Below are 144,179 nucleotides of genomic sequence, written 5' to 3'. Positions count from 1 at the left end.
TGGTTTACAGGAGGTCGTGGGTTCGATCCTGACACCTGCTGTATATTTTGAATTTGCATGTTCTCCTTGTGGTCATGCCGATGTTTCTCTGGGTCCTCCAGATTTTCCCTTCACATTTAGAATAATGCATTTAGAATATTTTGCTGCTATACATTTCCACTTGATAAGCCACTTGGTTGAGCTATAATTTGTGGCCAGGTCACTTCTGAAAAAGAGCTATACAGCTCAGTGAGTCTTACCTGGTAGAATTAAAATAGTTTAATAGATAATTCAGGCAATGTGAGATGGTTAATATTTGTACCATTTATGTTTATGCATGTATTTATGAGATCCAATTTAAAGGAAAATTATTTATAATATCGCTGTGAATAACTTTGGTGAGCGTACTGACCAGTTTGGGGAAGTAATAATTAATATAAAAATCACTTATTTATCCATGGAAATCCACGCTGAGTTCTGTTTTCAGCCAATTAATAATGAGTTGTGTATATTTTACGTGTGGGAGGAAACCGGAGCACCCGGAAAAAAACCCACACATTGTGAAAGGGAGAAACACTCTATCCCCATACCGATGGAAACAGATGGTGATTTGTCCATTTGCTGTACCGCCTTCTTGCGGCAAGCCAGGGTATGGCACCTTGACGCCCAAGCAACATGCATGGGGAAATAAACGTTCTCCAAGTCTGACATGCAAAATAGTAGTACATTTAATAAAAACAACATTAAAACATTAATTTGGCCAAACAGGTCCTGACAAATCACATTCATACAAATATGATTTTGCATAATCCTTGTGCAGTTCGCCATTTGTCAGCCTCTGGACTAGCACCGATGAGACAAGGCCATGAAAGAGGCGGTCTCTGGTATATGACAATCAATTCCAAGGACAATGCGTACATTGTCAAATAATATTTGTTTGCCTGTTTTGCCTCAAGCATGTGTGGTTAACGCAGACTTGAAGCCTTGTAATAGGTGTCTATTTAGTGTTTGAAAATATCTCTTGAGAAGCTTGAACAAGTCAGAAGCTCAAGTTTCTCACACAGAACAGGGACTCTCATGCAAGGACACGGAGTTCATCTCCGAACTGGGTGGGGGTACCTAAACTAAGCTAACCATAATAAAGGGGTCTTTGGGGGGGGGGGGGTTAGATCACATAAATATAAATGTGTGTCATCAAAACCGCCACCACCCGAACCAGCCAATTAGTAAGGTTTAACACGTTAACAAAACCAATTGGCATACGAAAGCCTACGTGTTAAACTAATGGAAGTAAACTTTTAATTTTACCAGGTAAGGCCCACTGAGCTCTATAGCTCTTGTTCAGAAGCGACCTGGCCACAAATGATAGCTCAACGAAGTCACTTATCTCGTGGAAATTTACAGCAGCCAAATACTTCAAACGCGTGTTGATTCTAAAATGTGAAGAGAAAAACCGAAGGACCTGGAGAAAAATCCATGCGATCACGGGGAGAAACATATAAACTCCAAATATAGAGGCGTCAGGTTCGGGGTCTAACCCACGATTTCCTGCATACCAGGTGAGGGATTTAACATCTCGCCACCGCGGCACCCAATGTAACCAATAATTTAAGCAAACAAAACCGAAAGTGAAATCACATAAACGCGATGCCCGAGTTTATCAATCTTGTTTTCCCCTCGGAGTGACGGTCATCCTGGGTTTGCAGAAAGCTCGTGCTTAACTCTAGATTTGAAGCTTTCGTGACTGCAAGGAATCATATTCTTAGGTTTTTTCGGTAAAGTCACGTAGGTAAAAAATCAAAATTAATGAAAATAAAATAAAAACAAAAATCACGACGTTTCGGAGGCAACACATGACGGAGACTTGTGTTGCCTCCGAAACGTCGTGATTTTTGTTTTTATTTTATTTTCATTAATTTTGATGTTTTACCTACGTGACTTTACCGAAAAAACCTAAGAATATAACTCGTGCTTAACGTTAACTGGTTGATTCCTCGGCACGGGCTAACATCAGAGGCGAGTGGTATCTAATTTGGCTCTGGGCAACACCCTTACCAGCCTGGCAGTAACCAGCGTGGAGAAGTATGGTCAAACGATCCCCATGGCCTTCATACAGCAGTGGATTGACCAAGGAATGCAAATATTATTAATTGGTCATATTGGCCGTCTCGTGTCAACAAAACGAGTGCCACTTTGTGGAAAGCCAACATTGGTTGCTCAATGCAAACACTGGTCCCCGTCATAGGAATGTGGAGTTGCAAACGACGCCAGATAGGTCGTGTCTTTACTCAAACTGAACTGAATATTTTTTGTTTATATTACCCGGTAAGGCCCCACGGAGCTGCATAGAAGCGAGCCTGGCAATCACAAATGATAGCTCACCGAAGTGGCTTGTCATCACGTGGACATGTATAGCAGCCAGATACCCCGAACGCGTGATGTTGTGGAAGGGGGAAAAAAACGGAGGACCCCGTACATAAATCCACGTGGCAACGGGGAGAGAGACACTGCAAACGACAAATATACAGCTGTCGTCAGGGTCGGGATAGAACCCACGACCTCCCCTCCACACAGGGCACCGCGGTGCCCTGTGAAGGGTTGACACAGGGGCTGAGTGAGAGGAATAGGGTTGAAGCTTTCGTGACTGCAAGGATTCATACTCTTAGTTCTTTCGGAAAAGTCACGTAGGTAAAAACATGAAATAAAAATTAATAAAAAATAAAACATTCATTGGCTACCACATTCTGATAAGCTCCTCCCCCCCTCTCCTCCCCCTTAACTTGTATTTAAGGGCTTGCATCTTGAATCCCTGCCTCACTTGATGCAGCAAATCTGGCTGTGACGGTCCCACCTGATGACGGAGACTTGTGTTGCCTCCGAAAAGTCGTGATTTTATTGTTTTATTTTTTATTAATTTAAATTAAATTTTTTTACCTACGTGACTTTTCCGAAAGAACTAAGAGTAGGAATAGGGTTGCCACCTGTCCTGGTTTCCCCAGGGTCATCTTCTACCTGGGACATTGAAAGCCCTGACTTTGTCACTTGCGTTGTAATAGACCACTCGATACACTCAACTTACACTAGACACTGGAGTACGCGAACTTGGGTCATCCTCGCAGTTGCTCTGGGCTAACCATTGAACAAAAGGTGGTCACCGCACCGCGCACTTTCAGATGCGCTTCTGTGGCCGCCCGGAATGCTCTTCCTTCCGATATTAGGAAGCCACTGGAGCTATTCACTTTTCAATCTAAAACTCATTTCTTCAGAACTGACTTGTTTGTTTAGTTTGTTGGCCTTCCCTCGCACCTCTGATGAGCACAGTTGGCTATGTATGGTGAAAAACAACTTCAGCATACATGCATACATGTAGGTTTCAAATGCAGCTCTCCCCCCTTCAGATATTGTGGAATATTATTCTTTACATATGTCCCAGTGTTTTGAGAGGAATGGGCCATAAGAGATGACAGAGCTCTTTTTTATGTTTTCATGTAAACAAAAACAAGTTTTTTCCACTCATTCGAGTTGTCGATTCAAGAAAGTCACTTACTTTGCTCTCCATTCATGTGTATAGAATTGTGTATGCTTTCCGATGCATGCAAATTACAACGCAACATACTTCATGCCTCTGACCAAAGTGTGCAGAATGAATGTAATCTCAAGAGATCTCTGAATCTAATCAAGGTCGAGTATGGATAGCGATTGGATGGGTGACCGCCACCGTGCATAACAGGCATTACAGGCTGCTGCGGGCTGCAGTAGTGCTATGCTCCGAAGTTTATTCTCCATAAACCCGCAATGACCATGAACTACGATCAAATAAACCCCAAGACATGGCGTGGGGAGGCTTTGACCAGTGGACGATTGACATCAGGCTGTACTCCTTCGCGCACTTACCTTCAGACTAATTTATAGAATGAAAAAATACAAATGAGACGGACTGCAAACAATGTCAAACTGTTTCGAAATATACTTGAGATACAAAAAAATATATAAATTTGAGATTTAGTAAATGGTGGTTGAGATTATTAAAATGATGGGTAAATGTAAATTACAAGAAGTACTTCTTGATCTGTCTCCACACCACAAATCCTGTGCTTTAGTCTATCAGCCTACTGGCACTGTCCAGGCCAATATTTTTAAGCAGCACACAAAACTCTGGACTAGCCTCAACCCATGACGTCTCATCAACAGAGTATGCACAGCCTGGATTACCAGACGCAAATGGCAAGAGCACTCCATAAAATATACAGGATCCTTTTCATTTTCTTGCAACACAAGCAATCATCATCACACCTGATGATGATTGCTTGTGTTGCGGTCGAAAACGTCGTGAGAATTTTATTGTTTAATATTTTTTTATTATTTTTTTATTTCCCTTCTACGTGACTTTAGCGAAATAACCAAGAATATGGATCCCTGCAGTCACGAAAGCGTTAAATCAAAATTTAGGATTCTTTTCACTATCTATTAGGAATCTCGCATATTCATAAGATATTGCGGTCCGCGCAATAAAGACTCGGTATATGGGCATGCACCATTTCACCTCTCAAGTGTACGCAACGCATTCCGTTTTGAACGTGGCATTTCTTCGCATTAATCGAATCGGCGACAAGTCTTTCAGGCTTAGGGGGGGGGAGGAACAAAGAAGCCAACATAACACCAAAAAAAAACCACAGAACATTGCCACATTAGCACGACCGTGTCAAATCGAACAGGTGCAGTATGTGCCGGGTTGGGAGAACACAACATAATGGGTGTCTTCCAGCGGTGAAAGGCACGCGGTGCAATCGTATGCGACGGCTGCGCATGCGTGCAGCGGCCGTTTGATGAGGACGCGGACACAGTTTCGCACGGACTACTGCAGGAAAGACCGCGTTCTTAACGACTTGTCACTTCATGACCCCGTGCATCCTGCCCATACTTGGAAATGTGTGCGTTCGACGCGATCAATTGATGGGTAAAGTAAATCAATTGGTGTAAATACACGGAGTTGTAAATAAGAAGTGGGGGTGGGTGGTTTTTTTTCTTCCATTTACATTTTTGTGTGGACTGAGCACAAAGCCAGAGTGTCTTGGCTGATTCGACTGAGAGACACTTAACCATGCAGGATTTTCAAGCTTTGGAAAATTGGAAATTTACCAGACTGGTGCTTAACTTCTGATGCCAAACTGCTGCTGCGGCAATGCACTTTGGAGTTGATCCTGCGAGGAAATAAGTGGAGGATGAACTCCAAAAAAGTGTGTTTACACGGTTCTTCAAAAAATGTTAACGCTTCCGAGAATTTACAACAACACAATAAGTTTGCCTCCGGGCTCTGGAGACCACGTGGAGAAGAGTCCATGCATGTGTTAACAATAATGGCGAACAAGTGGAGACGTTTTGATTTTTTGTAGCTTTTGACAAACATTTGTTATCATGTTATTATCTGTTCTTTTCAATAAAAAACGATAGTCCCATGGAAGTGTTAAAAAAAATTCATACACACATTATCCACAAAGACAACATTAAAATTTTACCCAGTGGCAAAACAATACGAGAATCAGCCAGCTACGTTTTGATCCACATACTGTCGCCGCGTCTGGCTTCGCCTGGACGTCGTCTACTCCAAGGTTATTCTAGAAAAAATTCGACTAGTTTTGCGTCAAACTCAGACCGGTACCGTAACGATTAGGTCCTTGCCTGCAAGTTCACCGGCATTGATATAAGAAAGTCCGGTGAGACGCTACATGTTGAGACCGATCCAGAGTTTGCTTGTCTTGAACCGATGCTGCTGAAACGATCCACTCCCAGAATGCTGTTCGACTGATGGGTTGTGTAAGAAAGACTTTAATTGTTGTTACAACGTGGAGACACGGATATGTGAAGGAGACGTATTGTTTGCTCATTATATTCTGGTATTGACATTTTCGCAACGACGCTCATGATTATTTTAAGTTATGTATTCTGTAATGGAATGCTTGGAAACATGTTTTGTTTTCATTTTCACCAAAAATAACAAATTCAGGCACGGGGGCATCGAGGCATTTTACAATTTGTCAACGTCTTACAGACTGCCAAATCTGTAAAGGGACCTTGGTAAGGGGTTGAGGGGGACAGATATACAAACCCAAGGGCCACACGACGCTGTAAATACTAAAAACAAAAAAAATAACTAAACAGAATAAGTAACATAAGAAATGCGATAGTCAATCCAGTATTCCCTCGTTATCCATGAACTTACTGTTTACGATTTTGGCTGTCCGTGTCGCATCTGGAATTCTACACAACTGCATCGAGAAAGAGAGAGAGCGAGAAAGGGAGTGATGATGATGCTACTGCACAGCATCATAATTTAAGGAAAGTTTACTTCTAAACTATTATTTAATACATTATTATGTATTTTTATTTTCTCTATGTCTATTATAACCAATTTTTTATATAATGATCATTTTCATGTATTTCATAGCTTATTTACATATTTATATAAGGTAATTCATACTCTAAAATAAGCGCACAACTTTATCTGTGATGAACGCTGCACTTTCCGTCGTTTTCATGCAGGGGGCGCTGCAAACCTACGCGCCCCCTGCATGAACGACGAAGACGCAGGAACCGACGTTCGATTATGTTGGAATCGATCTGCAGACGGCGGTCTTCTCGCACGGCCAGCAGCTCTATGTCGCCTTATCGCGATCCCGCAATCGCAAACAGGTGAAAGTCCGCATCGAACCGAACTCCCAGCAAGGCCATTTACTTAACAACGAGAGAAAACTCACACTAAATGTCGTTTTCAATTAAATCTTCCGGATGTAAAATGATATAAGCTTTTAATGAAGAAATACAATTATCTAATTCAAAACATAACACAATTCAAAGATGTTTAATTTTAAAACTTCAAAATGGTGCTTGCGTGAATGCGTCGTTCGAGTGCAATTTTTTTCGTGACTTTCCTGGCTGAAGGCCGTAAATGGTTGTGAGAGGCGCCGCAGGCGCCCCGGAACAACCCCTAGTTTAAAAGATCGGTCTTCGTAGGCCAATATGATTATCCGTGAAATTAGCTGTTCACGAGCATCTCTGAAACGTATCCCTCGCGAATAACGATTGAATACTGCAGTGCATTCTGCTCGAGCTCAATTTCATACCGACATTGTTCGACTTGACTCCAACAACTTAGCAGGGCGGGACTGAGCTTTTAAATAGGAGGGCTCGGCCCCATACAATTCCACCCCTCCCCCATTCCTACGGGGCTCCCGACAGCCTTTTTATCAGCTCGTGTTTCTTTGCGCAGCCACTTGTGACCGTCAAGCTCCCCCCGCCCGTGAGAAACCTGCTTGGTCTCGTCTCACGTGAGAACTTTGTACCAAAGACTTAGACCTCAGCGGCGATGGTTGAGCACTTCTGACAACGGGCTTCTCCGAACCGCCCGATCGCACTGCTGCCTCCCCCCTCCTCCTCCCCCCCTTCCTCTTCTTTGGTGAAGAAAGGAACGGCGCGTTTGCACGCAGTGGGGGCTCGCTCCTCGTCGACAAATCCCCCGCGCCGTTTGTCAGATGGGCTCTGTCGCACCTGCCCACACCAGCCAGGTGAATGCACTGAGACATTCCCAACCCACGCGCGGCGTGGCTCAGACCAAAAGGTCGACGGCCGCGAGAGGCGGCCGGTGAACCAGAGCCGTCGCGAGCGACACAACTCTGAGCTGGCATCTTGAAGATTGCATCGATCGTCTGTGGGTGCGAGCGCTCGCTTGGTGAACTGGCCACTGCACGCTTCGTCAGAGGGTTGTGTTCGTGTGTTCGTGACATCTCACCACGGCTCGTTGTTTAGTCGGCCACCCATCTCCCACCGACCCACTTTCTACTTTCCTGATTGGCATCGCTTATTTACATCTTTTGCTGTGGGTTTCTCTCCCCCCCCCACCACCACCACCCACTATGGCTGCTGTTTGAACATATCCGGTCGAATGGAACTTTGGCAAGAATGTAAATTCACGGTCGGAAGGATGCCAGTTCAAATCCTAGTTGGTGGGGGGTGATGGTTCATAATACATTCATATCACTTTGTGGAATTTCACATTTGCCAAAGAGAGCGACTGCCTCCTGTCAGAGGAACGTGGAATTACCACCACTAGCTCAGTGCGACAAATGAACATGAACTCTGTCCCAGTACTCGCTTGGCGTACAAAGACAGTTCGACTTGACGATTGCATAACATCGTAATCTCCGCATGGTGTTCAGAACCTCTACTTGAATCCTCGATGCGTTTTATTGCAGTAAACATTTTCTTAATATCAAGTCACCTGGGCTTTAATTGAGTGTAATTGGCTCATGCACCAGTTTCCAGCTTCATGAGCTGCTTGTTAACTGAGCTATTCTCAAAAGAACATTGAGGTTTGGCGCAGAGTCTCAGTGGTTTGTTTGGGCACATCCTATTACCGACTGGAGATTTTTCCCGGAACATTGGTTTCATCTTGCACAGCCTCTGTGCACGCGCGTTATTGCGCGGTATTTATTCATTAACATTCTCATTCTCTCGGGATCCCGACTCCTCCATTTGGTGCGATGGTGCGTATTTAAAAAAAGAGAAAGACGGCCCAAATTGAGCAAAAAAATGTCACAGGGATCATTGTGTGCGGCGTACCGATAGGTAAGCAGGCTTAGGGTTGGAATAATTATTTCTGAATCTGGGGATTGTCGGTGGGAAACTGAACGGAATGAGTGAGCTGCACGAGGAAGACATTGAACCTTACGTCCCTCCTGACCAGCTGCTGCTAAACCATATAATTCTCCCGCAAATTATTTCGTGAGAGCTTGTCATTGCCGTGACTGGGTCATCGCCAAAATTAGCAACCTGCTTTAATATTTCATAGAGCCACACACACACAGCCAGGTCTTAATTTTAAATTACTTGTCGTACGGCTCTGAAGTAGGGGTCATTTTGTATAACATTAACTTTTTGTGTATACGCAATTGGTGAGCGATAGTGGTTATGCAACTATACTCGAGCTGGCATGGTGGTGTCGTTGCTCACCACATCAACCACCTGGGGTCAGATGGATGGATGATGGGATGAGCAGCAACACGGGTTCCAGAACCGATTAAAATATCGCAGATATCACTCACGCAGCTGACGTTAGCCATGACTGCCAACTGAATTAAAGTCACTGGAATCAGAGAGCCGGGCACTGAGCGCTGAATCTCTGCCCCTCCACAGAGAAAAGTTATTCTCACCCTGTTTGTCACGTGGTGTTAAATATGTCCTCACACACGGAGGCACTCCGCCTCGTCTATGTTGTTTAATGGACATTTGGCTCACAATTGTGGGGCGTTGAGTTCTAATCCTTAGTAGGGGAGGAAGTCAACTTAATTCATCATGCCGCCTGCTTTCTCCAAAAATGAGGATCACCATTACCATTTTGGAGAGACTGACCCCCCCCCCCCGCCATAGGAACGTGGAACGCTTCGAAGTTGTGGGGCGGCACTTTGCCTCGAACACACGCGCACGCATTCACGTGCGGCTGTTCGCAACAAATGTCTATCGGGTCAGTTTAGTGGGCACAAAACAGCAGGCGCGTTCTTTCTATACACGCCTGGCAGATTATAATTACGTTAAGGGGAAGGATTCCGTGCGTGAACTGGTGTTTTGTTGTGTCATAGGTTTTCTCGTTTTAAAAAATCGCGTGCTGTTGATGTAGACGTGGTATCCATGAGTCTTTTCGCGGTGTTCTACCAAGGTCCCTTGCGTAGCCACGCCAGGGGTAATCCCTGCAAGGCCGTAATTATAATATATATTGGGGGGGGGGGACACATCCCCCCCCCCCCAATTTTCAAATACGCTCAAAATGTCCCCCCCCAATATTTTTGTATAAAAAAAAAATTTGCTATGCTATGTAAGTAGAAAGAACAATTTGTTAAACCTTACCCACAATATCTGGATATAACTCAATGCATAGATTTATGTTTATATAATTGTGGTTATGGTTGTACTTTATTAATCCCTAATCTCTGCCATTACAAACAATGAAACAAGAAATGGTAAAAAAAAGTAAAAACAGAGCAATGTAATGCAATACACTATTCGACATTATTGTAAATAAAAAAGTCCATCCCATGCGTTAGTGAATGTTTTAATATTTTAGGCAGGAAATTACTTTTCAAATTTAGATTTCTTTTTTCTGGGTTGGGACCCTCAAACACCCTGTAAGATTTGCCCCCCTCCAATGTTGATTCCATGGCTACGGCCTTGAATCCCTGTTGTAGATACGTGCCTCAACTGCCCATTGAAGTAGGTCGCAATGTATTTCGTGAAAAAGAAAAAAAACACGTTTCTTGTTCTCGTGAAGACTGCGTCGATCATTTCTGCACAATTCTTTAGACAATTACCAGATGTGCAGGACTTCACGATAGTATGTTGTCTGAAGGATAGTGGTGGATTGATCAAGAGTCATGAACACTTATGCAGATTCATAACAAAGAAATTATACATAATTTACATCTCTTTGTCAATCAACTACAGGGTGGCCAACCCCCCCCCCCCCCCCCGTAGGTGTTGTTTGATGTGATTGCGTAGGAGGATGAGAGAGTGATGACGGGGGATGGGGGGGGGGGGTGATGGGTACTTCAACACGCTCGTCGTTGTGATGAAGGGCATGGTTCCACGACCGGTTCATTGGGAATCAGTTCACCTTTTTCTTAATTTAGATAAAAACACCGGAGTGGAAGATGGCAGCAGCCTTCAAGCGGCCCCAGCTCCGTTAAGCGAGAAATCGCGACGGGATGCCCGTCAACGAAGCTGCTGAACATCGATCGCCGATCTCGATAACAGCACACCCTGAAGACAAACGGTTTTTTTTTAGATTTGAAGCTTTCGTGACTGCAAGGAATCATATTCTTAGGTTTTTTCGGTAAAGTCACGTAGGTAAAACATCAAAATTAATGAATATAAAATAAAATTAAAACAAAAATCACGACGTTTTGGAGGCAACACAAGTCTCCGTCATCAGGTGGGACCGTCACAGCCAGATTAACTGCTAATCTGGCTGTGACGGTCCCACCTGATGACGGAGACTTGTATTGCCTCCGAAACGTCGTGATTTTTGTTTTAATTTTATTTTATTTTCATTAATTTTGATGTTTTACCTACGTGACTTTACCGAAAAAAACCTAAGAATAACAAACGTTTTTTGTTTGTTTTAGAAATCACGAGCCACTGAAACATTCCGAACTCGCATTCAAACATTGTTCTGAAACACCTCCGTCAAAAGGCAATTTCACCGTCGTTCGTAGCATCGGATTTAACATTTTTTTCCTCCCGAAATCAGTTGCGTTCGTTCGCCGGTGCGGCAACTCGAAGCGGTTTGTCGCGGCGCTTGTGAACGGAGGGTGGATGACACAAACGTGAGACACAACAACAACAACAAGCGAAAGTGACCGCGCCATTCGTCGAAACGTGAACAGTATGAAAAATAAAAATCGCTGCTCGCGATCGGCCCGTTTGAACGACGGTGGTGTGGCGTGCGTCTGCATCCAGCCGCGTTCGCTCAGGATCCCCCCCCCCCCCTCTGTCGCCTCTCCGTGGCGACAGCTCTCATATCTCGCTGGCGAGACGCGCTGTCAAGGCGAGCACGGAGAGTGACGCATTCGTTTCAAAAAAGTCTATAAAAGCGTCACCCCCTTTTGCCTCTGCCTTTAAGATGTCAATGCCAAGTCACTTCTGACGCCTCTCTAGCAATGCATTGCTAAACTAAATATACTTCAACAATTTAGATATATGTACAAGTGCAGAAATCTTGTTTGTTTGTTTATGCATCAATATTCATCGCATCAATCGTGCCCACAGTTTAGGGTTGTGTTTTTTTTACGTGATCACCGATAGATGTTGGACATCGCTTGCCCATTTTGTTGTTGTTGTTGTTGTCAGGCGTCTGTGGGACTCACTGAGCCGTTGACTCATGACCCAGTGGGGGGGGGGGGGGGTGACACGGGACCCAGTCGTGCTCCCGCGTCGTCGTCAACTGACGACCGTGCGACGTTGGACACCCGGGAACGCCGAAGAGGAGGCTCCAGTGTGGCACCCGCAGCTGTGGGTGCTCGTGCCCTGCTGAGGAGCGGCAAGGCGCCCGGGCAAAGTGATCAGGGGGGGCATTTCCAGCAGGGCCCAGATGGTGAGTGAATTCGGTGCATTTGAATCAAAGAGTTGCTCTTTGTCAAATGCCGGAATGACACCACGCACGGAACGTCGCAAATCTGACTCGCGAGGGGACTGCGGTACGGGCGGATACGTCAAACGGTCGGATATGCGAACATCTACAATAGATTACGGTTGTACTGTGCACACATAAGTAAATGAAATACAATAAGTGCGCAAAACTACTTTAAATATGGGGAAATGCTTTGCCCTGCTTTAGTAGTATGGGAATGTATGAACCGATTAGGAATATATACGTTGCTGTGTATGGAAATGTCAGATGTTTGTACGTCCCTCGAAAATGACAGCTAAACCAATACACGAATACTGCAGTGGGTGTGGGCAGTTGAACGGTCAGGGTGGGATAGGTGACGCTGTACTCTGCTTGGTGACATATGAGTTCCTGGCTAACAGAGAAAACTCAAAGAGTTTATATCCTGGGCAGGGTAGATGCAGCCAATAATTTCTTCAGAGTTGACACATTGGGTTCCACTTCGTGGGAATCAGTAGTGATTTTGACGTTGGTCACCGACACAATGTTTGTATGTATGCTGGACTTCTTTTGCACCGTACGTAGCCAACCTGGCACACGAACGATGTTAATAAAAAATAAGCAATATTTTACAAAACTTTTTTTAAACACGCTTTTATGAAATGTACTAGTAATGTCAGAAATCCACGACTCCAGGAAGTGGCCCCGAAGCTTGCCATAACGTAAGGGACCGTGGCCAATTACAGCCAACGTCAGTTGACCCTGGACAATTAGACCCAAGCCAAAACATAACATAAAAAAAGAATGTTAATTTTTTTTTATGATAGAATATAGTATTGTCATCAGTTTGACATAAGTATACCAAGTTTGCAGTCGATACCACATTGGGAAGTGGGTTAAAATTGAGTTACAAGATTTGAGGATACAACAACGACAACAACAACGACAACAACAACAGACAGAGTGAGTTAGAAGAAAGCGTGTAAAATAGTGATGTTAATGAACGATATTCATCGATGTTAATCGTTCCTGTCATTATTTTACTGCAGAAGCAAGGAGGGGAGAACTTCCACGCCTCACGTGACCTCTGCCACCATTTTCCTCGGTGATTTTGAGTTCTGCTCCGGATTCGGACCCAGAGTTTCCAGCTCTCGCCGGTAGCCGAAGCTCAGCTTTCTTTTTTACGTAGACGGAAAGTACAAAGTGTTGCGCAGATAATATTCGTGTATTTTTTTTTTCACCACGAGTCATCAGTGTTCCAGGAACAGGAGCAGTGTTTATTGGTGATTAGTCGGATCGTTTGGGTCACCAGCTCTGAAAACTGGGTTCAATATAGAGAGGCTCTTCTACCTACGAACGAGTTAGGTTCCAGAGGTCTGTTCGTAAGTCCAACTTTACTCCTGTTGATACCAAACATGTTGTACGGCATATACACTAAACACGGATAATTGCTTTAAAAGTTGTATAATCTCATGTAGATATAGATTACACTGGTTCTTCATGTTCTGCAGATGCAGTTGCCACCACCGCCATCTATTGCGCGGCGATTTAACTTACGCCTCTTGGTCCGAACAGGCACCTGGACATACGGACAGGTTTGTTCATATCTAGAATGTTCGTAAGTATAGGAGTCCCTGTAAGTTCTAAAACCCCGTTTTTCGGGATGCTGCCGTGAAGTAATGGTTTACACAGTGGACCTGCAATCCAGATGTCATCGGTTCGATTCAATCTCCCGGAACGACAGCTGAACCAACGGGAGAGTTTTAACGAATCCATTTGGTTGTGTCCCCATGCAGAAGCTATACATGGGCATACCACAGTTAGTTTATGGACAGGTTTTGTGTAGTGGAGTAAATTGTGGGAACTCCCACCTCTTCCACGATGTCTGGCCACAGTGGAAGAGTAGGCCAATAACCTCTAGATGGGCCTTCTTGAGCTCCTTCTCGTGGAGGCACTTGCGCTGGCAGTTTCACGAGCGAACAATTTCAAGACTCGACCTTGACCTAAACGTCACCTGTCCTCACAACAGGAATGTGAAATATTATTATCTGGAAAATGGAATTTTCGCCGCCAATAGCAATGAGCGCCCCGCAGTCCTCGTGCGAGCAGTGAGAAGATACTTTGACTTCATAACAGAACGAGAGCAATCGAAAGCGACGAGGAAAATAATCACAAACACAGCTAATGGGGGCTTGGTGAAGTGCGCACCGCTCACGCGCATTGCACGCGTACGCTGTAAGTGGCTGTAATATAACAGCCGCTCACATGACTCAGGGGTCCTCCTCAGTCTCACCTCCTAAATAAAGATTCTGCCAATTCTCGGTGGAGGAGAGTGTGGGCGGCGTGTAAAGCTGTTCTAAACACACGTTCAATGTTTTTTTTGGGGTGTTTAACCAATCTGCAGGCACGCAATTAGAGCGATCGCAGTGCCGCCGCTGCGCATATGTCAGCTGCTCTCACCCATCAGCCGGCCAGCCCTCAAGGTCTCCATCTTCTGCGTGGAGGCACGCGGGCAGCGTGCGCTTGGGAGAGGCTGCGTCACGGCTCGGCCTTGTAGCTTAGGAGACGTGCAGCTGAGCACTTCGCATTTCGTGCGTCGGTGCGTGCACGCGGGATGTGATAAACAGTCGGGGGTCACTGCAATGTGTTTTTTCAAACGGTGGCAATTCTCTCCAGCATAAGTGGGGCCTGTCAACAGGACAGGCCCCAATTCACTGGCCGAGTCACAGTGAAATGCACGCGGCTTTGCCTGGCGACGCAAAGCGTGGCATTGAAACCTGGTCAGTGCCGTGGGGATGGGTGGTCGCCTTGGGATGCTAGGGGTTGGTCGCTGCAGCTGAGAGGTGGTCAGATGGTGGCATGGGAGCAGTGGATCCTTCAATCTGCGTTTGAGTGTCATTCCCGAAGTGGTCCGGTTTCCTTGACGAAGCTCGCCTGTATAGCATCAACAGACTGTTGGGGCAGGTGCGCGGTTGGTTACGTACGGTGTAAAAGAAGGTCAACATTCATTCGTACGGCGAGCAACCTGTGAAGGCGAGCAGAGCACACATGGTGGCGGGGGTTGGCCAACACTATGCCCGGCCGCCTTTGTCTCCCCAGTGGTGATGTTTACACATTGCGCCAGGTACTCAGTTGAGGTTCAGTCGACCAAGGGGAGGCCCATGACTTGTTCAGATGATCGTCACCGGTGTTGGCCATGAGCGGGAATCGAACTCGGGTGGCCGAGTTCATATCGCAGTGCGCTAATCACTACATCACTGCACCCCACGAGTCCAGTCTCCTCCCACATGTCGAGACTCATTAATATAATTGGCCAGGGTGCTTAAGTTACCCTTCACATGTCAACTATATTTTATTGTAATATTTTGCATTTAATATTGATGTTCGTGCGGTTCCTTGTTTTATTATCCCGTAATGTGGATGTTCTGCTCTCAGTGTGTTTAGTTTTTCTTTCCGTGTTTTTTGTACTTTTTAAAATGTTTGTGACCCAGGTCACTCTCGCAAAAATAAAGTCTCCTGTCTCTTGAGTCGTCACCTTTTTAAACAACAAACAACGGAATTAACCAAAATAATTATTAACGGAATTGAGCAAACATCCTCGTGGAAAAACTCTCAGTGTAAAACTAATTCTGGTGACTGAGGCTTCCGCAGATAAATAAAGGGCCTTAACATTATTTATTATGGTCTGATAATTGAGAAATTGTATGTATTTTAGTGCTTAGAAAATATCTGGAGTTACGTTTTTTTCCGACGATATTTTTTCTATATATCTACCCCGAGGCAACTGACAACGGAATGGGTGAAGCTCTCTCGCCGTTGGAATGGCTTGCGTTGGATCGTCTGAATACCTCCGTGGTCAGCATCGCCGCAGGGCATTACCAAAGTGCATATTAGACTGTAAAGTGAAACATTAAGGATATTGTTAGCAGGCTGCCCGGAGTTAGCCAGAGCGTTCCAGCTCCGTAACGCGAATTCCAAACATTCGTAGGCGATCTTATCGAAAAAAAACAAAAATTAATTACGCTGCCATTATTGTTGCAGTGAGCGAGCGTGTGCCTCTCCGTTGATTCATCGATTAAAAGCAATTTTCTCATGCCCCAAAAATACGTACGAGGATTCGTGCGTGAGACAAAATATTCTTCGTGATTTTTTTTTACTGAAATGCAAATAACAAGGAGCTGCGGTGGTTTAATGGTCAGCACACTGCACTTAGGAAGTTGGTTCAATTTAATATCCCAGCTCGGCAGTTAGAACATTGGTTGTGCAAAATTAACTGCCCCCCCTCCCACCACCACCACCCCCGTGTCAGTCCAGCGGTATCACCATCAGAATCTTTATTTATACTGGCGATATCCGATGAGCTATAAAGCTCTTTTTCACAGGTGGGCACAGCCACAGTTAGCCGATCGGCAGGACGCGTATGTTAGGATGAAGTGTCGAGACACCCACCCCTTCCGGAGGAAGCCAAATTGCTTGGAGAACAGCTCTCGAGATCTCCCTCTAGCACAGTTGGTTCTAAACCTTTACTGCAGCCTTGCACCGCTTAGGTTCCCAATGGTTAATAAATACATAGTTCATAATAGAGGTTTGTTAGGGTTAGATCGCGTAAATGTACGTGTCGTTCAAACCCGCCACCACCCGACACAGCCAACTAGTAAGGGTTGTCACGTAAACTAAAGCCGTAGCCATGGAGTCAACATTGGGGGGGACCAAATCTTCCAGGGTGTCTGGGGGTCCCAAACCAGAAAAATATCTACATTCGAAAACCAATTTCCTGCCTAAAATATTTAAAAAGTCACTAACACGTGGGATGGACTTTGTATTGATATTTTTACAATAATGTCTAATAGTGTATTGTATTACATTGCTCTGTTTTTACTTTTTTTACAATTTCTTGTTTCATTGTATGTCATGGCAGAGATTAGTGATTAATAAAATACAACCATAACCACAATCATTGATTTATATGACGACAAGTCCAGATTTTGTGGCCAAGGTTTAGCAAATTGTTGTTTTTATTTGCATAGCATAGCAATTTTTTTTACAGCAATATATTGGGGGGGGACATTTTGAGCATATTTGAATATTGGGGGGGGGGGGGGATGTCCCCCCCCCAATATATATTATTATTACGGCCTTAACGTAAACAGAACATGCCAATTCGTCACTCAACCTCTATTATGGATGATATTGGTCACGAAAGCCTACGTGTTAAACCAAATACATAGTTGTGATGAAACAAAGTAGTTGTACTTAATAAGATCTGGCCGCATCTCGTGCCCCCAGAAAGGGCATCTCGCACCCCAGGGGGTCTAGCGTGCACCACAGGTTAAGAACCACTGCCCTCCGCAGATGCCCCCTTGCTAGCAGTGGGATGAGCAAGCTATTGTAGGGCTACACCTTTACCTTCAACATGCCAATGACGTGCTAATGTTACATTTAAGCTAGAATCGAGTGAACAACCCCGCATTAACGGGACAATGATAAATGTTGCATATGGGGATGATAGAGAGATTTGACTTGAATTGTAACTGTGACCGTGCATCATGGGGTGCCACGGTGGTGAGATGTGAACTCCCTCGCCTGGTATGCAGGAGGTTGTGGATTCCATCTCAACCCTGACACCTGCTGTATATTCGGAGTTTGCATCTCCACCGTATAGTCGTGTGGATTTTTTTCCGGGTCCTCTGGTTATTCCCTCCACGTTGAAAATCAATGCGCGTTTAGAGTATTTGGCTGCTATAAATGTCCACGTGATAAGCCACTTCGTTGAGCTATCATTTGTGGCCAGGTCGCTAGTGTATCATGGCATGAAATAGTGTATCATGACAAATGAAGGAATCGCTGGCACAGTGTCTTTATAGCTAAAGAGATATTGTATCTCTGTGTTCTCTCTGTGCTTTTCTAAATATAGGAAGTGATTGATTGGAAAAGCTCATCAGTGCTGAAAGGCAACCTTAAAGGCAGAGGGGAGAGGGTGTGCAGAGGTTATAAAGGATGCTAGGTCAGAGCAAGATGTGAATTAACAAAAAAATGCAGTTGCTGTGTAAAACTGAAAACCGCTGGCTGAACGTGTAAGAAACATATATTGTATATCAAGAAGAAATGTTTTTTCCTCTATAAAGTTTTCTTGAACTGAAACATAACTTGATATGTTAAATTCGGGCCATGGTGTGAATGTCATGAGCGATTTCCAGATAGGAGAAACCGTCCTCCAACATAACAATACCAGACCACACACTAGCCTGAAGACATCACACCTCCTTTTCTAAGCTAAGCCAGCCTGGCACAATTGTTTTTCCACTGCAGAAACGAAGCCGTGCTGCTGATGTCACCCGTAATAAATGAGTTGAAATGCATGTAAATGACGCAGTGATGCCGTGCTTGAGTTCTGTGCTGACTGACGTGAACAAGTTGCAGGGTGGGTATCCCGTTCACCGCTGAATGTTGGAACACGTAAGCTGTTGGCGTTAATTTTATTCAGAGAGGCATTGCACAGTTGTTTTCAATGGCATTGTACTCAGCGCAGAGAACTGTAGCGACACGACCGCGCTCTACGATAGCTGACGCCAAACTATGTCACACGCCCTCTTGCATGGCCTTGTGGGATCATTGGTACGTCTTCCGACCTGAAAATGTACCGATAAAGATATTTTATCCATTTAAAGCTTTCGTGACTGCAGGGATTCATCTTCTTGGTTCTTTCGGTAAAGTCACGTAAAATGGAAATAATAAATTAATAAAAAATAAAACATAATAAAATAATTCTCACGACGTTTCGGCCACAACGCAAGCAGACGTCCTTAGGTGAAGAACAGGTCTGTCGGGAAGACAGCGTCTGAATGAATTGAGAATTATTTTATTATGTTTTATTTTTTTTATTTTATTATTTCCATTCTACGTGACTTTACCGAAAGAACCAAGAAGATATTTTATCCAGTTTTTCTTCCGATTTCGTTCCGATGACGTACGTTAGCCCCGCCCCTGGCCCTGCCGGTGATCAAGCCAAATGCAGATGTCTTGCAGAGCCAGCGTATCGTCATTTGATTCTGGCTCATCGCAGCACATCGCCAGTGGAAAACCTCCCGTACCATTGAAGGACCTCCGCGCCTGGCTCGGCTCAGCTGCGGTAGTGGAGAAGGGGTGCCAGGGGCCATTGCACCGTTTGGATTGACTGTGCACCCCATCCACTGTACAGCGTAAATCCGGCACACTAAGCATCTCCGTCTGTCTAAGCCTTTTGAAGTGTGACCTATACGAACAACGTTTTAAAAAAAAATAGACACCGCTCTTTGTACAGGACACCGTTCACGAATGGTTGCCGCGTGACTCTCACGAATACTTTTACCGTGCTAGAATGCTGGTCCTCGTGGCTCCGGTTGGCGAACGTAATCTGGGAGGAGGTGGGGGGGATGACGACTTTGTTGAATGCATTAATAAAACGTGTTTGAAGCATTTTTATTTAGTTCCACAAAAAAGTTACAGAGAGAGAGAGAGAGAAAAAAAAATTAGGAGACGATACTTTTCTGGAGGTAATCTCTCGTATTTTAGAGCGCTGAGGCACAAAACAGCCACTATATTTTTTTTACAATCCCCATCTACTCGCCAAGCGAGTGGATGCCGTCTCATTCCCTCTGATCAGTATGCAGCACTGGAAGAGGAAGCGCAATGTCGAGGGCTGTCGCCTCTCAAGTATTCTTTTTTATTAATTTAACGTGATTGTGTTATTACAGAGTCCATATTCCTAAACGTTTGCGGGTCTATTAACTGGCTCCAGTTGACTCAAGATGCATCCGCAGATTGAGTCAAGAGCCACGGACATCAAAAAGTGCCTCTGCATGTTTAGATGCAAATTTTATACATCGCTAGGACAGCTGAGTTATGCCTGCATTTGCACGGTACTTCCAGTACATTAATGTCTCACGGAATAAATCAATGTAAATCTGGTATGCCGAGAGTCAGGGTTTGGCCTAGAAACCTGGCATGTGTGTGATACAAAGGTCGTATAATAAATGTTATTTAATTCACATCCCGTTGTCAATCAGCGGTCGGGTGAAAGCCTCCCCATTCCGTGTCAGTCATCGGGGTTGTTTGACCATATTTCACCGCACTCGTCAGTGTGGGTGGTTGAAGGGGAGCCATGAACCGGTTCGGATGTCACTCGCAATTTCTAATTGATGTCTTGCACCCTGCATATGTTCTCTCGTCCCTATGTCTCAGCGTGATTCCAAGCACGCATCTCTCCACGCTTCGTTGTGCCCTTTTCAGTTTTCGTCCCACGTTCTCGTTGTTCATGGCCATGTTTCTGAGCCCCTTTGCCATCGCAGGTATCTAGCCATGGTGGCGAGATGTTAACTACCTCGCCTCTTACACAGGAGATTGTGGGTTCAATCCCGACCCTGACGCCTGCTGCTGTATATTTGAAGTTTGCGTGTCTCTCTCTCCATGGTCGTGTGGATTTGCCTCCGGCCCCTCCGGTTTTTCCCCTCCACATTTAGAATAAAAATGCATTTAGAGTATTTGGCTGCTATGAATCTGCTATAAATTTCCACACGATAAGCCACTTCGTTGAGCCGTCATATGTGGCCAGGTCGCTTCTGAAAAAGAGCTTTATACCTCAGTGGGGCCTTACCTGGTAAAACCATTTTTAAAATATTTTCTTAGTTTTATAGGTACGCGCTGATTGAAAACAGCAAGGGCCGTAGGAGCAGCTGTAAGAATGTGACATTTTGACCATTGGCTCAGGGCCGCCAATGGATAAATTGATACCAAGACCTCATGGCACGTGTGGAATAATGATTCTACAGGGGAACTCAATTGCATTTTATCATCTCTGAAATATCTTCCGTCTTGTTGACTCCGTTTTTGTACGACGAGGTATGCAAATGTGCCGCAGTGGATCAATATTCTCACCACCTCACTCATCTGTGCGTAGCCTTTTTGACCCCGTAGGTTAACCGGTGATTATGTTTCCCACGCAGAAGGACTCTGTTATGGTTTCCAGTCATGCCTCACCCAACACAGATGGATGGGAAGCACTGGGTGCAATTTGTTTTGTTAAATCCTGAAATATGCTCTGATCCCCACACTCCCGTCATTGAGGGTGATTAATGGAAATGATATCCAGTTGTGCTCATCAGCAACTCAACGCTTTTAAAGTGTCACGAGTGCTGTCAGTACTGCCATTAAGCTACTTGTATTTTATACGTGCATGCGATTAATGCCCGCAAAAATTTTTTTTAGGATAAAAATGTAAGATGCTAAAATCGGCAATTTCCTTTCTGACCAAGCGGGCAAACACTCCCCTCTTCAGGTGTCCCTTGAACGATCGTCTTGCCCTCAATGGGCTATCAATGAAAGACGTGAATAATGCATGGGATATGTGCTGCCAAAAAAAAAGCATGTAGAATAAAATATAGATTGCAATTTACTGACGTTGCTGACGTTAATCATGGCCAGGAATTGAACCCAGCTCGCAAGGTGTGGATTGCAGTGCACAAACCACGATGCCACCACTCCCCTCATCATTTATGTGTTATGCTATATATTTTTTCGGCATACTATACATTTTACTTTATATATTACGTAATTAGTAAACAAAAATGGTTTATTTAATGCATTTATTCAATCTCAAATCGTTCATTAAATGTTAATCTCATTACAGGGTATTATCTTCTTGGTTCTTTCGGTAAAGTCACGTAGAAAGAAAGTAATAAAATAATAAAAATAAAACATAATAAAATAATTCTCACGACGTTTCGGCCACAACGCAATCATCCGTACTCAGGTGAAGGACCAGGTCTGTCGGGGAGACAGTGTCTGAATTTCAGAATTATTTTATTATGTTTTATTTTTATTATTTTATGACTTCCCTTCTACGTGACTTTACCGAAAGAACCAAGAAGATGAATCCCTGCAGTCACGAAAGCTTTAAATCGAAATTTACATGATATTAATTTAAACAACGATGGAAAAGCACGCAACGAAACATGGAGAGATAGGTGAAAGAGGAACACCTGGATGAGGGAACATACGCAGGCTAACGACATAAACCTGTTAAGGAACATGAGCTTGGGCAGAACGTGTCGCTAGAAGGGTGGGATGGTCAAAAATAATGACAGAGGAGCGGCCAAAGGAATGGAACGCTTCGGAGCATCCGTCCATTGGATATGTGGGACCTTTTTGCAAGTGTCCAGAAGGATTAAAAGTAAGAATAGCACGTGCGGTTAATGCAGACTTGATGCCTTGGACAAAGGGTATCTATTTGGGCATTTGAACATCTGAACACCTGCTGTTTTATTGCCAGAAAGGGTAAAACCTATTCTTGTTTTTTTTCATCATTGAGGAGATGGGAGTGATGAAATCAGCTCGTGTGCAAGGTGACTACAGCATCGCAGGGTCATGAGAAACAGCAGCGGCTTGGGGTGGCCTCATGGGTGGAGTTGGGGGGGGGGGTGGCACGGAGAAGCCAACGCCCCCCCCCCCTTCCAAAAACAACTGGACACCGTTATTAATGTATCTTCAGTAGTTTTCAATTTTCTTGGGTCTTTCGGTAAAGTCACGTAGATAGGTTGAAGATTAGCCAAATTAATCAAAGGGTTGCCCAAAACAATTAAATAGTCCAGAAAGAGGATTATGTTCAATTATCCACAGACATTCTGCCCTGACGGTTATCGTCAACTTCCACACTGCTCATCCGATACCTCTAAGCACCAACGCACGTTGAGAAGCGTTACATAACCCATGCCTATGCACGTTCTTAACTTGTATTGTGCTATGCTCCGAAGTCTGCATTCCTCACCTATCGACGCGACTTTACCGAAAGACCCATGAATGTCTGCGGTCACGAAAGCTTTAAGTCAAGATTTAGTTAACGATACAAATGTAAATAAATCACTATATACACCCGCAATTTTTAATATGAGGGACAAAGCGAATCACATCCCCTCCTTCCCCTAAATATAGAAGTCAAATCCCACCCTTGGGTGGCCTTCATCCAGCGCTGGATCGATGATGGTTGTTGCTGCTGCTGCTCACGGCGACGAAGCAACGCGATGCCTTACGCATATGGTGCTCTCACGCAGACATGAAGATGCCGACATAGAGCACATTTATTGCTTGGAAAAAAATAGTTTGCGGTAAAAAAAAAAACGTATTATTCAACACAGTTTTTTTTTTAAAGTAGAATATAGGAGCAACACAATTGTATATCAAAGCCGTAATAAATACGCACGCCCTGGTATCAACGCTCGCATTGCCACTCGGTAGATAACATTTACAAGCACTTATGGCATTTCCATGGGATTGTTATCCCCGGCTTCCATTTATCGCCACGGCTGGCCCCAGTATAAATTTCAAAAAAGCTCTTCTGCCAGATAAGGGGCAGCGAGGGTCAACCGTCTGTCCTCTAGATCGAAGGCTTTATCAGTTGCCGTGTGATATTCCATATTAAATCATCCCTTGTGAGGGGACATTTACGTGAACACAAACACACACAAAGACAAAAGTCCCCCGTATAGCCTTATCTTATGTTTACATACCGCACCAGGTACTCATTTGAGGCTGAGTCGACCTTGGGGTGGCCCAGGACTCGTTCATAAAATCGTCACTGGTGTTGGCCATGAGCGGTGAATTAACTCGGGTCGCCGGGTTCGTAGCGCAGCGTGCTAACCACTGCGCCACCACTCTCCATACACTCGTGCACACACACATACACAATCATGCTCGCTCGTATGTACACACACGCATCTCCTCTAACCTACCCAGGCAGTCCCTCATGTCACTCCCATACAGCACTCGACATGTCCTCTATTCGACTATATGAAGATACCTCGAATTCCCCAATTAGCGCTTGTCACTTTCAATATTTGTTCTTATTGCTAGTGCATCCATAATTTTTCAGACAGCCAGCTCTGCGCATCAGACTTTAGAACTCTCTGCAGTATTAACCAAAATTAAATATACTTAGCAACCAAGAACAAAAATGAAAACTCTCTGATTTGAAGCTTATTTTTTTACGAGTGCAATGTGCGCGTAATGTCCCGTGGCGCTGTGTCCGTGAGATGCAATCATGATTATTTACTTTCACAAATGTGGTCAATTCAACAGGCACTTCCAGTCAATGTTGACCACTACATAGCCTCCTATCTTCTGGCAGATCTCATAGCTGTATCCAATATTCAAGTATCCCACCATCTGGCTCAAGGTCTTCCCCTCTGGTTTGCCATGCGTGTCGAGGCAACCTGTCCTCCATCACACTGCGCACGAGGCCCCACCCATCTCCATTTCGTCTTTCTCATGCCACTTTCTTGCCATGTTCTATTCTGAACTCCCAAGTCGCCTACCCTGTCGTGCCATGACATTCCTCGTATGGCATAAGAAAAAAACTCTGCATGCACCTTTAATCAAAGGCTGGCAGGGCAATTCTCGCATCTGCACCTACGATTATCACGGCTGGCTATGTACGGCGCAGAAGAAGTTGAACATACCTGCTGGTGGTGCCGAGCCAGTGCTGGAAATTCCTATAATGGGAGAAAATGTTTGTTTGTCTATAGGACAGCCACCACTCATTTCCTTCAAAGTGGTACTCATTTTATTAACCCTGCTGAGACAGATGCCAACCGGGAGTTGGAAATGCAATCGTCCAATTGTGAATTAAGCACTCTGTTGACAGTTCCAACAGACTGTGAAATTAAAAGTAGTAAAATTATTGATATACCTTTGCATATCTACTGCCAATCAAAGGGCCACCATGCCAATGTGAGTCATGGTCTTTGTTTGACCTTTCCTCACCACCCTAGACCATGCAGGTTGGTGAATAGGAAGGCCCAGGACCAGCTCAGATATCATTCGCCACTGCCGCTAGTTATGGCCAAGATTCGAACTCAGGTCAGCACAATGCGCTAACAACGGAACTACCACTCACTGACCATGAAATGATGATTATTATTATCATCAGCGGCAGCTTTAATCAATCTACAGCTGGATGAAGGGCCTCCGCAAGGCACCCCCATCTTGTACAATCCTTCAGTGTAATAATTCACCTCGCACCTGCAACAATGGTGACCTGTGCACCAAAGTGACCTTGAGGTTAGTAAGCAAAAATCGTGGAACGCCATCAATGACCCGTGTTCTTTTCTCGCTGACACTCCCTGCAGCGGATGGGAATGGTCACAAAAGACCTTGACTCAAAGCACGGTGGATTGACCTCGAAGCATCTTCAGTCATTCACTTACCGCACCGGGCATGTCCGTCTCTTGCTAATCTAAATCTATTTTCTGTATGCGTGTGCGAAATAAATCCATACACGCTATTATTGGGATCAATAGGTCACTCCACCTTTGTCGCATGGATGCGAGATGTCAGGACACGGGGCAGAAGAAACCTTCATTTACAATTCTTTGCAACCCAAAGAAGTTCTGCATAAGAAAAGATAATAGAGCAGCCTTGCAGTGCCTTGCTCACTCCACTGTTGGCGGAAGAGCCTCCACTAGAGGGACCAGTGTGCTAACCATTGCTCAATGGCAGCATCAATGGCTTCACGCATGGAATATTAAACAAAGCTAAAGGAATGACTTTATTTTTTGTGCGATCAGTTTAACAATGCCTCTATGAGTAAATGAATACTGGTAGGAACCTCCTGGTTACACCATCCCACAGGGGATTATTGTGTCCGTCGTGCAGGGAGGGGCTGAGTGGGGAGGAAGGGGATGGGTGGGGAGGGGAGGGTGGGGAGGGGCTGGGTGGGGAGGGTGGGGCTGGGTGGGGAGGGGAGGGACTGGGTGGGGAGGGGCTGGGTGGGGAGGGTGGGGCTGGGTGGGGAGGGTGGGGCTGAGTGGGGGGTGTGAGGGGTGGGGCTGAGTGGGGATGGAATGGTCACCCCGTGGTGCCCTTATAAAACTCAACGTTTAACCTACTCACGCCGGCTTGTGCCCGCCCTCACAGTCGGGCATATTTGCGGAATACACCACGCCGCCGTTGACCCTGGCCATTGACTGAGCAACCCAACGTTCCTACCAGCTCCCTCCGCAGGAATGTGTTGTGTGGTAGTGCTTATATCTGTTGGTGGCCCTAGCCAGTGTTGGAAATTCCACATTCCTACGGTGAAACAAGTGTGTCTAATGGACGACGAATGTCAGTGTCCCTCAAAGAGGCGTTCATTTTGTGCAATCGATTCTCGATTTAATTTACTCAATTTCATCGAAACTATCAATACACCCCTCACCGAGTATAAGAAATCTTTGTTCGGGGCAGTCCTGAATTGGCACGTATGTTTAGGCAATTAAATTAACATCGCTGCCTTAATTTTATTCTCCAGCGCCACGCTTTTAAACCCATGAAAACAAAAGTTTCCCATTTAATGATATATTTCACTTGTGGTTATTATTTATTTTTATTTTTTTTATTCTGGGGGGGAAATATCAGACAGTGTGGAGAAGGCAAAAAAATAAAGAAAAGCACTTGGTTGCTTCAGTGCACCCCAGCCACTTAGAACGCTGTAAATTATGTGTCCTGAGCTGTGGGTGCCATGCGTCCAATTACTCGGAAGAAAATAAAATTTATTTTCCGCGGATTTGGCCCGCGGTGACCAAAAATCTGCCGGTATGTTTCCGGAGCAAAGGGCTGTAAAGAAAAAAAAGTGGGATAATCAATATGAAAGTGATTAAGAAAGAAGTAAACGTAATGCATGACCGCGGACAACTGGTAAATAATACACGTTTTATTAGGAGGTGTAGGGGGTAATGATGGCAGCGAGAGGAAGTGTTTGTGTATGGAATAATGAGAGGTGTGTACTCAGTGGCGAAGGACACGCTCGTACGCTGCACAGCTATGTAATGCCGTCGAATTGCTGTTCTTTCCCCGTTATAAAGGAGTGTACAATACGGTTGCCCTATAGTTTTCAAATAATTCCTCTGAAGTTGCTGCCCGGGAAAGGTGTGTGCGCGTTGGCATCAGCGGCGCAGCAGTTGTTGTGTTGCGATCATCAGACCTGGGTTTGATGCCCGCTCGTGGCCAACATGCGTGCTGAATATATTAACTCGTCCTGGGCCTCCTCTAGATCGACTCAGCCTTAGAATTAGTACCTCGTGCGTGGTGTCAAAATATCGGTAATGGGGAGACAAAGGTGGCTGGGCGAGGCGCAGACAACGCCACTCCTTCGTTCATGCAACGTGCCGGCCTTAGTAAGTGCGCACCCCAAAAGCACTTGTCCTCCAGTTTGGAAGGCTGTATGGGGGACCTTTGCCTTTGCATGTGCGATGACTATAAAATAGCGCGCTTCACATACACTTGGCACACTTTCAAGAAACGTTTCCAATTCCTGGTATTTCTCTTTTGCTAATAAATTAAGTTGATCATAATGAAGCCATCAAACTGCCCGGATTTCTAAAAAAAAAGTTCCATATACTCCTTTGACACATGGCCCCATATAAGTCTCATTGATTTCTATACGGCTTTGTGCAATTCTTATGGCACTACCTGGGACTGTGTTCAATAGGAGGAGAAGTAAAAGTGCTATAAATATGATAGAAGGCCTCATATAAGTCTGTGAGAAATATAAAGTCTACTTTCAGAATCATACGAAAACATTGACCGTGTTTCCCATTAATGAAAGTGATGTGCGTTAGATTATTTTGATCCTGTCATAATATTTTATCGACGTGGCTTATAAACGAATGGATGCGTGCACATAAATGTCGCAGGTAAAACGAAAATAAATAATCTAGAAACAGTTGCCCAGTGCTTTTCCAAATGTATGCGAGTAAATGTTAAATCTGCATAAACTTTAATGAAATTGGACAATCTGGTGGGAGCGTTTGAAATTGCTTGCCACGTTTATGAGGCTGCCAATCAAGAGCGTGCTTTAAAATGAAATAAATAAAAAATGAGCGTGTGTGAGACGATCTTGCACTTTTGGCAGACACGAAGCTCTCAATTAATAATGAGGTAAAATAAAAATAAAAAATATCTTGGCTTAACTGGTGAAAAGTGATGCCCTTTGCTGTGTGGATCAGAGGACACTTGAAAGCATCTATGAGGGAGCTCTGTGAGTTTCACTCTAACGGGCCGATCTCCAACATGAACGGTTGCAATGCACTGCGAGAGATTCATACGGATTCTTTGTCTCATGAGATTGATGCTCATAGCATAATCGGGATATAAATTGTGGTCAAACTTTACCACGATTTTTTGTTCCAACATGCATTGTCTTTGCTATGGTTTCTGCCCATGGCTATGACAAGTAAGCCATCACATCTTCTTGGTTCTTTCGGTAAAGTCACGTAAAAGGGAAATAAAATAAAAACTTTATTTTATTATTTCCCTTCTACGTGACTTTACCGAAAGAACCAAGAAGATGAATCCCTGCAGTCACGAAAGCTTTAAATCGAAATTTAAGCCATCCCAGTTTGTCAATCTCTAAATAAGAGTAGCCTGTTACTTGTTAACCGATTCGGTAATTTGTTTTGATAATCTTTCTTTTATTCAAATACCATTTGTGCGCGACCTTTAGCGACGTCAACGGGAAAAGAGAGAAAAAAAAAACTGTTGTTGTGGCATTTTAAGCGGAACATGGCCACAGCTGCCGCAGACTTGTCTTGCGGAACATCTTCAGTGTGACTTCCAAAAAGGAAGGTATGGCAAATCTCCGACTGATTCAGAGGCATCGTGCAAATGACCTGTGTTTGAGGAGCAAAGATGGGGAGGGGAGGACAACGACCAAAGCCAACAAAAGCTGTCAAATGCAAACCCGGCTCGTAAAGGGGCCACAGAAACAGCTCCTGGTGATGGTGTGGCAAGTTTTGACACATGTCACGGACTTCCTTTGAAGCAGTATATCATTAGTTCAACATAGATTGAAAAAAAAGAACATTCTTTACACTGCCCCGAAGGGCATAAATATTTCTCCAGAAAAACTGATGTTGGAAGGCATATGTGCTAAGAACAAGGATATTACACATGTACGCGTGCGTCTATGTGTGTATATATATATGACTATCCCTGAGTTAACAGGTCCTGTGTTTCCTCTAGAGCAACCCAGCCTCAAATTAAAACCGAGTGCAATACAGTCATATCAGGAATGGAGTGGTATTGGCCAAAGCCACCCACTTACCCTGTGATGTGTAGGTCTTACCAGGTGCTCGTTAATAACGCTTGCCATGCCAACTTCTGAAGCTAACTTTTGGAACTGTATCATTTGATTATATTTATAATGTATTGCGTTGCATGCTGGGCCAGAGTATTGCAGCCCGGGGCCTGAGATTTTTTACATCCCCAAAAACATATACACTGTACTTGGCTGAAATGTAATACTCTATCACAATGATAAACCCTATGGGTCGTTTGGTAATTAAAGACATCGCATTGACCCCATTCTAAAGCACTCTAGAGAGATCCTCGAGAAGAGGATGTTTGGCCGACTCTTCCAGGCTGGCCAAACATTTCGGACCAGGTGGGAGGACCCACACATCATCCATAATAATGGTGTATTTGGTTTAGATCGCGTAACTATATAAATGTGTCGTTAAAACCTGCCACCACCCGACACAGCCAAGTAGTACGGGTTGTCACATAAACAGAACATGACAATTCGTCACTAGTACAGCACACTGGTGTGTTGGAGAGCCAAGCCACAACATTAATTTACCAATGAACTCTGCTTGTATACAAAATATTTGCCGATAATAAGACGCATTTTCTACGAGGCCAGATGGAGGAAGCCTCGATAATCTGATATTATAGGTCAGATAATAGGAGTCATGGTTCATTCAGTCACGGATAAGAGGATTTCTACTGTACCACATTGTAGGACGCAAACAAATGTCGTCTTGTGGTCTTATACTGCTTGACTTTGGAATTCCCTCCAATTGTGTTTTTTTTCTATATTCCTATGACCTCGCTCAAGTCGAGACACGTGCCAGTTGGTATCCGCTATTACTAGGAATCTTAATTACTGGACGCTTTGCAGGATTTGTCTTTGAGCCTATGTTCAGGATCTGTGATAGTTAAAAAAACAAACACACACACAACGGATCATTCAAAACGAAGAATAATTGAGGTACAGCCCTCTTGCTCAGGGAGCCCTCGCATTGTCGCAGGATACAACAAGGAGGCCAGACGAACTAAACTTCACGACCGGTGAAAAATTGTGAACGACACACGTGAGGTCATGGGTACGTTTCTCGAACCCGGAGATGCCAAGCCGTGCTCTTACAAGCAGAAGGTCGCAACTACTCACATCACTGGTAACCTGTCTCACTTGCTGATGCTCGGGGTAAAATTTTCATGTTCGACAATGACTTGCGAGGAAGGCAATTAGTGTAGCCATTCAGCCAATGACAAATTCAGTCTCCACAGATTTTCCTGCCTTTAGAAGGCAAACATGATCGTGGTGTTAAGTCACTGCTTAGAAGTCGTCTGCCCCCCTTTTAGGTCTTTAATTAGGCATATTTGAGTGTAAGTGCGTGGGAAATTACAGGAAATGTATTCCGAAAAAAAACATCTCTGGTTGACAAGCAGCACTGCAACAACGTGTGCCGCTAATGTAGCGCAATGTTTTAAATTTGCATTAAAGAGTCTGTATTTTTTCTCTCTCCCTATATTCCAATGCCTCGCAGCAGCTTGTTACTATGCTCTATAACAATAAGACCCCAATGCTCGAGCGTGAACTCCATCTGTATCATAAGCCGAGCGCAATGCCATCATATGTTTCTGTAATTGAAGGCAACCCACAAATGGATATTAAAGCCTGCACAAAGTTGCCCAGCCAAGCTAAAAAAGAAAGGCCCTCACGTGAAAGATTCTCGTGTCGTTTGTTGTTTCTCCCACATTATAATAATTCGCGTGTCATTAATGGATGTGGCCAAGTATTTGGGGCAGGGACCTGTCGTCAAGTTAGCCGGATCCTTAAAAAAAAAGTTCAATCAGCGGCTGCATTGCACGTGCGTTCTCGCATCGTTGCTTCACTCATACGAATGATTTACTTGAAGCCGCGGGCCACGAGGGTTGTAATGAAAACATTGCACAGTCTCCCATTAAGCCGCATTCCCGTTTCTCACCATTATTACTCACAAACACATTTAAATTGAACTTGCGCTGAAACGATTCCACTGCGAAAATCTGAGGAGGTACAAGTGGAGAATCGCATTTAGAATTATTCAGCTCACGTGACAAAAGCATTATTAGTCGAGCTCAATCGTAAGGTTGCAAATTATAATCCTGGTTTATTCTTGCTATCATCACTCTGGGGTTGATAAAGAGAGAGTACTACTGTGTGGAAAGTCAGCATTTGTTGTTCTATGGAAGTATCAAGCCCTGCCATGAAAATATGGAATATCTAAAATAGGTTGAGAAGAGTCCCATCACTAAATTAAGCAGAAATATACTCTTACTGTAGGTATTTAAAGCTTTCGTTACTGCAGGAATTCACATTCTTTGGGTCTTTCGGTGAAGTCATGTAGATAGGTTAAAATAAAATAAAAAAAACTACGACGTTTCGATCACAACACAAGCGGTCGTCATCAGAAAAAGGGGGTTAGCCTCTAAAGGCAAACTGTTAATAAAGGTTTAAAATGGGCATAGCCCAAGTGTCAGCAGCATGGGCGGGACAGCTGATGTTAATGTTGTTGACGGTGGAGGTTGCTGCTAGAGGTGATGGTAGCAGTGGGTAGTGATGGTCCTGGTGGTTGGCTTCCACCAATTAAAGGGCTGCCAGGTCTTTAATGGAAACATTACAGCCAGTTATGACTTAAACTGGTTGATAACGTACTTGCATATATACAGACATAGACACAATTTCAATTGAGAAGATTGGTACAAATTCAGCAATCACTGTTATTTTATTTGAACCTATCTACGTGACTTTACCGAAATACCCAAATCATATTTAGGTATTCAATTTAAGCAGAATTCCATTCTGTAAAGGCATATAGATACAAATATGTTTAAACCATCAGCCTATTGACTTTCAGACCAATATCAAGCGCATTTGTTGAAGCAAGCCAACTCTGGTTTGGTTTCAACCATCTGGATTTCATCGGCAGTCAGGCCTTTTAAACAAATGCTGCTGGATTAAAACATGTTGGTATAGGCAAGAGCACTCCATAAAAAATATGGGACCACATTCAACACACAATATATATGTTGAGGATATTAGCCATTAAACTGTTGTTTGCATCCTGCCGATGAACCTGCATTTATTGTGAAGTGCTAATCTTTTTGCCACGGCTCTCTGACATTAGTTTAACTCTGAGGGGAAAGGGTGGGGAAAGATGTCACCGATGATATTCAAATCGAAAATGCAGCATTGTGCCATTGTCCCACGTGTCATCGTGGCAGGCCTCATGTCATGAACTTGGCTTGTCACGATTTGCAGTTGCCGTGGAAATGACTGACATCAATGGCCCCTGCGAAAAAATAAATAAATTTGAGGAGTCTGTTGCCTGATTCAGCTGCATTTGACCACAACAGTGAAAGGAGAAAAGAATATCAGATTACTCTTTTCCTGTCCCTTTGTGGATCGCAGAAAAATGACTGCTTTTGAATAATTCAAAGTGTTCGGGTTTACATTTTATTCTTTTATTTTGGATAGAAAAATACTATATTTTTTGCAGGTGGTATATGAATGATAAAGCTGAACTGCCACTGATTCTTTTATGCTGCATTTAATAAAAGTGAGAAATAAACTTCAGGATTCGTTTTACCTACACAATCTATTATAACTTCAAATTATTAGATTTCCTCAACTCTTTGTCCAAATACAAATAATTTGTTGGACACTTTGAGGAATATATTCTCTTAAATATTGTTGGCAATTAATTTTGTCGTTGCTCAGAATGCCATTTTCTTCATAGGCTTTGTTAACTATTATTCATAATTAGTACTACTTTAATTTGAGATGAGCAATAGGTTGACGCGTATAGAGTGCACGGAATCTGTGATACAGAGCTGAATGCCAGGCCTCGATTATTTATATTGCATGAAAATAGCATCTGTAACATGTGGGCATTATAGCTAAATCTCAAAATCCCCTACAAATGAGTGTGCAGGTGCATGGCTGAAACATCTACTGTATTCATATGCTTAGGTTGTTTCGGTAAAGTCACGTAGGTACAAACATTTTAATTAATAAAAGTTAAATTGAAATAAAATAAAAATCACGACGTTTCGGAGGCAACACAAGCTTTCGTCTGTGTTGCCTCCGAACCGTCGGGATTTTTATTTTATTTTTTATTTTACTTTTATTAATTTTAATTTTAATTTTTTTACCTACGTGACTTTACCGAAAAAACCTAAGAATATGAATCCTTGCAGTCACGAAAGCTTCAAATCTAGAAATATACTGTATTATCTATCTTCCGTAATTTTTTTTTTATCATTGTTGTTGAGCAGAGGCCTCGGGGCAAAAAAAGAGCCAAGCGGCCAGCAACAGACAACATAAAATGGGCCCCCTCGGTTAACGATATTAATTAGCTCCACAAAACCATCGGTCTTTGAAATTATAGTTAATCGAATATAGTAAATACATGCGAAAGGCTTAATCGGCTCCACCCAAAAACACAGTTTATAATATTGAAACATGCTATTTGCATTTAACTTATTTAACTTTTAGCTAAGTAAACAAAAACACTAAGCATTCAAGAGATCTGTTTAACACGTAGGCTTTCGCGACCAATATTATTCATAATCAACGTTTTTGGGTTTAGATCGCGTTATTTATAAATGTGTCGTAACCCTCCACCACCCGACACGGCCAATCAGTAAAAGGTATCGTTAATCGATGGCATCCGAAACCGAGGGATCACTGTAATGCTTTTACTGAACTGCCATCGATTGCCCCACAACGCCAACTGAAAATGGGACCTTTTTGCCAGTATCGAAGTATGAAAAAATATTAATCGTTTTTACCGCTTCTGGCAATAAAACAGTTGTTAAGATATACAAACACCAAATAGAAACCTTTTGCAAGGAATCAAGTCCACATTAGCCGCACGTGCTCGCGACGAACATGCAAACAAAACATGCTCTGATCATTTAATGTATCCATTGACCCTGAAACTGATTGGCCCACACCAGAGACAGACTTCTTTTTCATGGCCGAGAGAATGCCAAAATGCGAACAGTACAAAGACAATGCACTATCAGAGCATTTATATCTTGGGGTGAGCAGCTACAACATGGGACCTACTGCACCTGTTTTGTTTGGTTCTTGGCGGTCACCAATCGAAGCACCGTGCAGGCTGTCATTCCCATCTGCTGAGCTTATGATATCTGCGGAGAATGGGCGCATTTCGGGTGACACTTAATACACACGTCAATGAGGTGAAGTGAACCATGGTAGCATTATTTTGTAGTTTGTTCTTGGTCCAGTTGAGGTTGTGCAGTAGTATTTGCTGTAAGTGATGAGGAGCTGTTTATCAACCCGCATGCTATGTCATTCATAGGGGTTGTTTGATCATACTTCACCCTGCTGGCCAGTGCGGGTTTGTGAAGAGGTTACCCAGGATCAGTTCAGATCTAGCTCACCACTGAAAACTAAAATGATTTTTTTTTACCAGGTAAAGCTCACTGAGCTATATAGTTTCTTATTCTTAGATTTTTTTCGGTAAAGTCACGTAGGTAATTTGTTAAAATTATTAATTATTAATTAATTTTTCATTTTTTTACCTACGTGACTTTACCGAAAAACACCTAAGAATATGAATCCTTGCAGTCACGAACGCTTCAAATCTAGAATATATAGCTTCTTTTGTTAGAAGCAACCTGGCAACTTATGATACCTCAACGAAGTGGCTTATCATCATCATCATGTGTGAATTTATAGCAGCCAAATAGTCAAAATGCATGTCGATTCTAAATGTGGAGGGAAAAACCAGAGGACCCGGAGAAAAATCCACGCGACCACGGGGAGAACACTCAAACTCCAAATATACAGGCGTCAGGGTCACGATCGAACCCACGACCTCCTGAGTACTAGGCAAGGAGGTTAACATCTCGCCACCGTGGCACCCCGTATAGAAGTGGCCTGACAAATGTGCGTGTAAAAGTGGCACAGGCCCACAATTCAGCGTTACAGCTCTACCAAAATAGATAACAGCCGCCATTTGCCATTTAAGTCGTGTTTATGTCACCAGAGCACTAGTGCCGGGCTAGGTGCACTTTGAGGCCATGTGAATTGTGGAAGGCTCGCTGTCAGGCTGTCACAGGACCAATCCAGGTGTTCGTCATCGTCATCAAGGCGCAGGCCACGCTGCAGCTGCAGTTTCTGCCCGTGCAGGGGCCTACAGGCCCCACGTGGGTGGCCTTCACGGCCTTCTGCAGCAGCAGCGTGGAGGTATTGGTGTTGGTGGTGGTGTGCCCGGCTCCTCCGCCTCCTCCACCATCCCCCAGACAGGAGACGGGTCCCAACAAGAGGTAATTCTGCCGTGATTGTGATTGGCACGGCCTAACGTTGATGGAGTGGGGGGGGGGGCGGTCTGCTGTGGGCCCCTCGCTGTGGCTTATCGCCGGATCGCCGAGTCTCCTTGCTCGCTGTGTGGGTCGGAGCGATATTATTGTTGGGTCTGCGGCCTGATGTTGGGTCGGCGGTCTATTGTGGGTCTGCTGTATGGGTCGCTGTGGTCTTGAGTGTGGCTAGCAGTGGCCTAATTGTGAGCCAACTTGGTTCAATGTGGGTCGCTGTATGTCAGTCAGATAGACTTAATGTGGGTTACTGTGGACTAATGTGGGTCACTGGCCTAATGCGGGTTGCTGTCGCCTAATGTGTATCATTGGTCTAATGTGGGTTACTGTGGCCTAATGCAGGTCATTGGCCTAATGCGGGTCGATGTCACCTAATATGTGTCACTAGTCTAATTTGGGTTACTGGCCTAATGCGGGTCACTGTGACCTAATTTGGGTCGCTGTGGCCTCCTGTGGGTTGCTGCGGCCTAATGCGGGTCACTGGCCTAATGCGAGTCACTGGCCGAATGTGGAATGCTGTGGCCTCATGTGGGTCACTGTCCTAATGTGGGTCACTCGCCTAATGTGGCCTAATGTTGGTTACTGTGGCCTAATGTGTATCACTGGTGTAATGTCAGTCACTGGTCTAATGTGGTGTGATGTTGGATCACTGTAGTTAATTGTGGGTCACTGTGGGTCAGAGCGATCTAATATGAGTCACAGTGGCCGAATGTGGGCCACTGGATCATTGTGTGTCACCGTATCAGGTCAGGCTGTAATCCTGCTACCGTAATCACAGTTTTACCTGCAACTGATCAACGCCCAGTGCCGGCGGCGGTCTGACATCTATGCACGTGCTTTCTGGTTCCCAAAACAGTCGGATGTACATATTTGCCTGGGAAATTAGCAATTTATTATTGAATTAATTAAATGCTGTTTAGAAGTGTCGTTCCGTGATCTCCTGACCCAATGTCCAATGCACGTATCTGCAGGAGCAATAAATATTTGCTGAATACAATGCTCTGTTGGAAGAGGCTCAGTGTCTCATATGCTGAACTGAAGTGAACCCCCACTCCGTTGTTCAGTTATTTAGTTAAGGCATTGAGCGTGTTATTTTATTTATTTTCCTCCCCTTTTGTCCGCCTTTGTCAAAAGGGCTCTGCAGATATTATCCGGACAGTCAGCCTTTTCTGGCAGATAGTGGCACATGAAAGCCAGATGGTGACCAAGGAGTGCATGCTTGTGTTGCGTTCCGGGCATGAAACAGAGAGGGATAAAAGCACATGTGTTTAAAAGTAACGGATGCGGCTATACATAGCGCTCGCCATGTGTCACGCAGAAATGGAAGCTCAATTTTTTTTTCTATATTATAATATCTTAATCTTTCGCATAGGCCATGGAGTTACGGTGGCACCGTGGCCACATCACTCGGAATCCACCGACATCTCGCCAGAAATATCTGAAGGTCAGCAGGATAAGAGCCTGGCGACTGTACATAGCAGGTTGTTATAGCCTTTGCGAAGGTCACGTGGTGAGAGACAGAGGACAGCGCATTAATTCGGTGGTTGTAGTCCGCATCGGTCTACGCTCCCCGCCTCAAGAAACCCACCCTCGCCAGTCAAGAAACCCCAAGGCCCACATCAACTATTCCATTTTTATTTAACCAGGCGAGGCCCACTGAGCTCTATAGCTGGTATGGAGAAGCGACTTGGCGATCACAAATGATAGCTTAACGAAGTGGCTCATTATCGCTTGGCAATGTATAGCAGCCAAATACTCTAAACGGGTGCTGATTTTTAATGTGGAGGGGAAGACCGGAGGTTCCGGAGAGAAATGCACGCGAGCACAGGGAGAACATGGAAACTCCGAATATACAGGCGCTAGGGTCGGGATTGAACCCATGGCCTCCTGCATACTAGGGGAGGTAATTAACATATTTAGCTGGGTGTTGCTGAAACAAGATTCTTCAAATCAGAATCATAAGGTTGTGAGCTCAAATGCCAATAGGTAGTCAACTCGTTCTATTACACTGGTCAACAAAAAAAAAATTTCTGGCCTGGACTTTTGCAGCTGTTCTAGACTAATTTCAGGGTGCTGATTCCAAATCTGATCTCAGATTTGCTCTATCACATCTCATTTTTATGCTATCGGCATACCCCATTTTTATTGATTTTACCCGAAATTAACTCTGTCACTTATGATTGCAAGTTGTTGCGAGTCAGTGACTGCTTTAGTGTTAAAATATGGTGCTGTATTTTTAGGATAGTGTGTTTATAATATCATTTTATGTAGATATCCACATTTATTTAATATTTTTCTTCTGCAGTTTTTATTGAAAATGCAATCTTTGACATCTCAAAAACCTGATGTAATAGACAAATACTGACGCCAGATTTGGAATCAGCACCCCAAAATTAACTTAAAACCGTTGGAATACCATGGGCCAGAAAAAGTGTGTTGACCAGTGTTATTCGTCTTTGTGAAGAAACCGACACCCTCTATGTGAATGTAGCATGCCGTTTCAATATACTGCTGAATGTATGTATATGTATAGTGAACATGCATACATATGTATGTTGACCTTCTTTCACGCCGTACGTAGCCAACCGCACTAATCGAATGAAAGCCTGCTCAGACCGTTGTGCTCCTGAGGAGTGTTTGATCATACTTCACCGTGCTGGTCAGTGCCAGTTGGTGCAGGGAGGGCCCAAAGACCGGTTGAAATATCACTTGCCCACTTGGTGTCAGGCGGACAGATTTCTGGTGCTGCGTGCTAAATCACCACACCACCGCCCTACCCTTGCCAGTGCTGTCATTGAAATAACCACCTGCCCCAATGCATAATTGAGCATTTGGGGCAGGAAGACATTTTGACTGGGATACCATAGACATCACGCACTTTTCACCTCTTTTTTTAAACAATTATTTTGTTCGTAATAAAGCTTTTTGGGTCAGATCGCGTTATTTATAAAAGTGTCGCAACCTTCCACCACCCGACACGGCCAATCAGTAAAAAAGTGACAAATAGTTCACTACTTTAGCCCACCGGTGTGTTGAAGAGTGAATCCACAACATTTACAATTTTTGAGTACGACGTTTCGCTGGTAATTACATCCAGCATCATCGGGCAATTTGCAAGAATAGTGAAGCCCTCCACCTGCTCCCGATCTTAAATAGAGCAGCGGGGTGACGTCATCATTTACCAAATCAGATGCAGAGATCAGAGGTGGAGAGGGGGGGGGGGGTATTGTAATTATATAATACATTAGTAATCAGTTAATTGTTATGATTGGTAATCAGTTGTAGATTAGTAATTAGTTGCAACGTGTATTCTTTTCTTTTGTGTGTTATTTTATCCTTTCCAGATGCACAAGCACTGCTGATTAGTATCAATCTCACTACCTGGCAGGCTAAAGAAACAAGACATCAAAACGACGTGACGTCAGCGACTATTACAATAACCTCGATCTCTCCCTCTCAAAAGGCCGCTTAATCAAGTGGAGCCGCGCGTTTGTGTTGACGGCCACTCGGCGTGTGGGCCACCACCACCACCACCCCCGGCCACGGCGATTCGGACATAAGTCCACGGGGTCCCGCGTAACCTTTAGCATCAAAGCCAGCAGCGCCATTTTCACTCGCCAGCGGATCTCTTAGTTCACAGGAAAGCACCGAAGCCACCGCAAAGGCAGCAGGAGGCTTGAGAATAACCCCGAAGAGAGAGAGAGAGATGGGGGTAGTGGGCCTTTGAGAGCACCTGAGGAATGATGGCTACTGGGAAGATTTTTTTTTGTTCCCCGTCTTTCTTTTATTTGCTCGCATCATTCCCATGGCATATTTCTGCATCGTGCGCCTATAGGGCCCCGCGATTGTGTGTGTGTGTGAGCGCAAATTCAAAGGGGGTTTGGGAAGAATGATTGGGGTCGTAAGACCGTATTTTCCAATATCTGGTGGAGCGGAGGGCTCGTGTTGATTTCACACCCGCAAAAAATAGTGAATGGCTTTGCTTCTGTAAATACTATTTATGGTGTTTTTTGTGCACCAATGACAGATTAATAATGTATTATTTTTCATGTAATTTTTCAGAATGGGGGGGGGGGGGGGGTGAAGAAGTGAGCAAGAGAGAAATACGGACAGTTGAAGATAGACACATTGACGTTTTATGAGGCGGTGGGTTTAAAAGAGAAAATGAATACAAATTCAGCTGGCACTGCGGGTAAACTTCTCAACTCGTAATGCTTGTTGGGATTAACTCAGTCCCATTATCCCTACGTGTTTAAAACAAACCAGTCGCATTGCAGCAACAGCGGAGTTGGCTGAAAGGGTGCCTGCGTGCGATCGGGGAACACCTTTGAATAATTATATTTATCGAATGGTGTCGCTATTTCTTCTCTATTGTGGTTATCCTTTACGTTAGTAAAAATGTAATTGAGCAGAACGAAACCGTAACTGTTCACCACCTTCTGTCGACCACCCTTTAATAAGAGGCTTTGTTTTTTTACACCATAATTGTGTTGTGTGAACGTATTTTGAGTTGCGTGTCTTTACACTAAGCAACTGCTATCTTTCATTTTCACAAGAATATCCACTTACAAATTGCAGGCACGTGTAGTTGTGGTTTACGATTTGACTTGGTTAATAATGTGACAGTCCCTGCGGCTTTATTACAAAGAAATAAAATTAGGGGGGGGGATAAGCCTAACTAAGTTTTGAAGTGGGTCTTGCATGAAAATTACAAATGTCCTCCCAATTGCAAGTTAATCCCAATGTAATTGTGCAACCGTTTTAATTGCAACACGGTTGAATGAATCAGTATATGTCACAGTTATTTTTATTTTTTCAGATTTGATGTGGTGATTATGTTTGAGGGCCACCATTTTAATATTTCGTTCTCCTTTAATTGAACAGAGAAATCGATGAGAAATGTAATGAGTTGTGTGCATCCCTTTCAGGGCACTGAATGCCGGGAATGTCTATGAAATCAGGTGCTGCCATCTAATGTCGACTTTCCGTTCATTGCACACCAACGCAAAAATTGTGGCTGCACATTTATTCATGAACTTATATTTATATTCGTACTCTTTCTTTTTTTCGGTATATATTTCTATTCGCGTGATGGTTAATCGGTGGCGTTCGTTTTTGAAGCAACACCAAGCTGATGGCATCCAATCAAGTCAAATCTGTTCCAAGAATCCTTGGAGCAAACGCCGCAGTGAAACATGCATTTGGCAGACTTAGCGCAACATGGATAATAGCTCAATTATTTTATTTTAAAACATTTTTGAGCCGTCAAATATATTTAAACAGTTAAAGGTGCAGCATTGAAATTGCTTGTTTGTGTAACTGCTGACTAAAGGGCCTGCATTAAAGGGAGCTCTAGAGAACCCCTCTCGAGATACACTTTTACTGAAAGACGGTATAATAGGTTGCACATTCAAGGGTTATTTGTATACCGATTCCAATTATGATAGGGCATTTCATACATGTGTTCTGCTTCGTAAAATTATGTTTCTAGCAGGTAGGCCAGCCTGACAATTTCTTTTTTTATGATCCCAACTATGATTTAAATTCATGCTATTTTACCAGCCGTGAAACTTTATATTAGAATACGCTCTTCTGGCCGATGTTGTTTACTTGAAAATGAGAAATGAAGAGCAGCTTTTTTTATTTAATTTTTTACACGGATAAATTCACGCAGATGCACACGGCCTATTTGCAAGGCATGTTCAACACCAATAGACGCAGGTGAATACCGTATTTTGAGACGTATTCATGCGTGAAGGATTTGCCCAGGCAAGAGATTGTTTACATTCAGCAGAATTCGGGACAGAACACCGGGATTAACTCATTCCTTGCTAGCCTTGTATTATGCAACTTCGCTTTACAGGACGTCACGTAGCCCACTTTCTCAAGTGAGAAATCAATGACGCATGCCGTCGAAACGGCGATCTTCCAGTCTACGGGACAACATCTCACAGGACATCAATTGTCAATGTACAGCGTGGTCCAGATATATTGTGACCCAAATTAATTCTCCAAAAAAATATTTTTTTAAAGTAAGGTTTATTTAAAGCAGAAATTAATTCATGCCAATGAAAACAAATGTTACGGGTCAATTAATATCTGGACCACCCTGTAGAATGAGACCGTAGTTGTCTGGATATTCAGAATTGTGGGTAGTACTCCCCACTGCACAGTGTGCCCTAGCACTGTGGAAACATTGATCTCTTATTATGCATGTAACGATACATTAATTCGCGAACTCAATTTGATTCTTACGCTCCCAACAAGTGCTCCAAACGCACACCCAACAGGACGTCCACCGCGGACAAGCACGGAGTGATCATTGTTACAGCTCGGGACCGCGACCTCGATGGATCGTTGCATCGCAGGACCATGAGTAATAGAGACGGCTTGGGGGAGGCCTTTATCCAACAGTGGTGTGATTAGGAATATCTCATCATAGGTCCGTGAGTGATGGCGACTGCTTTGGAGAGGCAAAAATCGAGGCGGGGGTGTAACTTGTCACGTGACCCTTGCAGCCACTAGAGTTCGCAGCATTCCTCACAGTGTATTTTTTTATAGATCGCTGACTCCTGAATCAAAACAGAATCCCAAGCGTGGCAGTTCATCAAATCGCAAAGTTGACTCATTACAGGCGAAGCCCTCAGTGTACCCGCTTGTGTGGATTAGTTCTTGCTCGAGAGCAACCGGCCACTCCTAACTTCCACCTGTCTTTTCCTTGGCAATTGCCCGTGCGAGCTAATGGGCAGTCCTAGCTTTGTGTTAGTTTGAAGAGTTGATGACCAAGAGTCCCAAGATTGCACGGCTGTAGTATCGTGTGTTGCTCCATGGGACTGCCAGATGTGTGTTTTGGTGGCGAATGGCAACCAAGACCTCTGGACAGAAGATCCCCATTTGTATGAATCACAATTGTGTACAAAGGTCACCCAGTTTGGCAGCCCTGTTTGCCACCTAAAGACAAAAGGTAAAGGTGTAGCCATGCAAATCTCTTGCTCTCGCCACTGTCGGCAGAAGGGCATCTACTAGAAGGAGTTTAATCGACTCATTTCAGGGGTGCTTGGCCTACTCTTCCATACCAGCCAGATGTCACATGATCTGTGCTGTACCCTTTAATACTGCTGGGTGGACAGAGGTTGCAGGGATCCACGAAAACCTTGCCCATTGTTTTGTTTCAACTGGCAAGCCACGGAGATCAAACTAGCAACCTCTTGAATGCAAGTCCAGTGGGCTAACCATTTCACCGTGGCAACATCCCTCGCCTCATTGGAGGAAAAGTTTACGTGAGCATCGGGGCAGCACCCATTACCATTGAGGGCCCCGAGCCATCGATGAAAATTCCACCTCCCCATGGCGAAGACCACTCTCCCCATGGGATGACAAACATTGACTTGCCCGCAACTTGGTGCTCTATTTTTGTTCTTTTCTAGTCCCGGAGGAATGATGGCATGAGTCAATCATCGCCTGACCAAGATTTGCACTCGTGACCTTTCCAACTGTGAGTGAAGCCGCTCCGCTAACAGCGACATTGTGCCAAGCTTGGTTGTTGTCCTCCAGCGCCAACCACCCATGATGCCCCTCACCCCCCCACCCCCCGAGGCACGGCGTTTCATTGATATGTTTGCACATCGATGAATGTGCATAATTTAGACATTGTGAAAATGACTTTATATTAGTTGTGTTTGACACTTCGCATCAATTGAGTGTCTTGACCCAGAGCCGTGGGGAGCGCTGTGTGGCTGCAGGCATTGCCGATGGGTTAGATTGGCACCAGAGATGTAAGGTCAAAGGGGTAATGATGCAGCGCTGCAATTGTTCGCACGTGTAACTGCTGGCAAGAAGGACCATCATTAGGGAGAACTTCTCCAGTGGGTTTTTTTGCCCACTTTTCTACACTGGGCCAGATCTCTTGAAAGAAGTCAGAATACCTACAAGTTACCCCATCACACACACGACCCGCTGATCTACTGACCATATCGTACCAATTTATACTGTTGGGTGGACAGAAGGGTGCGGGATTCTATAAACTTGACCGATGTTTCAACCACCACACCGGGAGATCAGATCAAATAGGTGACCTCTGGATTGCAAGTCAAGTGTCCTAACCATTACACCACAGAAGCATCCGGCACATTTACAACGACCCCTCAAAGCGGGCCAGGTGGCAGTCACCTTGTAATCTGGATGGCCAGCCCCGATTGGGTGGCATGCCCTTGTTCTCTCGCTGCTCAGTGTGCGTGGAATTGGTGGCTCCCTTGCCAATTGAAGCATTTCACTTTTGTGCTGTCCGTCGAGTGCTAAGCGTCGCACTGATACACTGGTGTTTCCTGAGACACGGATCACCGCACTGGGTAATGCGAGTGTGACAAACAGGCTGCTGGCACTCAAAGGAGCAGCTCTGTGGCTCATCCTATTTGCAAGGAATACAGCCAAAGAATAATAATATCGCTATTATTGTTGCATGTTGAAAAGTCAGGCCTAAGGATTTTCTGCAATCAACCTGTGATTCTTTAATAGGCAAAGGTGCGTCCCCTGAAGTGTATGTTTAATGCTACTGCTGGTGAAGGTGCCTGTACTGCAGGTGGCCACAGAAGGGCTTCTTGGAGGTTATTTGGCCTAATCTTCCATGGAAGAGGTGAAAGTGCCTGCCAATCTTTAACAAGAAGGATAAAAATCTTGCATTATTGTACATGATGGATATTTTGGAATGTTAAGAACAGATGTGATTATTCTCAAGCGCAAGGCCATTTCAAAGGAGTTTTGGTTCATAATGTATTCTTTGTAAAATGGCGCAACATTGATAGACGAGTTAATACAACAAAGAAGCAGGACAGTATATTGAATATTATTGGCAATTTTTGTCACTCTCAAACCCTTAATATGATGCCTATTAAAATGTTAAAATGTAATTTGGTTTTACAGAGTCCTAATTGGAGGGCCAGGGTTACCGTGTCGGCACTGTATGCGTTAACCTCTTTCGTCCTCTAATCGGCGCTAATTTCATTAAAATGAACTAATTTTCGTTTACTTTTTAATGCACAAGGACAAAACATGGACACAAATAATCGTTTCGTGCATAATTTTGCGGCGAATTAAAATAAGCAAAGCAAATGTGACGTAAAAAAGTGTTGCAAAAACGGCGGATTATATTCCATTTTCATTCCGTGACGGATGTAAAAAAGAAATCCTTGCAATTTGTTTTTTTTTCCCATTTCAGCGCTGCACCAAGGTTACGTGGTTTTGTGGCCTGGTCGCTTCTGAAAAAGAGCTATAAAGCTCAGTGGGCCTTACCTGGTTAAAATAAAAACATAGTCTAGTAGTTACAGTTTTACATCTGCTGGGAATTTGTCGGCTAATTTTCACGAAACCCTCAACTGAGCCTCAAGACGCTTTTTTCAGGGACGTCCTGCGATTGGGATGTTTTGGAGAATATTTTTTTTTATTTGCTATGCTATGGGCAGTACGGTGGTGCAGTGGTAACACTCGTGCCTCAGCAAGAAGGCACTCGATTCTACTCCCAACTTTAGTGCCTTTTTCGCCTGGAGTTTGTGTATTCTCTCACTGTTGTGCATTGATTTCATTCTGGGTTCTCCGATTCCCTCCTATAGCTAACTGAAATAATATACAGTTCAAGGTAACTGATGTTGCCCAAACAGCCCATTGCTGAAAAATACCTGCAAATTACAAAGTTGTACTGACACAAAGCAACATCCTCCGCCCAACTGCGAATCAACTTTGCAGGACCCTCCTGAAAAAGAGTATTGAGACTCAATGAGGCGTTCCCAGGTACAGTATACCTAGTGGCTATGGAGACAATACAGTACTGCGCTGCTTTGAAAACGTCTTTGCATTGTGTTCAGTTGTGTGCAGTGAAATTAATCACATTCGTTCACGTTTGTTGAGTGTGTTGCCAATTGGTTCGCATTATTTTAAACAATTAGAAATTTTGTGAGAGCAATAATAACAGCATGTGTGCGGCAAGGTCCCGCAGTCTGGTCTCGATATATTATTATTATTTGCAGATCAGTGAACAAGGTCACTCTGAAACGTTTTATCAAAAGAGCGTGTGATCATTGCAACGGAGAATACATTTGCTCACTCGTGAAAAAGCAAAAAATAATGTTCCAACCAGCTTTTAAGCCACTTCCAAATCAATTTATGTATCACTTCACACGATCTCAGAACATAATGTGTAAAAGCTTTCGCCAACATTTCCATATTGAGTAAATAAATGAATGCGTAAATAATGCTATAAATAAACGTTATTCATAAGAGACGAAGCAAAAAAACAGCCCGACTCCACCACTGCCCTTTCCATCGCAACGAGCCGATACGGAGAAAAATGTCAGCGTTGATAAGGGGCCATCGAGCCTTACCTGGGTGTGGGATAGATATGTATGGGGGCACCATCAGAGCCTCTCTCCGTGGCAATAGTGTCTTGATTGTTTTCTGCAAAAGCCACTGTCTCGTGTTTTTGATGACACGGGGATAATTTGATGGCACGAGGATGTCATCAGGAAGCCCTCGAATTCACTTTTTTTTGGCAAGCTGTGGTCCATTAACTTATCATTGGTTTGTCGATGTTTTGTTGTGCTTCGTATTTTTCATTGAATTATTCGTCTTTGTTGCTTTACAATTGTGCGTGTTTTTTTTTTTACTACAGAGGACTGTGCTTTGTTTTAAACATTGAGTCATTTACATATTCTTCTCACAAAAACAATTGACCTGGTTTCGTTTTTTTTATTATAAACATGTCCTTAGAGTGACAAAACTGATTCAATAATGGTTAAATAAATAACCTCGTGCATGTATATATACGAGAGAGGAAAAAAACAAAGATCCCCGTATCGCCTTTAACAGAAATATTAGAGCTAGTGCTGTTAGCGAGTACATACATACATACAAACATGCATGCACTTATACATACAATCTTAATGTTTATGGAATGAAAAAAAACAATATTGGCCGTAAAAAGATGTGTCAGAGCAAATATCATTGTTAGAAGGCCCTCACGCACAGCAGGAAATTGATTTAATATGAATTGCTTGCTCTGCACTCAATTAACCTCATTGACTCATCTGTTTAGTCGGCGCAACTGCAAAATGAGGGCACGATCTTTACGCTGTTTAATGGTCAAATTTGCAATGGACTGGGTGATGCAGAATAACCGGGTTCAATCTCTGATCATGACAGTGAAAATCTCATGGCAGCATTGCATCCATCAACCCAAAAGCAGCATATTATTTCTCCTGCGCAGGTTTTCACCGCTGCACTGCATTAGCTTCTGGTTGGCACGATGTCCGACGTTTCGCTTCTACATGCTCGGTGCTTCTTCAGGAACTGAACTGAGCAGCTCACCGTTCTCCCATGATGTACACGGCAATGACGGCTGCTGCTGTTACTGGTTGTGGATGTTGATTGGTCTTCTTGGTTCTTTCGGTAAAGTCACGTAGAAGGGAAGTAATAAAATAATAAAAATAAAACATAATAAAACAATTCTCACGACGTTTCGGCCACAACGCAAGCAGCCATCCTCAGGCGAGGATGGCTGCTTGCGTTGTGGCCGAAACGTCGTGAGAATTGTTTTATTATGTTTTATTTTTATTATTTTATTACTTCCCTTCTACGTGACTTTACCGAAAGAACCAAGAAGATGAATCCCTGCAGTCACGAAAGCTTTAAATCGAGATGTTGATTGGCTCAGCTCTCTGGTCAAGGCCCTGACGGTGGCCTGCTGATGCAGTTGTGATTCATCTGGGAGAAAATCGGAGCACCCAGAGAAAGCTGCACGTGCGATGATCACCGTACATTCCACCATTCTGTTGTCGGGCAGTGACACACGTTGACTCATTTGGGTTATAAATGGCCACTGAAATGAAACCGTTCCACATGAAACGTGAGAATCCACTGTCTCTGCACAGTGAGCGCTTGAAGATCTCGCACTGGCTCTGTTGTCATTTCGACAACGTTTGTACGCACCTGCTGAGAACAGTCTGCATAATAAATGTGTCTTCGCTGCAGCACACACACACACTCGCTGTTGCAAGTATTGCCAGGGGATTATTGAAGTCCACAGGCAAACAGATGGGAGATCCAAGCTTCGCATTAACATTTCCAATCAAAGTCGGTGTGCGATTGGATTCAGTGCCAAAACGGGCCACGATCACGTGCCTTGATATATTAGTGGAAGGCGCCTTACAAATAAACGTAAATTATTACGAGGTATGAGTTTGAAGCCAATCAATAGTATGCTAGACACTAGCGGTATGCTGTCCGATCAACGTTGGTTTCAATTGGTCGACGCTTATGAAGTCATCACTTGCTCAAGATTGTCATTCATTTGGCCAAGGGGATCTGCGGTGGGTTGCCTGTCCCTTCTTCCCGACAGACGCATGTCGCTAAGTACAGACGCAGCTGCCGCGTGCGCTGGTAGGATGCGGTCATCTACGTGCGCGTCCGCGTCGCATCGCCGTGAATTTTGGCTCTGCTAAAAGAGACACGAGGCCAGGCCTTTTGTTTTCAGCCCGCATTGGGATATTAATCACACCCGCCAATCTGGACGCCTTCCATCCTGATGGGGGGTGGCGGGGGGGGCATCTGTTGCCAAGTTTAAAAGACTTTGTTGATGTGCACTGATGTGTTCCCGAAAAGTCAGAGTGAGCGATTCATCACAGATTACTGGTTGTAATCACATGAACACAGTCACATGTGGGGTACCCTTAGACTGTAGGGGCAAGTGTTGTTAGCGAGCACCTCTGAATGCCGGCACGGCACACGAGGGGGTGGGTGACCAATACCTCGCCCGACCACCTTTGTGTCCCGAGTGGCGATGTTTAAACACCGCACCAGGTACTCGTTTGAAGCTGAGTCGACCTAGGGGAGGCTCAGGACCAGTTCAGATAATCGTCAACCACACTTTCACATGCAGCAGTAATTTGTTAAACACGTGCCTTATTATAATCCAGTGCAACGTGGCATATCCCACCCGCCTGGATTTGTGAAACTGACGGCGATGAGAACATTTTACAGAAAAGGGCAGTCACAACATTCACAAGTGCTGCAATGGGTGTAGTTGGGTTAATTGGACGGTGGATACGTGACGGTCGGATATGCGACGTTGTTGCCTTAATGTTATTTATCTATCGAGAAAGACTCACTCTCTCAAGACTTTTCAGCCTGCGTTGGCAGGTTTTGTCAATACTTTGTTTTAAGTCGTGTTGCACACGTGGAAGGAATCCAGAGTACAGGATCCGGAGAAAATGCACGCATATGAGAGGATCACACTCACAGGTCCGCACAGATGAGTTCCTGAGCACTCATCCATCAGTACATGCACATAAAATATCCAGTCCATGCAAGGAAATTAATATAGTGAGCTGTTTCCGTTGACAGTGATTGTAAATTTTCAACACCTAACTGCCCAACTTGAACAATTGTCAAGTTTTTAACACTGCCCTGTTTTTTTGAATAATAGCCTAATAACTTTACAATAATGAAGAAAAAGTTTACTTCACAAATGTCTGTCTTTGTCAAGTCCCAGCAGATCGATGATTAATGATGACATTAATTGCTGCATTTTGATCAATAGCTTTATCAACGTAGTTGTCATATTTGAATGTCAATGGTTTTATACGGCTCTATGATTAAATCTACCGGTTAGCACACTGGACTTGCTATCAAAAGGTCGCCCTGCCAATTAAAATGTTTAACCGCAGCAGGAGAAACAATGGCCAAGTTTCTTAAATTCTCCCCTACTCTGTCCACCCAGCAGAATGAATGGGGGCACCATCGGCAGGTCACGTGCAGCGGGGTAAAGTGTGCCTCACTCAAACATGTGAAGACTTCTGACCAGCATGGAAGAGTAGGCCAAATACCCTCTATAGAGGGACTGGTTATCGTTAGCTCTCCCTCCTGACGAGGCCCTTCTGCCAGCAGTGGCATGAGCAATTAAATTGCAGGGTAGCGAGATGTTAACTCCTTTGCCTGGTATGCAGGAGGTCATGAGTTCGATCCCGATCCTGAAGTATATTTGGAGTTTGCATGTTCTCCCCATAGTTGCGTGGATTTTCCGGTTTTTCCCTCCACATTCAGTAACATGCGTTTAGACTACTTGACTGCTATACATTTCCATATGATAAGCCACTTCGTTGAGTTAGCATTTGTGGCAAAGTCGCTTCTGAAAAAGAGCTGTATAGCTCAGTGGGTCTTTCCTGGAAAAATAAAAAATAGTTTAGTTCGGTTCGTGTTTATGTATGGCATTACACTTTAAGAGAGAACATTAACCCAACAAACCTACTGTGCATGACATGCTTGAGAAGGGTGTTGGAGGGAATGAAGGTTTAGTGGACAGACTAAACATCACAAATGTATCCAGGTGATAGGTGGTTAGGGAGACAACCCTGCAATTGCTGGTGGCCGAGCCGAGCGAGAGTGAAATCCGCTCATGCGCCGGTGTGAGATCGATTATTTTCTCATCGGATTGCCATGTATTACTATATTTTATTACATTTTAATGTAAAAAATAATAATTTTTATTCCCTGGTCTATGTTTTCGTTTTTTTCTTTAATACTAACTGTATGTGTGTGTGTACGTTGGCACAGTAGGGGGCCACAGCTGGTGCATCTGCCATTCATCTCAGTCAGTCAACCCATAGCACCTGGGTCTGTCCCGCGACCTCGTGTCAGCGAGCCTTCCACACTTCAATGCGGCCACAAAGTGCACCTTGGCCTGGCACAGGCGGCACGGCGGAGACGTCACCGTCACTTCGTGGCGAATGGTTGGCTGCTGCTGCTGCTACTGTTGTTGTTGTCGTGGTGTGTGCTTTGTTCAGAATGTGCGGTCGAGTTAGTGGTAAATTAGAAAATATCGTTCATTTTAAGAAATAGTGGTGTGAATGTCCCTGCTGATGCACTTTCATCAGGCGAGTGGAGCGGTAATGAATAGAGCCATGACGAAGGGAGACATCCTGATTTATTTATGAAGGCATTTGTGCACAGGCTTGCTAACACATTTAGAACAAAATCCATGCTAATTTGCAATAACCTAATGGAAATACAATGGGAGCTCTTAATTTAGTCTGTTGGAAATGTGGCAGCGTGGCGCAGTGGTAAACATGTGTGCCTTAGAGCAGGAAGTGCCTGGGTTCGATTCCTGACTCGGGCACCTTTGTTATTTGTGGCGATTGGCCAAGTTAATAGAAGTGTGAAAGATCCAAAGCCGAAAGATCTCTGGGTTTGGTCATCCACGAAGCTCAGGTCCACCCTAAACCGCATTCACACAGATCATGGCAGATGCAGATACCTGATGCACAAATGGAAAAATAAAAAAAAAACTCTCCAGTAGTATGCGACTGTGGTCACCCAGAACAGGACCGTAGAACACATAGCGACGCAATGGCCGATCTAAAAAATTAACCCGTAAAAACAAAGTTTTTCACTATAAATCCTTTTTATGCGTGGCATCGCTTTTATTTTATTATTCATTTCTGTGTTTCTTGAGTAAGAGTTTCATTTTTATCACATTGGTATTTTAAATTAAATATGACAATTTTTTTTCCTAAAAAGTGGAAAATTTTGGATTTTTTTTTCACGAAAATAAATTGTCACGCACAACGAGTCTGTGTGCAAAATGTCAGCTCGATTGGATCACGGGAAGTGGGTTAAAAAACGACCGAAAGATTTGCACGGTCGTAAGCGCGCAAGCAAGCAAGCAAGTGAACTTAATATAAAGAATTTAAAAATACGAAGGAGACATCACAGCGATGCACTCCGCTGCTCAAGACTCGGTTATCTGGCTTGGCCGCCTGAATGTGAAATTGTCGTCGTTGCTGTGCATCTACATCAGCCACACGGAATAAGAAATGGATTGAACAAGCATCCCCCAATGCTGAAAAAGTAACCTTCAAAATACTGAGTTGGAATCACACAGGTGGCAACATTGCCCCCCTACTGCGATAACTGGGCAGAACTCTCCTGAAAAAAGAGAGTCTTGAGGCTCGGTGAGTCGTTCCTGGGTAAACACGTGAAATAATCATGACAAATGTAATGGACATTCTCGATAATGAACATAACCTCCAGGTGGTGGATTGTTGCATTTTTTTAAATGAATTGTGGCGGTGCTCGTCATGCCGGAGGTCCTGAGCAGAAATTATTTGATAAGAACCCCCCCCCCATCCCAAGAGATAGAGTAAGATTAGAGAAATGTAGACAAAAATAGAGATGCCATTAGGGCAGAGAAAATCGATTCAGATTTGATATACAGTATATATGAGTGATTAGCGTGGTATTTGAATTCACTTTTAAATATTAATTAGGACTTGAATTTGAGCTGATAATTGATGCATCCCTATTTCCTTTTGTTTTTCCTGAATTCCGGGGTGCCCTTCAGCTGCTTGGGGCCCTTTGCTTGACCTTTATTTGCTTGTGCCTTGCACCGCCACTGCCATTCTAGTTGATTCCTCTGGATTTCTCTAGGGCAGTGGCTAGTAACCTTTACTGCAACCGTGCACATATTTGGCTCTCTTTTGTTAAACACTTTATAATGCTAATAAATACATATAGGGTTTGATGAAACAAAGTAGTTGTAACTTAGGTGCCCGTGCTTTATTTTTGTTTCGATGATTTACCTTCTAACAAAAATCTGGCCACGTCTCGCACCCCCAGAAAGGGCATCTCGCACCCCCAGGGAGACGCACCGCCCAGGGGGTGCGTGCACCCCAGGTTAAGAACCACTGCTCTAGACGAATAATCTAGGCAAGTTTACACTCTTGACCCGACAGACCGCCGATTGCCGGTTCCAATGATTATGTAAATTTGAAGTCATCATAATCAATTTCAGCCATGATCAATCCACTCCTGAATGAAGGCCTCTCAAAGCCGTTACCATTGAACCCAACTCAACACCGATTGAATCCTGGACCCTCAGTGATACTGCACGCAACCTGATTTCATCACTCCATTTCCTCATTGAATGTCCTTTCCAGATGAAGTTCTCGTGTTTTAACACGTATATTTGGTGACTTACTGTACTCGTAACAAATTACATAGTTGGCTAAAAAAGTATGCTTGTAATAAATTAATTCACTATCGCTAATGCATTCTAAGATTTTTTAAAAATAGTCATTGTATATTGAATAACAAATGTTTTTTTATAGATGTAAAAAAAATAAATGCGTCTATGGCCATGGTGTAACGGTCAGCACACTGGGTCTTCAAGCCGAAGTTTACTTTGTCCATCTCCCAGAATTACCGTTGAAGCAATGGCAACGTTTCTTAAATCCCCCCACTTTTATTTTACCCCGCAGTAGAATTGGGTAGTCCACAGTTATTAGTTGATCAGCATCTTGGTAGAGTATGTACGTCTGTACGTTGGACTTCCTTCGCACCATAATTGTTTTATTATCCTTCTATCTGGCAACAAAACTGACACCTTTTTTACGAGGAGTCATGTTTGCATAGACCCCAATACCTGCGGTCGTAATGCAAACAAAAAACATAACTCTGATAATGTATGCACTGTCCTTGAAGTTGATTGGTCCACACCCTTGACAGCTTTCCTTAGAGCCTAGTCTCACATGGGTTGGACCAGATGACGCCAAAAGGCGCACAACTCAAAGACAATGCACCATCAGAGTATGAGAGCTCGGGGTAAGCATTTACACCATTGGAACCTCATTTGACAGTAAAAAAAAAACAATTAGATTCCAATGGTGTAAATTCCTTCGCACCGTACGAAGGGGCGAGTCAAGTGTGGGCAATCCCACCTCATCCAAGATGTTCGTCTGGTCGATGTGGAAGAGGAGGCCAAATACCCGCTAGAGGGGCTCTCTAAAGCTCCCCGATAAATGGAGCACTTTCCACCTGCAGTGGTGTGAGCAAGTACTGCTATTGCTGGGCTGCAACTTCACCATTTGGCTGCATATATATACATTAGAATTGTACATTTTGAGATCATTAATGCCTTAAATGAAAGAAGCATGAGCCAAGTTCCACGCGTATTATGTCCTCTCTCATGTTGAACATAAAATGTGTTATTTTTTGCCCGTTAACTAGCAGTAAAAGATGAAAAGATAAACCCATAAATGTGCATTAAAGAGGAAAGTAAATAAAAACCACAGTTGCAAAATGAGTGGTGTATTTAATTTAGTATTGATTAGCAGAGTTAATGACGTACATTAAAAAAAACTTACGTTACATTTCACAGGGCGATGGTTGAAATTATCGTATTATTTATAACAGACATACGTAGAATGTCTTTTCATCTTTGCGCGACGGTCAAATCTAATTTTAAGAGGCGTTTATGATCAAAACCGCGCTCACGCTCGGCCGTTTTCAACGAACGCTAAATACGATTACGACAAAGGCCACCGGAGCGCGCACATTGATTCTTTTTTGAAAAACCGTCACTCGCCAATTGTTCGGCTTCACATTGCAGTTTAATAAGGATGCATAATTGCCTCCGCTCTAAATAGGTTTTTATTTTGTCAACATCAGCGCCGTTTTAATTAACATGAAAAAGCCATTTCAGTTTGTGTGCGAGAGGCGGTAAATGCATTATTTCCCAACCCGGAGTGCCGGATTACCCGTGGAATAAAACCCGCCCTAAATGTGGCTGAATACATCGCGTCCCCAGAGCTGCACTATTTCCTAGAGGGCCTTCGTTTTTTCCACGAGGCAGATGGCTCTGGTGTTTAACAAGATAATCTCCGCTATTGTAAATGCCTCTGTTTTTTTTACATTTCATGCACTTACGTATGTGGACGTCGGCGTCGAGTGAAATCATTCGATTTTCTTCCTTTCTTCCTAACGTTGATTGTATGCACCTCCGGGGGTTGAATCTGAGTATCGTGTGACTTGACGAGCGGCGTTGCACTTTGTGTGCCGTGGATGTTCACGCACGCACCAAGGCAGACGAGTGAGCGCGCGCGTTGATGCTCGAGCCGTCGACGTGGTGTGTGCGTCTCATACGCGACGTGGTAGGGCACTGGTTAGCGCGCTTATAATTTTGAACCTGGAGGCCGGGTTTTGGTGTCAGCTCGCGGCCCAACTTTGGTGACCAATGTCTGAACCGGTCCTCGCCCTTCCCCTAGGTCGACTCAGCCTTAAATGAGTGCCTGGCGCGGTGTGTAAACGTCGCCACTGGCTAGACACAGGCAGCAGCCGGGTGCGGTGTTGGCCACCAAACCCCCTCGTGTGCTGCGCAGGACTTAATTAACAAAGATCTGCGCTAACAGCACAGATCTTTGTTTTGTGATGTCAGGAAGCAGCTTCTGTTTGGCTGGATGAAGGGGGCTCAGTGGGTCCAGCGCGGGCTACAGAAGAGATGGACTCATTGGGTACGAAATGATTTGGAGTTGATTGGATTTGCCGATGACTAGTATCAGCAGTGTCATGAAGGGCACTACTGGGCAATTGGAGGCATTTTCCTCCCAGCAACAATGAAGGGCCAATGAGAGACAAACAACTTTGATCAGAGTGTCAGGTGAGTAAAACACATCAAGGTAGCACAATGGGGAGCACGGGTGGTGCGTGTTGCCAGTCATCTCACTCAATTGACCCACCTGGGTCTGTCCCGTGACCTCCTGCCAGCGAGCCTTCCACGATTCACGTGATGGCCTCAAAGTGAACCGAACCTGGCACAAGCGAAGTCACCGCCACTTAGTGGCAGATGACGGCTGTTGTTGCTGTCATATCGAGAGCAGTAGTCCAATGGTTGCCACATCGCATTACCCCAAAAAACTGAGCTCCTTTCCCAGCCATGGCTTGCTTGCATCAGTGGTAAGTGATGCTAGAGTTGGTCCTGTGCCTCTCTTCGACCAACTCACAATTAAATGAGTATCTTGCACAATGTATAGATATCAGCATTAGGGAGACAAAGGCAGCCAGGCACACCACCTGCTAGTGGCCTTAAACGGTCTTCTCTAACATAACTTTTCCAAACAGTCTGTATGGCTATAGAGGAGATCTTTTTATTTTTTGTGTCATGTGGGATGTTAGTGTAGCGGCTCAGGCAATGCGTTACAATCCGAGCCACCTGGATTCGATTGCTTTAGTTTGTGGTGCACAACGCCACTGACAATTTATATGTTGAACCCGACTTGGGCCTCCCTTGGGTTGACTCAGCCTTAAATAAATATCTGGTATGGAGTGTGTACGTCTGTGAACAACGGCACTGGGGGGGGGGGGGGGGGGGAGACAAATCCAGTGGGATGTGGATGCCAGCCTCAACTAACATTTCACTGGCATTCCCATACGGCTGAAGAATGTAATGTGTGCACGCGTGTGCACAGACGTGCGTCCGCGTGTCGGCGCGCGTAACGTTACGTGCAAAGCGCACGGTTCTCTTCCCGTTCTTCCCCCCGGGTCTTACGGGTTTATGCATGGTCGCGCGTTTTTTGTGGATCTGTCCTGTGCACAATTGTGGCATTTTTCAACTGATGGAGGCAAAGGCTTATCCCTGTGCACCGCGAGTCGGGAAAACCGCGGCACTCAGCAACCTCTTGGGCTTTTTGAGATTGCTCGCCAGCAGTGCATTCAAAACCTTCGGCACTCGCTCTCAATTGCGGCTGAATTCCCCTAAAAAAAGCATGTTTACGCATTTGGATGAACTTCATTTGTAATGCCCAGTAAATGCAGTGTAATTATGGGTAGGGTAGCAGAAAATGATGTCTATGATCTGAGCTGGCTGGTGAAATGTAAAGCAGATGGATGGATGGCTCACGACGAATGTAATTAAGAGTGTGCATTAAATGGTAAAGTGTCCTCGTCCCCAGAAGAATCTGAACCCGTGACCCCGAAACTCTCGACCGATGCCATGCAAAGTGGCACATTTCTCTTTAATCAGCGCGTGCCGTGCACACGCACACACACACGCACACACACGCACACACGTGACTTGCATTGTGATGGTGGCTTCTTCAATCGGAAGGGGGTAATTGCTGGTATTTATCTAAGGGCAGCCACAAGTGTAGATGTTATACTTTGATAATGATGCCAGCTTACTCCGGAAAAATAACAAGAAAATTATTTATGATGTTTATGGGAAACCTAATTATTGCCGTAATAATGGATTTGGATAAGTTCCATTGGACTCCGTGGGATTAATGCTGCTTCTATTTACGTATTTTTCAGACTAAATTGAAAAAGTTAAGAAGTTACAAATGGATATTTTGGCACTGTAATAATGACGCTAATAATATTATTACAGGAAACGTACAGAAAATAAACAATTATTTCAATCTGTCATCGGTCTCGCTTATATATATTGCTGCATGGTGAAAGAGTATTCAATTAATAATGGCGATGATTATCATGATAAATTGCCCACGCTAATTGGTTAGGTCCACCAACAAAATAACTCTGTATTGAGTTGCTCGCAGATGATATCACTGTTAAGAGCGGCACAGTTTAATGAAATGAAGACCTGCTTCAGAATAGAAGTCGATCCGATCTTTTCGCTCCCAGTGCTCTGCTCTTTGGACAATTGCCAGCAACTTCCGTTTTTTTCCAATACATTCTATTCCTTCCGTATAATAGGGTAGTGTTAATGATGAATTTTGGCGAGTTGAATTCTTTGAGTTGCGTCTGCATAACATCGCCGGTGGTTGCACCCCCCCCCCATGCCCTCTTGATTTTTGTTGTATAATTTGGTCACGCGTATTTGTTCTGTTCTTCATTAAATTTCCCTTTGTTAACGCAATTCATCAACGCTGTCACACAATTAACAATTGGAACAAAGGGCTTCCGTGTGTTTCTGGTGCCAGCCAAAAACAAATGACATCTTCGTGTGCGGGGACCCGGGGTGAAAGTGATGAAGATGATTGTTGCAAATAATTAATATAAACGTTGAAGGCAACTGAGAGATACCCCGTGTTGCAGTGCTTAACGCACCGGATTTGCAAACCAGAGGTCGCCGGTTCGATCTTCCGGCACGATAGTTGAAACAATGGGCACGTTTCTTAAATCCAACCACCTCTGTCCACCCAGCAGCTTAATTGGGTACATTGAAGTCCATCGGCAGGTCATGTAATTGTCGGGGTAAATTGTGGGTACTTCCACCTCTTTGCAATATGTCTGGTCAGGTCGGAAGAGTAGGCCAAATACTCTCTGCAGGGGCTCACTCTCTGCAATTGCCTGCTCATGTCGGCAGCGGCGTGAGCAGGCAATTGCAGGGCTGCACCTTTACCATTAAAAAAAATGTTTATGAGCATAAACTAATCTTTTGTAAACGCGTCCCATCTTTGGGAATATCCTCTGTTTAGTGCATGCAGCTGGCTGCTGTGGTGTAGCAAGGTGTTCAGCTGCACAGTTAAACTGCACTACACAGTTGTAGTGTTGTAGGTTCATACCCGAGTTGGGAGTCTACTGGATCACGCGCTTTCAGACGCGCTTCCGTGGCCGTCTGGAGCGCTCTTCCTTTCGATATTAGGAAGCCACTGGAGCTATGCACTTTTAAATTATCTACATTAACAAACTCACTTCTTGAGAACTGTTCTTTTTTTTTTGTTGTACTTCCCCCGCACCTCCGATTAGCACGCTTGGCTACGTACAGCACAAACAAAGTTTAACACACACACACATATATATACACTTATCCTCCCAGAGAGGCTCACAATACAATATGATTTGTGTTTACATCTCAAGCTGCTGTGGAGAATATTCATAGAAGCGGTATTTTTTGTTTGTTATGTAAAAGCATTGCAGCCGTGCAATTTCTTGCTCACACACCACTGTTGCTGGAATGGCCTAAAATAGACGCTATAGAGCCCCTCTAGAAGACGGTATTTGGCCTTCAATACTGCCCAGACGTCTCGGAAGAGGTGGGATTTCCCACACTTTTCCCCAGCTCACACGCGGCCTGCTCATCGATTCACTGTTGCTGTGTATCCATTGAACGCCGCTGCTGCTTGGACAGATGTGGGCCGGGTGATGCATTTCATGAACCTGCCCCCCCCCCCCCCGATCGCTTCACATGCCATGCCCACGTCGAGAGATCGAATCCAACCGGGCGACCTCTGGATTGCAAGCTCAGCGTGCCATCCACGACGCCGTCGCATCGCCGCCACGATTGTTTTATTTTTCGATGTTAATGGGGCATCCCAGTCGATAGCAAATTACGGGTACAAGCACCGCATGACTGCGGTGATTTCCTGCGACCTGGAACGCATCGGAAGAGAACTCTGCCACCAAAAGCCTCCTCGGCGCATCTCTGCCTCGCTCGCCCGTGCAAGAGCGAACATTTGCAAACTCTTCTTACGGAATTTAAACGAGGACCCGCCGCCGTCGTCGTCGTCTCGGGGAAGGGAAACGCCGCGTCTCCAAGCCAGCTCGAGCACTGCTGAATTTTTTAACGGCACCGGAGGTGTCTGATGTAGAATGCAAAGCAGCCCTGGGTTTTTGGTGGCCGAGTTCCGTGGCTCGCACGGACTGGCTGGTTGACGATTGCCTCGTTCAGTTCACGTTTGTTAGGACGCAAAGCGATGTCCCCGTCTGCCTCGTGTCCCCTCCGCCGTCCACCCCATCGCCGCCACGGACGCGCCCCGGCTCTGTGTACAAGAGCGAAGTGGCCGACTCGTCTCGCTCGCCATTATCAAGTGGCGACGGCGCGCTGCGGGCAGGAACACGCGTGCCAGTCGTTGTCAAAATGTCTTGCAGGGTAAGAAATAAAAGTGCGTTATTCTATATTTGTTTCCCCGCAGAGCTGCTTGTGATGCCATCATTGGGTTTGGGCAAGCTGACGTGTTTTCGAAGCAAAAATCGTGAGTTTTTTCTTAGGGCACTCAAGGGACCGTCGTCCATCAAGGTGGGATTATTTGACGAACTCATCATGGCAGCCCTCGCAGCAAGTGCCAGCCTCACCGTCGCAGTGACGACACGCGATGGACATCATCACCGTGGGCGACTGCGGACGTAGAGAAACGTTTCACCCAATCGGTATTTTATCAGCGTTCATCAACAAGTTGTTTGTTTATATATTTTTTAATTGGTGGCTTGGGAGCGAGCGAACAAATGGCCGCAGGCTCGGAGGTTGCAATCACACTTCCATCATCAACTTCATCATCATTGTCATCGTCAATTATCCATCATCCACCACCATCATCATCATCATCCATTGTAATACAGTCCTCTGAATCATCAATTATCCATACATCATCGTGACCAAAGCCGTTGATGCCATGACACCTCGCCAACGCGTTTTACCATCTCCAACATTCGCGTGACCTCCACGTGAATGACGTGACCTTCAAGATGTGCCCTGACAGTATACCACCATGTGCTCTCAGGGCTTCCCCATCATTGCCAGACTCGTGTAGATCATTCCTGCCCCGGTAATCTATGCGCCCTCCTCTACCCTGCATACGCGCTAGCCAGCGCAACCGTTGTGTTTCCCAATCGCATCTACAACACGGACCTGCCACTGTCTTGCCACGAGATCCCTAGCATCTGACTCAGACACCTGTGCTCAAATGCTGTTGGCGCTTGTTTTTATTACTCACCAGTCCATTGTGCATTCTTTCTCTTCTGCTGGGTGAAATAAACCCCCACACATTGGTACAATTGGAATCTACCTGCATCCATATTAAAGTAATCCCTCGCCACTTCGCGGTTCAAGTTTCGTGGCCTCAGTGCATCGCGGATTTTTCGAACTGATTTAAAGGCCTCATCATACCTGTGCAGTAACACCATCATCATCATCGTTCATCATCACATTCATCGAACTGCACAGGTCTGTCATCGTCGTCATTGTCATTGTCATCGTCGTCGTCGTCATTACTGGAGTCAAGTCTCAAGATACTACTGTCATTGGTGAGTGTAGAACACCATAATACGTATCGTATGAGAGAGAGAGTGAATGTATAATATTAAGGTTTTACAATTAAATAGATTTAAGTAAAATATATATATAAAGTATAAATATACATCTTTTAAACATTCTGGTACCCACACACACATATACGGAAATTCCTAGGGGGCCAATCCTACTTCGCGGATTTTCACCTATCGCGACGGGGTTCCGGTCCCCATTAACCGCGATAAACGAGGGATCACTGTATTTTTGCCACTGAGTCTGCGGTCCTGCCGGATAGAATGACGCTGGCTCGCAACGACGTTTGACAAGATGAAGTCAGAGCGATGTAAGGCCACTTCCACGTGGCCGGTGGCTCGGAGCCTTATTCCAGGAGACGTGAGTGCTCGCCTTCAGCACACTTTTGCAGCTCAACACAAGTTTCATTTTAGACAAAGTCACTCGGTGACTCGTGTGGTTCAGTCATTGACATCGTGGGATTTAATCATATACATATTCTGTCAGGCTGGTGCCATCAAACTGTGCCGTTTCCAAGTGTGGACAATGCGGGCTCACTTGGGCTTTTCTAAAATATTGAAATAACTCAGGTTGGCAGGTGTAAGAAATATATAGTGCTTTATTTCACCACTGTATTAGGCAAATATTTTATAAAGAGATGTTTGAGACAGACACTTAAATGATACAAGCCAGAACTTTATTTCACTATCTGTGAAATACTTCAACATGAACAGCTAATGATCTGGATGGCTGGGAGGGCTACCCAAGTCTCCGCTTGCGTGTTTATGATTCGACCTAAAAACTCGAATCTGACACTTTCTGCAAATTATAGATCACCAATCACACAGGTAAATAAAGTATGTGCAGGCTTGAAACAAATCGAGATGACAACACACAAAGGCGCTGCTCACATACAGCAGGAGGGCACAACTCCCATTGTGCCTTGTATGCGTGTCATGTGATCGCAACATTAGCGTGTTAAATGCTCTCAGCCTTGTCCAGACCACCAACCCCCCCCCCTCCCGAAAGAGCTGAACAAGATGCCGCGTTATTATTGAGACCACCGGCTCAAACATTCGAAACGTTGGTCATCCCAACCGTGAACATTGATGTCTGTATTGTATATTCCTCACGAGTCCTGACGAAGCCAATCTACAGCTGTCTCTGTTTCGCCGCTGCCTGTTGAAAGGGCCACGCTCACTGACCCAGCGTGGTGAAGTATGCTCAAACAACCCCATGACCAACGCGGCGTGCTGAGCCTTCATCCAGCAGTGGTTTGATAAAGAGCTGAGAATTATAGTATTATCATCATTTCCCTTCGTGTTGAAACAAGAGAGGTGACGTCAGCTTAGGGTGACCTTCTTCCACCAGCTGATGATGGTGGCGGTGATTAGTAAAACAAAACCAACAGCAAAATATCTAAAGCAACACATCTGTTAGACTTAAGACAACATAAATGAATCCATTTAAAAACATTTGCCTATAACCCAACGTAAAAATGCTTTAACTTAGACTGGAAATATAAGTGATGTCACTTAGGGTGTTAAATACCACCGAGTGCCCGGCGTATGCAATAAAATTTGTCTCTGCCTTCGTTTGAGTTGCCCCCTGAATCTATGTTCACATTTAATTTCATTACCTGCGGGACTACGAAGCAAATGGCAAGCCCTCTCCCTTCCTAACTCACGTTCACCAAGTTATTATCTGGCAGCGGTTGACTCTTACTTCTAACCATGCCACATCTCTCGCCGCTGTACATTTAATCATCGGGATATCTCCTGTGCCATGTCGTGAAAATATAGCTATGCATGAAGGAAGTTACGGCCGTGCAGCATCCACGAAGGCATTTTAATATTTAATGTGAGGCGCGAGGCATTACACAAGATGCCAGCTGTAATGAGGCAGCATATGCACTTATGCTTACAGACAATCCTGACACTAGCACTGAATCTGCCATTGTTTTGATAACAACAACAACAGCAGCAGCAGCAAGAATGAGGAGTTGATGATTTTTCACGCTCTTTTTTGTTTTCACTCTATTTTTCCGAACAAGTTGAACGGAACGTCACTCCTAAATCAAAAAAGCCTGTCATGCAATTTTGGCGGCAGTGCAAAAATAAACAATAATAATAATTCTACACGAGTGTGAAATGACGTTCATAAAAAAAAAACTCAACTTCAGTTCATTGATTACACGATGTCGCGGATCGTTACAGGAAGACGAAACAACCCCCAGCGCTGCTGCAATCTCCCTTCAAGCGCCTCCTGGAAGCCCTCCTGGAATGTTGACCCAGGGAAAATATCTTGGTGGTATATATATATTTCCCTCCCCTCTGGGAATATGAAATGTTGTCTGTAGGAGGTGAAGTGCAGGTGAAGTGTGTTTGTTGTCCGGGGATGGCTGCCAAGGCCATTTCACCTCGAATGGAGATAGATAAATATATATATAGTGTGTGCAAACAAAATTCTACTTCTCTGCACTGACCATGCCCACTAATTCCAGCACACACGGACTGTTGGTATTATCTAGCATGAGATGTGCTGTGCATTTAGCTCAGGATGGAGGTATTGATGAACGCCGTGGTGCCAACGGTTAGAAAAACTGGACATCAAATCCATAAGTGGCATGGTATAATGGGGAGACCTTAATCTAGCAGTGGATTGACAATGGACTACGCATTATTATTCTAATCGTAGTGAGTGTAAGAATTGATCAATAATTGTATGCCTACCAAAAATGTCAAGTGAAAAGTGCTCCCATGCTCGAATGAGTGTTGGGTGACGCTCAGCTCTGTTGGCAGCCGTGAGCCTCTTGTGGAAAACAAATATTAATAATAACTGCCGTGACAAAATTATGCAATCATTATGTAATGGTTAAAACACGGAACTTGCAATGCAGAGGTCGCTGGTTCTCCTGGGCAGGTTTATTAAATCCCCCTCCCTCTGTCCACCCAAGCAGAATCGATGGGTACAACCACAACGAGTCAACCGGCACCGCCACATTTGTTTGGGGTAAACTGTGGGTTACATCTGGCTAGCGTGGAAGAGTAGGCCAAATATCCCCTCGAGGAGCTCTCCAGAGTTCCCCTCTAAATGCAGGCTGTTCCGCTGGCAGAGGCGTGAGCAGGCAGTTGCAGGGCTGCTGCTTTACCTTGCACAGGTGCGGTATTGGGCACTGCTCACCAGGATCCCCAGGCATGTATTTGCATACTGCGCGTGTGTGCAGATTGATGACTCGCGTACAGAAACATTGCTGCCTCATTCATATTGCATACCAAGATTTGTGGTGACTTAACTTGTGCATTATACATTCTAATGATTACAGACTCAGGAACCTCACGACAATGCCTATTAATACCAATGCCTAACGGCGCAAAATGTCTGTATATCAGGTGATCGTTTTTGGTCTGCAGCTCTTCACTGCTTTGAAGAGTCCTTTGGCGGAGGTAATTCTCTCCATAGACCGAAAAACTGTTGACTTCTCACAATGTGGTACCTATTTTATTGACCCCTCGAAGGATGATGGACCGAGTGGACGACTGACTGGGATTTAAACTCCACAATCGTGAAGCTGTGTCGAGCACTGCAACGACACCACCACCTGGTTATGTTGAATAACTACACGTGCTTACTGAACATTTAGGAAAATATTGTAGATTTCCAATTAAAGGTGCATACCATACGTTTGAAATCACGCTTGTGAGTTACCCGTGACATTTCACGGTATGAGTGCCCCAAAAACGTAATTTCCCCCTGCATGTGAGGCTGATGTTTTTCCTTAATTTTACAAAATTATTCACAACCTTCAACTAAAATATTAGATGAATGGGAAGAGTTGAGAGAGAGAGAGTGAAAAAATATCTGTATGCCCTAAATCAAAGGTCAAATGTTGTTGTACAAAGCTCACTATCAATGCCATAGGTCCCTGGTTCATTCCGAAATGAGCACTTGCCACTTTATGACGAAGATTACTCAAATCCGTCGACTGTCTCGTCTCACAGACGGACACATTCAATGTCGCCCCCTACTCGCAGACTTTATGCCCATTTTCAGACCGATGCTGCATACGAGGAGTTTCACAACAGCTGTGCGTTCCACCAACCTCAGCCTCCACAGCGCCACAGCGCTGAATTACAGGCGTTACCACACCATCACCCGCCTAAGTGTGATGACGTCTGTGATATTTATAAGGGTATGAGTCAGATTCGGTGTACCCCTATTTTTTTTCGAGAATCCGTAGGGCCCCTTTGATCATGTTGTGGCCCGAAGCGTTGTGCTGAGTTTGCTTGTGGTACCCAGCGCCACCAACTGCCTTGTACCCTCCAAAGTGGAGATTTTCTTTGTGGGTCACCACTAAGGCATCTGAGCACCCTATCCATGCAAATCCTTATTCCTCTGTATGGCTATTTATTTGCACCTACAACAACGATCAAAGCCTTCGTTAGGTGCACACAGTGGGGGGGGGGGGTTGTTGGATGGCTGCCATTTGTTTGACCGGGATGCATCGGTACAGTGCGGGCGGTGCAGCCCCACCTACCCACCGCGGTCTGTGGGGACATCGCCTTGGGAAGTCGAGGCTTCCAAGTCCATCATTGATCGCCCGCCACCACAGGATGTGTGCGCCCGGTCTGATAATGGGTCTGAAGCCCGAGTTCCACAAAGCCCTCCCCAACTTTCCCCAGGGCTCACATTCAAAGGTGATCGGCGGGGTTTTTGTGTGTGTGTGCGAGCGGGCGAGTGAGGGGTGGAGAGTGCCTATAAACAGGCAGTGGGTGACCGTCCCAAAAAAAACTATTCTAGTTTGGAGGGCACGGAGGGCATTGGTGATGCAGGTCACATGCGACCTAAGCAAAAGCACAGGTTTCTCCAAACAGCGCAAGTTTCAAGTTTAAATTGTCGAACAAGGTGGTAATTCCTATGTCACGACAATGACAACAGCAATAACGTAGAAGCCAAGTACAATGATGACTCAACTATCTCAAGAGGTCTTCGGATTCATGATAAAAAAAAAATTTGTGGTGCCAAGGTTGGGAAGATGTTAACTACCTCGCCTGGTATGCGGTAGGTCGTGGGTTCGAGCCCGAACCTGATGCCTGCAAATTTGGAGTTCGCATGTTCTCCCCGTGGTCGTGTGGATTTTTCTCCGGGCCCTCCAGTTTTTCCCTCCAAATGTAGAATCAACATGCGTTTATACTATTGTCTAATATAAATGTTCACATGATAAGCCACTTTCTGAGCAATCAATTGTGGACATGTCGCTTCTGAAATAGAGCTATATAGCTCAATGGACCTTACCTGGTAAAATAAAAAATAGTTTATAGACTCAACCTCGGATCCATAAAACTCAGGTAAGCTCATTCTAATGAATCGCTCCCCAACGGGAATTTGAATTGATGGTGAGCTGATTGCTCATCCACAGTAGCAGCTAGCCATAATGGCATAGTGATTCCTGCTTTAACTGGTTATTAGCACTTATGATGAACTTTGAATATTGGAGCAAGATTAATGTTGCTTTATAACTCCCATGTTCACCACGTCTGCAGATTTATTTGATCTCGTCAAGGAGCATAAACCAGCACGCGGACTCCGCTCCTCCTTGCAACAGCTACCTTTGGCTCGCCACCGGACAAAGACGGTCACCGCATGGCACGCTTTCAGATGCGCTTCTGTGTCCGCCTGCAAAGCTCTTCCAACATTTGGATTCCACTGGAGCTGTGCAGTTTTAAATGTAGATTGAAAACTAATTTCTTACGAACTGAGTTTTGTGTTTAGTTTATTGCCCTTCCCCCTCACCTCCGATTAGCACAGTTGGCGACGTACGACGCGAAAGAAGTTCAACATACATACAATTGCTAATTGTTAATATTAACTGAGTGACCAGTGGGCGTCGGACATGGACAGAGTGATGCACTTTCTCCGGGCACTCTGGCTCAACCCCAGACATGTAAAATGTTTGAAACAACACCGGGCAGTCCAGAGAAAACACCAGCATCAGCCCCCAACCCGATACATTTGAGGGGGGACATGAGCTACTCCATTCAGTTCCTGATGGAACTCCCAGTACGTAAGCCGAAATATCGGAATTTATGCTGAACAAAATACGGTGCAAAATGAAAATACATCGGAGAGGTATACAGCACAACTGCAAAACACTACATAGCAGTGTTATTGTGATTGATTATAATTCCCATAACCTTTAGCATCACTTTGGGATTCAGCTTGTCTTTTAATTGATTATCCAACCCCGTAGCATCACCTCCTAACCATCACCTCGACCAATAATCCTCCCGCAAAGTTAAAACTTTCGTACAAACTAATTTTCAACATTTGTTTACCTGAAAATTCGCAAACGTTAAGTACAGCTTGTTTACCAAATGAAACATTTAAACGTCAACACATTGAGCGCCTGCTGGTTTAAAACCCAGTACCTCTACTTCTGCAATTCACTCCTGATATGCAATGGGGGGGGGGGGGTGTGTTGGTGGTGCAGGTATCATTTGGAAATGCAGCAATTACTGTGTAGGAAAGCAAAGTGTTCCGAAATTCACTGTCCTGTACACTGTCTGGATGCCATCAAGGTGCATTAATCTGCTCTGATCTTTATTGACATTCTGGCTTTGCTCCTGCTTGCCCTTCCACTGATAAGTGATAACCCCCCCCCATCATCCCCCCCCCCACGTCTCCTTACTCCCACTACCACCCCTCAAGCCCACCACTCTCAACTGCTACCCTACCTGCCAGACGCCGTGGCTTCCGCCCTTGCTGCACCATCACAGCAAACCCCCTTCCGCGCCTCCATCAGCCCTTGTTCCTCCATGTATTATTAAGTATGTTATTATTTTCACAAGTGCTGCATGACATAGAAGCAAAGCTAAAGCTGTGTGCTCAGCAGCGAGTGGTGAAATCAACACCACCCTCCAGCGGCGCATTAGGGGGAGGTGGGAGGGGGTTCGAGCCGCCATCCTCTGTAAGCATCGCTGTGATGGCATTGCACCTGGAGAAATTCTACACCCGTACCACTTCACCGTGACCCTTAATCCTCCACCGCATTGAATTTCCTTACATTATTGGGGGGGGGGGGGTGATGGGGTGGGGGTACCTTGAACAATCTAATTTAAACCCGTGGCAGGAAGTGTTCATTATTTTGTTTAAATATCATCACCATGAATGTTTATGTACCGCAGTAGAAAATAATGCTTTCATTATCCAGAAAAATCTCAAAGTGTGTGTGTGTGTTTTTTCTGGGACATTTTGGCTTATTGAATAGCATGCGAGTGCTGGCCCATCTTAACGATGGGGTGAATTTCCTATTTGCAAGTAACCGACTTGACAACATGTTACCATTCAGACAGAATCAGAGCTGCCTGGATTATTCTTTGTACGTGCGACGGCATCTGGAAACACGATGTTCTTCCATGGGGTGGAGCGTCGGTGCAATGGTTAGCGCATTGCTTTGTAAACCCGGCGGCCTGCGTTAAATTCCCGGCCATATCTTCTTAGTTCTTTCAGTAAAGTCACGTAGAAAGGAAGTAATAAAATAATAAAAATAGAACATAATAAAATAATTTTCACGACGTTTCGGCCACAACGCAAGCAGGTGAAGACCAGGTCTGTCGGGGAGACAGCGTCTGAATGAAACACCACCACGCTTGGAGCGTATATGTAAGCTTTAAATCGAAATTCCCCGGCCATAGTTAACACCAGTGAGTGAAGAGTCTGAAGCGGTCCTAGCCATCCCTTCACCAACCCACACTGCCCAGTGTGGTGAAGTATGGTTAAACAACACCTATCGCCGACGCATTGTCAGGAGGCATTCATTCAGCAGTGCATTGACAGAGAGCTGTATGTACAGAATTATTTATTTTATTACACCGTGAACCATGCGTTTTTGTGTTTGCTATAAAATTGACGGGGGATGTTTTCTTTGTATTTTGCGGATGCCTCTCAGACGTAAACGTTGACCATCAAAGCACAACTGCCTGCCCGAGATGGCTCTTGTTTACCATCTAAAAATACATCAGAGGCTTGTGTGCTTCAAACTCCACTTGGATAGCGAGCATGAATTAACCATACGCACGCGTCTGCAGTACCTGCAGCAATTTGGCTTGGAATGAGGAATGCAACGGAATGTCTCGTGTCTTGGCAAAGAAAAAAATAGCTGCAGAAAAAACGTTGCCTAATGGAGTGACTCGCATTGGCCAAATATCCCTAATTTTAACAAATAAAACTGCCCTGCAAACCACTCAATGGGGATGACACCACAAAATCAGCCCTGACTGCAAACGTTTGGGTAAACAAGCACGCTTATGATAAGATAAACGTGTATTAATGAAACATCGGTGTGAGTTCCAACAGCACACCGATGTTGGAGCATTTCGCTCTTTCCCCGTCGTGTATGATGTTGGACCCGATCGAGGTTTCAAGTTCTGGTTTCTAAAGCGCGTCGTGCTGATGGAGAGAATAAACAACACGCTGGTATTGCCCCCTTTTGGTGTGGGTCCACCACTGCAGCAGTGGAAACTGGAAATTTGCCACCAAGTCCCATTATAAGTAGTAATAATGTTAACAACGCCAGCATGATGAAGAGCTCGTCATTTGGATTGAGAAAATCAACATGAGTATCGCAAAATGTTTTAACCGACATAATATCATTTTTAGGAATGCAAAATATTTTCGAATGTGGTCAAATTACAAGTAAACCAACACTCAATGCTGTACAACTATTGTATGCATGTGCAGAAATGCGTGTATGCTGAAATTCTTTCGCACCGTACATAACCAACCGTGCTAATCGGAGGTGGGGGGGGGGGGAGAAACACACATTATTGAACTTTGTTTCCTGAAAACCAAATATTGTGCACACACAAATACAATGACATTAGGCTTGTACGGTGAACATTAAGAGGACAATCGTGTGAGGTTTAAGTTTTATTTTTTGTATAGTATTATATATATATCTCTTACAGTTTAAAAATATATGCTTAAAAAAATCTCAACGAAAAATGTGTTTACATATTTGATCGTAGCAAAACCATCACGATTAATTTTAAAATGTTAAATTAAAACAACAGTTCGCTTGTGCCATAATTTTAAATACGGGAGGAAAAGTGTCAAAACATATTAAGGCAAAACATACACATTGTATTTTTAACAAGTCATTGGAAACATATATGTGTTTTTATTTAAATATGCTCAAAGTCTATTAGTTACCTTTTAGTGGCTTGCAATTATTTTCTAATTAAAGGACATTCATAAAGCAGATCAATCCACCGCGTGACCTTTGCATTTCTATCCTGTTGGGAAGGCCCATGTAACTGCAAGTACTTGGAAATAGCTTTGCGTGTTTATAAAATGAATATCTTATAAATTACCTCCCTCACCTTTCAAGGCTGTACATCAAGTAGCTATACAACTCATGGGATTTTTGCAGAGAAGTGTGGGAAACAAAATAATTGTCCTTTTCAATGAATAAGAATGTTATATTAAAAAGAAAGCCGTCCCTTGGTGTGGACCAATCAGTTTCAAGGACAATGCATATATTATCAGAGTGTGTTTTTTTGTTTGCATTTAGACTGCAGGTATTGTGGTTAATGCAGACATGAATCCTTCTAAAAAGGTATTCAGTTTTGTTGCCAGAAAAAAGGGGGAAAACCCTATTATTATATTTTGGTACTGGCAAAGGAGGTCTAATGATGAAATAAGAATGTTGTCACAGTCCATCAACCAATGGGTTTCTGGACCAAGAGCCAGGGCACTTTTCGACCACCTTTTCTCAAATTCCAGCCCTTGCCACCATGCGCTCTATCAGCCTTTTCCAGATTTACCAATATTTTATCTCCATATGCAAATTGAGCCCACTGCACACTGCATGCACCTGATGGTTGGTAATCAAGGACAGCTGTGTAGTTTGATGGTTGTGAAGACTGGAGTTGAGAAACACTGGCCGATCTCGACCGATTTGAATCGTCTAGATGCCATCAGTGAATTCTGGGATGTTCATCGACCGACGTTATGCAGCGTGATGTCACAGACAGGAGTCCATTCATCTAAGTCAGTGGTCGGCAATCTTCGGCTCCGGAGCCGCGTGCGGCTCTTTAAGAACTGCTTCGTGACGTCGTTTATCAAGGACCACCGCCGTCTCGTATTCATCGCGTGCATTGCGGCTCTTGAAAAATTGATTTTTTTTTTACCGATTTCTTTTTTTTAAATGGCTCTTCTTGTTATTTTGGTTGCCGACCCATGATCTAAACTATAAACAGCAGAGTTTAGAGTGTGGCACCTTGTCATATGTAGACACACAATAAAAAACACACCAGTGTATGAATAAACATTTGATTCAGCTCTGATGTAATAGCAAAAACAAAATCCAATTGAATGCGTACCAAAGTGATGAGGTAAACATATACTGTACAAATTGCGTATTTCCTTCAACACACACACACAACATTGTAATCTATCTCAAGCAGTAATAAAAACTCTGCTAGATTAACACAGCTTTAAAAATATAAAAACATCACATTGTCAATAATATTTTTTATCTCAGCAATGCACCGATTTGTTTGATCTTAGCTGGGGAGAAACACTCCGTGATTACATCTTTGACTTCACCGTGAAGAAAACAAGCAGCTGATGCAATTTCTGGAGCAGTGATTACACGAACATTCCTAGAAGACAGATGCGTATACCAATGATATTAGTTCACTTTTAAAGCAACTCAAACATGAGAAAGTGAATATGTAAATCAAGAGACTTTGACTCTCATTGTTTATATAATGTATACGTAGCTATTTGCTATGCATATGCTACATTTATTATGGATCTACGTCAAAAACTTTGATATAAATACAAAACTAATCCTGAACAACTTACAGGTGAGACACCTACAGCCACACCTTGAAGCTTGTGAGGTCTAATGCTGTGGATTTTGATTTGAAATCACTCTGCATTGTTTAAGAATACATGCAGCATGTGTTACATGTTCACGGATACATTGCGAATGAAGGCCTCTTTGCAAAACATAACAAAAAACAAATCTCATTTCCAGCAACAAAAAAAGCTTCTGTAAGGCCACTGCATAAGAGCTTGCATATATCGTCTGCATTACAAGCAATATGAGCAAGCTGGTGTATTATTTATATGCATTACAACGAAGCATATCCAACCTCGCCCACGCCTGGTGCAGTGTATTTTACATGACATAACTGTGATTTCCCACAGACGCTCACATATTCAACCTTTTCACAGATCCACCTACATCGCAGTCGGATATGTGATGTTCAAATGTATATGCACGTGTACTTATTTTTCATATAAATGTGTTTCATTGAAGAGTGGTGATGCAATGTTTAGCTCATTTTGCCACAATCACGGGTGCCTGGGTTACATTCCTTGCCATGCACATTCGTAAGAAAGTGATGTCGGAACTTTGCCTCGTCCTCTCCGAGGTCTGCTGAGCCTAAAATTCCTACCCCATAGGATCAGTAGAGCTGAAGGCAGCACTGGAGAGACAGAGGTGGCTGGAGGTAAGAGGCCAAACTATTTCCTCATTGCCATGCTGGCAATAATAGGCGCTTGCTAACAGCACTTGCACTGTCAGTCGTAAGGCTAATCAAGGCGTATTTGTTGTATATAAGAACAGGCATGCTCAGGTTTTAAGACACTGCATGATAACGGCGACATCATGAATATTGAAGCGAATGCACCGGTGGTGCAACAGAGCTACGAACGGTGCTGCAAGCTCTAGGCATTGCTTCCACAGCCAGTGGAAGTCCTGCTGTGTCTTTGCTGGAACCACGGTCAGAGCAGAGAGCCAATCCCCCATGAGTTAAACAAATAGTGATTCTCAGCTCCCGTCTGCAACCAAGTTGCACGTGCTTTTTACCTGGGCCATCACATGCCGTCGTGGAGTCGACATGAAAGCGAGGGACGTGACTTGTTCAAGAAAAACCATGGTGGGAAAAATTACAAAATCAACAAATGCTAAATGAGCGTGGTCAAACCTAACCCCCCCCCCCCGTCTCCTCACTGCTCATGGCGGGTGGAAAGCCGGAGAGAGAGAGGGTTTATGGGCTGAGACCTTGGACCATAATAGTTCATCGCATACGGTGACCGATGGCCCTGGACTACAGTAAAGCCTCGAGAAGGCAGAACAATTTTGGGGAAAACATTTCCCATTCTGGGGGATGATGTTCTGCATACTGTAACTCATTCAATAATTTTAAAAAATGCTGAATTTTACTTTCATGTAAATATCATTACATTTACACGTAATTCAACTCCAAGATATTTGATTCATACTTCATAACAATTTACTAAATATTTGCTGTTTACATATTACATTTTTTTATCACTACCATATAGTGGAGTCTGAGCGAATTTACATCAACATGAAGCACAAGATGACGGCTGAGCTTCACTGGACTTGGAAGGCCGAATAGATTTCTGATGGGCTCGAAACACTTATTTTAGTTGTAAATTAAACCTAAAATCAACGTAAAAACATCACGCGGTATCCAAGAGAACAGATTCCCAAATTCCTGGAGGGTTTTTTTTTATTGTTTAATGATCTCGGAAAAGCCCCCCAGCTTACTCGAGTCGAAATTTCAGAGGTTTGACTCTGTCCTTGCTGATACGAGCCACTTACTAACCCAAACCCTGTACCAGCAAAGCCTGCTTCCCAATGGTCACGGAAACAAGGTGTCAGCAAGTGCGCTGCATGTGACCAGAACCGGCTTTCCATTGCGCGACAGCATCACAGCCAAGGAGGTTCCCAGGGAGATGGTCCAGAGCGGTGGTGCTACACCAGGGCGTTGTAGAAGTCTCCGGCATGGGTCACGTCTGAGCGGAGGGCTCGCGACAGCTTCTTGGTTCTCCGACGGACGCACTCAGCTGCCTCCATGGCCCGGTCGAGTGACGCGAACAGGCCAGGGTCGTACGACTGTAGGGAGAGAATCAGCTGTGCTCAGCCACCGAGTCACTTCATCCAAGCACAGGGGCGAGAGCCCACCGAGACTGAGACGCGTCTCTTTTGCAGCAACAGTAACAGCAATGGAAAGGCGTGGATATCATAAATATCTCCCTGAAAAAAAAAGCATTTGCTCCGAGTGAGTGGTGAAAATGCCACAATCCCATTGGCAAGGACAGTGTCCACTTACCTACCTTGCACTGACCACAAACGAACCCATTTGATGTACTTCCACCCCCTCCCTACCTCGCAACCTCAATTGAACCCACAACATTGAGTTGGGTGTTCTGTCTTAGTGACCCTGGACTGCGTGAGGAACACAGTGGTGCTATTAATGCTGAGAGTTCATTTAGAATTGTGCCAAAGCCTCATCGAGTCTCAAGACTCTTTTGCAGGAGGGCCCTGCCATCGGGATGTCTGGTTATTCCATTAAAGAGTGTTTGGCTTTTGCGAGGAAACTGCATTACCCAGATAAAACCCACGAACATGAGGAGGTGACATACCTTAACGCAATTTCTGTTTAAACCTATTGCAGTACTGCTGCTCTCTCCTGGCCATCTGCTAGCTCAAGTCAACACCTGCTGTTCCCTGGCAGTCTCCCATCTAAGAACTGACTCAGCTCAGTTTTTATTGGCTTCCAAGACATCGCGATTACTTAACAAACCTCTTTAAAAGGGAACAAAGAGAATCAAATGTGAACATGAATTTTTAAAAATTCAACAACTACTGTCCGTCACAAATTGAACCAATGAAATGATATGCTATTGACACCGGAAGAAGCATGCAACATTCCTGCGGATACAAATAATACGTGCAATAATTCTACCCGACGTACAAACCACTGCAAAACACACCTGCCTCCATCTTCCATACCACCACATAACAAGATGCAGCTGTTCCTCTCATACATTTGCAGGTGGTAAACAAAATATTTAAAGGAAACAATGATACATTCGGCAGTTTTTGCCTTCATAGCCATTTCAGCATTAAGAGAATATAAGACGTTTAATGACGGGAAAAAAATAAAAATCACGGGCGTCCCCGCATTGTGCTCGCTCGACCTTGGATCAATTTACCGTATCCATGCTGTTCGTGCTTCTGCTAAATTGACTGATGGCCTTGCCGCCGGACTCATAACCTGACCCCTGCCGCGGGGCGGCAAGGGTTAGGCTCACGTGGCGGGGCGCTCGCTTCCCGTGGCCATGAGCCCCCCCCCCACCCTGACGCAGCAAGACGGCGGTGGGCAGCGTGGCGCCGCGTGACGCCCCGCGTCTCCGCAGGGGGACGGCCCGGATGCTTCCCCGCGCCTCCTTTGTTAGCGGAAAGTAACGGATCACCCTCACGCCGTTTCGTCCCGGCAGGGCATTCGTCATCGTTCAGCTCTGGTGTGGTTTGGTTGTGCCGCGTGTTGCTCGCCGTGACGTCTGCTGTGTCTGTCCCACCCGTGGACAGACTCACCCGTGCCGTAGGAAAGTGGTATTTCCATATTGATGATTAAATTACTCCTGCGTAGGGTTTGCTCTCGTGCTGTTTGGCAATACGATGTGTGGTGTTCGGGCTGTACCATTTCGTTCCACGTGCTGGGAGCTTCTTCAGAAACTGGATTCATTGCCAAGAGCTGGCAACAGTACCAGCAGGCAGCACTATATAATCAGCGTTGGCTCGCCACTGATGTTCACTGCGGTTGGAAATCAAATCCGGATTTGTAGCACAATGAGCTAACCACTGCACCACCGCCACTGCTCTAGCCTACGCCTTTTTTAATTAATATTTTTTTGTGTATGACCTAAAGGGCACAATTGCTCTGGAACCTTTAATGTGTATTGGAAACGTATTCCATAGTTTGGGGCAGCTGTTGGAAAAGCCTGCCACCTTACGTGTGACTTGTTCTATGATTAACAACCCCAAGGGCACCTGAAGAGTGCAGCTATAGCATTAAATTCAGCAGTTTCTATGGATCCGTGTGGTGGAAGAAGTTTTTAGTTGAGCAGAAGAGGAATTTTGTATTGAATTTTGCATTCGAGTCGATGGCCAAATCACCCGGAATGACCCGTAACTTTCCAGGTCTCGGAAGCTAAGCAGAATTGAGCCTGGATGAGTGAGTGGCCACAACGCACAAATTGCTTGTCATAGAGCCGTGAGGCTATGTGGTGGGTAGCAGAGGGCAGTGCAGCCAAATAAATTGTTGTACTGCACGTCGATGTTCCCACGTCTATACTCCCCGCATTCAATAACCCGCATTGACTAGTCTGGTGAAGTGTGCTCAAATGACCCCTTGTTACCAGTATGGGATGGGGAGGCAAAAGGGCTGCACATGTACAAGCCAATGTTTATAATATTTAAAAAAACATGCCATAAAAATGTACCAAGATTCAACAGCTGACAAATACAGCACAATCCGTCAGCTGAAAGGTAAAAGCCAGATATTTTTCAGAATGCAGGACACTGACAAGAAGCTGCACCAGAAATAAGGGGAGGTGAGTGACCACAGCTAACTGCACATCGCCATTAACACTTGCATTTTATAGGCAAGGTGACCACTAATTTGCAGCAGCAGAATTATCATCGTTGATCTCAATGCAGCAAGTTATATAACCAAAAAAAAAGGGAAAATTGCAAAGGATTCACTTTCAGATAAATGCCACCCATCAAGAAAGGCAATTGGCAGTGCTCTGTTAGCGCAATTCTGTAATGAAGGCTTTCCGGTGGAGATTTCCGAAGCGGCAGTCACGATCGCAGTAATTAAGCTGAGGCTCATTGCCATACTTACACCGCACAGGGGCAAATTAAAGACACGCTCCCAATGCTCATTTGAGCCCATGTGGAGAGCCCCAGTGTAGCTTTTTAATTTACGAAATTGTCTTTATGTGAAATAAAATCCGCACTCGGCTTCATTACACAGAAAATGGACAATGGGTGCAGATTTGGCCGCATATGCGTGCCTCACCTTTCGCGGACATTTAAATACAATTCATAGCAACATACATCTCTATCTTGCGTCCGCTGGGAGGAGGAGGAGGCGGCGGCGAAGACAGCAGGTTTGACATAAGTTCCGAGATAGCGGAGGAGCGCCTGCGGTTCATTACTGGGGCATCCAGGGAGAGCGGCAGGCAGTTGCTGTCAGGGGTAAGAGGTGGCAAAGCCACATGGCTACCAAGCGCGCACATTTGCACAGGGCACAGCTGTGCAATATAGCCATTTGTTTATTTATTATTCTTTTTCTTGAAAGCCTCACAGAGTCTCAAGGCTCTTTTTCAGGAGGGTGCTGCCAAGTTTTCGCATTAGGGGGGCGATGCTACTGCTTTGTGTAATCTCAATTGAGTAATTTGCAGGTGATATCTGAGCATTGGGATATCTGGCTAATACTAGTTACATTGGGTTTTTGTTTTTTTAACTACGGGAGGAAATTGGTAAAACCCCGAGGAGAACATACAAACTTTACACAAAAAACCCAAGTCAGGAATCGAGCACAGGCTCTCCTTGCTGTGAGGCACAAGCGGTACGAATGTGTCACCCTGCCGCCGAAAAACGATAGACCGTAATGTTGTGATTGATCGTACAGTGTCGGTAAAGGTGGATGCCATATTGGTGTAACAGTCGCACATTAGATTTGTTATTCAGATGCCACTGGTTCGTTCTCCCGGCGTGGTAGTTGAAACAGTATAAATGCGTACCACCACAGTTAGTCGATTGTTAGGTTGCGTGTGGTGGGATAAAGTGTGGGCACCCCCCACCTTTTGAACCGTACAATACGATGTCTACTATAATTGTATTGTCCCATAATTGTAGTGCTCGTTTTTTTTTTCGTTTGGCACCAAACCGTTATTCGCTTTCTTCGTTTTCCAACAATTGCCTTGTGGCTCTGATGCTATGCACCTTCCACAAGATGTCCCTGGCGGTCACCCAGCGGCCGTCTCCGTCGCGAGCGGGCCCCACGCTGTGGCTGCGTCGAGTCCGCTCCGGTGGTTGCCCCGGCACGCGGTCAACCGCGGCATAGAGACGTGCGGGAGACACGGGCACGTACATGGGGGCAGGGCTCGCGTAGTATCTGGGGGGAAAGAAACAAGACGTTCAAACGGTACCTCTGGTCCATAATGGAGATTTTTGGGTAAGATCGTGTGAATAGAAATGGGTTGTTAAACCCGCCACCACCTGACACAGCCAATTAGTAAGGTTTGTCATGTAAATATAACGTGCTATTTCGTAACTAGTACAGCACACTGGTGTGTTGAAGAGTAAACCCACAACATCTCCAATTCGGGTATGACGTTTCGCCGGAATTACAACCAGCAGCCAGAGCTATGGAGAAATCCTTCTGTTTCGGTCTCAAATAGAGGGATAGATGTGATGTCATCACTTGTGTGCCAATCAGGTGCGAAGGCCAGAGGCGATTAATTACTGGAGAAACGTCGTACTCGAATTGAAGTTGTTGTGGGTTTACACTCCAATACACCAGCGTGTTGAACTAGTTACTGGAGAAACGTTGTATTCGAATTGAAGTTGTTGTGGGTTTACACTCCAATACACCAGCGTGTTGAACTAGTTACTGGAGAAATGTCGTACTCGAATTGAAGTTGTTGTGGGTTTACACTCCAACACACCAGTGTGCTGAACTAGTTACTGGAGAGACATCGTACTCGAATTGAAGATGTTGTGGGTTTACACTCCAACACACCAGTGTGCTGAACTAGTTACTGGAGAGACGTCATACTCGAATTGAAGGTGTTGTGGGTTTACACTCCAACACACCAGTGTGCTGAACACGTAACGAACTGGCATGTTTTGTTCACGTGACAAACCTTACTACTTGGCTGTCGGATGGTGGTGCGTTTAACGACACATGTTCATTTGTGCGATCTTACCCAAAAGCCTCTGTTCCGGATAATATTAGTAGCGGAAGCCTGTGGTACCTCTGGTGCCATCTCACTTGCTGCGGTGGCTCAGCCCACGTGACTATCATCGTTAATTGCTTGATATCGCATCTCGTACATACGTATGTACGTTACACCTCTTCCGCGCTGTACGTAGCCAAACGTGCTCATCGGAGGTGCATCTCAAAGTGCCAACGGAATTAAGAAGTTTGATTGAACAGAGCGCTAGATATAGGTAGCAGCAACGTACAAACTTAAAATCACAGTTGTCATCCGATTGCAGTGATTGATGGATGGTGATGATGATGATGAAGAATGGGATGCAATCTCAACTCTCCCTTCACCTTGTCCAAACGTACATTTGTGCACGTGCTCTCTCATTCGATCAACATGTACTGCTCTGCAATTCGCAAATGGCAGTGAGGTGGTAGTCGCCATTTTGTTAGTTATATCTGTTAAACATTTTTGCCCACTCTCTGCATACTGTGTAGTACTAAAGTGCACACAAACATCCAGAATAAGGACCCTTTTGGACTCTTAGACTTTATGGTTAATTCTAGATTTGAAGTTTTCGTGACTGCAAGGTTTTTTCGGTGAAGTCACGTGGGTAAAAAACGAAATAAAATAAATTAAAATGAAAACAACTATAATTAAAACAAATCATAATAATTTAGTTGTTTTCATTTTCATTTATTTTTATTTAGTTTTTTACCTACGTGACTTTACCGAAAAAAAAACAAAATTTATGGTTAATATCTCAAACTTAAAGAGATAGTGTTTCTTTAGAGCGGCATAGCTACAGGAATCCACACAGGAGATGTGAACTTTAAAAACAGGCAATGCTCGGGAAACTCGCTCGGAGTGAAAAGGCACGTACATGATGGGTGGCGTGTGGGGCACGTATTGCAGCGAGTAAGGGAAGGAGACCCCAGGCTGCAGGATGGGTGCAGCGGCCTCTAGCGTGGCCGCCTCGTGGCTTCTCCGCTTGCCTTTACTGCGACCCTGGCGTTGGAAGGAATCTGCCGGGGCGGACGGACGGACGCAAGCAACACGGCGATTGCATGCGGATACAGCGTCGTGCGTGTGCTATCAAGAAGGGCCATTGACCAAAACGAGGTTGACTGCTATTTAGGCTATTGGGCCACATGGTAGGCAGCAGGAGGCAGTTCAGCAACATCATGTGTTGGTCTGTACTAACAGCTAATATGTAAATATACTTCTCACCGTTTCCAACCACCACTGACCAGCATGGTGAAGTAAGGTTAAATAACTCCAATGTATGCATGTATGTATGCTGAACTTATTTCGCACCGTGCGTAACCAACTGTGCATATATCAGGCTTCGCTTTCAGCAAAATGGATGCGAACAAGTCACATGAGCCAAGGGTGGTGACGTATTTGTGGAAATTGCGCATTTTCATCGCAGAAGTAGCTTACGTAACTTTTTCCTCCAATGACATTGACGCAAGTCGCTTACCGTGGACAATTGTTTTACACGAGACACGCACTATTACAGTTATACTTGACTGTCATGGTAACAATGTCTTTTATTCATCCAGTAAAGGCTCACTGCATTTCAATGCCCCTTGCGGAAGGGTCCTTCTTTGGGACGTTTGGCTATTTAATGTGCTATGAGGACGCATCCATTGCCCAGAACCCTGCCGATTGTATATTTTTCCTTTTAAGGCCACAAGCGTTTTTGATTAATGCGTTTTTTTTTTACAATTACTGAATGTATATTTCCCATTTGGGTGGCAACGAGAGTTTCCAGAGACAACTCTCTCATTTGTGGGACTGAGCGGCAATGCCTAAAGATCGGGTTCAGAAATCTTTGCTCTTTGCTGCCATCTAATGGCTGAATTGCAGATTTGCAGATTCTGCAGATTAAGTCCGACACCTGACCAGTTCCTCCTGTGCATGGGCAGATTTTCCCTCCTTTGGCAGCCAGTCTGTCATTCGTCTTGACCACCGACGGTTATCCTTGCTGCTGACGTGTCCTGGCCACGCCAACTTATGTTTTCTTAATCTTGCATATGCTATCTTCCCCATGTTGCCCATCTACCCGTCCCGTGAGTTCAATTCGCAAGCAAGTATTTCACAAAGCAAATGTGTTTCTTTTGGAGCATTTATTTAATGCATGATCATCGCAGGTAAAATTGAGTGATTAAAAGGTTATTCTTTAGAAGAACGCCGTAAATGAGAACTGATTGCAGTGGTATTGGAAAACTGACTTAAATCATGGAAGAGCAAGTATGTACATTAAACTTGCTTCACAACGTACATCGCCAACCGTGCTAATTGGAGGTGCGTGGTAAGGACATCAAGCTAAGTACAAACATCAGTTCTAAAACAATGAAAAGTATGAGATTGTGTGTAACAACCTAAGCGCAAGGAAATGGCTGTATAACTGTGAAAGTAAACTTGCTGACTCAAATCAGCGTAACAAGATCCACTCCCAATGCAAACTAATTACGCTGGTGTTAAAGATCAAATATTAGCTGAGGGTGATGCAAACTAGGCCTGGGAAATCCGTGAGCAACATTGGCTGGCGCTGCATGTAGCGACCCTGATTGGTAACCGTCAACAAGATAATAGCTTCTTTCAACATTGATTCTCATGGTACTTACTATAAATGCTGCACTAAATTGAATCAATGGTTGATTGCAGAGTGAACTGCAGCATGGGAATAGAGAACTTGAGACATTGACATGCAGGACTGGGGACGTGCAACCAGACAACTGTACACGAGGGCACAGCAAGGACTATGTACACACCCACACACGCGCACACAGAGACAAAGATCCCCCATATAGCCTCTAACAATCTGTTGGGGGAAAGGGTTGTTAGCGAGCACAGCACAACGTGCTAACCATGATGCCTACATGCAAGTGATCTACACATGAGTACAACTACATTTACATACTACCCACACGGATACATACAGACTAACAACATATATGGAACAAAAATGGAAGTGTGCAAGGCCAGGAGAGATGCACGCTTGGATATTCTATTAATATACAAGAAAGAGAAACGTGTGGATTGGAGAACGTGCTCAGGTTCGTGACATCATTCAAACTGTGAATGTATGCATGTATGTTGAACTTCTTTCGTACCGTACAGAGCCAACTGTGCTCATCATAGGTGCTTGAGACGGACCACAAACTAAACACACACAAAAAGCGAGTGGGCATGGCCAGGATGCGTCGATGGCAGGGACGATGTCCGGTGATCAACAACAATGACGGAGTGGCAGCCAAGGAATGGAGCGCACTGGAAAGGACCTCCACCAAGGAGATGGAACGATGACCTCAGTCTGTGTGCAGGTGCTCGGTGTATTTTGTTTTTTTACACCCCAGCAGCTTGGAGAGGCCTTTATCCAGCAGTGCAGAGGATTGGCCATGACTGCTGCTACTGATAATGATGAAACAGTCACATAATCAATCATACATACACAGACACGTGCAACCCTTTTTGTTAATCCACTGCTAGACATGGGCCCACACCACCCCCCACCCTCCACTCTTCCGGAGGGCTTGTGTGGGCACGACCCACCGTGTTTGGCGCGACCCTCTTGGTGACCGCGAGACACCACGACTGTGCCCTGGCCGCGGCAGAGCGGGCAGTGCGGCGCGGCGCGGGTGTCGCTCAGCCGCCGCTGCCGCGGAGAGGGCAGCGGCACGCGGAGGTTCAGCCCGTCCAGACTGCCAGCGCGGACGACTGCAACCGGTGGGGTCCAAGGGTGAAGAAGCATCCCGTTCCACTATGCCACCCAACTGCTCTGTAACGTCGGGGGAGGGGGGCGGGTGGAGAGGCATGTGCCCCCCCCCCCCACCACCGTCTCCGCACTCCCCACCCCCAATGTTGCTCAGCTCCAGAGGTCGCAACCGGGTACCCGATACCCGTACCCTATCCGATACCCGGCTACCCGTACCCGGCCGGGTACGGGTACGGGTACCCGTTTGCGACCCTGGTGCGGCCGGGTACGGGTAGGCCGTGAGTCACTGGTGAGTAACCGTTTGTCACTCATTTCGGGTAGGGTACGGGTACGGGTAGGGAACGGGTACCCGTACCCGGCCGGGTACGGGTACGGGTACGGGTACCCATTTGCGACCCTGGTGCGGCCGGGTACGGGTAAGGAATCAAAACCCGTTTGCGACCTCTGCTCAGCTCCCCCCGCCCGCCCCTTCCAAATGATTATAGTCAAGCAAAACAAATGTTGGTATAATATATAATAAACAGGGGGTGATAGGAAGGGCAGTATGCGAGGCACATTTTGGCGTTACTCATTGTCTTTATAGTGTCACATTTAGAATGTACATTTGACACTCTTCATGTTTTCCAGAGTTTTTTGTCTCTTCCTTTTAAAAGAAGGTCAAGCTGCAGGGCTGTCGCCTGAAAAAAACAGAACTGCTCAGGAGAGTCCCTCTCGAGCAGTGGTTCTTCTTCACCTGTGGTGCACGCTGCACCCCCTGGGGGGTGTGAGACGTGGCCAGATCTTTTTTGAAGGTAAATCATCGAAACTCAAATGAAGCACGGGCACCGAAGTACAACTACTTTGTCTCATCAAACCCCATATGTATTTATTAATGTAATTTTTTGTTTACGATTGAGAATGAAAAGGGTGCAAGGCTGCAGTAAAGGTTAAGAACCACTACTCGAGAGGGTAATTGGCCTACTCTTCCATATTGGGCACTAGTCTTTGGAAGTGGTGGCAGTACCCACATTCTACCCTACCACACGCAAATTGTCGATCGACTAGCTGTGTTTGACCCGTTCACACTTCTGGGTGGGCAGAGATAGGGGGGATTTTAAGAAAGTCATAGCGTTGTTTTAACTTGCCATGCTAGGAGATCAAATCGAACCGCCGACCTCTGGATTGCAAGTCCAGTGCACTAACCATTGCACCGTGGCAGCATTCCATATACTGTACGTATTTAATAGCGCATGGGAACAGAGCGAGACAGTGCTAATGGGGGGGGGGGAGTATGTTCCCTACGTTATGCCCCTGTGATCACTTTCATCCCCAGTAGGCAATAATTTAATATCAGGGCATAATTGTTCTACGGAATGTTTTAGCAGAACGATGTACTGAAGAAGCACGTGACTTGTAGTTGTAGTCTCAGCCACATTGAGAGGGGTATACTGTAATGCGGTGTGCCAGGTGTGGAAATATTTGTTAGGGTCGCCAACCTGGACAGACCCAGCCGAAATGAATCCCTGCAATAAAAAAAAGTGTGGCACCCCAAAACATGGGCAGATTGGGTTGAAGTACAACGGAAAGAACTGGTGTGAGGGGCGAGTGGTGTAAGGCACTCGTGAGACAATCTGACCTTCTTGAACTCCGCTGCCATTGCAAAAGTGGCATGGAACAGCCTGGTCCGTGTCCCTTGAGTCCGCAGGAACGCCCACGCTGGCAAGGTCCACGGTCGGAGAAATATAGTCCCGTCCTGCCGGCAAATAAATAACCAGGCACAAAGTGCCGACAGTTAGAGGGGGTCAGGGAAAAATAACGAATGACAAAAACCACAATGTTTAGAATAATGCATGGCACTTGAGTCCATCTGGAAAAACCCATTATGTCTGCGGCCATCACAATGATATTTCTCTAGCCTGAAATACACACACATATACTTTTTACTTTTTTCCCGCTGCTCCCTTTACAGCCGCCTGGCTGTGCACGTCACAGCGCTGATAAGAATTCACACAGCTGCTCTTTAAAGAGGGCCCGTGGATGAGCGTCTGGCAGGCTGTTCCATAAAGCCATAATCCATTGTGGAGCGAGAAATCATTGGCTCCTAAACATCCCTTGTGCTTTTCATTTTACACTTTAAAACATGGCCTCGGGTTCCATGAACAGTAGCACTACGGGTATGGGAGCCGGAGATTTTAAATGTGGAGTTTTTTTTCTCACAAATAAAACCAACTTTGCAATCGAAAATATGTAATGAGACAGCCCCATTGCATCAGGGGATTCCTTGTAGATTATCATAGTCATTGCTCATTAATTGGCTCAAAACATCTTAAAATAAACACCCACTGCAGGACCCTCCTGAAAAAGAGTTTGGCGACTCCGTGTGGCTTTCCTGGATAAATAATTAAAGTAGAAATAAAATATTCAAAGCCAATAGTTATTTTCTTTAAAAGTTTACCATCTTGGCAAACACCCATAACCATAAAAACATATATTCCCGTGTGCATCACATACATAGGGAGTAAGAGCTAGAGACGAATGCAGGATAGATATAACATCAAATCGTATTCTTACCCATGATTGTTTAGAATTTGTTTAACACTGAATATGTTGCACCCACCCCAGAGTTTTTGTCTGCCTCCCTTGAGACCACAAGGTCACGCTATAGGGGTTTGTCATGGAGACGATGAACCCATTCAGGAGATCTTGGAGCCTGAGGTCCTTTGAGAAAGCTCACGGGACTTCAATCCGGTGAATTGCCTTTTTATCCTTTTTATACGGTACGAGTCATACTTCCCCACACACTATGCTACGTGTTATTTGTTTTACTGGATGACAAGCCCAGATGGTTCATTGTAATTCTCACAGCTGAAATTTTTCCAAATTCAGTGCAAACCCGAAGTTGAATGCGACGGTTTGTTTTGTGCTGCCGCCATTCACGACCAGGTTGAAACCATCAACTCACTGCACTTGAGAACCTGGTTTGATCACGGGTGCTCAGCGATGCCAGGTCAAGTGTGCTGACCTCTGAACCAGCTGGCCACCTCTAGGTGTAGTGTTCATAAGTGGTGGTCATGCTGTCGAGAGAAAGGTCCCAGCAGAGGGAATATGGAATTTGCTGAACGAGCTCACGGCCAGCAAAATATATGCGTGCCTGTTTGAGCAGGTAAACCAACCGATTAGACTTTTTAAAAATTCTGCTAATAAATTATGTCTTTCCCTACAGCTACCTCCGCTAAATGTAATTATCTGGGCCCACGCCTGCCAACCGGCAGCGCTAAATTTAAATGCATTGTCCTTCCCAGTGCAACAGGCGATCCATGGCTTAGATGTAACAAAACATTTTTTTCTAATCCGATGTAGAATTTCAATTCAATGCATGCACCAATGGAAGATAGCCTACTGCTAAGGCACCGCATATTGCTGCATAGGTTTGTCTGCGGTTGTGCTGTGTGACCTACAATGTGTTTTCGGGCTGTACTGCATCTTGTTCACACAAGCAACAGCAGGCAATGATATCTAATCAAGGGAGAACGTGAGCTGCTTTATTCAGTTCCTGAGGAAGCTCCCGGCGTGTGGAGCGAAACGCCGGACATTGTGCCGAACAACATGCGGAACGACATGCGTTACAGCCAGAAAGAAAAAAACACAGATCGGAGAGGGAAATGAAGCATGGTGTACCTGTCGGGCAGCAAAACCATTGCCATAGTGATGAATGATCTTAACCTGTCCCCAAAAATAGTTCCTTCACATATGGTTTGTCTAGCGCATGGAATGATTTCCAAGCAGAGGTCCAGAGATTTATTTTCAGGTCCCCAGCAAAGTCACCCTTGCAACATTTCCATCAAATTTTTGCACGTAATCTAATCGACTTATTTCTGCAGGAGAGCAACACTGAGGCGTAGGGCTCTTTTTCAGGAGGCTCCTGTATCGGGTGCTTATTTTAGAATGTCTTCAGCCAATTAATGATGAGTTGTTTTCATACATGTGGGAGGAAGCCGGAGCACCGGGAGAAACTCAGGCAGGCGAGGGGGCAACGCTCTGTCCCTGTACCGATGGAAAAATATGGCGAATAGTTAACTAGCGAGCCAGGGTTATGGCACCTCGATGCCGACGAGAAGGGAATTTCACAACACTTGTGTGACCCACCAACCCTCACGGCCTCCACAGTGCTGGATTACAGGACACGTACACAGCCACCGCCGCCTGGCTCATGAAGAGGACGGAAGAGGTTAACGTTGTGAGCGGCGGTAAGGGAGAAGTGCTGGCGGAATGGGAACCTGCATTGACTCACTGGCACGTCCAATATTCATTAATGTGCACTTTAATTGGCCAGCTCAATAATCGTTTGTATGAGCACCGCCTCAAAAGGTCACGTGCTGAGCTGTGAAGGAGGTGTTCGAATGGCCTGCTTTCCACAAAGTACACCCTGCCTGTCTCGCTAACATGCACCTATCACCAGGGATTGCAGTGTTGCTAAAATAAAAATTGCTTTTAATTGCCAACCAAGGTTACTCAGCGGGAGAGTAAGGAGGTCGCGGCTCAGAGTACGAAGGTCGCGAGTTCAAATAATGGAGACAGGCATGACCCAGTCCATTATCCCTGCAGGGTCAATACAATGAGTACCACTCTGTGGGTAAGTCAACAAAGTTTTGAGTTTAACCAAGCGAGAACTCAGGAGAAAAGGATAGGATAACGAAGGGCAACGAAGGTTATTCCAATCGAGAGATTCACCCCCACCACAGGAATGTGAAATTTCTGACACTCGCTAGGAGCTGTAACTGGGAGGTAAGTGCCACCCCAATGTTCAAGCAGAAATAGCTTTGACATTATTATTTTTACATCAGCCCCTACGCCCAGCAATCGCGCAGCTCCACGGTTGATCCTACACAACCACTCCGGTGCATAACAGCACCACTCCTCTCCTGCGGAATAACATTTGGTGCCAATACAACGCGTGAAAGAGAGTGCCAATGGGAAATCCGTGGGGGGGGGGTGCGATGTGACCCAGTGGCTCAGGGGAGCCTAATGCAGCGCATCGGGGAACTGAGCCGGCACCTGTGAGACCCTTAGACCTCAAGCTCACGGGCCGCCTAGCGCAGGGTTCTCACGCACCGTGTCCGACTGGTGACCCAATAGGTTTCAGAACCTGCAGTTAAGCACCCCGAGGGGATAGAAAACGAAAAAATGTGGCTTTCTTTTCCAGGGGGTACAAAAAGGCTCCCCAAGTGCAGTGCATTTGACGGTTTCAGCTCAATTACCGACGATTGAGAAAACAATGGGGGGGGGGACCCAGAGATAATACGGCAAAGCATATTTTGTTACATTGTGATGTCCTAGAAAGTAAACAGCGGCATGTAGACAGCGGTGGAATTATTCGATGATCTAGCAGAAGTTATACACCTGAGAGATGTATGAGTAACAAAAATGTTCATTGATTGAGCTTCAGAAAAGGTCCTATGAATGCCTTGATCTGTGCCTACTGCTGTGGCTGCGAGCCCCAATAGGGAATAGCATTTCACCTCCTCACCTGTGTCCCATTGATTGGTGGATGTTAGTGATAATGAAAAAACTAAAATAAATAACTAAAAAAAAAACAGCACAGACACGACCCTCAAGGCAGTAACTTTTGTTGCCATGATGTTAGTGATGATCGCACCAAGGACGGCCAACATAGATAAGACGGTTGTAGTCATTGACATAATTCCGTCAATTGTGCACTTTACATTCATTTTTCTTCAGGTGGCCATGTGTCGCAGAGGTCAGAGCTCTGAGCTGACACCGCTGAGGTCAAGGGTTCACATTCTGGCAGTTGCCTGCGTGATTAAATTGGATTCTCAAAGGGAGTGAGTTGATGGGTCTCAGCCTGAGCACCACGTATGTACTGCACAAACATCACGTAACATTTGGATTCAGATGTAAGTTGGTGAAGTTCCAGCTCTTGAGCATTAAAAATATTGGCTGTCATGCAATAAACATGAATCTCATATGCAGAGGTAGCTCTGGCCCTATCCATGAGCCAGTCTCTAACACCAACGATTGCATTGCAGTGCGAGAGACCCGAATGTGTTCATCATATCGTGACATGACACTGATAACACAGGCAGGTTAAAATTGAGGGAAAATGACATTGAATGTGCATATTAAAATATCCATTGTATTCGCTGTCAGAGGAGTTGTGCTCTCAGCGTGTCCAGCCATGAGACAAAGACATTTCCATAATAGAGATTTTTTTGGGTTAGATCGCATAAATAACACATTCCTGCGGAGGGAGCTGGTAGGAACGTTGGGTTGCTCGGTCAATGGCCAGGGTCAACGGTGGCATGGTGTATTCCGCAAATATGCCCGACTGTGAGGGTGGGCACAAGCCGGCGTGAGTAGGTTAAACGTTGAGTTTTATAAGGGCACCACGGGGTGACCAGCCCCTCCCCACCCAACCCCTCCCCACCCTCCCCACCCAGCCCCTCCCCACCCTCCCCACCCAGCACCTCCCCACCCTCCCCTCCCCACCCAGCCCCTCCGTCCCCACCCAGCCCCTCCCCACCCTCCACTCTCTACCCAGCCCCACCCCTCCCATTTTTGGTTCCTATCAGTATAAATGTGTCGTTCAAGCCGTCACCACCCCACACAGCCAATTAGTAAGGTTTGTCACTTAAACAGAACGTGCCAATTCGTTACTAGTACAGCACTAACCGGTGTGTTGGAGAGTCTCGAAAGAGAGGAAGTCTCACAGTGAGTACTGCATTGCATCCTCTCATTAGAATAGCCCCGGAAGGTAGCTTCACTGAAACACTGATTTAAGTCACTTCAATTGGTCGTTTTCATTCATAACTTGGTAAGCAACCATTGTGTACTCTAAAAAGTCAAGTTTATTGTTTAAACAGGTGAGAACTCGAGACACAAGGGTAGTTTCATTTGCAGGAATGACCTCACTTGCGATATGAAAATCACACTAAAATACGCCAATAGTCCAATTTCAGATATGACAAATAGAAAACTAAATGTAATGTTTTATAATGTAGCCATTGATGACAATGCTGACACAAACACGTACAATGTAACCGATATTGGCCAAACATCCCAGTGCAAAAATAAAAACACACGCCTGCAAATTACCAAATTGGGATTACACTTTACAAAGTTGCCCCTTCCTGCGAAGAATCTGGCAGGACCCTCCTGAAACAAAAGTCTTGAGTGAGGCTTTCCGCAGCTTAACAAGTGTAGTAGTAGTAGTAATAATACTCATCATCATCATCATATCCGTCACACCTGTGTATGGGCCTCGCAAGGACAGCCTGCCCTCTGACTGGCTCCTGTGCATGCGCGGGGCTCGGTTGGGAATGGCAGCACGGGAAGCGCTGGCCGCGTGCGAGCCCTCCGTGTCCGAGCCTGCGGTAGAAACGCAAGCGCCGGGGCACCACTGAGCGACACATCCAGCAGCGACCGTTTTATTTTGTTGTTCATTGCTATTCAAGAACCCAGAACACAAAGTATATTCTGAAGAGGGGGGGGGAGGATAAATGTGCAAATAACGTGGAACAAACCCGACGCGATGCTTCGGGCACAACACAAGCGTCCTTCTTCAAGTGGGGACGACTTAGCGAAAACACACCGCTCAAGTGTGTCTTAAGCGGTGTGCGACACACTTAAGCGGTTGTGCTTTCGCTAAGTTGTCCCCACCTGAAGAAGGACGCTTGTGTTGCGCCCGAAACGTCGTGATTTAATTTATTTAATTTTTTACCTACGTGACTTTACTGAAGAAAAAAAACCCCAAAGAGTATGAATCCTTGCAGTCACGAAAACTTCAAATCTAGAACCGACGCGATGCACCCTCGAAATTAGGGACCGACCGCGGTAGGGGTAACGATCGGGAGCAGCGTATTTATGGGGGAGGGGAAGAAGATGGAAGAATGGGGAGGTGGGGGGGTGGAATGTAACCAAACCGAACCAGAAATAAAATAACATGAACGCGATATCCAAGTTATTATCATTCTCGTTTTCTCCCCAGCAGCGACCCCTTCATTAATGCGCAGCGGGCACCGGGAGGCTGCAGCCTTCAGCACGACGTTGCAAGAGCTCGGGCAGTGTGACCCAGGTGGCAGCAGCAGAGCCGGCCCTAGACCGTTGGGGGCCCTAAGCAAAATTTGGTTGCAGGCCCCTTTGATGTATGATTTTTTTCACCCACTAGCTAGCAGTGACTCTAGGGGGCCCTCTGCTGGCCACGGGGCCCTTTGCAATTGCAAGGGTCGCTTAGTGGCTGGGCCGGCTCTGGGCAGCAGTGCAAACATACAAACATTAACAACGTCAAGTCGATGACGATAATGATGAGAATTTGCATTTGAATTGAATCCCATGCCATCCCACGATGGTCATTGCTTGAATGTATTTCACCACGATCGTCAGGTGTGGGTTGGCGGAGGTTGCGGACCAAGAACCGGTTCCGATGTCGCTCGCCACTAATGTGAGCCGTGGCCAGGAATTTAATTCAGGTTCTTGCAGGGTTCCTAGCTCAGCGTAATTAACCACTGCACCACGGCTCCATGTCCAATGCGCGTTATCGATGTCAAAAGGAGCATGTTGTGTCATGCCAACGCAACATAAACTCTCTCTCTCTGTGAATATGCTCTCAGGTACAGTTACGGATAGGTGGATCTCGATAATCAGTCTGGACAATATGGTGGTGTTATGTTTCACAGTTAATGCAAGCGTCATGCATTAAAATGTTTACACACATGTGTGCTATTCTAAAGCAATGCCACGAGAAGAAATTACATTTTACGTATAATAGGCAGTGACAGTTGAGCAAATCCTGCTTTACCAAATCAGCTGGTAAAATTTGACATGGATATCATAACACTGCGATTTCATGTTCACCACAACAATGTGAAAAATACATTATATGAGTTATTTTATACTTCGAATACAGATGAGTAGCTCCCCGATGTGTTTTTCGGGTTGTACTGTGTTTTTTTCAGCACGGTTGTCTGATGTTTCATTCCCACATGCTGGCACCTTCTTCGGGAGCTGAATGAGAAGCTTCTGAATAGCTGTTGAAGTAGCTCTTGAAGAAGTTGCCGGCATGCGGAACGAAACGTCAAGACGTCGTGCCCGAAAAAGTCAGTGGTACGGCCCGAAAACCACAAAGGAGAGAGGTCGACAGCACAATCGTGAAAGTAATAAAAACGACCACGGTAATTTTTTTCAAAGGTTCTTTTTTTTACATATGACAAACTATAATAATAATAAATATATAAGCACTGTCGTCTAAAAAAAGAAGAAGAAAAAAAAAGCTCTTACGCTTTCAATACACATTGACAACCAATAACAACTCCCACAAAGGTGCATTTACACTTACAGATTTCACAGTTCAAAGGGAGGTGACGCTCAGTCCCTGGTGCAAATAAAGCCTCAGTACATAGGAACGGTTATGCACGCCCCAAACCCGGTGCTGTGATAATATGCCAATGAGAAACTCTTGCCTGCATACGATCTGATGAAAATGTTGTGAACCCGCACATAGGTGGAACATGAAAGTGGCTTCAAATGGATATGTTTCCATACACACTGCCTCTGAAGGTTGTCTTTTACTGAAAGCTGTGCACGCCGTTTTAACCGTTTTAGCAAATGCGGCCTACACCTCATCAGAGTCACACGTTCACGTAACAAAAGAAACGAATCACCAAATTACGCCTTTGTAGATACTTTCGCATGCGATAACAATACGGCTTGCATTTCTGCCGTCCAGCATTCAACCGTGATAAATGCCCCACGCAATCTGTGCACGGTTCAAAACCTCACGCGCATCGGTTGCAATCCGCAACACAACTAGCTTACGAGCCTAACTTTGCTCGAAGCAATCCCACATTACAAGAGTCTGGTATATGTTCCCATGACCCCCCCCCCCACCCCTCATAGAACTTACAGTGAGCGTGTTGAGAGCGCAGGGGAGGAGGCTGCGACTGGCTGAATCTCGATCTCACTTCCTCCCGCAGCTTGACGACTTCGCGGTGAAGGTCCTCCACGCTTTTGCTTAAACGGCGCAGGGATAGAGAGCAGTGTTAGATTGAACTCGGCGCCCGTCCAAATGCCAAAGCCACGTGTCCGAAACGTCCCATTGCCGACGCTTTCCTGAAAGAGGACAACAATCATCATCGCCTGTGATGGGGAGGCCATCATCCAGCAGTGGATTTATCACGGCTGACGAGGATTATGACGGTTATGGTTAATTATTTTTCGCGTGCCGATGCCAACTCACCGTCGTCACCATCATCGTCAGGCATGATCACTGGATGAAGGCCTCCCACCCGCTGTAGCTATATCTCGCTGCCCTGCAATGGAACGATCCACCTCGCATATGCAGAAGAGATGATTCCATTGCTCCAGCTCCACGGTGGGATTCCTGTTTGACGTGTCCCCTCACTTGAATGCCACTGACCACCATCGCTAGGTGACTGTATCTCATAGTCACTACAATTGCGTGCATGAATAGGAAATGTATTTTCAAAGGCGTAGACATTTTTTTTAAATGATCTAAAATTTACAAATGTATGTTTTGAGAAGGGAAGAGTTCATGGTTGCTGAACACTGGCCCAAAAGCCCTGGGCAACAACACACAGTGCGATCGAAGCTCTAATAGATGAGAGTTTATAGTCTCTTGAATGGAGCAAAGATATTGTATGAACTTGGGAAAAGGGGAGAGACGATGATGTGAGGGAGAACCAACATCAAGCAGTACCGGTAAAGAAAAAGAAAGATAAGTGTCATGTCCTGTGTAGTATGGTGGCTGAACACAACACGGACGAGATGAAACAGTCCGACGGGTAGGCTGAATCCTCGTGGCAGAAGAAATCATAAAGTGAAAGTTCATGGGAACAGCAACCATGACAGAAGGGTGATACGGAGTCGACCGACCGCCGGTGAGCGAGTGTCTGTAGTGTGAATCGGTGAGTGCCAGGACGCACTCTCGCTTGGGCGTGCTCGCCAGAGGAGCAGGCGGCGGCACTAGGCTGCGGCGCCTGGTTCGTCCACGGGATCGGCCGGACGACGATGCCGAGGTTTCGCGAGACCTCTCGGGGTCCCGGGCGACGTGGCCAGGCCTCTTGCTCTGCTCCAGGCGCCGCCCCAGTTTGGCGATTTCTGACTGCAGTGCCAGCATGGCTTCCCTAGGAGGTACGAACGAGAGCACATCTTGGGTGAAGTGCTCAGCAGAGATTGTGGATACTGATCCCAATTGTGCGATCGGCGTAATGTCATGATATGAAGCGTAAATTAGTATCTCTCACACGGCAGTGCAACCCTTCTTGTTCAAGAGTGGCTCGTGGAGACGGGTGTCATTGAGGTGCCTCTGAGATTCTTGAAGTGACCTTTGAGTGACCTTTGTTCCACACAGTAATGGGTAGTACTTTCCTATCCACTCTTCTTCCAAGAGTAACGTTTGGAATGTGATCATGATTTTTTGTTATTTTTAGAGGTGATATTTTGGACAAATTAAGTGCAGAACCAAATTTAATGTGATGGGGGTTGTAAAAAGTATTTGGTGATACTGTGTTGGCAGCAGTGCACAAGCACAAACCAACAAAAATCTCATTCGTGAATAATTCTGTGGCCTTAAAAAGGACAATAAATTATTGGCGACGTTTTGGATAATGGCCAGAAGTTGAGTTTTTAAAGATGTATATGGCTTGTTGGCATGCACATAAAGCATAGGACATAAAACAAATGTATAAAACCAACCACTGGGTTATACTAATTATTCAGAGCACAAATTTTGTGCAAAGCACCATATGAAAATGTCGTACGTAAAGATCATAACCACGCCAACTTAATAACCACGCCACCATGAACCTAAATACACTCAACAACACATGCACCAAACCATCACTCCTGCAATACTTACATTTTACATTGTAGGAGTGCAATGATGCATTGATTGATCTTTGAACAACGATTCTTCTCTTAGAATAAATGCATCAAATGATGTGTGTAACAATTTTTGTTTTTTTCAATAATTCTGTAAGTGGAGCAGTGGTGCAGTGGGCAATACACTGCACAGTAAATCTTGATTCCCGTCTTGGGTGCCTTTCTGTGTGGAGTTTGCATGTTCTCCACCTGTTCTGCATGGGTTCTCTCTGGGCTCTCTGGTGTCCTCTAATAGAATGTCATTGGTGTTGGCCAAACCACCCAATGTAGTAGGCCCCTCCTGAAAGAGAGTCTTTGGCTTTACCGGGTAAATAAGTCATGATTACAAAACCCACACTGAGCGTCGTGTGACGTAAGGTCAAACAACTCCCATGAATGAAAGGTGTGGGCAGGCCTTCATCCACCAGTAGATTGGCATGTTACTAGATTTTGATATGTTGTATATAATGGGTTCATGTCACCTTTGCAACGAAAAGAGGCCCTACTGATGACTGCAATGTAAAAAAAACTAGGCACTTTACAGAGTTGTGTGACCAGTGGGAACTTGGGTTTGAATCCAGACAGCTAATAAATGACTAAAGCCATGTTCTCATTTTCAGAGATTAACATGAGACGCATTCGTATGCGCATAATACATGCATTTAATAATTTGTGTAAGGATGAATGTATTACAATGTATTCAAATTACATGAATGTATTATGCCGATGTTACATTTAGGCTACTGGATAATAAACACTAAGCACGGTCTCGGTCTGGTAACCGATAATTGCCAAGAAAGACACATTAGTCATTTTTTTTCTTCCCAATGCAGCTTTTTTTTCCAGCTCTAACAATTAAAAAACATCAGTCTAATTGACACACAAATAAACTTTACAGGGCATGTAAAAGGTGTGAATATAAAAAATATGTTGGAGCGACCTCATCAGCAATCACGAGATATCCTCTTATGGGACTACTCTCTGACAGGGTGATGCACTGCAAATGAGAACAAATCTTGCATATTGTGAAACATGCTCCTACATGCGTCTGTCTGCAGAATTAGTGTATTCGTAATACGGTTGCAAAGGGTAATTTGAGCTCTGCTTGGTGTGTCTATGCTCTGAGTGACTACTTGATCAATTTGGTTAGTTTTGTATGGGGTAAGCCGGCCGAACAAACAAAACTTGTAGGAAAGATATATTCTGTATCATAATTTATGAGTCTTATAGTGCCTCCTCCATTACGTACAGATGGATGGACAGACAGAGCTAATGCTGAAATGCTTTCTACATTATTTCTGAAAGTATACTTTTTTTTTACTTCAACTCGATGTATAGAAGTTAACTATATTCTCTGGGTCTTTCGATAAAGTCACGTAGATAGGTTCAAAGAAAATAGTATTATTTTTCCTTGAGAAAATAACGTTATTTTCTTTGAGAAAATCATGTTATTTTCTTTGAGAAAATAATGTTATTTTCTTTGAACCTATCTACATGACTTTAACGAAAGACCCAAAGAATATGAATTCCTGCAGTCACGAAAGCTTTAAGTCAAGAAGTTAACTGTGTTATAGACTTGAAGTGGGTGTACAGAATTGGACTGTGTGTATAAAATTAAAGTTTATATGTAGATTTTGACTTTTTGTATAGAATGAAACGTTGTGTATAGTTCTAGATTTGAAGCTTTCGTGATTGCAAGGATTCATACTCTTAGGTTTTTTCGGTAAGGTCACGTAGGTAAAAAATTTAAAATAAATAATATTTCTATTAAAAAAAATTACGTGACCTTACCGAAAAAACCTTAAAGTACGTTGTGTATAGAATGTAACGTTGCGTACACAAATTGAACTGTGTGTATAAAATTAAAAGTTGTGTATAGAATGTGACGTTGCATAGAGAAATTGAACTGTGCGCAACGGAAGACGGCGTACTGCTTTGACGAGCGGGACGATTGCCCGTCGCTGAGCTGGGAGAGGCGCCTGCCACGGGAGGGCTGGCCAGAGCCGAGGCGCGTGGAGCCTGGCGAGCCAGGCCCCTCGTCCGCGCTCCTTCTAGTGGCACGTGCAGCCGTCCTCACCGCCTCCACCGCCAACGCTGCAGGGCAGCGAGCAGAGCAACCATTCGCTGTTATCATCAACACTGGCCATGATCAATCCACTGCTGGATGAAGGCTTCCCCCAAGCCATTGTCGTCTCACACGATCCTGCATTGTGATGTAGCACATGCACACGAGCTGATTTCATCGCGATCGGGCACCACTAATATTCGCCATGGTTGGGAATCAAACTCGGGTTGCCCGGCTCGGAGTGTTGGGCGCTAATCACTACACCACCACCACTCTTCTCATTACGCACGCAGGGATATTGGCTCCTAAATGGTCGCATACAGAAAGTTAAGGCGTCTTTGTGTGTGCGTGCGTGTGGTTTGATTCCAGGCTATGCACATCATCACTGGAGAGTGAGAGTTAAACTTTGACATTCCCATTCGATTCAGCCTTAAATTAAGAACTGGGGAAATAGGCGATTATTAGGCATTTAACGATGCATCAGATAATCGATTACAATCAATTCATACTCTCCCGAAACAACACTCCAATTGTGCACGGAAGGATCAAATATTTGCAATTCGTAATCGGTTCATGAGAACCCTGCAGCTCATAGCGGCGCTACAACAACCACAATGGCAAGAAAAGAGAATCGGTTCTTGAATATAATTGGACCAACGAGCCGTGACAATTCATCTACAGTCTTGAAGGGGGCCAGCCAATCCACAATCCATACTTCGTGATTATAGGCACTTGTGTGGTGTTGGCTACGCCACCCCCTTGTGTGCCATGCTGGCTTTTTATAATTGGTGGTCGCAAACAGCACATGCCCTGGAAATCTACCTTGGCCACATCCCTGGCTGACACTTATAATAGGATCTACGGAGCAGGGAACATGTGTCATGTTACATTGCAATCTCAGTTTTTTTTGTTCGCACTTGCGTAGGAAGTTCACAGTCTCAACCCAGGTGACAGTGCGTAAAACTCAGCATCCAGCAGGCTGTGAGACACTTGTTAGGACTGGTTATGTCAGTAGCGTCAGTCACAGTCATATCTGCCGCAGACGTATGCTGGCAGCTGCAGCAGCTGGTGCATGCGCCCATTTGACATATAAGGAATTGGCTGGTGCTGTGGCAGAAAGTGATCAGAAAGTTAGGAAGTCAAATCCTGTGTGGGTTGGAAAAAAAAGTTATTTGTCCATTCAGAGTGACTATTAGCACCACTCTGGCAATTTAACAGTGGTCATCCTTGGGAATGGATGCTCCCTGTCAGAGGATTGTGGAATTTCCGCCACTGCTCTATGTTAAATTGACAATTATGCTGGCATTGCTTAAAAAAACTATTTCGGTATTTTTTTATTCTCATTTTCTTTAAATACAATATAGAGATAAGGCACTGCACAACGCTCTTTTGAGTATCCAAATTGTTTAACTTTTTCAAAATTGAACAAGTAAAAGTTGTATGATTATGGGGAGACACTGATCTTCTGTTAATAAGACTATTTTTCAGGAGGGTCCTGCATTGGAAATTTTGACCATTTCCATCCTTCGATTAGCACATTTTGCTACGTACGGCGCGAAAGAAGCTCAACATACATACGTATACATACGCGTACATGAACAACCCTTATGCACATCACGACGCTTCGCTGGACAGCGTGCCGAATAAGGCATGGGCTCACCTCGTGGGGTGGAGATCTCCCCCTTCTCTCCATCCCTCCCCGCGCCTCTGACGTAGAGGCGGGGTGCGGTGGCGCGGATGGGCGTGACGTCTCCACGAGTGCTGCTCGTCTGCTCACCCGCGGCCCACCGCTTGGATCCCGCGCCAGTCGCCCTCGCCTCCTCATCCTGCGGGACCCGCGGCGCTGCCCGCGGCGCTGCCCCCGCCCTGCGTTGTTTCGGAGCCGCTTCGACGCCACTGGGATGCCTGTTTGCGAAAACGAGAAGCCTGCAATGAACATGCTGGGGTTTGAAATCAGTCACGCCTGGGCAGGAGCCAGCGCTGCAACTGAGAACAGATGTTGTGGCCCCTTGTGCGACTTTGCATTGCCGTGAATTGTCTCACGCTCTCTTGGACAAACCCCGGCCTGCCTGGCGTTCCATCACACCAGGGCCCTAAGACAATTATCAGGAGAAGCTCCCCCCCTTCTCTACTGTGGAGCGATCAGAGAGAGTTGTAGGCTTTGAGGATGGAGCACGTTGCACGCAAATCTCCCATTGCATTGCAAAAGGAGATATTATTAATCCAGATTTATCACTAACCAGCATGCACTAAAGATAACTACGTCGTGCTTATTTAGTGCGTGCATTTACCTTTCACGTGAAAAGCGAACTGCTTGAATTAATGTGTATCGGCATTTTGTCAAATCGCTGCTGGTTGAGGACCTCCGACCGTGGAATGTCGTGGGGGTTATTGACTACACTTCACGACACTGGTCACTATGGGTTTGTGAAGTTGGGCAGCATAGCCATTGGAGCATAGCATAGCACAATGATAGATTTTGCTGCACTGCCCTGGAATGCCCACGATGGAGCCCTCGACTATAATTGGGTCAAGTTCCACCTTGACAAGCCTTCTAGAACATGATTGAAATTGACTTCAGTCACCCGCTCCATCAGGGTCATCTATATATGTCTGTTTGTGTGAGATACAGGGTCGAGGGCAGACGACCTGGTCACGTGCATCGTTGTTTCTGGGGTCGTGAGCGTTGCTCCGAGCCGACCGCTCTCTGAACCGACGAAGCCGCTATCAGTCTCCGGTGACACGATTCGATCCTATGCACGACGGGGACACAAATAAACACAAATATCTCCAACAACACTGGGGCACAACAACAAGCACCAGGCTGGTGATGGCTTGACAATGTGTAACATTGAGCGGGCATCGAGTGTGAAATTAACACTTTTTTTATTAAGCTGTTAAAATAAACATTGATTAATTTTACTAAAATTCAACACACGATGATCTACTCCCAGAGCCATCACAGACTCCTTGGGTGACTGCAACAAGGTGTCTCAGTACTGAAATAAATAAATGTGTCACAGTGGTTCTCATTCTCTATTTAGAGACTCTGAGACCCGTGGTTGAACAAGGGGTAGTGGGAGAAAGAGAGGGGAGGCAGGGGGTGTATGCAGTTTATCATCTCTATAATGAACAGGTAAGTGTTTTTGAGGTTCTCTCTTCATCAGTGGGGCCTGTTCCCACTGGCCCCTAATGAGGTGCCGCAACCGCTGTGCGCTCGCACATCTCACAGGCGAGCTGCCTCTGACCTCCGCTAGCTTCTGACCGCCGGCCTTAACCACCTGAAGGATGGGAGGAAACATATTTGACATCCGTGCCCAACGCCCTGATGTGTTTTTTTTGTGTGTGGTTAACCTGCGAGTTTGCTATTGTTTGAAAAGACATCAGAGAGCTTTACAGCACAACGGCAAAGAGCCGAAGCGAGGTGTACACATCCGCCCTCTCCCACGCCTCACGGAGGGGTGCCGGCTCTCACCTCCTGCTTGGTGCCGGCGGCCGGACGGCGCGCTGGACGGGGCCGGGGCTCACGGTTGGCAGCGTCGCCCGTGCCGCTGCTCAGGCTGCTGCGGCTCGTGGCTGCGCGAGGCTGTGTTCCCCGGGCCCTCGGCGTCACCGGCGCACGCGGCTAGAAAACGCGGCGCCGTCGCAGGCGAGGCAAGGGACACGGACGCAATGATCAGACAAATCCTCGCCAGGGGAACCACACTAACGATGAATTGCTTTCGTGTAGCCAAGTGCTCATCTCCATTGGTGGTCCAGGACCAAAAGTGGAAATTTATCATTCCTATAATTGGGGCCAGTTTGTTTTCCAATAGACTAACAGCTGTTGACTTCCCACAAAAGTAGAACAGTGAAAACCAATATAACATTGTTAAGTGGACCAGCCAAACTGAATGTTAGATGCAGAAAAATGTAAATTAGTGGAACTTTGACCAGCAGTTGTATCAATGCGAATGCTTTGGTTGGACTTAAAAATTGGGACATCAAGTACAGGAAGCCTAGTGAGATTTCACTGTGCTCAAATAGTAAATGTACATGTACGCATCCTTTTGCCAGTGTACTGCTGGATGAATGTTTCCCCGCGCCATGTCGATCACGGGTGTTATGTAATCATACCTCACCACGCTGGTCAGTGTGAGTTTGCAAAGGAGGTGCCCCAATACCGGTTCAGATATCACTCGCCACCAAGGTTAGCTTCGTTTAGGAATTCAACTTGGGTCGCTGGGTTCATAGTGCCATGCACAAATCACTACACCACAGCTCCACCCCACTAATAATCACCACTTATAACTTGGTTGGATTGACTTAGTCAAATAACTCACTTTAATGCTGTCAATTTCAACTTGTAAATCGCCGCAATCTCGAAGACAAGCAGGAAAAGCAGCAGCTACGTGGGGAGCTGGCACTACCAACAATTGCCCAAGCTCTGTGGTCCTTCATCTATTAAGATGTTTTCTGCCAATTCATGTGTTTATACAAAAACCCACGTGTGCAAGGTGGAAACACTCTATCCCATACAGATGGAACCAGGTGGAGTCCACATTTTGCTGTAACGTTTTCTCCTCGAGACCTACAAGGAGTTTTACAAAATATGTGTGTGTAATCCACCAACCCTCGTTGCCTCAAGTGATGGATTACAAGCCACTTGCATAGCCTCTACTGCCTGGCACTGAGATGGGACACATTCTATTTATTTGTATGTTTTATTTTGGTTACGATTTTCATGATGTTTTTTCAACTTTAATATGGATCATGAAAAAAAAGTGTTGGCACTCTGAGACCTCTTAGAGGTAAATAAGAATTAAACATTTGTAAAGATGGTGTTGATGATGGTGATACATGCTGTAATATAATTAGATGATTCAATGAATGCAGCTTGTGATATTTTACGTGCTGTCTGTACGTAGTAATATATTCGCTCAAGACATACTCAAAGACTATAAAGTTAAATAATATAATTACATTATTATACAACGTGCAATATCAATATGCTCTACCGATAACCGGTAGTAGACTTTCCCTGCTATTGGCTTCATCGTCACACAATCCATGGGAGGAACACTTCTTGGTTCACTGAAGACGGATCGTAGGTATAAATGCAAGAGACTTAACTGTATTGTGTTTATAAGCTCTCAGCTTACATTTTTTGGGGCCCAAGTCAAAATCTTTGGTATTTATATTTTCTAGTTTATGCCAAATGTAAGCTTTTTATCCAGTCTTTTTAATTCAACCATGATAATCTAAATGTATTTTACGTCTATTTATATTACAACTATGTATTCATGTCCCTATAGTGCACAATAAAGAGACAATTTTGAGCAGTTGATGGATGAGAAATGAAAGAAGCTACCTGCTCAAATGAGTGTGGGGCAGTGTTCACCTCTGTTGGTGGCCCCAAGGAAACTGTAAATTCCACATTACTATGGCAGGTGTCATCTTGTCCATAGAACAAGCACTGTGGACTTCCCATGAAGCGGTACTTATTTCCATGCACGGATGATGGGCAATCGACTCCTTAATTCTGGAATTTGAACTCAAATCCTTCTGAGTGTCTCACCACAAAGCCACCTGACAATGCACAGAAATCAAATTCATGACCTAAACTTATTCTTATTTTATAAACACATTCCTGCGGAGGGAGCTGGTAGGAACGTTGGGTTGCTCGGTCAATGGCCAGGGTCAACGGCGGCGTGGTGTATTCCACAAATATGGCCAACTGTGAGGGCGGGCACAAGCCCGTGACCAGCCCCTCCCCACCCAGCCCCAGCCCTCCCACCCCCCACCCAGCCCCTCCCCACCCAGCCCCTCCCCACCCCCCGCTCTCCACCCAGCCCCACCTCTCCCATGTTTGGATGCACGACGGACGGACGGACACAATAATCCCTTGTGGGCTGGTGGAACCAGGTGGTTCCTACCAGTATAATGTAATGTGATTGGTAATCACACAATTTCCATAGCACACAACGGCTATCGTGAAGGCGATACCTATGGTGTTTCATAGCTCTTGTCAGCCAGCAGGGGGCGAATATACATGGTGTTACAGGATTACATTATTTGCAGATAAGTTATTAAATCTGAGAAATTTGGACTGGGGCACCAGCAATAGACCGCCTACTCTTTTACAAATACCATCCCGGGATTTTTACCGTCGACCATGCAGCAGACGGCATGTATTTTTTGCTCAATACACCCGGAGTGTTAACCAGGACCGTCGCTGAACCATGAGCCTGTGCCACAAATGTCAAGCAGTCTCGGCGACGCCCGACGCCACCTCTGCTTTCGCCGTGGCGTGGTGCTCCGCCGCCGCCGCCGCCGCCACCGCCGCCGCGCCGCTGTGCTGAGCCGTTCGGCGACCGCTGCGCAAAGCGGCGTCCCCTCCCGCCTTCCCGTCGTGCTCCGTGGCTGAAGGAGAGGCACGCGCCGGCCACATGGGCGTCCGCCTACGGGGGCGAGCGCAGGCAAGTGCATCGTGTCGTCGCTCGAGCGAGATGTACTCATGGCCAAAAGCGTTGATGCCACCACACCTAGCCAACGCTTTCGACCCTTTGCCAGATCCAGCAGCTTCTGGGATTTAGACACGCCACCACCAGGATCTGCTCTGGCAGTATTCCACCACTTGATCATAGACCTCCCCCCTTGGTCGATGGACTTGTGGAGATTACTCCAATTGCAAACTTGTTTTCTAATTGAAAACTCATTTTCTTGGTTCTTTCGGTAAAGTCACGTAAAAGGGAAATAATAAAATAATTATAAAAATAAAACAATAAAATTCTCACGACGTTTCGATTGCAACACAAACACCTGATGATGATTGTCTGTGTTGCAATCGAAACGTCGTTGGAATTGTATTGTTTTATTATTATTTTATTATTTCCCTTCTACGTGACTTTGCCGAAAGAACCAAGAATATGAATGCCTGCAGTCACGAAAGCTTTAAATCGAAATGAAACTCATTGTTTGTTGTCCTTCCGCCGCACCTCCGATTAGCATTCAGAGTATTTGGCTGCTATATATTTCCCCGTGAAAAGCCACTTCGGTCGCTTCTGAAAAAGAGCTATATAGCTCAGTGGGCCTTACCTAGTAAGATAAAAATTGTTTTAGTTTGAATAGTTTAGTTTAAGCACGGTTCGCTAAATACGGTGCGAAAGAGGCTCAACATACATACATACACTGCAATGTTGGCCTCAGTAACCAGCCCTGCCCCATCCTTCACAAATGTACCACCCAGCGCAACCGTCTTTTGCCCAATCAAATATACAACACTCACCTGCCATGTTTTCTTCCAGACATCCACAATGCTTAACCTATCTTGCCACGGAATTTCAAGCACATGTGTCAGACACCTGTACTTGAATGTTGTAGGTATATTGAGAACTTTTAGTTTAGCATTTTAATTCTACTCTATTCGGCAATATGTTCAAGCCAAACGCCAATGTCGACGTTTGCTCTCCACGAGAGGGCTTCAGGAGAGAGTTTGTGTCGTTTTGATATCCCTCCATTGAAGGAGTACAGACTACAGTGGTTTATTATCCAGTCCATAGTTTGTGTTGCATAGCCACAATGGCACCGTGGCTTGTCTTTAATTGTCCATTCGTGAAGGAGATGTGTGCATTGGCCTGTTGATGTTCTGATGCCGTTAATATCAATCACCAGTCATCATGCATTCTTCATCTTCTGGAGGGGTAAAGTAATTCTCACCTTGATATCATTGCAATCTTCCTGAATTTGTTTGTATTTTTTTTTTTATCCCCAGGCTACAATCTGCTGGACAGAATTGTCCTGCAACACCACGTGAAAAATGTAAAGCCATCCATCTCAAACACCTGCGCTCAGGCGTCCGATATGGAATTCTATCCCCAACCTTAACCCTTGGCTGGACGCACATCGCTGGATGCACATCGCCGGCAATTCGTGTACAGACTCGGTGACGCCGTGGTTCCGCAAATATACGAGACGTTTGTGTTTAGTGTTGTTGCCCTTCCCTCCCCCGCATCTCCGATTAGCACGGTTAGATACGTACGGTATTAAAGAAGTTCAACATACGTACACACACACACTATACGTACGGTGCTAAAAAAGTTCAACATAGTACACACACATGATACGTACGGTGCAACAGAAGTTCAACATACGTACACACACATGATATGTACGGTGCAACAGAAGTTCAACATAGTACACACACATGATACGTACGGTGCAACAGAAGTTCAACATACGTACACACACACACATGATACGTACGGTGCAACAGAAGTTCAACATACGTACACACACACACACGATACGTACGGTGCAACAGAAGTTCAACATACGTACACACACACACATGATACGTACGGTGCAACAGAAGTTCAACATACGTACACACACACACACGATACGTACGGTGCAACAGAAGTTCAACATACGTACACACACACACATGATACGTACGGTGCAACAGAAGTTCAACATACGTAAACACACACACACGATACGTACGGTGCAACAGAAGTTCAACATACGTACACACACACACATGATACGTACGGTGCAACAGAAGTTCAACATACGTACACACACACACATGATACGTACGGTGCAACAGAAGTTCAACATACGTACACACACACACACGATACGTACGGTGCAACAGAAGTTCAACATACGTACACACACACACATGATACGTACGGTGCAACAGAAGTTCAACATACGTACACACACACACACGATACGTACGGTGCAACAGAAGTTCAACATACGTACACACACACACACGATACGTACGGTGCAACAGAAGTTCAACATACGTACACACACACACACGATACGTACGGTCGAGGCGTGCGCCCACCGTCGGGGCTGGCAGAGTCGCTCCGCTCGCTCGCCCCGTCCCCGCTGCCCGCGTCCATCGCTCGCGAACTGAACGCGTCTGGGAGCGTCTTAAAGTTGTTGTACCTGCCACGGCGAACAGTAACGATAAGACACACGTGGTCTTGTTTTAAGGAAGCCGATTGGGCTTTGCATTGCTTTGCTCAGGAATAAATATGCATATATATGTAAACATAACTTGTGATGCTACCTTGACAGTGGTGTACAGACACAAATAATAGTAAAAAATTATATCCATTACTCAATAAAACTGTGGCCCTGAAAGGAAACTGTTTTATTAAAGGCAACGTTTCAGGCAATGCCCCTTCTTTCAGTGCACACATTTCTTTATGCAGATGAATCCCTCAACAAAACGAGGCTCCCTTCATGGACTGGCTTAACAGCCACTGTCTGGACAGTGCTGTGATTGGAGCGTGCGATCCTCAATAAGAAGATTGCAACTTCAAATCAAAGTTTTGGTGGATTCACTCAGCTCAAAATCTGTCAATGGTGAATTAATGGAGCACCACTTTGTCAACAGTGGTCTTATCATAGAGTGACTGGCCTCTGAAATGTGAATGTGGAATTTTCACGTCTGAGATGATCAATGCCTCCACACTCATTTGAGCAGTGGGGCATTTTTTATTGGCAATGCATAATTATAAATGGGACGTAAGGCTGCTTCCACCAACATATATATGGACATTTGCCCATTTTTTATTTTTCCAATTTGCTTAAAACTAAATTGCCAAATAATGGGAAAATACAATTTCCACCAACACATAAACAGTCACTTCAGCGCTATTAAACCCGATTTTTTACTGCATTTCCATAACTATGGAAATTATTTTCCATATATATACCAACCAATAATGCTTCTTGCAATTATTCAGTCATACCCGGTCTTGTCCATAAGCCAACGAATAACTTTCACGAGAGTGAAAATAATTTCAAAGCAGGCTTCACTCTGATCTCATAGAATTTTATATTTGGCTTGGTCCTTGTTTAAATCCTTTGTAAACCCAGATTTCAGCGCAGGCATAAAAGGCCACGAGTTTTTCCAGGTGATATTTTGAACATTTTTGGACATTTTCCAGCATCGAGAGTGACTGGCAAAAATCTCAAAAAAATCCAGTGCCCAAATCATCAAGGATTATGCTCACGCTTAAGGCAGGAGCCATCTCTAGCAAAGGAAGATTTGTGTTGGCACATAGTCCACGCAGCATCCGGCTCAAGGCTCTCAAACTGCTCATTAATCAACACTGGCCTGTGAGACCAGGTGAGCGAGGATCACTACTCCTGCAGTCCGTGCCGTGTAATTAGGCTGTGGGGACAGGAGAAATCTGCAGTTTTGGATGCAGTGTCAATGCAGGTAGCATACATTGGGCACACACATGTAAAGCCGTGGCACTAGGCATAAGAAAACTAAGCAAAAGCTCAAGGCCCCAAGCAGTTCAAATGGCCCTCTCTACATAAAAAGAATATCGGTGAACCAAAAATCATCTAGAATTCATATCCTTGTTAACATGACAAATTAATTAACATGAAAAGTTAAATTAATTGCACCCATCCTTGTCTGGTCTGCATCTATTATCATCTATATCCACCATTCTCTCGTGTCTACATATCTCGATGCCTCTACATCTCTGTCTCATGTGTATCTATCTTCTTGCATCTCACTGCTATTGTTTAGATTTATACCATCTCACTACATCTCTATCTCTCATCTACATCTCTCCGCCAATGTTTTTTGTAATAATTTCTGCTTAGGGCTGTAAATTATCTAGGAATGGGGCAGTAGGTGGGAGTGGGGGGGGGGTGTTCTGGAAGGCGTGTTAATCGTCCTTAGCAGTTTGGGCAGGAGCGATGTCTCGTGTGTGGTGATGTGTGGTGATGTGTGATCTGTGGTGATGTGTGGTGAAGTGTGATGTGTGGTGATGTGTTTGGGTCATGACAGTTGCCGAGCAGTGGCGCGTCTTCGCCATGTTGCAGAGGGGTTCACGGTTAGGGCCCCACGGCCACCCTCGTTAATACCGCGGGTGTATTAACCACAATACACGTATGTGATGTCCGCTTCACGGTGGACGATTCATTTTCCATTATGTGACTTATGTAAAAAATAAAAAATAAATGCCTCGTAAATGACCAATTTGAGAAACGCACATCATTAGCATTGCCCCCGTACTGTGAAACGGCTACGGACTGTGTCTCTGAAACACAGCGACATCCTGATCGCCGTGTGCCCTAGGAGCGGCGCGAAAACCAAATGCCCTTTGCCATTTCGATTTGAAAACTGGAGTGTGCGAGTCTTCAGGTGCTGCGCAGCTCACTGGCCAAGGAGACGTGCGTATTCAATCTCGGCTCGTTCTCTCTTCGAGGTCAGGGGTGGCGGAAGTCCCAGCAGCAGGGCCCCTGGGCTGTCGCTGTCTCCGTTGAGCGAGCTCAGCTCCATGCTCAGCGCCCCACGGTGCTGAGTGGCATCCGGCAGTGGGCTCTGGTGGAGACAGAAAGGATCAGCGGCTTTTGGCTGGCCATCGAACAAAGACGGTCACCGCATCGCTTGCTTTCAAATGCGCTTCTGCGGCCGTCTGGAACGCTCTTCCTTCTGATATTAGGAAGCCACTCGAGGCTATGCACTTTTAATTCATCTAGATTGAAAACTCATTTCTCTAGAACTCTTTTTTGTTTTAGTTTGTTGTCCTTCCCCTGCACCTCCGATTAGCATGGTTGGCTACGTACAGTGCGAAAGAGGTTCAACATACATACATCATGCAAGCAGAAATCAGTGGCGGCCTGTCATTAGGCACCAATGGGGCCATAGCCAACGAGAGGAAAAAAATAAAGAAATGTACTACTCAACTATTTTTACTATCAGGGAAATCCCACTGAGCTGTTAGCTCTCTTTCAGAGGTGACCTGGCCACACATGACAGATCGTCGAAGTGGCTGATATCATCTGATCATCATCATCATCATCACATGTGGTCATTTATAGTCAAAGCCAAAAAATATGAACACAGATTTCTAAACGTGGAGGGAAAAACTGGAGGACCCAGAAGAAAAATCCATGTGACCACCAAAGGGAGAGAGATCACGCGAACTCTAAATATACAGGGGTCAGGAATTGAACCCACACCTTCCTGTATACCAGGTGAGGAAGAAAACATAAAAAAAAACTTCAACAATACTTAACTGCTGATTATAATAATAATAAACACCATGCTACACCCCCTACGTTATACTCTTAGGTTTTTTTCACCATTCAGCTCCAAAAACGATAGCTAAATCCAGGCTGCGAATGCTGACAGGCCACCGTAATTAACACAATTATTATTATTTATTATGATTGTTTAGACCAGGTGAGCTTCACTGACCTGGTAAAAAACTATTTCAGCAGGGTACCGCACAGTTCTCATAGTAGGGGGCGATATTTATAAGTGTAATCCCAGTTGAGTAATTTATAGGCAATGTATCAGCATCGTGATATTTGGCCAGTACCAGTTGTATTGTGTGTGTTTTTTTGTTTGTTTCGCTAATGGCTCAGGCTAATACCTCAAGCCGGATCATGCTTGTGAACATACGTGAGGGTACGGAGTCTGTGAGGTGGGCGATGGGGCGAGAGCCGATGGCGCGATTGGCAGGAGGAGCGTGTCATCGTCCCCAAACTGCAGCGGTGTCCTCGGCGTTTCATTCATGCACTCGGAAATCTCCTCCAGCTGCATGCCCAACTGGAATATGGCACTCTCCAACACCCTGTAACACAACAGACGATTTGCTTAAAATGCACGCAATGTAAATTGAGCCACTTACGTTATTTCGAAGGCGCTTGACAATGCAAGTGAGGCTTTTCCGTGTTGGGCCTCGTGGCGAGCATTTTAATTTTAACTCGCCTCCTGAAGAAGCCCACCACAGCAGTGCTTGGTGAGAGCCTGCGATAAGAAATGCTCAACGCGCAGCCCACCCCAGAAAACCTTACGAGTACAAAAATAGATTAATAACTATACCACATGTAACTATACTACACGTAAAAAAAAAAGCTACAGGTTCACTAAAACATTCTGGAAAGTAGTACGCTTGGAGTAAGTGGAAGAGACAGGATAAAGAATACATAAATAAACAGTTATATAAATAAGAGAAAGAACAGGGGTCGCAAACTCTGTCATTAAAGCAAAGGAAATTGAGTGCTAATGGTCACGATGTGTCATGAGAACAGCTGACGAGAGACAAGAGACAAACATCTACTCGGGGAGTGGAGACCGCAAGAAGGAAAGAGAAGCAGAGAGAGAGAGACAGCAGAAGGGGCAGCAGCAGCAGCCAGACGACATCAGAGAGTTCGGGGGTCACAGCTGGACAGGAGGCACTGTGAAAAGGGGGGCAATGGAAGCCAATGGGGGGAGATCTTTGCCCAGAAGTGGGAAGTCACGGGATGACAACTACAACAACAACAAACTACACTCGGCCGACATGTACAGAGAGCAATGGAGTGATGTGTGAGAGGAAGCTTGAAGGGGGACATTTATAGCAGTGTAATAAAACCTGTCTTTACATGGGCGACTTGTTGTTGGACTCTAGAAAGCAGATGAATGATGAGCACCACAAAAAATGAGGATGATACGGAGCTCAGGAATGACAACATTTGACTTAGGTCAGACATGGAGAGATGAGAAAGAAGACAATAGAGGTCCCCATCTCAGACAAGCTGCAAGAAAGTCAACTCGCATGACTAGAACATGCCATCAGAGAGAGAGTGCAACCAACATAATCAAACCCAGAATCTGAACAGTGCCAACTCAGCGCTCTGACCTCTGAGCCACCCTTCCGCCTCGAGTGCTGAATTTTCAAATGTAAAGAATATTAAAGCGTGGGGTGAGGTAGTGCACTCTTGCTGGCTGAATCACAGAACCTGTTGGCATCAAACTCTCCGCTGCCAGCTGAGTTTCTCTGAGCCATCTGGTGCTGCTGCTTGGCGGCCATATAGCCACGCTCCAGGACATCCTGACCCTCGCGCAGCCGCTGGTAAGTCTGTGGGGGTACATGCAAATAAAGACAAAGATCCCCCGTGTAGCCTTCACAGACTGTTGGGGCAAGTGCTGTTAGCGAGCGCCTATGAAGGCCAGCACGGTACATGAGGAGGGGGGGTGGCCAGCACCACACCCGACCGCCGTTGTTTCTCCAGTGGCGATGTTTACACACCACACTAATTTGAGGTTGAGTCGACCTAGGGGGAGGGGGGGCAGGACCAGTTAAGATATTTGTCACTGGTGTTGGCCATGAGCGGGAATCGAACTCGGGTCGCCGGGTTCTTAGCACAGCGCTCTAACCACTCAACTACCGCTCCCGACACACAAACACGTACACACACACATCCATCTCACTTCACAGTTTAATTAAACTTCCTCTGTTAGCGTCATTCAATAAGGTCACAACTTAGCACAATATTTGTTTAGGCACCCAATGCATCAGCAGTGAACTAAATATACCCTGACTTGTTTACCCCACTTCATTGCAGCTAAGTTTGTTATCTCAGTTCAGTATATCCAGTGCAACGAGTATAGGTAGGTTTTCCAGGACATCCTATTGTTGAAGCAGCTGTCGTGGGAAATCTGTAAGTCTCAGCGGTATCAGTTGCATAACAATATGTCAGGCTCTCCCCTCTTTCAGTATTGTTAGATATTGTTCGTTGCATGATATGCCCTGCTTTTAATATTTACTCATAAGTCAGAGTCAAAATGTATATTTGATCAAATGAATAAAGTGATCGTGCTCATGTCTGCTGGTGGTACTAAGCAAGTGGTGGAGATGTTACATTCCTATGCCCGGGATAGTCTTTATATAGAAGGACCACGATTAATTTCCCCAAAAGTTGTATTAGTTTTATGAACGTGGGATAATGATGGGCTTAATCAACCATCGACTAGGATTTAATCTCACTCATTGGAGTGCTTGGTCGATTTAATTAACAAATGTTTGGTTTAATGTGGGAGGAAACTTGAGGACGCAGTCCAAACCGACACATACGAGTAGGTAACACACTCAAACCTCCGTGCAGATAGATTCCAGAATCCATTGTTGGACTGCAATCTCCTCGCCAACTTAGTAGTTTCTAATCCACGTGCTAATCAGGCTCGCCCCTGCTTAGCTTCTGAGAGCTAACGTGATGTCAGAGCAGTGATGGGCAGTGATTCGGTTGTTTCACATGTACCTGAAACTGCTCCTGTTGGGTCACTTGTCCAGCTTTCTGCATCCTTTGGAAGATGTCCACCTGCCATGGCAGCAGAAAAAGAGACGGTATTGTGGTGTTTGCAGTGGTATGATTACTCGGGTAAGGATGGTCTTCAGTGGTGGCTTATGGGCCAGTATATTGGTAAGGCACAGAAGCCTATGGGGGTGGGGGAAGTGGGGAGGTACGAGGAGGAGGGGCGAGGGGGGGAGGGGACAGGGGGTGGATAATCTTCATAATGAGCATAAAATAATTATTATTATTCAGGTTTCTTTCATCACTTGTGAGGCCTGGCTGCTAATGATGAGCCGGCACATATGGCGGCACATTTTACACGAATATTTGTACAGCAAAACAAAGTGATATGAATGCAGGCAGAATTGCAAGTATAAATTATAGATTTGAAGCTTTCGTGACTGCAAAGATTCATACTCTTAGGTTTTTTCGGTAAAGTCACGTAGGTAAAAATAAATAATAAAAGTAAATAATAGAAATAATAATAGAAATAAAATAATAAATCACGACGTTTCGGAGGCAGCACAAGTCTCCGTCATCAGGTGGGACCGTCACAGCTGAATTTACTGTAATACAGTAAATTCTGTAATACAGTGATTAATTCTTTTATTTCTATTATTTTTATTATTTATTATTTTTATTTTTATTTAGTTTTACCTACGTGACTTTACCAAAAAAACCTAAGAGTATGCAAGTATAAAGTTGAGTTCACGGTTATTTTGTTGCACCAGGTGAGAACTCAAAAGGCCAGGGTTAGCCACATTCGCGAGAGTGACCCTGGGGCATCAGTCTGCCAGTAGGGGGCGATTATCGCTACGCCTATTTCCAATTTAGTAATTTTCGGGAGACTTGTGAATTTGGCAAATTTGGACCCTGACACCGGCACACGATGACCCATTCTTGTGAATGACGCCAACGGACGTTTGACGTCCACTGTGAATCAGCCAGCATATATTGGCACTTGTGTATTGCTGCATTGGTGTAGTGATACTGGGTAGGTTTTCGCGGTTGTGCTGCATTGCTATCTGAGAACACACGGTCCAACCCGAAAACACGTCTCAGAGATAGTAGCATCGTAGTGGTAAGATTACCAGAATCAGAACATTTACTTATACTGGAGGAATCCGAAGTTGCTATACAGCTCTTCTTCACGAATGTCCAGAAAGGGCAGGTCAGCAGTGACTTAGGGCATGTGCTTGAAGGCTGCATTGCTAAGTAACGGAACGTTTTGCATCATGTTGGTGTGTTTATATTTGTGGTTGCTGTGCAGTGTATTTCATAAGCGTACACCTCCCGCCTCCTCCACCGCCCTTCCCCAGTGACTTAATGAAATGTCAGCATTCAAAGATGCTAGTCAATAATCAGTAGAGCAGTGGCACAGTGTTTCGCGGCTATTTCTAAAATCACTGTCAACTGGGCCTGGGTACTTCTCTTCACGACCCCACAATAACCAGCATGGTGAAGTATGGTCAAGTAACCCCCCAAAAATGACCAACCCAGCAAGGGGAGGCCTGCATCTGCAATTGATTTGTGTATTTTTATTCACCAATATATTTTTTTGTACCGTGCTTTAAATATATCTCTATCTATCTGGCTATCGCTAAGAGCTGTTTTGTTCAGCTATGGCAGTGGGCACATCGTGGCAAGAGTCACAAGATTGTCTCAACACAGCCGGATTGATGTCTCCTCTCGAATACTTTTCCCAGCAGCGTGTACGCCATGTGGAAAGTTGCGCCAAAGGGCACGATTGTATTTTACAACAAAGACCCAGTGAGATGACGTGAGATGAATCTTGAGATACATCCACCGCGTCAACAGCTCATTGTACAATTTCATTTCGCCTCTCTGCGGGGTCTGCTCAAACATTGTGAAATTGCTTATAAATCCCCCTGCTCGGCTAAACGCATGTGCATACGTTACGCCTTTCAATCACTTCGTCGTGTGCGATGTATTCCCTGCACCATAATGCACATGTAGAGCCCTTTGTGTCGATCCGCTGCTTGATGAGAGCATCCTCACACCATAGGTCACGGGAGTTAATCGATCATACTTCACCACGCTGGTCAGTGCAGGTTGGTGAAGGCGGTGAGCGTAAACGTGGGGGAGCAACATACATTACGTAAAAGTATGTGAACTTCAAGGTGTATTTTTTTTTTTACTAGGTGAGGACTCAAGAGAGCAGCATGATTCTCATTTGCAAGAAGTGACTTGGGGCATCATTCTGCCAGCAGGGGGCGTTGATTGCTAAGCGTAATCCCAATTTGAGTAAGTTGCGGTTGATTTTCGAATTGGGGAAATGTAGATCCCGACACCAATGGCCTACTGATGTGAATTACGTCACGGCACCTTTCACGTGCACTGTGAGTGAAGCAGAAGGCATGCAGCATTATCAAGTGTATTACACCCGCAGTATTAATCAGGGCAGCCACTGGATTCCAACCGTGAAACAAGTGGACGAAACGCGCTACGGCTCGGCCACATCACCACCTTATACTTACAGCATTGAGTTTGTCAGTATTGCCCTCTGCTGCCTGCCACATATTGTAAACGAGAAAAAAATTGTTTTTCCAGGAAAGGCCCACTGAGCTATACGGCTATTTTTCAAAAGCGTACTGGCCACACATTTTTGCTGAAAAAAATGGATTATCACGTGGAAATGTATAGCAGCATAATACTCTAAACGCATGTTTCTAAGCGTGGAAGGAAAAACCCAGAGGACCCGGAGAAAAATCCACGCGACCACGGGGAAAACATGCAAACCCCAAATATACAGGGGTCATGGTTGGAATAGAACCCACGACCTCCTGTATACCAGGTACCGTGGCTCCCATATTATATACACATTCTCGAGGCTTGAAATTGTATCATGTGTAAAATATTGCATATATTGTAGATAATGTTATCATAAACATCGCCATTTACATCTGCAGCACTGCATGCCAGCTGGCGAGGAAATTGCAAATTATTTCTTTACATTTATTTAGCTTGTGTGCAGTACAGCAATAGATTGAATATATATTATATGCGCAGAGCTTTGAGCGATATTCCGTTGTATGTGTGTGTTTCCTCTGAGTATGCCTTGTTCCTCCCTCGTGCCATATGCTCATGAATGAAATTGGCCAAATATCCCAATGCGGTACCCTCCTGAACAGGAGCCTTGAGACTCAGGGAGGCTTTAATGGGTAAATAAAATGACTTGCATTGTCACCACTAGGCCTATAAGCAGTTGTATAATTCATAGCACTGCCAACACTGGTTAAATTAAATTAATGATTATTGAATATATTATCAACCATAGACTCTCAGCCAGGTGGAGGGATATTGTAAGAACCTTACCACAGCTAATTTAGCCATTTGGGAGCTCTAAAATGAAAAAGAGATCGACTTCTGGGCCATGGAGAGGAAAGGTCTGCCAGGCTGCAAAATGAATGGCGATAACTTCAGAAAAGTAAATTCAAAGAGCAATAAATAACATCTCCTCATTATGTTCACACTGCTCGGTTTTGGAATCCGATTCCTTCAGCTCTTACCAAGTTCGTATTTTATTGTTGTTGTTGTTATTATGCTTGTTTATGTAGTAAAACATCTCTGAGTCTCAAAACTCTTTTTCAGGAGGGTCCTGCCAACTTTGCAGCTATGTGTAATCCCAATTAGATAATTTGCTGGTAAATCTTCAACATTGGGATGTTGCATTGCACGTTTACTTCAAGCTAATGGAGACAACGGGAGAACGCAGAAGAAACTTGTGCACAACAAGAAAACATACAAACTCCACAGCGGAAGAGAAGGGGCAGCAAGATAGGGCAGTGAGAGTTGGGAGGCAACGACTGGGCAGACAGGGGGCTCATGGGGATGGATCACAACCTTCTTGAGACAAATACAATTGGTGTTTTATTTGTATTTATTGATATAAATACACTGAACGTGATTTTGCGTATTATTCATGGAGGGCCTGATTTAAAAAAAGCTTGACATTTCTGAACGGCCTCCGTTTGGGAAGTTTCTACATCTGCCTCTGGGTGGCATCTACAGCATTGATGATCATCGCTGTGCGTGCCGAGTGGCTCACCTGCTCCTTGAATTTCTTCACCTGCTTGGCCAGCTCTGTCTCCAGCTGAGAGGTGATGCTAGGATTAAGGGAATCCAAGGGAGGCTGTGGGGCCCTGCCGAAACTCCCAGTGCTGCCTTGTGCCCCGTGCTCATTCACGACCTCATGCTCTCCTGGCTGCGTGTAAGGAGCTGTGGGGAGTGTGTTTGTAAAAGAACACGATGAATACACACTCTACTGGGTGCGATGTGTATTCGAGATGCACTACGCGTTGTTGTTCCACACGATGTCCAACGCTCCGTTCCCAGCAGGCGGAGTGAAACGTCAGCCGCTTTAACCACAGCTCATATATTCTTTAGGTATAAAAAACAAAAATAATTCACAGCGGCAAAAAGTTTGGGCCAAAACACTTATGGGATGATTGGGCCAATTGCCCCATAGCATTTTTTTTATTTAATGTAGAGACAAAGTTTGGTCTCTTATGATATATTTAAGTGAGCATTTGCTGGTGGGTGGTGCACATCCTCAATTAGTAGTTCCTGGATCAGCAGCAGCAGCAGCCATGATGAATCCACTGCTTGATGACCGGTAGCAGAACTTTCACGATCTTAGAGCAGGGGCCAATCCATGTATATCACTGTTGTTGGCTTCCCACAAAGTGAAAATAATGTTTTTGACACTGGAGCACCTTCATCAAGATATTAACAAAATAAGTTCTGAATGTTACCCTGACACAATGCTAGACCATCACCTGGAAGGGTATTTAGACTCCGAAAAAATGTCCCCAAATGAAAGGCTGTAAACGTATAACACCACCATTGCAGGCTGCTTTGCAAAGTGTAAAAGGTAAAGCTGCATCCCTACAATGTTGTGCTCGGGCTGGCAGAACTGCCTCCACTAGAGAGAGCTCTGGAGATCCCCTCTTGAGGGTATTTGGCCTACTATTCCACGCTGGCCAGATATCTTGCAAGAGGTGGGAGTACGCATATTTTACTCCACCACACACAACCTGCCGATCGACTGTGACGCACCTATTTATACTGCGGGGTGTGCGGAGGTGAGAGAATAAAAAGAAAACCTTGCACCACTGTTTGAACGGCAACTTCTGTATTGCGAGTCCAGTGTGCTTGACATCAGGGCAGCAGCCTTGTAATGTGCACCGAATATACGTATGTATATATACTAGCTGCTTCAAAAAATGTTAACGCGTCTGAGAATATGCAACAATACCACAATAAATGTGCCTCCGTGCTCTGGAGACCACCTGGAGAAGATTCCAGACACGCGTTGACAATGATGGCGAACAAGTGGGAGACTTTTTGACTTTTTGAAGCCATTAAAATTACATTTGTTATCTTTTTCCATTAAAAACGATAGTCCCATATTAGTGTAAATTATAAAATAAAAGCAGCCAAAAATATCCGACTCACCAAACTGTGCTGTCGAATGTGCCCATTCCGACGTCGCGGGATTGGTGTTATGCAGCATTGCTTGCTGGGAGTGTGGGAATTGTAAGGTCATGACCTGACTGGAATGGGGGAGCACTCGCTGTTGCACCACTTGTCTGGGCACAGGACTATCCGAATACAGAGACACCTGTGATGGACAAAATGAAATGTGAATGAGTACATATCGTCCCGAGCCACAGCGGAAAATAGCAAAAACCCCAGGGAAGCAGGGTAAGCTCTTGTACTCTATGTCAAATGCTCTAATAAATATTACACTATCATTCTTTGATACAACAAGCTCAATGATCCTATTTTCGAGCACAACATCCGTGCAATTGAATCGTGAAGCTATCTTTTAGAATTAAGCCCCTTCTCCCGACATCATTCTGCTGTGTTTAGAACAGCAATTCAATGACAACTATAATTCAGTGACAACGATAAACCCACGTGTAACCACTTTAAATGGATCACTTAAATAAATGACCATACAACACAGACATCTGTAGTAGAGACTTGAATCGGCACACATTTGTTCAGTTTACAGTCAACGAGATTGTTGTTGTTGTTGCAGAGACCTTTGCTCCAAGTCGTAGCTGGTCAATAGTGTTTTCAGCCTCAGCGTACTTAGTAAGTAACCGGTCATAATCTTCCTGCAGAATAAAAAATAGATATAAACATGGTCAAAAAAAGAATAATCCATGGCCACTTACAACACCATCAATAATAATCACCATAAACATACCAACTAATTTTCCTTTAATCATCACATTCAATTATCCACTAAGGATAACTGAATGTGGTAATAAATGCAAGCAGGATGGTTTTATAAGTATGCTTTATTAGTTTTTGGCAAAAGGGATGCTGCCGTGGTATAATGGTTAGCACTCTGGACTTGGAATCCTTATGTATGTCCCAAATTAAATTTCCCAGGCATGGAAGTTGATTAAGATTGGTAAGATGTTTTAATCCCCCTGCATCTATCCATCCAGCAGTATTAAATGTCAACTTATTTAATCAGAAAGCATGATGCAGCACTGCCATTTTTGAAGCTTGTTAAAATCATATATATAAAAAAAACAATCACATTTGTAATTCTTCACTAAAGCTCTCACCTGCAATTGGTGCACCAAGTCTGTCGCGGGGTCAGAAGTGACAACCCTTGAACTCTGACCTTCACACAACGGTGCAGCATCCGAATCCGCCAGGACCCTGCGCACGACATCAGCCGGCGACCGCGCGGATTTCGGTGTTTCGACCTCCCCGAGTGATGCCCTTTTATTCTGGTAGACGTGGCCTTGCCTGGGAAAGTTAACCTTGGGTCCAACTTTGGACAAGTCGGGAAGTGGGTAATTCAGCTGCCTTTGAGACCGGCCGGGGCTTATGGAGCGGGAGGCTCGTGCATTGTGCGCGGTTCCGATAGGGCTCGGTGACCTGGAGCCAATTCTGTCGTTGGAAGCTGTTTTCGTGTGACCAGACCTCGAAGCGGACGCTCTCGAGCTCTGTGACCGATTCGGCGTCTTCACGTGACCCCGCGGTTCCATAGGCGACGGCTTTGAGCGCCTCGACCTGCCCGGTGTTTCCGTTACCATCTGCGGAGCTGCCAGCGTGGCGTTCGAGCTCGGCGATCTTGCAACGTGCTGATGGTCGTCCTGTGCATTGTAAATCACGTTTAGCCCATGGTCGGCCTTTAGCGGGCTTCTCTGCACGTACGTCCCTTTGTGCTGTGTGGACATCAGTCCAGCCGGCGTTTTGCCAACGCCGTGCCTGTTTTGTGGCGAGTAGTCTGCGTCCCCCTCTAGCCATCTGTCCTGTTGTTTATTCACATTACGCAGCCTCGACGAGTGGTCGCTCCTTTGTGAGGGTTCGCTAACTCTGCTGTTTCTTTCGTCCGCACTCTCCCCGTTCAAGTCCGGCATGATCTCGGCGGCGATGAAACTGCTCGGGTGGATCTCGTCGCGCTGAAACTCCTCCGACAGGCGATGCCTGTTCAAATCCATCCTCTCCCGAGGCGCGCCCGCCCAACGAAGCTCCGCACCGCCGTCCAGCTGGCCAGCACCCACTGCTTCGCGCGCGTCCTCCAGGTTGTACACACCCTGCACGTCCGAGTCTCTGGGAAAGTGCATGGTGTCCCCCAGCAGGTTCCCGGTGTTCCCGTACATCTCCTCAGAGTTTTCAAAGTGCGACTCGTGCCCAGAGCCGAGGAAGTCCGCCGCGCCAGCATTGTGTGGTCCATCGGAGAAATCTTCACTGGCATCTAGGGTTTTGTTGTACACCTCCAGGAGGTGTTCCATCTCCTGCCACTGGGCCAGGCTGTCGTTCATGAGCGAGCGGTCGTACGGCAGGTCTGGCTGCTCCTCCGCGCTCCCGTGGGCGCCTCGCAGTGCGTCCTCTGCTTCCACAAACTCCTGCAGCGATGGCTTCCGGCTGCCACCATGGCCGCCGGTGGTGTTCGAGCGCCTCCGCCGACTCGCCCATCGCTCTGCACAACAACACAATCGGCTTCACTCACCTGCTTCCGTTCCTCCCTTAAAACAACCCACTTCTTCTCCCTAGCCCAGGGGTTGGCGATCTGCAGCTCCGGAACCGCGTACAGCTCTTTAAGGACTGCTTCGTGACTTTATTTATTAAGTACCGTCTCGTATTCACATGCATTGCCGCTCTTGAAATATTGAGTTTTTTTACCGAATTCGAAAAAAATATGTATTCTTGTCATTTTGGTTTCCGACCCCTGCCCTAGCCCATTCTGCTTCTGCTAATCCCCGCTCCTGCCCTCCCAGCTATGACCAGGCCTGCGTCTACCCCTATCACTACCACTACTCCTATGCCAACCCCAACCCCTCCTTAACCTCTCCCACCTGTTCTCCTAAGTGTCACCATAACTACACCACCACTTTGAATAACCCCATATTTTATCTCAACTCCCATCGTCTTATGTACAATTGTATAATCGCTGTAAAGTGCATTGGAACAAGGTGAGATAGAAATCTATGTAAGATAATAAAAGAAAATAATTTGTACGTTTGGAATTCATGGTGCAAGGCCTACCCGAAGGTGCTGTTGAGTATGGTCTGCAATACTGGTAGTTATATCCAGATAATCCTAATATTAATTGATGTTCTATATTGTTTTAAAATACTTTTAAAATATAATTTTTAATAAGTTAAAATGGAGTTTGTCACTTAAGGTTGGCCTATTCGATGTGAATCTTAAAGAATTTAGACGACTTTGTTAATTCACTGCTGCATGAATGCATTCCCCATTCCATGTTGGTCAAATATTATTTTACCAACAAAATACTCCGGTGGCATAAGTATCTCCACTGATGCGCGTTCATTTTATTGGCAAAGTAGCTCTTGCCATAAAAAAATGTGCAATATCCAATGGTCACGAATGGACATGAGCACTGGAGCAAAGGAGCCATTTGGATTTGACCTTTGTTCACTAAAGGTTAAGTTGCAGCCCTGCAATTACTCGCTGATGTTACTGCTGGCAGAAGAGCCTCCACTCAAGAGCATTTTGGTCTATTTGTCCACGCTGGCCAGACGTCTTGGAAAAGGTGAGAGTACCCACACTTTACCGCACCGCACGCAATCTGCAAATAAACTAACCATGGTCTCCCCAACAAACCCCTAGATGGACAGAAGCGGGTGTGGGGGAAATTTAATAAACTTGCACCATTATTTCAACTGCCATGCCAGGAGACTAAACTGATGACCAGTGGATTTCAAGTTTAGCGTGCTCGCCATTACACAGCATCCACAACGTAAATCAGTCAAAAACAAAACACGACGTTTTCCTCCACCCCACCGCCCTCCCCTTTAATTTCACACGTGGTACTTACCATTCTGTGCAGGAGGGCCCCACGAATTTGCCGAGTCTGGGATGTCACTGGCCGTGAGGCTCGGCTCGTCGGTATAAAAGTCTCCGTCGTACCCGTGCTTGGATGGGTCGCCATCTGGCAGCTCATCACCAGGTGTATAAAATTCCTCAATGCCATCATCTCCCCTGTCAAGCACCCTCTGTGTGAAACAAAGCATGTTTTTACGTAAGAGTACATGTCAAAACAACAACAGCAACAACAGCATACATGCTGTTTTGTGGCGAAATCCAGGCGTGATATTTTTTTCACAATCAAATTAGAAATGAATGTTTCTCGTGTGCATGAAATGACAACGGTAATTGCCTATGCCAATGGAAGCCACTTATTATCAAGCTGCTAAGACCATAAAACGTGCATGACAATAAGGTGAGATGCCAATGAATGCTGAACAAAAATCTCAGCACTTTAGATTTGCCTCTTTTCTCATCTCATGTTCTCACCCGCGAAGAACACACATGCCCTCTACTGGACAGAGTGCTAAATGAACACGTGTTTTTGCGAGGTGAGCTTGAATTTTGTTCAGCCAAAAATAATCATCATTTAAATATCCAGTTTCACTCACATGCTAGGTACACTGCACAGTGGATATTTCCACATGTACGGAACCTTGTGTCAGTCCGCTGCTGGATGAGGACCTCACCACGCTGTCTGTCGGTCGTGGAGGTTATCTGACCATACTTCACCACGCCGCTCAGGATGGGTCGGTGAAGGCAGGCAGCGAAGACGTGATAATAACATCGAAGCACATTACACCACATCGCAACAATGTATTTTGACACACAGCCCTCTGCTGCCCCACCACGTAGCTCCACAGCAGCCTGATGGCACCCTGTTTGTACATGGTGGTGGTGGCCCATCAAAGCACCATCCAGCCTTCGCACTGCTTAGCTGCTGAGATACGCTGGGATTGGTGGTATTATAAATGGTTTGACCACAAGAAAGTGGAATTTTATAAATTGGTAAATATATAAAATAACAACCTAAGAATATTGGTATTTTATGAACTCGCTCCATTTTCTTCACACAGTTTAACACGGAACTGTTCCCCTTATCGCCCGCACACTACTCGCCATAGCTGTGTTTATCTGACATTTACACTGACGACACAGCTTGCCTGAAGGCATGTTTTTGTGTTTGTTTGTTTGTGTCTTTCTCCACTTCTGCCCCTGGAGTATTGCGACACATTTTGTACGTTCAAAAAAATATTGTTCGGGGTGGGGGAGGGAGGAATACAACCAAACGGTAAGAATCGATTATCCTGGGATCGAATGTGTGGTAAGTGGCTTCTTCCACTTCATATTGTCTGGAATGCCTTTCCGCACAGTCCCTCTTGAACTCCAGGCTTAAGACCTTTCATGTGTTTCTCTTTCGCCTCTGACGAGTGACATCTCCACTATGTAACGACCTCCCGCCCATTTTTCCCAGCTCTCCTCTCCCTCTTACCGATCATCGATGTTTACCCTGGCGGTGTGGCCTCTACCATTGAAACGACCCACACAAGTGGTCACAATGAGACCCTTCATAAATGCAATGCGTTATTGCCCCATAGTATTACGAGAACATTATGAATTCTAAAATAATAGGGTCAAGCTCTGCAATTGTTTGCTCACACCATTTCTGGCAAAACAGAAGCCACTAGAGGGAGCCCAAGAGAGCCCCTCAAGAACGTAATTTAGCCTATTCCTTCACCGCTGGTCCGTCATCTTGAAGATAGGTGGAAGTACCCACACTTCACTCCATCACACACTGCCAAATCAAACCGGCGACCCCTGGATTGCGAGTCTGGTCTACGCAAACATTGTACCAACCATTCCATTCCCTTCAAATAGCGGGGTGCGTTCCTTTTAAACAGCGGCGCGATCATTTAAATAACACGTGCATCCAATGTAAAATAACATTTAGACAGAGAAAAAAAACAACAACACACGTTTTGATACTCAAACTCGTCGGGGAACTGCGCCATTCGGATGATGCCGTTCTCATCCATCTCCTCCAGGACGCTTCGTTCCACCTCGGCGTCAGACGAGCGGGCAGACATCGCCGTCGCGTGCACGAGGGGCGCTCCGAATCCACCGCCGCCCTTCGTTATGGCAACGTTCGCCCCATGCCCAACGCGCCCCCGCGATGTTCCAGTGGCGGCCCCCTCGAAGCACGTGGCTCAAGCAGAGCGCACAACAACTTCGTCTGTAAGAAAAGGAGGCACAGATTGAGACGCGCGGTGTCGTATTGCAAAGCTGATGGTGCGGTGGCTTGCGCACTGAGCTGACACGCCGGCCACCCGAGTTCGAATCCAAGGCGCAGCTCCTCACATCAGTGGCAAGCGATGATGTCCGCATAAACCTTCACATCATAGTGGGCTTGACAAAGTGCCTGTAAAATTAGTATTAATAATAAACGCGTCTGTTGCTCCCAGCAACCTGGATTCAATTCAAAACCAGGTACAACCTCAAGGGCAGGTGGCATCTAAATCTGGCTTGTTCTTCCCTTTGGTCAACTCAGCTTAAAATACGTACCAGGCACAAGAATAACTAATTGTTTGGTTTGGGGAGGCCTTAATGATTTGGTGGATGGAGGATGGCTATAGTTTTTGGTTTATATAGAAAACAGTTTCGCATCTGGAACTTTACACAACTGCATTGGGGGAGAGAGAAATACCGTGATGACAGAAAGTGATAAGAGAGAATGTGATGTGAGAAAGTGGTGAAATGAAAAGGATGAAATAAAATAATTATGCGCAGCAGCGTCATGATTTAAGGTAAGTTAATTTATGAAGTGTGATTCTTTAATATTTATTTAAATTTACGTTACGCTTATTCTAACCAATGTTGATGTATTTGTGTTATGATAAATTGCATTATTTAACAGCGTATGTATTTATTCAACGTAATTCATTCAAGATACGTTTGCATAGGCCAATATCATTATCCGCCAAATTTGCTATGTTCACGAGCATCTCCGGAACGTATCCGTCGTGAATAACCAGGGAAGTGTCGTGTCGAAAATGCATGGGGCATACACGGACTCAAACTGCCTATTTCTCTCTCTAAAATTGACCAGGCTCTCATAGGTCCATTCGCTTGTTCTCTCCCCCGGCCGCTTCGGGGTGGATTTCCACACAACTCTCTCATAGACATGCTAATTTCTCTGCTCCAGCAGACCCACCTCCCCCCCTCTCTCTATTTAAGGCCACGACACAGAGGCATTGGATCTCTGTGTATATTATGTTGTGTGTCTCTCTCTGTGTGTCTCTGTGTTGTCTCTCTCTGCTTGTGTGTCTGTCTGTGTGTCTCCGTGTCTGTGTTTTGTCTCTCTCTCAAATTTAGTTCTACCTGATGACGACTGCTTGTGTTGCAATCGAAACATCGTATTCTATTATTTAATTTATTTTCTTTCTTCGTGAATTTACCGAAAGAACCAAAGATGAATTCCTGCAGTCACGAAAGCTTAAAATCAAGTTTGATTAAAGTAACTACTAATTGGTATGGCGATATGAAAACTTTTTAAAACACTCACTATGGCTTGTCATTATGTGGTCTAAAGAGGTAACATTCATAATCATAATCAAATGCAATGTGACATTATAGTACAATAAACTACCGTCATTATGAATAATTCTCCACTCGTTAGCATTCTTTCAACGCTGCCATGTTGATTGAAAGAATGCTGTCAGCCCATCTGTCAGCAATGTCTTGCACTTTTAATTTCACACACAAACTTCTGCATTGTACTTCCCACTACCCCGCCTGACGATACATCCGATGCAATTTCTTTCAACAAACGGTAATTAACAGCGAATGCACAAGAGGCTTGTTTTGCCACGAAGATGTTAACAACAAATGCAACAATGTGTACACACGCAGATACCCCGTCTCCCCGTAGAATTAAACTCACTTTAAACAAACCAGACCCATCCTATTGCTGCCGATTAAACAGATTTGCATTTAATGATTTGTCAATCGCAATTAGTATAACAGCATTGCTCAACACAATCACAGTGGATATAGTCACGGGTTTATGGATGGTAGATGATCCCCTCATGGTTTAGCACTTCAACTCGCGTGTACAAAATAGCAAATAAGTGGCATAACACTTACGCACAAATAAATTACACGTTTGGCAAGCTAAATAAAAACATAAACAGAATTATATTGTTGGTTATTTCTGTAAAGTCACGTAGAAGGGAAATAATAAAAATATAAAACAATACAAATTCTCACGACGTTTCGACTGCAACACAAGCAATCATCATCAGGTGATGATGATTGCTTGTGTTGCATGATGATTGCTTGTGTGGCAGTCGAAACGTCGTGAGAATTTTTTTTTATTATTTCCCTTCTACTTGACTTTACCGAAAGAACCAAGAATATGAATCCCTGCAGTCACGAAAGCTTTAAATCAAAATATTAACAGAATTCTAAATATGTTTAAGTTTTAATCGGATAAAAGTGAATGATGCATATTCATTTCGACCTTTTTGCTATGCATTTGTATTAGTATTGGCAGGTTTGTGTGAAGGATACATGTAAAATAATAATGCACAGCTCTTTGATAATCCACTTCTAGATGAAGGCCCCACCCATGTTATCTCGGTTATGGAGATTGTTGACTATAAACTTATGTACACTATTTTTTTTTATTTTACCAGGTAAGGCCCACTGAGTTTATATACTGTAGCCCTTTTTTAGAAGTGACCTGGCCACAAATGATAGCTCACGAAATGGCTCATCACGTGGAAATTGACAGCAGCCGAATATTCTATAAACGCATGTTCCTAAATGTGGAGGGAAAATATGGAGAGCCTGGAGGAAAATCCATGCGACCACGGGGAGAACATGCAAACTCCAAATAAACAGCAGGCGTCAGGATCGGGATCGAACCCACGACCTCCTGCATAACAGGCGAGGTAGTTAACATCTCGCCACTGCGGCTCCCCTATACTTCACCACGCTGGTCAGTGTGGATTGGTTAAGGGAGCAAATTCAGATATTGCTCGCCACTGGTATTGGCCATGGCTGGGATCAAGCTCATGCATATGTTCCTTTGCATAAACAGCTCTTGACCTATACAAATTCCTATTCCAGGTCCTGCTGCTCAATATTTACAAGTATTCCTTTACTACGTACATAAAAAGGGCATCTAAATGTTTAATCGAATGTGCAACTTGCCGCTTGCAGAAACCAAGAGCATGGTCATGGAGAAAATGTAAATTAGTGGACATAACTAACATTTAAAAAACTCTTTTTTTTATATTACCAAGTAAGGCCCACTGAGCTATATAGCTGTTTTTCAGAAGCGACCTGGTCACAAGTGAAAGCCCAACGGAGTGGCTTATGTGGAAATGTATAGCAGCCAAATACGCGAAACATGCCGTCCCTAATCTGCAAGGCAGTTTAAATCATTGGCTATTATTTAATCCAGTAACGGAGACACAGTCTTCCCAATTACAACATCACACGTTGTTCACTACGAATTATACAGCGGTTCTGCTGAGCCCTAGCAACGCAGCAGTGTCGTGCAGTCGGCAATGCACCTGGGATATTTACCTGTCTCATGTGACCTTGCTCCCAACTCCACATCTGCTGGGAAGCACTGTATGATAGTAAGAGTGAAAAAAAATCCTAAAATACAGGGTATACAAATATCCCCCGTATTGCCATCCATATAGAATGTTGCTGGCAAGTGCTGTTTGTGAGCACCTATAAAGAGCAGGCACGGTCCACATGTGGCTGGTTGTAGCCAGAACCATGTCCCAGTTAATACACTTAACGATACAAAGGTAAAGGTGCAGCCCTGGCATTAATTGCTCAAAGCCCGCCTCGAGGGTATGGTTTGCGTACTCTTCCACGCTGTCCAGACAACCCTCTTAGAAGAGTTGAGAGCACCCACATATCACCCCACCACGCGCGACCTGACAATCGAGCAGTCTTCTTCTTCCGTATGGCTGCTGTAGATGCAGGTCAACAACTACAGTACAAAAACGAAATGGATGTGTTATTGTTTCATTTCAACATTGCCCTACAAAAGCCTCCTCTCCAAGCAACGAGCAGGCACACAACGCGATGGGTGGAATCTTCTTTTACTTTCTGAGTTCCCTGTCACAGTAAGCGACTGAAATCTTGACTAAGTCTAGATTAGTTAAAGCCAGCAACAGGGCTCATCTTAATACCAGAATCAATGAGCTATTTTTAACCAACCCCCACCTCCGTCCTAGCTGCTGCTTCGCACTGTATGAGCTGAGAGAGGCTTTGTCGAATTAAGTGTTAAGTGCCACTTTTGGAACTGTCACTTGTGTGCGAGCCAGCAGTGAATTATTGGTATCACTCACCGCTGATTCTAGCCATGGCCGGGATTCGAACTAACGTTCGCTGGGTTCATAGCATAGTGCCTGAATCTGGTTCCACTGCTCTACAGCATCAATGATATTGTTCCTTTCTCATATTCAGGAATTCTAGATGTGAAGCTTTCGTGACTGCAAGGTTAGGTTTTTTCGGCAAAGTCACATAGGTAAAAATAAATAATAATAAATAATAATAGAAATAAAAATAAAATTATAAATTGTGATTTATAATTCGTGATTTATAAATTTTATTTCTATTTCTATTATTATTTTTATTATTATTTATTTTTATCTACGTGACTTTACCGAAAAAACCTAAGCGTATATTCAGGAATTTCTCCCCGAGTCTCAATACCCTTTCAACAAAGCACTACATCAGGGTGTTTGGCCAGTTCCCCATTGTGTGCATGCACATGGCAGGATCGCCATGGTGGCGAGGTGTTAACTACCTCGCCTGGTATACAGGAGGTCGTGGGTGCAAACCCGACCCTGACACCCGCAAATTTGGAATTTTCACGTTCTCCCCGTGGTCGCGTGGATTTTTCTCCGGGTTCTACAGTTTTTCACTCCATATTTAGAAACATTCGATACGAATACAGGTAGTCCCCGACTTACGATGGAGATGCGTTACGACGACCCCATCGTAAGTCAAAAATATCGTAAGTCGAAGATGGCCTAGCCTACCCAGGAGTCTTAAAGAATGGTGATAATTTAGCAAAAACAGAGCAATTTACAGTACCGTACTGTATAAACTATATGCGTCCCAACGTACAGTATCGTACCTCGTACGCTGCTGCGTTTGCCTGCCGCGCGAAATGTGAAATATTTGACAATTTTGTCGTATCGCTATCGCCATCGTAAGATCGAAATATCGTAAGTCGGACCGTCGTAAGTCGGGGACTACCTGTATATGGGTGATATACATTTCCACACGGTAACCCACTTCGTTGAGCTATTATGTGTGGTCAGGTCGCTTCTAAAAACGAGCTACAGTATATAGCTCAGTGGGCCTTACCTGGTTGAAATAAAAATAAAAGTTTCGTTTAATCTAAAACTTAAGTACCCATGGAAAATCCACACATGCGGGAGTGGAAGTCGGGGGGGATAAAGTGTTAAGCTGCATATCCAACTTACTGGGGACTGGGGTATATAGTAAGCAGCAGAGGTGTGGACTCGAGTCATGTGACTTGGACTCGAGTCAGACTCGAGTCATGAATTTGATGACTTGCGACTCGACTTGGACTTGCATAACAATGACTTTGTCCCACCTATGAGATGTGGACTCGAGTCATGTGACTTGGACTCGAGTCAGACTCGAGTCATGAATTTGATGACTTGCGACTCGACTTGGACTTGCATAACAATGACTTTGTCCCACCTCTGGTAAGCAGACATGTAAACATACGTAAAATATGTTACACCAAGCACAAATAGGTTACTGGATAGAAAATAAGTACAAACTGCTTTAGAAGTGAGCAAATGTGAAAGGTCAAATTGGTGAACTTCTGTCCAAAACGACAGTTACACTGTGAGCTTAGCCACTGGTTGTGGACGGCTGACTGGTCAGGATGGATACGAGAAGGTGGGGTGCGTGGTGTTGTTACTGTACAGTGGACAACAATTTGCACGTCCAGATCGTGAACATCCTGAAGACCTCGCAGCAGTCCGAGAGTTTGACAGTCCCCAAGATGGAATGCGTGGACGAATTATGGGCCCAATGCAGCGGTGATCCAATTTTCTTACGCTGCAAACCAATAGTTACATCAAAGTGTTCGACCACAGACATCGTTAATTGGAGCCACACGCCTGAATGCCTTATGTGACTAGCAACACGCCTAAAAGCAGCACGGCTAACGAGGCCTCTGAATAGTACATCTGCACAGGGGCTCGCCTTCATTTTGAGAGCAAACAAGGTTCTTCACTGCCCGTGCAGTGTGTGAAGATCCAGCATGGTGGATACAACGTGGGTAACCATGCCAGCATTCACGCCCACAAAGGAATGTGCTTGCCTCCTTTAAACATGCTAAAGCTGCTCTAGAATACTAGTAAAAGTGTTTAGCATAAATTACGCGATCAATTTAAAGCTAGTGGCATGTCCTGGTTGACTTGTCCAATTTTACAACAAAAACCCACAACGATACGAAATTGCCAAAAATGTGTCTTTTTCATACAGTGCGGTATTACTTTATGAATATAAAGGTTACCAACAATTGCGTAATTAATTCCAGTGAATGGTATACAGTGCTGCAGAGTACACGGAATTATAAAACGCTGCCCGTGTGCATGCAGAATGATTGCTGTAATAATACAGCACACGGTACGAGTCGAGTACGTCTCACCAGTTGGAAAATAGTGGGCTACTGTGTAACTCTGGCCCGTTTTAAATCATAGTTACACTTGCCTGGACTTGTCTGTGTGTTTGCACAGTCTTTGCATTGGAATGGAAGTGGCCCTTACAAACTAAACACTGGCAACAGCATGAAAGGCACTGTGTTTGTAAAGTATGGACCAGGCATGCGGAACATGCAAAAAACTTTTTGCACCATATGCAATATGGGGCAGAAGGTGCTAGAAAGCTCACTTAATACACAACATTGAATAACTGGTCTGCAGGATGTGGCTCAGTGAGTCAGTACCGTATTGTATACAAACACTAGTCGCCTGAAATGTTTTGAAGGCTGTACATACATTACTTATCTGGTTGGATGGAACAGAGGCAAGAACGCTTCAGTAACAATCAAAAGATTTGAATCAAAAGGTTTCTGGTTCAAATCCGAGTTGGGGGTCAACTCAGTCCATCATCTACTTATGAGGATCACTATTTGCCCTTTTCCACTGTTCAAATAAGCCGTACTGGGTCAAAACCGAGCCAAGCCCAGCATTGCTGAGGAGGTGCCAGGTGTTTGTTCCACTGCAAAACCCGAGCCGTGCCATCAGCGAATGAGTCGTAACACACATATATGATGCGGTGACGCTGTTTCAGTCGTGCTGACGCAATGAACGCGTTATGAGACCCATCCCTGGCCCTGCTTGGCTCCGAGTCAGATTTGGATGTCTTGTGAAGCCAGCGTAGCATGGTTTGGTTCTGGCTCAGCGCAGACAATAGCCAGTGGAAAGCCACCCTTACTGCGAGGCTCAACTTAGATGTGCCAGACAAATAGGGGTATTTGTGGGAAGTTAACAGATACAGACCCCCAGCACATTAATTCGGAATTTCCACAACTGGCTGAGGATCACCAACTGAGATTAGCACTGCTGAATGCTCATTTGATCATGGAAAGTGTGATTTTAACACACTGCAGTACAGTATATCAATTAAAAAAACATTTAACGTTCAAATTACATACATCGAAGTGTGTCCATTTGAGACTGTATTATTTATTGTATTTTTACACACACGATATGCATTACGTTTATGAAAATAACACAATACATTCAAAACATGTAAACTATGCTATTTTAAAAAAAATCTACATTTACTACGTGAGGCAAAGAAAAAAAATCGATTAATTTAATCATGACCCATTTCTCAAATAATGATACTTGATTAATCCCGAGTGGGTGTGAATCATTGCATGCCTTTTTTAATACTTCTCAGCCCTAATGCTTAAGCGCATTAGTTCCATCTGCCCCTCTGTCTGTAAAAAGGGGTGCACACATTAACTCTCGTGACGTTGATCCAATGTGAGCAAAACTTAAGTATAAAGTTGGGTTTCCACCCTGGAGAACACCGGCTAAATTGATCTCAACGTTCTCCACAGGCTCTCCTGGAGTACCGCTATCCAAGCCCCTTTTGTCTCATGTCATGGCTTACGGACGTGCTGCTTCCTGCACGCCTGACCCTAATAGTGCCACGATCATCGTCCATTAAATACTGACGGACAAACGCACGTTGGGATTTGTTACAAAACCCATGCTTGTTTCATACGTATGTTCCAGTTGAGTACTTAACAATTGTACATTACTGTATAGTAATTGCACTTGCATTACAATATTCCTGAAACCTATTGACTGTTATACATATTCATGCAGTAGTATATAGCAGTACTGATAGTATCACAGAAGCAGTAACTTACATAAGTGGCTTACTTTTTGCCTGGAACGTTCCGTTTTCTTGTACAACCGTTATCTGGCAGATATTGCTTAACATGACAAGCCTTACCATCACTTTAATCCACCCAAAGAAAATGCTTCATTTATTGAACGGTAGAGTGTACGCACTAAATTTTTTACGAGACACTACCACTGTAAGTGGCGTTTGTAAATTTCACAACGGATGCGGAACACATAGCTCTTTCCTCCACCAAAATTGAGGAAGACAAGTGGCATTATGGTCAAGGCACAGGAAGTGTGCTGGACGATTTTTCGCAGTTACCCATAACGCCACAGTACTGAGTCAGTCCTGTAGCGTCACGGAGGGGGGGGGGAAACTCAGATCCCATTTTAATTATAATATTAAAGTAAAAAATTGCCAGTACAATATGTATCACCAGTGGTGGCTTTTCCTGAACGTTTGCCAATTCAAATAAACCTGAAATCAAAAAGATGTTTCCACGTTGCATCCGTTTTCAATGCAGTGAATGACCATAGACGTATCGGCTCAGCTATAAAAATTAGTTTCAAGATTGTTTGAAGTTGACTGTTCTTATGCCTCCACCCTCCCACTTATAAACAAGGTCACACTGCCAGGTTGCATTGCAGCAGACATCTACTGCACATCTGTGAAAAAGAGCTGTATAGCTAATCGGATTTCTCCAGTATCGTCTGATTATCTGCGTGCCTTTTACCCACAGCTCCTAATATCCGTGGGGGCTGTTTGGTCTGCACCATTAGTCTTACTATTGTCCACATTCTATCCCATCCTGCACCGTGGAGCCGCTTCATATTATCCACAATTTTATTATCCAGGAGTTATCCGGAAAATGTAGCCTATTATTTGTTGGTTATTTGCATTTTGTCGCGCATAAGTGGAATACATTTTCGGATGACATTGCGGGCATTAGGATCCGCCATATAGACGTGGAAATTATTTCGTATCCTACGTCGCCAACCGTGCTGATCGGAGGCGCGATATTCGTCCCCCAAATCACCTCGGGAAAGAGAAGTTATATTCTATTTAACACGTAGGGCTTTCGCGACTTGCCCGATGATGCTGGATGTAATTACCAGCGAAACGTCGTACTCAAAAATTGTCATGTTGTGGATTCACTCTTCAACACACCGGTGTGGAGCTAAAGTAGTGAACTATTTGTCTTTTGTCAACGTGACACTTTTTTGCTGATTGACCGTGTCGGGTGGTGGAGGGTTACGACACATTTATAAATAACGCGATCTAACCCAAAAACGTTTATTATGAATTATACTCTATTGTATGACACTGTACCATGATCCTATGACCAGTAGCAGCTAACTCCCTTGATCAACTGAAACTATATCCCTCTTCAAAGAATAGCCCATGAATATTGAGTCTTGTGAATGTGTGTAACATATGTTATTCACGACGTGTGGTGATGAATAACTTAGTGTACTTGTGTATTTGATTATTCCTAACAATCTATCTGTACAGTTGACAAATGCTTTAAAGATCTCATTACAGATGTGTTAAAACTCCCTCAATAGTTATAGGAAGACGATACTTGAACACAAGGTAATTTGTAATACGTTTGGTATCTGGTTATTTGCCAGTTTTTAAAAGTTCCAGGGAAATCCTGCATGCATAACAAATACTGTATACAGTCACCATGTCAACATCCACTGAAAGGAAATTGGAATGACTTTTTGTATTGAACACAAACGCCAATGATTATACATAACAGTACACTATACAAAAGCAGCACATTCCATTCTCCACATGATGTGTTGTACTTTAGTATGTCTGTGGGTAAGGCTCTTAATGACCGTAACAATGTCTTTACTTGTGGGATATACAGTATGTACTTGATAGAAAAAAAATTTGATTTGGCCAGTAAAGACACAAGCATAATGGGACAGAGCAGTGGCATAAACATCTGAAGAATATTTTACTCCAAATACCATTCAAAAAAGTAAACAAGTTAAAGGTACAGCCCCTCAAGTTGCGTGCTCATGAAAGGCAGTGCAATTGCAAGTAATAATACAAAGTGTTTTATTCTACCAGCCACAAATATGTAAGAATGCCCTATATTTAGCCAAGAATGCCTCTCACCAAACCTCAAAACGATTTTCTTCACGAGGATCCTCGCTCAAGGGATATTTACTACCATGAGCCAAGAATGTCTGTGTCCCGCGCATGACGTCACTCCACGTCGGCCAGCCCCCCTCAATAATACTCATGAGCAGGTGACGTCACTCCACATGAACAGCCCCCCTCATTAATACTCATGACCAGGTGACGTCCTCCAAATGGACACCCCCCACCATTAATATTCATTAGTGGGTGACGTCACTCCACATGGGGGGGGGCGAGGCGCCTCCTCCCCCCCTCCTCGGCGTCAACTTACAACCCTCACTACAAAGGCAGAACCCTCACGTCACGCGATCTCCGTAAAGCTGTTGAGACATCAAAGTAAAAAGGACGTCATGATGAACAAGGGATTATCACCTTAAAATGAAATAAGTCTGTGTCACCGCCGCCTTACAAATTGCACACAAATTGATGCAATGAATATCACGTCGCGATCTGCTTTTCGCTTGCAAGTTTCAAATTTACTGCAATACACCCGTCCTTGGACGGGCAAAAGGCGAGTTTGATATAAGGGAAAAACCGGAGTACCAGAAAAAAATCATGCGCATGAGGAGATACCACTCAACGCTCTGCTCAGAACCCTTCAACGATTCATTGCTGTAATGCAATGGATTCTGGCCATATCAAAGCCCAAGTCTCCCATCCAAGTACTAACCAAGCCTTAACTTTGCTTATCTTCTGAGATCTTAGTGATCAGGCACATTCAGGGTGATTTAGTCTTAGGTTCGGCCACATGACTAATTGAGTGTCCAGTGAATGCCAAGGAATAGTTTTACAATTCACATTGCTGGCTGAACAAGGTTATAAACACAATATAATTGTGTTTTTGGATATGAATAACCATAATCATAATATATCATATCAGCCATAACCAGTGCAGTGCTGGATGAAGGCCTCCCAAAGCTCTCAGCCTCTTTCATGCTCTTGTCATGCAACAATATATTTATATACAAATGCTTATCCCTTGGCATTTCAGGGTCAGTGATTATATAATTTGCTGCATTACTGAGTTATACACAAGCATTGGGGTCTATGTGGCACCATGACATGACTGTACACGCCACTGAGTGTGCTCAGTGGCACGTATACAGTACGTACACCATGTAGTAATGTACACGACAATGACAGAAACATTGTGCAAACGCGAATGGATGTGTGGATTTTAACAAAGAGCTTGGTTATCAGTTGCCACGCACACGTGGGCTCAGCGAATTGACCTGACGATAAATAACACGGTGACGTTGATGATCACAGTGCGGGATGAGGGCCTCGCCATGCCACGTGAGCTGCTGGGATTAGTTGCCCATACTTCACCGCACCGGTCAACGTGGGTTGGTAAAGCCGAGGAGTAAAGAGCGATACTGTCATGAATTTCGCTGCACCGCCCTCTGCTTGCCCCACACGTAAGCACAGCGCCACAGCCACTTACAAGAAACTGCCATGCACATGGCCACCTATCCAAGCACTATCCAAGCTCAACCCCACTTAGCATTGATGGGATCTGTGCATTCTTGGCCATTTGATCAAAGGCTATACAGTAATGCATTAGAAGAGCTAAATTTAATGTTGTGGCCAATCCCACATATAATGTCATACGGCAAATTTACCTGTATATTATAGTTACTACTACTGTATTGCAATATATTTACCTGCACATTTTAGGCACAATTGTACACCACACGATTATGCCAAAATATATATATATATCAGTTTGAAAATGTGAAAAACTATATTGTCTTGTTTGTATAGGTCTGGCAGCACTGAAGAAATAATACAACCAAAAATCTAAACAGCGCGCAGTTCAGGTGACCGGAGCACATCTCCTGTTACTGCCAGTGTCAGGGAAAATCTGAAACCACCAGGACCCATTCACATCTGTAAACTAAGAGCATAGGGCATATGACCGTGCATGCATTCAATGCATTATAATAAAAGCAGGGCTTGTCACAGACGAGCATTCCAGGCTTTAACTTGATACAAAATAATCCCATTTCAGTGTGTCCGGCGACACGACACTGTGCAGTATGACATAACTCGCAAATGTCTTTACGCAGTACCGTGGCTCACAGTGGTATTTCTTTAAATGCTTTTTCTGAAGTAAATATGAAGTGCATTTTGTATTTTTAAGACTAACATTTCATGAATACAACTTCCATCTATAACAATGTACGTGTATTATAACAATTGCCAAACAATTTGTACCCTAACACCAAACAAACATATTCCATATGTGGGATAAGGACAGTCGTAATTGTAATTGAGCAATAATACTTAATGTGTGCCATTTATTTATCCTGTGAAGCGTCGACTGAGCTCAAGACTTTTTTTATAACGGTTCGATTCCCAGCCTTGGCTAACCAGTGGTGATCAATAACTGGGCAACCCCGATCCTCACTCACCTTCACCGACCAGCAAGATAAACAATCGTCAAACAACCTCCACGGTCTACATGGCGTGGAGACGAAGCCTCCATCCAGGAGTGAAAGTACAGGGGGTCTGAACGATAAGCGTCACGTCGAACATGCCAAACGTTGCCTCACGTGTATGTCGTGGCAAGACAGGGCACGTGAGGCGCCGTGGGGCACACGCCCAGTTGCCAAGTAAAATCTGCCACACACACACACAGACACTCACTCAGATGGAGCTGTCCAGGCTAAGCTCCGGAAAAAAAATATTCAACCCCTGTCAGAGGTAGGGGGCAGGTGTCTGGGGATTTGTGGGGGTGGGGGTGGGTGCCAGGATAATGTCATGAAAGATTAAGCCCTGTAAATGTCCATATAAAACCCAATGCACATGTACGGTTACGTTTTGCTAATCCACTGGCTGGATGGATGGTCTCCTCTCCACGCCGTGCGGGTCGTGGTGGGGAGCGGGCTATTTGACCATACTTCACCACGTTAGTAAGTGCGGACTTGGTGTTGGCAGAGGCGCAAGGAACGATTCAGATCTCGCTCCCCACTGACGTTTGTTATCAGCCACGTCCGGACCGGCCACTCGAACTCAGGTTAGTCCACAAGGCAGTGGTCCCGCTAGCTGCTGCATCGCCACTCCCCCCAGGCACGTAGTAGGAACACAGAAATAACAAAAGCAACGGTGATGATGGCCATGCTTAGGATGGCATTAGATGCGAAAGAAGTTCAACATTCATACGTAGGATTGTCCCATGCTGTCAAACCATACAGTAGTCCCCGCTCGCCTATTTAACCGTGCGGTCATGCATGGTGATGAGTCTATGATGCCAGCAGTATCCAGGCTCAAACCTGCTGAGCTTCCGAGATCAGACACATTCCGGGTTGATTTTCTCCAAAACCAGATAACCATGATCACCACCATCATCTCTTTTCCTCCAAGTTCCTAAACACGGTGTAAACTTTGTCAACTCGGGACACGTACTGCACGTGCAGGTGTCACGCAAGCTCGTGCCCATTCTACAAACACGACGAGTGGCGATGTTTGTTGCTTGCCGCTCTGGGGCCTCCTCCTTGCTGCGTGTGTCACACCGCGCTCACCGACACCGCGCGGTCTTTTAAATCGTCAACGTCAAGTCGTGATGAACGTAAATCCGTGCGAATTGTCCACGCTGCTGATACACACACACACAAGATAAAGATCCCCCGTGTAGCCTTAACAGATTGTAGGGGCAAGTGCTGTTAGCGAGCAGCACCTATGAAGGCCGGCACGGCACACGAGGGGGTGGGTGGCCAGCTCCACGCCCGGCCGCCTTTGTCTCCCCAGTGGCGATGTTTGCTATGCACCACACCAGGTACTAATTTGAGGCCGAGTCGATCTAGGCGAGGCCCAGGGACCGGTTCAGATAATCGTGACCGGTGTTGGGCCGTGAGCGGGAATGGAACTCTGGGTTCGTAGCGCAGCGCGCTAACCACTGCACCACCGCTCCCCACACAGTCCGCGCAACCGCATCGCGACTCCACCGAAAGTCACAAAGAGTCGTCGACAGCGTGAGGACGACGACGACGGTGGCGGCGTCTTCGTCGTCTTCGTCGCCTCGTCACCCACCACCATCACAGCTGTGCATCTGGGAAACGTTTTACTCACCAGAGGATTCAGACCCGCGCGATCACCATCCTCATCCTCCTGCTCCTGCTGCTATGAAAACTCTTTCGATCGCGATAACGCTGCCTCGGATTCCCTTCGATTGATTGATTGACGACGACGACGACGACGATACTAATAATAATGGTTAATTAAAATCACCAAGATGTGAACTTTCTGAGTCTGCGGCTGAGAGTGAGTGGAGGCTGCGTGCGCGTTGTTTGGCTGCGCGCGACAGCGCCGGTTGCCGTGGCGACGAGACGCGGGGCACCCTCCCCGCTCCTTACAGGGGGCCTCTAGCAGCCTCACCACTCAGCCCACCACTCACCACACTCCACCACTCAGCTCACCCACACTCAGCTCACCACTCAGCTCACCACTCACCACACTCCACCACTCAGCCCACCACTCACCACTCAGCTCACCACACTCCACAACTCACCACACTCCACAACTCACCACTCAGCTCACCACTCAACTCACCACTCAGCTCACCCACACTCAGCTCAACACACTCAGCTCACCACTCACCACACTCAGCTCACCACTCAGCTCACCACTCAGCTCACCACTCACCACACTCCACAGCTCACCACTCAGCTCACCACTCACCACACTTCACAACTCACCACTCAGCTCACCACTCAGCTCACCACTTACCACTCAGCTCACCACTCAGCTCACCACAGCTCACCATTAACCACACTCAGCTCACCACTCAACTCACCACTCAGCTCACCACAGCTCACCACTCAGCTCACCACAGCTCACCACTCAACTCACCACTCAGCTCACAGCTCACCACTCAGCTAACCACTCAGCTCACCACACTCAGCTCACCACTCAGCTCACCACTTACCACACTACACTCAGCTCACCACTCAGCTCACCACTCACCACACTCAGCTGACCACTCAGCTCACCACTCACGACACTCAGCTCACCACTCAGCTCACCACACCACACTCAGCTCACCACTCAGCTCACCACTCACCACACTCAGCTCACCACCCAGCTAACCACTCAACTCACCACTCTCAGCTCACCACTCAGCTCACCACTCAGCTCACCACACTCAGCTCACCACTCAGCTCACCACTCAACTCACCACACTCCACAGCTCACCACTCAGCTCACCACTCAGCTCACCACTCAGCTTACCACACTCCACAGCTCACCACTAACCACACTCAGCTCACCACTCAACTCACCACTCAGCTCACCATACTCAGCTCACCACTCAGCTCACCACTCAGCTCACCACACTCAACTCACCACTCAGCTCACCACACTCCACAGTTCACCACTGAGCTCACCACTCAGCTCACCACTCACCACTCAACTCACCACTCACCACACTCAGCTCACCACTCAGCTCACCACTCAACTCACCACTCAACTCACCACTCAGCTCACCACACTCAGCTCACCACCCAGCTAACCACTCAACTCACCACTCTCAGCTCAGCTCACCACACCCAGCTCACCACTCAGCTCACCACTCAGCTCACCACACTCAGCTCACCACTCAGCTCACCACTCAGCTCACCACACTCAGCTCACCACTCAGCTCACCACACTCCACAGTTCACCACTCAGCTCACCACTCAGCTCACTACTCAGCTCACCACTCAGCTTACCACACTCCACAGCTCACCACTAACCACACTCAGCTCACCACTCAACTCACCACTCAGCTCACCATACTCAGCTCACCACTCAGCTCACCACTCAGCTCACCACACTCAACTCACCACTCAGCTCACCACACTCCACAGCTCACCACTCACCACACTCAGCTCATCACTCAGCTCACCACACTCAGCTCACCACACTCAGCTCACCACACTCCACAGCTCACCACTAACCACACTCAGCTCACCACTCAACTCACCACACTCAGCTCACCACTCAGCTCACCACACTCAGCTCAACACTCACCACTCAGCTCACCACTCAGCTCACCACTCAGCTCACCACACTTCACAGCTCACCACTCACCACACTCAGCTCACCACACTCAGCTCACCACTCAGCTCACCACACTCAGCTCACCACTCAGCTCACCACTCAGCTCACCCACACTTAGCTCACCACACTCCACAACTCACCACACTCAGCTCACCACACTCCACTGTTAAGGCTACACGGGGAATCTTTGTCTTGTGTGCGTGTATCAGCAGCGTGAACAATTCGCACGGATTTACGTTCATCACGATTTGACGTTGACGATTTAAAAGTCCGCGCGGTGTCGGTGAGCGTGGTGTGACACACGCAGCAAGGAGGAGGCCCCAGAGCGGCAAGCAACAAACCTCGCCACTCGACGTGTTTGTAGAATGGGTACGAGCTTGCGTGACACCTGCACGTGCAGTACGTGTCCTGAGTTGAGAAAGGTTACACCGTGTTTAGGAACTTGGTGGGAAAGAGAGGATGGTGGTGATTATGGTTATCTGGTTTTGGAGAAAATCAACCCGGAATGCGTCTGATATCGGAAGCTCAGCAGGTTTGAGCCTGGATACTGCTGTCATCATAGACTCATCACCATGCATGACTGCACGGTTAAATCGGCGAGCGGGGACTACGATATGGGTTGACAGCACGGGACAGTGCTACGTATGAATGTTGAACTTCTTTCGCACCTAATGCCATCCTAAGCATGGCCATCATCACCACTGGGCTTCCAATGTAATTCAGTGTTCTTAACACGATTTATAAACATTCGTTTAGATAATTTAGCTGCTACAAATGCCCACGTGATAAGCCACTTCCTTGAACTATCATGTGTGACAGGTCGCTTCTGAGAAACACAGCTCAGTGGGCCTTACCCGGTAAAATACAAAAGTTTGTTTTAATAACCTTTTATTGTTGACTTAAAGCTTTCGTGACTGCAGGAATTCATATTCTTTGGGTCTTTCGGTGAAGTCACGTAGATAGTTTCAAATAAAATAACAAAATAACAACAAACTACGACGTTTCGATCGCAACACAAGCGTTCGTTATCATGTTTGTGTTGCGATCGAAACGTTGTAGTTTGTTGTTATTTTTTGTTATTTTCTTTGAACCTATCTACATGATTTTACCGAAAGACGCAAAGAATATCACCTTTTATTGTTGCACAGCTTTTGCGATGGAGAAAAGCGTCAGCAGGGGGCGCATATGGCAAGCAAGTTGAGGGCAGAGCCCACGTGGATCAATTAAAGTCTTCTTCACTAACCTCACCCTAATCTAACCCTAGCCTATCCTAACCCTAATCTAACCGTAACCTACCCCTAACCTAGCTCTAACCTAACGCTTACCTACCCCTAACCTAATCCTAATTCTACCCTAATCCTAACCTAACACTAACCTAAGCCATATCTAAACCTATCCTAACCATAACTCAACCCTTACCCTAAACTAACCCCAACCTAATCCTAACCTAACCCTGTTAACGGGGCTTTCATTAATTTACGCGTGAAAAAAAATGAATGGCCATGTGCTTCGTCCATTTGAATGTGCAACGATCAAATGAGTCTAGAATGTAAAATATAAAGGCGGATCCTTACAATTGGTGGCTCACGCCAATGCTGGCAGAGGGCCCTACAATAAGGGAGATCGAGTCAGTCACCCGAGATGGTGTTATGGCCTTCTCTTGCATGCGGGCCAGACACCTTGGAAGAGATGTGAGTACTCGGACTTGACCACACCACACGCGACCTGGCTTTTTTCTAATTTTCTTGCTGTGTTTTTCACACCTGATGATGATTGCTTGTGTTGCAGTCGAAACGTCGTGATAATTTAATTATTTTATATTTTTATTATTTTATTGTTTCCCTTCTACGTGACTTTACCGAAAGAATCAAGAATATGTGCACACCCCATTTACACGGCGAGGTGAACAGTGGGGATGAGGATTTAAGCAACCTGCCCCGTTCTTACAAACACCGCAACCGAGATCTCAAACCGGTGGTGACCTCTGAATTTCAACTTCATTTCGCTACCCATCAAGCTCGTGCGGCACCACCTGAGCTGTATTTTTTTTAATTGACAATAAAACCGATCAGCTTCAATTGAATATCCAAACTCGAAGAGCCAGTTGATTGAGGAAGCCTAATAATGAGATCATCAAATATCAGAAGCAAAGCAGACTTCAGCCTCGACCCTGTATGAGTGACTGCCTTGCGCAGCTGAATGTTGATGTGTCAAGCTACGTGGCCTTACCCGTTCACGCTGGCGGCACGAGTTGGAGTCTCCTCCACATTGTACCCCAGCAGACAGGACCTGCCCGTTCACTCAGTGGCGTTAACCATTCAAACTTGTGGGGTGGACAGAGGCAGGTAGGGGGGGGGATTAACTGCCGCGCCGCGAGATCGAACTGGCAACCACCGGATTGGCAGTCAAATGCGGGAACGAATACACCACGGCAACGTCATCCCACGATGTGTACGGTATTCCATCTTTATTGAGAAAGTGTCCATTTGCTTTGTGAATGCGTATTAACGTTGTTCACTTGGCATCATTGTTGCGTGTTCATTCTCCGTGCACGGTCATTAGTGACAAAGGTAACGAAAACGGAAGGGTTGCACACATAATACGAGGATGATCTTGATTGAAAACATGTAAAAAGAGCTGTGAGAGCTGTTACAACCTTGTTGTAACAACCTAGTTGTAACAGCTCTCTCGCTGGTTCAGCAGTTCCACTGCTGGATTATTTTTCCTCCTGAGGACGACCGCTTGTGTTGCGATCGAAACGTCGTGATCTATTATTATTTTTTCTACCTACGTGACTTTACCGAAAGAACCAAAGAGTATGGATTCCTGCAGTCACGAAAGCTTCAAATCAATGGGGCATTAGTCTGCCACGTATGGGGCAACACCCGCCGTCTGTAATCCCAATCGAGTTTCGAATGTGCCAAATTTGGATCTTCAGGCCGGCACGCATTGGCTCGCCCCTTGCGAACAACGTCACGGGGTCTGTAACAGACGCTCGCCAGTGAAGTGGACGGTCGCCTGTTGCCATGGCTACTCGGCCCGCAGTAGTAATCGGGGCGGCCCGTTGGGTTCCAACCGTGGACTGTCGTGACAAACCCCTGGCCCACGTGACCACCCCACGTGGTCCAGCACGTGGGCCACAGTCGAGTCTGACGAGAAGCAGCAGCAGCAGTGCACTCGCTCTGCTGTTGGTTGTGATCGCGATCGAACGGCAAAGATGGATGTGTCCAGGTGCAACCCGTACCAAATGATGCTCACGGTGGCGTCTTTAGTAGGATTTGTCACTTGGCAAGGGGTGATGGAGCCGGCCATCTGGCTGCCACCCTCCATACTAAAGGTGAGCGATCACCTGGGGGTTAATTCCCTGATTGGATATCTCGATAAACTTGGTGGCAATGCTGCTCCTGTTGGAAATCCCGATGACATGGGTGGCAATGCGGCCCCTATTGGATATCCCGATCACCTGGGTGGCAATGCTGCCCCTATTGGATATCCCGATGACTTGGGTGGCAATGCAGCCCCTATTGGAAATTCCGATGACATGGGTGGCAATGCTGCCCCTATTGGATATCCCGATGACCTGGGTGGCAATGCTGCTCCAATTGGATATCCCGATGACCTGGGTGGCAATGCCCCCACGGCATATGCCGACTTTGCTTCGACCGATTTTCCGAGCAAATCGATACCGGATAGCGACGAGAGAGAAATCGTCCCCGCCGAGCAGAGGCCGTGCGACATTCAACCACCGCTGAAGCAAGGAGAGCAGCCCCGACGTGGCCTCTTGTCGACCGTCATCTCCGCACTCAGCTCCGGCTTCAGCGCAATGCAAGCGATCGCGTGGATTCGGGCACGCAAGGTACGTTCACTGGTTCATCGCACTGCCGCTTTACATCAGCCAAGTGACACTTTAGCGTGGGGTAGCGGTCGACTTTAATAGATGTTCGTATCCATTTCAATACAATAGATTGATCCCAGAGGGCACTTTGGTCGTTTTGAGGCCGCCCTCCCCCGCTAGTCCCCCCCCCCACTACCCCCCACTACCCCCCCCCTACCCCCCCCACTACTACTTCCGCTACCCCCCACTACTGCCGCTCCCCGCTACCCCCTCTGCTACCCCTTCCGTTACGCCCCCCCCGCACACTCCCCCTCTACAACCCCCACCACCATCTGAACCAACCCAACCCCGTTTTGGGGGCAGGTGCGGGGGACCTAAACAGCATCAGAATCTCTCTTGAGACTGGAGGAATCCGATGAGCTATGAAGCTATTTTTAGTCTTTCACAGACGTCCAGTATGGGTTGGTCAGCAAGTTATAGCGGAAAACAGAGCCACGGGGCCTGCAGGAGAATGGGCGAGGCCTAATCGAGGTCTCTATTCGGGTGGTGCTGGCATGGCATCGGATAGGCGCATCAGCAAGGGAGCAGCAGATGAGGCCACGGGACAAATCGTGTCTTAGTCCTTGTGTTCCTCTGCCCGCGGAGGGTGATGGGGGGGGGGGGCGGACGAGGAGGGTAGGGAGCTTTGGCCATACTTCACCTGGCTGGTCATTAGATCCGGTTCAGACAGACGGACGGACAGAGCGCTTGCCGGAATCTCCGTTTGTTTGAGATCATGGCCAGACGTGCAGCACGCGTGATTCAGAAGTGTCCAGGGGATTGTTGTTGTAAAGTGTTGCTCAAAGCAGTGTTGCGTAATTAATCAAGAAACACCTCTTACATTTTAGAATACAAGCAATTAGGATTCAACGAGCAAGCATAAGTAATGTTCATACCTGTACGTCGAGTAATGTTTCTGAACTTAATTTGGAAACAGTGAGTGAGGAGTGTTTTGCATGCCAGTGATTCCACATCGCTAACGGGAGTGCGTGTGTGCGCGTCTTATTGTGCGTCTTGGCTGTTGCTCTGAGAACAGAAGCTGCGTGGTGGCAGCCTGAGCCCGCAATTGGTGCGGAAGGCGTTTGTCTACAATTCCAAGGTCCGCTATTTCCAAAGGCGGAACCCGCGTGGGGTGAGTCACAACTCTGGGGGGGGGGCGCACAGAGCCACCCGACATCACCTTCTGTGCATCCAACAGCACAACGCTCGTTGCTCGCGATCCACCGATGAATCACAGTGAGAAGCGATCACGGGGAAACATGTTTTATAGTCTTTGGTTCTTTCGGTAAAGTCACGTAGGTAGAAAAAGAATAGATCACGACGTTTCGATCGCAACAACAAGCAATCGTCGTCAGCTGGGACAACCACAGCAAG

At 45.3% G+C, this 144,179-nt stretch overlaps 1 protein-coding gene and 1 long non-coding RNA gene across 2 annotated transcripts; both read right to left on the bottom strand.

Moving 5' to 3' along the window:
• Positions 1-28,769: 28,769 nt before the first annotated feature.
• LOC144948392 (uncharacterized) lies at positions 28,770-67,180 on the bottom strand. The gene is made up of 3 exons (XR_013640154.1): positions 67,124-67,180; positions 34,322-34,399; positions 28,770-28,809 (listed from the first exon to the last, which is right to left on the bottom strand). It is a non-coding gene; the product is annotated as an uncharacterized LOC144948392 (long non-coding RNA).
• A 3,957-nt stretch (positions 67,181-71,137) lies between these two features.
• LOC144948506 (microtubule organization protein AKNA-like) lies at positions 71,138-137,073 on the bottom strand. Its single transcript, XM_078878042.1, has 25 exons — positions 136,964-137,073; positions 122,275-122,531; positions 120,309-120,486; positions 117,580-118,946; positions 117,043-117,117; positions 116,450-116,615; positions 115,041-115,210; positions 110,939-110,998; positions 109,640-109,758; positions 108,318-108,489; positions 107,068-107,231; positions 104,702-104,824; positions 102,153-102,321; positions 99,357-99,506; positions 98,531-98,634; positions 97,542-97,786; positions 95,748-95,910; positions 92,880-93,080; positions 91,841-91,947; positions 89,188-89,307; positions 83,558-83,674; positions 81,780-81,944; positions 79,102-79,243; positions 77,230-77,401; positions 71,138-73,326 (listed from the first exon to the last, which is right to left on the bottom strand). The coding sequence occupies exons 2-25, from the start codon at positions 122,383-122,385 to the stop codon at positions 73,186-73,188; spliced, it is 4,701 nt and encodes a 1,566-aa protein (XP_078734168.1). The 5' UTR covers positions 122,386-122,531; positions 136,964-137,073; the 3' UTR covers positions 71,138-73,185.
• Positions 137,074-144,179: the final 7,106 nt, after the last annotated feature.

This window comes from Lampetra fluviatilis, chromosome 49 (assembly GCF_964198595.1).
Source record: "Lampetra fluviatilis chromosome 49, kcLamFluv1.1, whole genome shotgun sequence".
Taxonomy (NCBI): Eukaryota; Metazoa; Chordata; class Hyperoartia; order Petromyzontiformes; family Petromyzontidae; genus Lampetra; species Lampetra fluviatilis.
Note: the sequence above shows the minus strand (reverse complement) of the source record. Positions and strands in the feature narration are given on the sequence as shown.

Coding starts and splice junctions, on each gene's coding strand:
- LOC144948506 (XM_078878042.1), bottom strand. CDS start 122,385: ATGTCTGCCCGCTCGTCTGACGCCGAGGTGGAACGAAGCGTCCTGGAG. Junction 117,118..117,579: donor ACTTGGTGCACCAATTGCAG/GTGAGAGCTTTA, acceptor TTTATTCTGCAG/GAAGATTATGACCGGTTACT. Junction 91,948..92,879: donor GCGAGCACGCCCAAGCGAGA/GTGCGTCCTGGC, acceptor GCGCCGTTTAAG/CAAAAGCGTGGAGGACCTTC.